Here is a 144,179-nt window from a genome sequence, read left to right as displayed (position 1 = left end):
GAGTCTGGAGTTTACTTTTCCTTCTCTGACTGCAAAGCAAGAGGATTTATGTGACAACTCTGCTGGTATGGATGTTGTGAAATGAAAGGATGTAGGATGTTGTTGATGTTTTTCTAGCAAACAACAACATTTAAAGGCCACTCAATGAACTGTACACATATTTCAAGTATAAGAAAGCACAAATGAAGCACGTTTTGTAATTCTGAAGTGTGGTGGAAACAAATAGTTTAATACTAACAAAAAAAATATACTAGGTGAATGCTGATATACACATATTATTGTTTGTGAGCTGTTTTGTTTTATCAGTATAACTGTATGCCTGTGCAAATATAATGGTAATTTCAATTGACAATGTATTGTTTGTAATGGCAGTGTGCTACCTCACCATGCATACTTCACTCTATGCTACTCCATTAACGCCACCCCAATGTACGACACTCTATGCCACTCTACTCCACTCAGTGCCACTTCACTCTATGCCACTTCACTCTTCACCATTCTACTCTATGCCAGTCTGCTCCACTGTGCACCTCTCCACTCTACTCTACTCTGCCAATCTATGACACTCCATTCTATGCTATGCCACTCCACTCAGCACACTCCACTCCATGCACTTTACTCCACTTTTCGAATCTCTGCTCAATGCCAGTCTAAGCCACTTCATTCTACTCCACACTGCACCACTTCACTCTATGACACTCTACTTTACTCTGTTCCAGTCTACTCCACTCTACTTCAGTCTACTCCAACCTATTCAACTCTATGACATTCCACTCTATGACACTCCACTCCACTATACTCAATGCCATTTACACCATTCTATGCCACTCTACTCTACTCCACACTACACCACTTCACTCTACACCATTCCACTCTATGACACTGTACTTCACTCTAAGCAGCTCTACTCTAAGACACTGAACTCCACTCTATGAAATTCCATTCAATGACATTCTACTTCACTTTATGCTACTCCACTCTACACCATTCCCTGCCGCTTTACTCTGCTCTACACCACTCCACTTTATGACACTCTACTCTATGACACTCTACTTTACTCCAAGACACTCTACTCCACTCTACTCTGTGACACTCTACACCACTCCATGACACTTCCCGGCACTCCACTCTACAACGATCTACTTGAGCCTATGCCACTCCATTCTTTTCCACTTCATGCCACTTTATTCTATTATATGCCACTCCACTCTATGAAACTCTATTGCACACTACAATAATCCACTCAATGGCACTCCATTCTATGACACTCCACTCTATAAAACTCTGCTCCACCTTACTCCACTCTACAGCACTCCACTCTGCAACACTTTACTCCTCTTTACACCACTCCACTCTTCAAAATTTCATTCTACATAACACCACTCCACACCACTCCACCCAATGACACCCTACGTCACATCACTGTACAACACTCTAATTTACTCTATGTCACTTTACAACACTGCACTCTATGACACTCTATGACACTCTGCAACACACTACTCTACATGATAATACCCTCTATGCTACTCCACTCTACTCCACTCCACTCCACTCCACTCCACTCCACTTTAAGACACATCACTCCACTCTACACTAGTCCACTCTACAGTGTTCTACTCCCCTCTACAACACTCTAGAACACTCTACAACACTCTATTCTACCCAGCTCCACTTTGCTCCACTTTGCTCTACTTTGCAACACTCCACTCTATGACACTCCACTCTATTGTACTCCATTCTGGTCTAATATACTCTACTGTATCACTCAGCTCCACTCTTTGACACTCTATGCCACTTTACTCCCCTCTATGCCACTCCAATCCACTCTACTCATTCCGCTGTACGCCACTCAACTTTGCAACACTCTACTCCACTGTACGCGACTCCACACTATGACACTCCACTCTATGCTACCCTACTGTATGACACTCCAATCAACACCACTCCATTATTTGCCACTCCACTCTATGACAGTCTACTCCACAACTCTCTATTTCACCCTGCACTACTCCCCTGTAAGCCACCCACTACAACTTTACTTCACTCTGCCACTCCACTCTATGACACTTTACTCTCCAACACTCTACTACTCTCTACACCACTCCACTCTGAGACACTCATTGCTATTCCTCTGTTTGACACTCCAATCTACAACACTCTACTCCACTCTACGCCACTCCAAGCTGCTTTACCTCACTGTATGTCAATCCAAATTATGACACTCCACTCTACAACACTCTATTCCACTCTCCTCTGCTCTATGACCTTCCACTGTATGACACTCCTCTCTACAATGCTCCAACTCACTCTATGTTTCTCCACTCTATGACCCGCCATTCTACAACACTCTACTCTATGAGATTCTATTTCGTTCTGTGATACTCCACTCTACAATACTGCGGTCTACAGCACTCCAATCCACTGTGTGCCACTGTACTCCACTCCACTTTACTCCAATCTGCACCACTGTACTCCACTCTGTGCCACTCCACTGTACTCCACTCCACTCAATGGCACTCAACTCTATGACACTCCACATCTCAACAGCACTCTACTCCACTCTACGACCCTCTGCTCCACTTTATGCCACTCCACTCTATGCCACTTCAGGCCACTTTACTCCATTCTGTAAAACTTCATTCTGCACCGTTCCACTTCCCACTCTATGCCACTCCACTATAGGACACTCCATTGTATGCCACACCATTCTATGCAACTCTACGCTACTTGACACCACTCCATACTATAAAGCTGCACTCCAATTTACAACACTTTACTCCACTCTGTGCCACACCACTCTACACTGCTCCATGTTACTTTACCTAACTCTACAACACTCCCTTCTGACACTCTACTCCACTCTATGACACTCCACTCTACAACACTCTGCCCTACAATACTCCACTCTTTGATACTCCAGTCTATGAAACTCCGCTCAATTCTACGACTCTTCACTCTATGACACACTACTTCATTCTACAATACTCCACTCTATGATACCCCATCCTGCGACACTCCACTCCACTCTTGTACACTCTATGCCACTCTACTCAATTCTACGTCATTCCACTTTACCACACTCCACTTTACAACACTCCACTCTACAACACTCTACTCCACTTCACTTCACTCCACTTTACTCTATGCCACACCACCTTACCACTCTCCATGCCACTTTACTCCACTCTGCACCACTCCATTCTACAACATTCTAATCCACTCTACATGAGTCCACTCCATTTTACTACTTCAGTCTTTATCACACTACTCCACTGTGTGTCACTTTACAAGACTCTACAGCACTTGACTCCACTCTGCAACACTCTATTGCAGTCTTTGCCACTGTCTTCGGTCTACGACTCTCTACTCCACTCTACACCGCTCTACATCACTCCACACCACTTTACTCAATGCCACTCTACTCCATTCTATAACACTCCACTCTACGGCATTCCACTCTACGACACTCCACTCCATTCTAAGCTAATTCACTCTAAACCACTCCACACACCTCTCCACATCACCTCTCCACTGTACAACACTCCACTCCCCTCCACACTACTCTAGTCCACTCCACTCTCCTCTACAAAACTAACTTTTATCCATGTTGGACAGCAGCCACATTGGTGTACAACATGGCTAAAACACATTGACAAAGCCATTGGGTCTTGCATAGGCAAAACCTATTGTCTTTGCCATTGCCTGTTTACCAGGCTGTCATCCCACTAGGCTGTATTCTTAAGGCTCGGATGTGCCTAGAGGTTTTTCTCTCCAAGGCCACAGCATCTTCCTTTACGCGTCCACATCTGAGAGACATTAACTTTGAAACCGTCCACTTTACCTAAAGGCCAGCCGTCACTTCTTTAAGCCTCCAATACTCATGATATTTTCAGTCGCAGCCTGGCTGAAAACCAAAACCGCCTCTGCCTCTCCATGGCAGGAAGACAGTATTAATTTATTCTGACAAATATTTAACCACTCGAATGTGCCCTTTGCTCAGACTCCCCAGTGCTTTAGAGGAAGGGCCCTGACTCGACTCTCAAGCAGGGAATCCATTACTTTTACTTTACTCAACTTCTCCTCCGTGTCCTTGTGAGCCCTCTGTGGGAGGACTCACCACCATTGCACTGAAAGAGCCAGGAAACATAGGGGTGTACCCCTACACGGCCAACCACCTGACCCCAATAATGCAGATCCCACCTGTTTGCTTGGAAGAGTACAATACAAAGGCTATTACCTGCTTTAAGTTACAAACTGGCCTTATTAATTCCTTTTGTGATCTACTTTTAAAGTCTACCCTTTAACACTTTATCCCAGTGAATGGTCACTACCTGCTGTTTCCAATCTCCCTTTTTGCTGGTTGACCAGCTACTTATGGATGCTTCCGTAATCCTTTCGTACAGGATCTACTGCCAGTACTCTCCATCATTCCTTTGTGTGTTCTGTGTGTGGGCCTTAGTCATTCCTCTTATATTGGCCCATATACACCAGGTGGCTCTCCAGTTACAGTGCCTTACTTTCATTTAGGAATACAGAGAGGCCCTCCACTGACGATGGCTTTCAACCAGTCGTGCATACCGAGTAGCCTTTCAATATCAGCTTTCAATCGGTTAGACATACTGAATAGCCCTCCATTGACTGAGGCTTTCAATATGTTGAGCATACTGGATGGCTTTCCACTGACAGTGGCTTTCAATTGCTTAGGTGTGCAGCAATTGTCTTCTACTGATGACGGCATTTATTAAGTTAGGCATGCCAGATGATCCTCCACTAACCCTCGCTCTTAATAGGTAAGGCACGCCAGGTGGCCCTGCACTGATAGTGGCTTTCAATAGGTTATGCACACCACGAGACCTCCCCTGATGGTGGCTTTGAATAAGTTATGCACACCAGGAGGCCTCCACTGATGGTGGCTTTCAATAGGTTATGCACACCAGGTGGCATTCAGCGATGGTGACTTTCAATAGATTAGGCATTCGGGGTGACTCTACACTACACGACTTTCAATTGGTTAGGCACCCAGGGTGACCCTCAACTGGTGGTGACTTTCAATAGGTAAGGTGTGCAGGGTAATCATCCACTGACTGTGGCTTTCAATAGGTTAGAAATCCTGGATGACACGCCACTAACAGCGGCTTTCAATAGGCAAGGCATTCAGAGTGACCATAACTAATTGTGGCTTTCAATCGGTTATGCACACCGGGTAGCCCCCCACTAAAAGTGTCTTTCAATTGGTTAGAAATATCAAGAGGGGGTACACTTTAGGTACCCATGTTTCAATCACCCTTGATTAGTCAGGCATTCCGGGTGGCCGTACACTTCTGATAATTCAACTTCATTAGCTCTACCAGGTGGATTCTCATTTTCGGTACTCATGCTAGTCTCTTACTAACAGGTGGTGGTACAGATCTGTAGTTCATACCCCTAATCTCCTCACAGGTGAATAGTAACTTCCAGACTGTTAGGTTTGGAGCACCTTTGGTGTTCTCCCTGTGGCCCAGTAATTGTGACTTGTTTTAATTACCTCACCCTCCACCTGGTTTTGAGGCAGACCACCAGACCCCTTTCTGCAAATCTTTACTACTCTTTGTATCTTTCATCTTCCCTCTGTGCTGTAATAATGTAGACCTGCCATCTCCTCCACTTATGTAGGCGTGTTCATAATTTTTCTTCTTTTTTTTTTACCTTTACAAAGTTTAATGAATTTTCAGATTATCGGTCTTGGAGAAGTTTGTAAAGTTTTGTGGCTTTACTTCCCCTAGTGTACAATTCTCCATCATACTTTAGAGAATGACATTTTATCTAAGAGACCAGAAAGCCCCTTACAACCAGAGATTGTGACCCCACTATTCCTTATTTACATTATAAATCCATGATGGAAAAAGATGCAAAAACCTTTTCCTCTACTATCTTTCCTTCTCAAGAGCTTTTCAATGCAGGACAGCTTGGTGGATCAGAAGGATACCATCTTTTTCTGCATATATCTATATTGAGTCAAAAATAATGATTTCACATGGATATTACAAAGGGGGGAAATCAAACTACAGGAAGATTCCATAGTCCTTTGCAAAGGTTGCAAAACAGAACAAAAATCAAACAAAAGTAAAGAAAACTTGGCACTGCATTTATCTTGGCTGTGTGTGTGATAATCCTGCACCCATACCCCCGATGTTGATGATGGCAAGCCTGTGTGGCACTATAGTGCATCCCTTGCGCCTCTTTGCACTGACCATAAGTAAATGAATTTCTATTCATTTCAAAATTATAGTTGGGAACTGTGGAGGCTGGTGACCTGTCAGCAACTTGTTAGAGCTCAATAATTAATTCAATGTTTAGGTCTGGCCTGGTGAAGACTGAGTTAACCCACCAACATCAGTTAAATAAAAATATTAAATACAAATTCTAAGATAATAGAGGGTATTTAGGTTAGCCCTCTTCATCCATGGATCCTATTGGTCTATTTAACTCTCACTCACATTTTGCTTCTTCCCACCACAGCACACAGCATGTGACAATGGGTCAGCTCAAATAATTAATTGACTCTCTTACACTGTTAGTGGTGACCTTTCACTTGATCATGTGCATATCCAACTGAAAAGAAGTGCCTTTTAGTTGCCAGTGCGTTTTTCCTCATTGCATTCTTTATGATTCTCTATTTTTTAATCATCCATGTGTGTTTAAACTTTTTCTTCAGGTTACAGTAATTCAAAGTCCTTAATTATTTTCTTTGCACCAATTAGAATCATAATTCCTGGGATATGCAATAAAAATAAAATGTGTTTCTATACCAGTTATAAATAATCCTACCAGCTAGGAATACCTTTATTCTTTCCATTAAGATTATATGCAATATTTTTTCCCAAAATGTAAAAATGTCATTGCATCCATATGACCAGCACATTATATGCTCGAAGGATTTATTTTCCTTTTTGTAGCATATGCTCGCAATAATCCATCACATCAAGATCAAAAGGCCACATCTATTGACTTTGCCAGTGCTTGTTAACAAAGGCAACCTTAACCATTTCTCTTTCTATATACTTATCTTACTGGATGATGGAGCATCTGAAGTCTTTTTGAGACAGGTCTTATAGCGAGCAGAAAACCTGGCTGGTGAGATATGTTTCCCCTGAGAACATGCTAGGATTAGGGCGAACTGGATCATAACTACCCATCTTCCCTTTGTTCTATGGTATCTTGATTAGGAGCATCTTTTCCTCCACTCTCTGCACAGGAAATTGGCTACTGAGAACAAAACTGTCTCTTGTCTGCTGTGCATATTGCAAATTTTACATAAAAATAATAACTCTTTAGTTTTTCACAGAGAGCTCCACAAAGGGATAATATTGTCTAAACTATATCAATAAAAAGTGTTACATTTACCCAAATTTGTCATACTCAATTTACTGACTACGGAAAAATGGAAGGCTGGGTCCTCATTGTTGGGATTCAAATGTGTGTCCTGCAGAGTAGAGCAGACATTGGCAGTGAACATGAAGACATTGTGTTGTCATAACTGACAAGAGATGTATTAGTTCTTAAAGGCACTGTACATCAAGAGTACCAATGCAACAGGTTGAAGCAGAGCGGGTCACTTCCCCCAGTATTGTTTTCTTTGAGTTTGTGTTCTTTTATGTGCTTCTCTTTATCAAGCCCATTGGGGCTGCAAAGGCAAATAAATGTAATTTAGCTTTTGATTTTTATAAAAATAAACTAACGATTAATAAAAATCCCAGGATACGGTTATCGGATGGAAGTGGATGGCTAAGAGCATGACTTCTAAGACAGTTATTTCATATTAACATTTGGGGTTTGTCTTCACTTGTGCCTGTCTTGGTCTATACATTCAGAACATGGGCTCAGCTGGGAAGGGTACAGGAAAGCTACTAAGTGCTTCCATGTATCTTCCAACACTGTTGGAGATTCCACTTGGACAAGTCTTCGAGGACAAAGTTCCTCTCATATAACTTTATGATTGTCCTGCTCTGGTGTTGAATCTGACGTTTGATTTGTCAGCCATAGATGGGAAATGTTGTCTGGACACACTACCTCATCCTCCAACATCATTTGCTCAGGTAAAACTTGTCTGGAAGTGGGGTTTTGATCTTTTGCAGATGAAGCTGAATCCCAGACATTGAAAATGTTGATAGGCTAGAAGATTCAGATCTATCTTTGGTCACCAATGGATTCTATCCTAAATTGCAGGAAAATGGGCAGACCTGGTATGCGAATGGCAAGTCCAAATTTGATTCCTTTTGGTCTAAAATGCAGCTACATCATTTATCAAGATTACTACTACCAATATTGCATCTGAAACACCATCAGTAAATAGCCACCAATGTGGTCCTTTAATGTTGCTAGATCCTATTTAAAGGATAACAATCACCATTAATGATATATCACTACTAACATATTCTTTGGAATCAGCCTATATTTAATCATTATAATAGCAATGAAGATAAGCTCTGGGACAGGTTGTAATTGCGTTCACTTATGTTGTTCTTGTGTCTGGTAATAACTCAGAAAGATCTGATCAAGGCCTTTGTTCATAAAGCTGCAGAATCAGTGCTCGTAGTAATGGAAACTTTGTACAGAATGGAGTCAAGCAAGGCCTTAAGCTACATTTTCCATATTTACCAACACTATATAAACATAAGTAAATAAACTCTGTTAGATGTTTGAATCCGAAAGAATAGTACTGGGATGAAATGAGGTTAAGGGCTGGATGGCATGCATTGTGGATATAGGCTACTTGGTTTTTGCAACTGATCTAATCTGCACTCGTTCAACATATACAAGTGAGTAGAAGAGGTGGTAACTGTGACGAAAGATCCAGGATTATTTTTTATACTGTCCATTCCCCCCCTACACACACCCACACACACACACACACATCGAAATTTAATATTATAGATAACTAACATAACCTGATATATTACTAAATAACATGCTGATTGATTGCATTTTTACAATGATTAATTACATTAATTATTTCTAATAACATGACGAGATAGGTTGATAAATGTAAGGTGAAAGTGCACACATTTTAAATTCTATGTTTTGATGTATTACTGTTCTTATGAAAAGACTTGTATATAAAATCTAAATATACTATTTTCTAAAACTGTGTTGTTTGAGCTTTGCTTTTAAAAAATAGTAGTAAGTGTTTCATATTCTTGACTGACGTGTTACCTACTCTAACATTTCCAGAGCTCACAGAAAACTGTTTTGTGAATCAATCACATTTTGAAAAACTATTATTAACAGCCCCCTGGAAACTCTCTTTGAAACTGTTTCATTTTTCTACAGGAAAAATTAGTAATAAATTTGTAAAACGGATAGGACTCAAAAATATCAGCACTCTTAATTAAGTTAGTCAAGAGGGTTATAACCTGCCCACCTACATATGGCAAATCATTTTCTACCCTAATAGATCATCTAAACATGCAGGCATTCTGTTTTTGGTGGATATCAACTTACTGAGTATGGTCTGTATATTCAAGAAATAAGCTATTTAGATAAATTGTTTCTGGAGAGATTGACAGAATCCTCTTGAATTGTTATTTTCTGTCAGTCCTGCCACCCTGAAGCAAATGCGTAAACTATAAGACTGGAATTAGACCCCAAGTAATTCAATCATGTAACCCATCACTGTTCCTGACCAGGTTTCTCCCTGTGATCTTCTTTAAGTTGTTCCACCTACCTTCACTGTCCATCACTCTCCTGTGTGATTTCACAGCACTTGCATCCTTGTGAGCGGACTTGGTCTCCTTTCTGGTATTGCAGTACTTATATATCTAAATTGTGAATGCCTTTGCTGTTTTCATGAACTCACAGTCCTTCACAGTGCTCACATTCTCTAGTCTCTCAAATCATTCACTGCCATTTCTCTCAGATAAAATGCAGGGTTGTCAATACCACTTGTCATCTCAAATGCTTGCTCCAAACTATGATCTTTGGTAAATAACAATCTGTCTTGTACCTTTTTAGTTTTTTTCCTGTCAACTCTCTATTCATTGTGTCTGTAAATTCACTATAATTTAGAAATTGTGGCCAAAGAGCAGAAAGTGTCCACAAATGCATCAACATGCTATTCTTTGAAGAGTGTATGGTTTTCTAGCACTATGTTCCATAATGGATTAATCCTCTTATTCAACATTTTAATTACTAATGAATATCTATCTATCATGTTGCCTTCGTCTTTTCTCAGTCAATCCTTATTATCAAAATATGTCTTTATTTGAACAATGTTTGCTTTTGAGGACTTAACAGAACCCAGCCTACACATGGTTTGTATGTTTTATACATATTTTATCCTGTCGCTTCTATAGGGCCATCGGTCTAAACATGTTCAGAGAATCCTTGCAAAACAGTTATCAGGTTTCACCAGGCTTGCCTTATTATATAAGTTGCATGAAAAGGTGTGTATTGTGACTTATGGCCTTGAAGAAATTACATAATTTAAAATATAAAAAATATATTTGTCTGTGTTTTGCTAAATCCAAAAAAATGTTCAAATAAAGACATATTTTGATTAATAAATTGTAAGAACATCTTCTTTTCTTGACACATTGAGATCTCACTAGCTTGTCATTGAACTATAGACAAACAATATATTGCAAAAATCACTACAGCTATAGTGCATAAATCCTAGTAATTTATTGCAAGTTTTACACCCACACTCAGTTGCAAGAAACATACTCATTCACTAAGTAGTCTGAATGAAATGAACAAACTCAATAAACGCTCAAAGCAACTACTGTTGGACTGAATTAAATCACTAAACCAGTACTTCTTAAAGTAGTAAATCATAGGAACATTTGTATGACACATTATAGAGAGACCACATTGAAGCTAAGACACACATCCTAGTAGTTGGAATAAATGTGTACTAAATGCAGCGATATAACAAAAGTAAGGCTCTCTGATTTTACTGATGTTTACAGATAAATACAGACAGAAAACAATTTATTTTTCTGTCCGTATATATATATATATATATATATATATATATATATATATATATTTTTTTTTTTTTGTCGGCTCCAGTTCCTGGGGAATATTGGGTTGTCTTGTAGTTTTAATATCATAAAGAAGATGAGTGGTGGTGTTTCAGGTGAAATATACCACTGACATTTTAAGAAATATACATAGGAGTATCAACAGTAAATGACACTGACTAACATCCAAATTCAGAACACTGAATGTCAACATTCACTAGAGCACTAGTGCCCCTCACTGTGTCCTGGTATTGCATAGGCCTGTAAATGCATTGATCTTTGAAATTTACTAAGTTCAATATCACTGGTAGTGTATCATTTCAAACAGTGCCGGCTGCCTCCAATCAAGGGTGGTGGGGTGAGGGGTTCGAGGACTGTCAGTGGGGGGAGTGTTAAAAATAATACAAAAGTAAAACATACCTCCCAGATGCTTCCGTGACGCTCCTCTCTTCTAGAATCCTGGAACAGGGTCAGGTGCACAAAGCAAAGGATCACAATCCAAGCGCTACTCTCATGCTAAAGCAAGCATGAGAACAGTGCAGGGAGTGTCCTGAGCGGCCTTGTTTAAAGCTCGCTCAGGCACAGGGAGCCTTTGCCATTTTTCAACCCCTCTGTGTAACACTGTTGGGTTGGAAAAATGTGAGTGCGCATGTCAGTTTGGCTGGCCTAAGATGGGCTGCCAAACTGACATGCACACTTACAAGTGCCCACCACTCCTCTTCCCTGCCATGGCTCTGCCCTAGACACCCATGGCTTAATCAGACAGTGACAAATAATTGCCACAGAGCAGAGGGGGGTGACGCTCCTCTGTTATCATGGAGGAGACGCCCCTGATTTGAATCCCTCATTTATTATTTTGAAAGACTGACAATGATGATATACTTACTTTCTGTATACATTTCTTCTCATTTTCCTCAAGGCTTGCTCAAACACCATTCCTGCATATCACCCAGGGTGACTTCACAATGCTACGTTTCAAGGTTAATGAGAACGAAAGCTGGTGGATAGTCTAAGGCTCCAGTGCAGGAAACCATATTTTGCACACAATGATGTCTGCCAAAGTCCTTGATTTGCAGATTGTCTTGTTGTGTGTTTTAGCTGCTTTTGGATGTAGAGATGTCCACGAAAGACTTAGGCCCTCATTACAACTTCGGCGGTCTTTGGTAAAGACCACCAAAGCTACGGGAGTCAGTATACCGCCAGTGCTGGCGGTATTTCTGGCTCCCTATTTCAACTTTTCCGCTGGGCCAGCGGACGGTAACAGTTTTACCGTCCACTGGCCCAGCGGAAAAGTCACATCAACATTGCAGCCGGCTCGTAATAGAGCCAGCGGCAATGCTGATGTGCAGCGGGTGCAGTAGCACCCTTTGCACATTTCAGTGCCCGAAATTCGGGCAGTGAAATGCGCGATGGGGCTGTATCTGGGGGCTCCCTTACCGCCAGCCTTTCCATGGCAGTGTTTACCGCCGTAGCCAGCCTGGCGGTATAGTGGAGGGGCCGGCGGTATGGCCCGGGCTATTGCACCACAGTCATAATAGCTGGCGGAACACCGCCAGCCTGTTGGCGGTGTTACTTCAGCTTACCGCCGGCCGCCAGGGTCGTAATGAGGCCCTTAATCTGAACTACTGGCTACACTACACCTTAAACAAGGGCAGACAGGTAATGTTATAACCATGCACCTGTGCTGTAATTTTCACCTGTCTTTGGAACGCTGAAATTCTCTATTTTTATTGAAATCCACATGCCCTTGTTTAGTGGACAGCAGTGTTTCAGATGAAGGAAAGGCATGAAGGATCAAACTACTTTATGAAAGAGAACCATGCAGTGATGCATGCCGGCAAAATGTTATTTTCTAGAAAGAGTAGGAAGGGCAGACAAGCCATTTCCCTTATTAATATATTTGGGAACAGGATGAATGTATTATCTTTCTTCCTTGCATTATAAAAAGTCACATTTGCAGTCATAACATTATACCCTCCTATTGATCACCCATGGATAAAAAGTTGAATGCAATGCATTTTGTGTCTTCTTTACTCAACATCAGAAACAAATGTTATGCTGTGTTCGTCCAGTCGGGAAATCAACTAAAGTTTTAATAGAGTTTATTGGATTACCTCCAAATAATATGCAATAAAGAACAGCACATTAGATTTCAGACTGATACAGATTTATTCTCCAGATTGTATTAGTATTAATTATGTCATTTTTTAAGAGGTCTGTTAGACCTGTCAGCCTAAGGGTGGTCTTCCCCCAGACATTTTCCCTCTCCTACTCCATGTTTTTGCTGATTCCTTTTTGTTGGCCTTAGGAATCTGAGGACTTTACCACTGCTAACCAGTGCTAAAGTACATGTGCTCTGTCCCTAAAACATGGTCCAATTTGGTACATATCTGATTGGCATATTTAATTTACTGATTAGCCCCTAGTAAAGTGCATTACATGTGCCCAGGGCCTGTAAATTAAACGCTACCAGTGGGTCTGCAGCACCTATTGTGCCACTCACTAAGTAGCCCTCTAAAACAAATCCCAGGCCTGCCAATGCAGCCTGAATACAGTGTCACACTGCCATTTCAACTTGGCATTTAAAACCCCTTGCCAAGTCTTAAACTTTCCTTTTATTACATATAAGTCACCCCTTCGGGAGGCCCAAGATAGCCCATAGGGCAGGGTGCTGTGTAATTATAAGGTGGGACATGTACTTTTTAGCTTTACATGTGCTAGCAGTGAAAAACCCTCAAATTAGTTTTTCACTACTGTGAGGCCTACCCATCCCATAGGCTAACATCAGAGATTCCTCATTACATTTAATAAGCTTTAATTCCTGATTGACAGGAGATAGATATGTCATATTTAATGCTTATGCAATTGTATTGATAAATACTCTTTAATGGTAAGGTCGGATTTATTGTTAAAATTTTGAAAATAGCACTTTTAGAAAGTTGGCATTTTCCTGCTCTTAGTCTTGTGTGCCTGCAGCCTGTCTTCAATACATGTCTAGGGTAGGGTGACATCTGGGTTTGTGCATTCCCTCTTAACAGCCACACAGAAAGGGAGCATAGGTGTAACTGATGGGCCATTAACATCATGATGGGCCATCCTGGGCAGAGTGGGAGGGAAGAGCAGGTCACAGCATCACACTTACACCAAAATAGGCTGCGCCCTGTCCACACACAATGGGCTTAACAACCCTGTATTGTCACTCTAGCCAGCCTGGAGCCAAGGCAGGGGACAAAGAGAATTTCTTGCACTTCCAAGCCACTGTCTAGAGGCTTCTCCCATCTTCCAGAACCAGGGCACCAAAGTATAAATACTGCATCACAGACACCACCTCTTCAGTATACTTCTGGATCTGTGGATACTCTGCCAGGAAGAAGGACTGCTGTGCTGCTCCAGGAACTGCTGCTCTGATGGACTGTGGCTCAGGAAGAACTGCTTTCTTGCTGTACTGACCCGTTCCCTGCTACCCTCCTTGTCTGGGTGGGAAGGAACTGAACTCACAACTCTTGAACCCAGAACCAGAGTGACTCAGAGGGTTTGCTAGGTTGCTTCCTGTTCTTCTGAAGTCTCAGGGACACAGAAGACTTCCTATTCACCTGCTATAGCACCTGGACTCTGTCTTGCTCTGTCAAGTGTGCCAATTCAGTTCTGGGCCCTTGGAAGTGGGTATAAAGTGCTGCTCCAGCAGAACTGGTGCATCACCAGTGTTGTGACAGATTGAACCGGCATATCACCCTTTTGGGTGGATCGGAACCTGCACATTGCCTCTACTGCAGGGATCAACTCTGAGGCATTGCTGCTGCTGCAAGGCCAAAGCCAGTGCATCACCTTCAGAACCGCCACACCAGAGATCCACTGCATCGCCGCTGCTGCGTGGACAAACATGGTAACATTGGGTCATACCCAATTGGTATATTTAATTTATTTGTCTGGCCCTAGTAAAGTGCATTACATGTGCCCAGGGCCTGTAAATTAAATGCTACTAGTGGGACTGCAGCACTGATTGTGCCACCCATATAAGTAGCCCCTTAACCATGTCTCAGGCCTGCCATTGCAAGGCCTGTAGGTGCAGTTTCACTGCCACTTCGGCCGGGCATTTAAAATTACCTGTCAAGCCTTAAACTCCCTTTTTTCTACATATGTCACCCCTAAGGTAGACCCTAGGTAACCCATAGGGCAGGGTGCTATGTAAGTAAAAGGCAGGACATGTGCTTTACATGTCCTGGTAGTGAAAAACTCACACATTCATTTCTCATGAATGTGAGACCTGCTCCTCTCATAGCCCAGCATTAGAACTGCCCATATATACTTTTAAGTGGTAGATTCGGATCCGAAAGGAGTAGCCCTGTCATGTTTAGTATGGCCAGATTGGTAATAGAAAATCCTGCTTACTGGTAAAGTTGGATTTAATGTGACTATTTTAGAAATGCCACTTTCAGAAAGTGGGCATTTTTCTGAACTTACTGCCATCAGTGCCTTACAGCCTATCTCCAATCCACATTGGGTCTGTGCTGGTTGACAGCTTCACTTCTGCATTCCACCCAGATAGCCATAACCACAGGTCACTCGGTCACATCTGCATTCATCTGCATACTCAATGGGCCTTCCTGGGCAGGAAGGGTGGAGGGGCTCTCACACTTCAAAGGCCAGTAGCCTGACCCCAGAAAAAGGAATGATTACCCCCCAGAGGGATCCTGGCAAACAGGGCTGGATGGAAGGGGGAACTTGTGCACTTCAAAACCACTCTTTGAGGTTTCCCCCACTTCAAAGGCATTATGGATATATATACTGGGTCTGTGACCATCTAAAATTAGACACTTTTGGATCTACAACTGAACTCTGTCAGCGGGATTGCCTGGCTGCCCAAAGGACTCATAAGGACTTAGTTGGAAGGACTGCTGCCCTGCTTGTTTCCCTGCTTCGTGCTGGTCCCTCGCTCTGCTGGAAGGACACTGCCTTCCCCACAAGTGCTCTCCAAGGGCTTGGATTGAGCTTGCCTCCTGTTCTGAAGTCTCAGGGCCACAAAGACTTCACCAAAGAGATGAAAATCCCAGTGCGTCAGAAAATCAACGCAACATCTACAGAAATTGATTCAGCGCCTGTCGCGCAACTGAAAAATAGCTGCATCGCGTACCGGATCAATGCAGCGCCTGCTCCTTACCAGCACATCAAGTCCTTTCAACGCATCATCCCTGCACGTCAAAATATCCCCGCATCTCAGTGAGGAACCAAGGCTGTGCTCATGGAAATCGACGCATCACCTTCTAGCGTGGAAAGAAACAATGCATCAACTGTGCCACACCGGAAAATCTGATGCAGCACCTTATTTTTTAATGCATCTCCTCCTCTGAGACCCCTGCACATCATTCTTTTTGATGCATCCAAGGTACAGTGTGTTAAAAGGATACAGCCACTGCTTCTTAAGGATTGAGATTCCTTTAAACCTTTAAAAAGTGATATCTTGACTTGTGCATGTTGGATTTTTTGTTTGTTGTTTTGGTCTTATTTTATTCAGATAAATATTATCTATTTTCATAAACTGGTGTGTAGTACTTTTTGTGGTGAACTCACTGTGTTACTGTATGAGTTACTGCACAAATACTTTACACATTGCCTTCTAAGTTAAGCCTGCCTGCTCTGTGCCAGAGGGTGAGCTCAGGATAATTTGGATTGTGTTGTGACTTACCCTGGCTAGAATTGTGGTCCCTACTTGGGCAAGGGTGTATACCTCTGCCAAATAGAGACCCAATATGTAATACACAGGATCAATCCCAGTAGGCTCTATCAGCCTTTTGCCATTCCAATAAACACTTGTTATTCAGTGCCATGATATCCTAAAGGTTTAAGGTGTGCTTTAAAAATACATTTGTACTGCAGTACAGTAGCTGTCTTCATCCAAGGTCTTGCGACAGCATAAAATCACTGAAAATATGACCCTTGTGTTATATAATTCTCTCTTCACTTTTCCTCCTTTGTTTTACAGTTCCTACTAGGGTCTACTGTGTATTAGGATGACAGAACTTCAGAATGTGGGAAACTGAGTCCTTCCACACCATCAGTCCAACTCCTGGCTAGCTCACAGTGTTTCACCCAAACCCCTACGGGTGGAAGGTAATTATGGCAACCTAAACATGACACACTGACTCCCAAGGAAGTCATGAAAACAGAGTTCATCCCTTTGTTTTATTATTTATGCAAACCCAGGCGAAACACGAGAGAGAGATACAAGATAAGTTTCCAATACATTTATTGAAACAATTGTAGTCTTGCATAGAGAGAATCAGCTGCAATAATTATGCAGATGAAACAAAGCAAAGTTACCAGCATTATAAACGTGGCAAAGAGAATGCACAATCCAATCATGGTGAATTATTTCTAGAGGTTCTAGAGAGTCCTACATAACCCTAGGACTATACTGAGAGCATAGTGGGTGTACCCTCGGCCTTTACCTGATCTGACGAATTAGCCTTAGCCTCACACCTAGAAACTGCATCAGGAGTCAGCCTGTAGTGTGGATGGCAATCCTTTCTGAAAGCTGGAAGATTAGCACCAGTAGAGCTGCATGTGGAACACATCATTCCAGGACGGTTGAGGCTGGAATGCGCCTTTAGCCCTTCCGGGTCAGAGCACTGATTATATAATAAAACCATACTGAATTAGAAGCACACCTCTGATGCAATGCTATGGCTGGCTAAAGCAAGCAACTCATACAACATATTCCCAAAATAATATCATGCAAGCAGATGTGTGTAAAATGTCACAGTTAAAAGCAATGTTGCTAAAACGTGTAAAATGTAGAATGTAAGATGAAGCTGAAATAGAGAACCAGTGTGGGTCCTAAAAGGCATCACTACACCATAAGCCTGCCCACCTTCTCTCTTTCATCTGTACTAAAATGTTCTCTCTATCTTCATCCACTCTTCCAATTGCAGCAGTTGGACCATAGCACCATGCTAAAGTGTGAGGAAGTTGGCAGTGATGCTGATATAGCTTAATTAAAGCTTTTAAAATCTTACATTTGCTGGAACCAATTCTTGTATAACTGGCAATGAGCTCTGTAAGCATCAGCAGAGGGACAGCTCAGACACTGCTGTCACTAGTCTTCTTGATTCTCAGGACTCTGCTCTGCTACTGTACCAATGTGATTAGGGTTCAGCTACCTAAAAAGGGTTATCTGTGCTAGGGGCCCACTTCCAGTCCCTGTCAGTAACCTTGATACAACACCTTTGGTTGGTTGACAACTATGCAGCATGCTCACTTCAGGCTTATCAGCTAGGTTGGTATCCAAGAGGCGGTATCGGGACTCGTGGAACATCTATGGAACCTGCTGCATTCTGTCAACTCTCTGTGTGATAGAGGCCTATCTTGGGTGAGCAGGCGCAACTTTTTCGTTGCTTAAAGGGCCTTCCCATCATTATTGGCCCTAGGGTTTTGCAGTGTCATTTTGCCTACTGATCCTGATGAGTAAGCACATTCTCCCTCAGGGTCTGAAAATTCTGACTACGCTGAACTTCATACTCATTGCTTCTGGATTCCCAGTGCATCTGCCAGTCAATGAGCATGCTACTCTCTTTGATTCTTTCCACACAGGATCTTAATTGCGCACATAACCACTAACTCCACTTCTAAAGACTGCATCCAGAGTGCAATCATTGGGTGGCACACACAGAGGCAGTTTAGTATTGAATCCTATAGAAGCAATGGAGGAAATGGCGACTGTGGGCACTGTGGCAACAGTTTTTGGACCATAATGTAGTAACCGTACATTTCCCTCCCCCATGTACTGACACAAGTAGTAATTGTGCTTGTATTATTTAGTGAAGCTGATTAACCTTGTTCTCCCTTTTGCCTTTCCTCTACAGTGTTCATATCCCTGAGGAGTGTTCAAAAAACAATGCAGTGGTAGATGTTACTAAGGTCAAGTGCATCTATTGTGGCCACCTTGTCAATAGTACTATGGCAGTGACATATGGGCATTGTGCAAAAGATGCGGGGGAAATGCCATTATCAGGTTCTGCATGATTGAACCTCTGGATGTAATTGCATGATCTAAATGCTATCCCACATAGGTAGCAAAGTAAAAGATCTCTCACCACTCAGTTATGATATACTCTTTAATTGTTAAGTAATAAGTGATGGGGACGATTTGTGTTCTTTCTACACACTGGGGTATGGGGAAACCTATAGCCAGGCACCCCATAGAAAAGAGTATACCATTCACCTGTCTGATTTCAGCCCACAGAAGCACAACAAATAAGCTAGTCCACTACAAGAGATGGTTGTTATGTGCATTTCGCTCAAGGATTAATCCACTGGTGGAAGGGTTTTTGCCACAAAGATGGTCACAGCCTTCTGGGATGGTGGCACTAAAATTAACTATGTATTAAACTTGACCCAAATGAACTTGACCTGGTACTTCTGGTAAACAGATCACTTTGGAGAAAGACATCTGTACAGAGTACCCTGAAGTATCCAAGGAAAGGTGAGTGTACACTCGGAACTTTGAACATCATATCAGGAATAAAGACGGAGGCATTTCTGTTGCCCATAAAGTGCATCAAATTCCACATTGTTGAAGAATCCTGTGAGACCTGAAATAACAAAACTCCAGAATCAAGGTGTGATTGAGAGCATCAAAAGCTCAAATAAGTTAGTTCTTAATGTTTTAGGGAAAAAGTAGGTAGTAACAAGTTACTTACGTGTGTTGACTCAGAGATGTGGATGCTGGTATTTCAGTAGACTGCCACGGTCTGCCCAACATGGCAGGATTGTTAAGTGGGATAAGCAATGCCTGTTGATTTAGTATGATTGGTTTGATATTTACCTACCATCACGTAGGCCTGCATCCTGAGTCTAAAGCCCTAACCTCCTTCACCCCCATATCCTTTTGGGGCATTCTGATTTTGTAGAGCACTGTTAGATTTGGTTTCGACAGCAGCCATATTTCAACGCATTTACAGAAAATTCTCAATAGTGTTTCCAATGTCTTATGCTTCCAGGATAAAGTCCTGGTCTATAGATGTGACGTGGATCAGCACAACAACACTTGATATACGGTTTTAGATAGTCTAAGGAAAACTGGCCCTGCACTGGAAAGAAGTTAGTACAACATAGTTCTAGGCTCAGTAACATACATAGGATATACCCTGGCCAAAGATGGTATAACATCCAAGATTTATGAAGTAAGACATTAGAAAAGTACCCTCTCCCATCGACAAATGCCAACTTAAATCATTCCTCGGTCTGGCTGAGCATTAAGTCAAATTTGTGAGATGTTTCACAATTTTTGTAGAACCACTAAGATTACTCCTCAAGAAAGGAGTCCATTTCAACTAGTTAGCTGCTTATCAGGAAGCATCTAACACATTATAACTGGAGATTTACAAAGCACCAACCTCGGGCAGATTCAACACCACCAAACATACTATTTTGACTATTGTGTCAGCAATGAAGATTTGGAACAACCCACAAACGATGTGTAGAGCAAAAATTGATTATCATGCTGCTGAGCTATATGCCATTTCATATTTTCTTACAGGATTTAACCTTTCTTGTGCGTATGGATCACAAACCTAGGGTGTTTGAATTCGCCACATGGGATTTAATGCACAACACCGCAAGTAGCCCCTTGGCTTTTCAAATGAGAGGGCTGCCCTTTCAGAACAGAAAAGTTGTTCAGTTTAAAGAATGTGGCAGCAGATTGCAACTTATGCTTGCATAATTCTGAAGTGCATAAGCAGGTTGAACCCTGTGTGGATGTGGTGTAATCCATATTCTGGGATCAGACTGAAACAGGAAAATGCCTCCAAGGATTGTTTTTATGCAGAAATGTTAGCCTTCCTGCACAAAAAAATATCTTAACCATACCACAGGCATCCTTGTACCATGGTGTAAGGGGTGCCTGCCTCGGCACTAGGTAGCACATAGTGCACCAGTGCAGGGAGAGAGCAGAAATGCTCCATATGTTTGTAAATATGAAACATTTCTGCTCTCTCCCTTTCATGCAACGCAGCAACTTTGCTTCCTGCCCTACATGAAAGATTAGTAAATGTGCCCCGTGGTTTTGTTGAGATGGCCAAAGGATCAAATGTACCTGAATGCATCCAACCATTACATGAATACATTTCTTGAGAGATGCCTTTATGGAAGAAGGGACCCCTGAATTGCCTGTCACTGACAGTGGAGTCCAACCAGGGTCAGAGTATAAGAGAACATTTCTGCATAAAACGTCCATAAGACACCTCCGGACAGCCCTGTGTAGTCTGAGGACAAAAGGATTAGGGGAACAAATGAACAGAATGATCAAGGAGTGTTTGCCGGTGACATTGATTGATAGCATCCTTGGGAGGTGAGCTCTCCAAGACATGTTGTGGGCATTTCCCTTAACACCTAAGACTATTGCCAGGGTTTGCCATTTATTGCTCTGAGGGAGGGAGGCAAGGTGCAAGCTCTCCCTAAGTTAGTTAACTGTGAAAAAAGCAATGGGTGTTAATCAAGAGCACATTAAGAAGCCAGGGAAGCCAAGAAAAACAGAGGATGTCGTACAGTCATTTGATGTGTAGGAAGGGAACGCAACTGAAAGATGGTGCCTTTGTGTGTGTCCAGAAACATGTGCCATATGGTGGAAGACTTTAAGGCCCTCATTACAACCCTGGCAGTAAATCCCACTTTCCGCCGTGCTGAAGACCGCCAACATACTGTTGTGGCGGCGGAATACCGCTACAGGTATTACGACCCACATCTCGGAATCCGCCACAATACAGACACCCACACAAGTCTGCCACAGCAAAGGTCAGTGATAAACTGGCGATACCAAAACCCACACCGTCACGCCAACAAGAATACACCCACACTATCACAACCCACGAATCAACGCAGCAGTCTTTCAACCGCGGAAATCTATTGGCGGTACACACCGCCGCGCTCAAAATGCACACACATTTACAAAACACAACCACATTGGACAATTCGAAATACACATACACACACCACACCCACACCACTATAAAACACACACCCACATTACCCACAAACCCTTACAGCCTAAAATTTCGAAGTTTGAAGAATGCCAGAGAGAGAGATTAGCTAACACAACACCAGCATCCACAGACACACAACACCTTAACTTATACAACATCCACGCACCTCAAGCAACACACACCAACACATCCCCCACACATCACAACAGACAGCACCTCACACATCACCCACACCACATCATGGCACCTCAGAGACACTCCAGGTTTTCAGAGGAGGAGCTCAGGGTCATGGTGGAGGAAATCATCCGGGTAGAGCCACAGCTATTTGGATCACAGGTGCAGCAGACCTCCATTGCCAGGAAGATGGAGCTATGGCGGAGAATCGTCGACAGGGTCAATGCAGTGGGACAGCATCCAATAACACGGGATGACATCAGGAAGAGGTGGAGTGACCTACGGGGGAAGGTACGTTCCGTGGTATCAAGACACCAGATTGCTGTACAGAGGACTGGCGGTACACCCCCACCTCCTCCTGCACAACTAACAACATGGGAGGAGCAAGTCTTGGCAATAATGCATCCTGAGGGCCTGGCAGGAGTAGCAGGAGGACTGGACTCTGGTAAGTCATATCTTAACTACTTTATCCCCCCCTCACCCCTGGATGCTGTCCCACTGCATTGACCCTGTCAACGATTCTCCACCATAGCTCCACCATAGCTCCACGGATCCTGGCAGTGGCATATTCGGAGTTGGATGGGCGCTTGAGGGCATCACAGCAGCCACAAGGGGGTGAGTACACTCTCATTCAGCTGACTCTGCATGCTTGATGAGTTGTCTGGGTGGGGGTGGTGGCCTGTGGGTTCCCCTAGGCAAGGGCAGATGCGCAAAGGTAGATCCATTGTTTTGCAGCCTCATTCCCACTCCAACCCCAAAGGGGGTATTTGTCCTCTACACCTTGTCAGGCTCCCATGGGTTCCAGCTGTGCATGAAATGGGTCCCCCTTGGACTGTTAGTGCATGGCTTAGTGCAGAGGGCTGCTCCCTGTGTGATGTGTCCGCCAACGGTAGTGGTGATGCATGCACTGACTATGTGTCTCTTCTGTCTTCCCACCCTTTTTGTTTTGTCACCCTGTTCTTGCGTGCATTAGCATCATCTGGCGGAGGAGCAGTGGCACCGGAGCAGGAGGGAGCTGCATCCCACATGGCCCTGGAAGGTTAAGTAACGGAGACTGAAGGCACCAGTGGGATGGAGGGTGAGGGAGCTCCACGACGGGGACAGGAGCATACAACAGCGACAGCGACTCCTCCTCTGATGGGAGCTCCCTTGCTGTGGCGGGCACCTCTGTACCCACCGCATCAACAGGTACAGCCGCCACCCCCCCCACCATCACCGCCCTCCCAGCAGCCCCTCAGTGTGTTTCCCGTGCCCGCTCACCCAGGAGGGTGGGTATCTCCTTCGCCCCAGGCACCTAAGGCCCTGCCCCAGTCAGCCCTGCTGCCCTCAGTGAGGAGGCTATTGACCTCCTGAGATCCCTCACTGTTGGGCAATCTACTATTCTGAATGCCAGCCAGGGTATTGAGAGGCATTTGCAGCAAACAAATACATACCTGGAGGGCATTCATTCTGGCGGCCCAACAGAGAGCATTTCAGGCTCTGGCCTCAGCACTGATGGCAGCCATTGTCCCTGTGTCCAGCCTCCCCCCTCCAACTTCCTCCATCCAGACCCAATCCCCTGTATCTCAGCCTATCCCAAGCACACCATTAGACCAGCATGCACACTCATCAACACACAGGAGTGGACATGGCAAATATAAGCACCACACATCCCACCAGCACTCACACAAGCACCATCCCCATGCAGACACAGCAACATCCACTGCCTCCACTGTGTCCCCCTCCTCCACGTCCTCCTCCTCCCTGCCTGTCTCATCTCCAATCACACCTGCATGCACTACATCCTCAGCCACTACCTCCATCACCAACATGCCCATCACCACACACCGCTCATGTGCACTCACCACCCCCACTACCATTCACACATCACCTGTGTCCTCTCCCAGTGTGTCTGTGAGCCCTCCTCCCAAACTACACAAACGCAGGCACAAACCCACCCAACAGCCATCCACCTCACAACAGCCTCCGGCCCATGCACCTTCACCCAAATTCAGCAAACGTACACCTCCTACAACCACTACCTCTTCCTCCACTCCCAAACCCCCTCCATCTTCCCGTCCCAGTGTGTCTAAGAAACTTTTCCTGGCTAAAACTGATCTCTTCCCTACACCTCCCCCCGTCCTTCCCCTAGGGCCAGGCTGTCCAGGTCCCAGCACCTCAGCCATCAAATCTCCAAGCACAGTGGTCACAGCAACTCCAGTCTCATCACGGGCGCCACCCATCAGGGCTGCCAGTGTGCCACCTAGCGAGGCCAAGGAGCAGGCCATTCCGCCACCTGCCAAGGTGAAGAAGGTGCCCACATGCCGGACGGAGAAGTCGCACCTACCAGCAAGCAAGGGCTCCTCCAAACCAAAAGGGGACAGTGTCAAGACACCAGCAGCAACATCAAAGGTGGGGAAGGGACACAAGCTGAAGAGCAGGTCAGGACAGGGCACGGTGGCTCCGGCTGAGGGACCAGAGTCACCCCTCTGTCAACCAGTACATCAACCTGTACGGCGGTGGACACCGCCACCTGCACAACTGCACCACCATCTGCACCGCCATCTGCACCGCCACCGGCACCGCCACAAGCACCGCCACCTGCATGTCTGCTGCCTCACCAATAGTCCCCAGCATCATCCCCAGTGGGCAGCCGTCCGAGGCTGCAGGAGACGTCCTGCTGTGTCCCTCAACAGGTGCAGACACATGCACCACCGCCAGCACTTCCGCCACAGACACCACCAGCCCCGCGACGTGCTCAGACAGTGCCACCACAGCTGACATGGCAATCGTCCCCAGTGAACAGCTGTCCGAGGCTGCAGGAGACGTCCTGGACCCTGCCCAGCGTCCATGAGGCATGACTCCCAGCACTGTTTGTACCAGCAGGTGGCAGGCGAAGTCACAGCAGGGTGGAGTGTGTCTCTGCCTCCATGGCGTATCATGCTACCTGTTCCCAGGCAATCTCATGGTACACACACCCAGGTGAGGGAATGGGACCTGCCACACTGCATGTGAAGCACTCTGGGCACAAAGCCCCCTCCAGAACCAGTGGAGAGATACATCCACTACCCCAGTCCTTGGCAGGATGAAGCACTCTGGGCACCAAGCCCCTTCCAGAACCGATCGATCGATCGATCTGATGCCCCTGCAGTGTTCTCTCTGTTTCGAGTCAGGTATCTTGTGTGGGCTTCGCCCATGCATTTTGGGACACTGATCCACGGACAATGTTTGATTAATATCCGGACTTGTGTAGTTGGTGTATATATTTGTATATACTATTTTTTTTTATTGCCCTATCTGATTTTTATTGATTACACTCGTTACAACCATTTCCTTTTGTCCTTGCGTTCTCCCAGGGGGTGAGGGGGTTTATATGTAATGTTGCTGCATGTATTTGTGTGTATGGTGTTGTGGGTGAGGGTGGGGCTGGGGGTACTGCGTGTTGCGTGTGTTTGTCACTCTTTTTTCCCTCCCTCCCACCCTCCTGTGTGTTGTAGGTGCAGTACTCACTGTGGTCGTCGACAGCGTCTTTCCTGCTCCTGGTACAAGAGGAGGAAGACCAGCATGGGCAGGACCTTTAGTTCGGGCTCCATGGCGTCCTTGTTCTTCGTTGGGTGTCGAGAGGTGAGTGGTTTCCGTTCCAATTCCTGTTTCCGCCGTGCTTTTGATAGCGTTGGTACCGCCCCGGAAAAGGTGGCGGATAGGCCTCTTGTAATAGTGTGGGCGGTACATTGTGTTTGGCCTGTGTGTTGGCGGGTTCCCGCCCCGGTGTTTGTTTCTACCGCCGTGGCGGTCGGAGTGTTAAAGTGGCTGTCTATGCTGGCGGTTTCCGCCGTGGTCGTGATTCAATTTTTTTTTTCCGCCGGGCTGTTGGCTGCACCGCTGCCACCGCTGCTTTAACACCGACCGCCAGGGTTGTAATGAGGGCCTTAATGTCTTATGAAGCACACAGGCAACAGAAGTAAAAATAAACGTTTCAAAAGTAGAAAATCGACAATTTTGGAGCATGGACAGATTGTGAGGGAACTGTCAAATTGGCCAGGAGTTACAGCAAGTCAAAATGGAGATACCATGCACTACTGCCGTTCGTCACGCAATCATCATTTGCCCGTGTGACATATATCTCTCTATATATCTATATATATATATATATGTATATATATATATATGTCCTCCCTTCCTGTCTCTGTGGTAGTGTTCTCTCCCAGAAAGCCACCTTCCATTCACTTGCAGCCGTCAACAGTGGACAGTGTTAGTACAACCACCTCTTCCATATATATCCTTGCGCACATGAGCTCAAATTACCTTCTATCACCAGCAAGCCGTCTGAAAACAATGAACTTGTATCACCAGCAAGCTTTCTAAACACAAATGACCTTGTAACGCCAGAGATCAAATGGCCTTGTATTACCAGCAAGCCACCCGAGAACAAATGACTTTGTAACACCAGCAAGCCATCCGAGAAGAAATGACTTTGTAACACTGTGACCTTTTATCACCATATCAGCAAAGCAGACCACCTACCAGAAAAGGCCTTCTCTTTGGCTGCAGCCCCTGCACAATCCTAATAATTCCGGATGCACAGAAAGAACAAACTAGGAAATAAATCTTCTCTGCATCATTCGACAAAACTGTCCATTCGTCGGATAGTGGTTGGTATGCTGCTGCCACCCCACTAAAAAAAACGCCTCTCCCTCCCCCAAACATTCTCACGTCCTGTTCTCCTGTCCCCCACTTCTTTGGCATTTCCCATTGCCCGGCACTCCCCTCCCCCCTCAGCTGCCGTCTACGTGTACTTTTGTGTAACACTAAGACCTTTAGTAAACAGTCTGTGTTTCACACCAGTTCACATAACCACTGTGCTGTGTAAAAAGGCTTAGGGCCTTCATTTGTGGCATTGAAATGCACACAACGAGATTAAAATGAAATAACAGAACACTGGACCACATGCTGTATCGCCACTGAGATCCCGCCACCCGAGGAAGGCAGCAGATTTTGCAGGTATTTTTTTTCTCTTTCTTGAGGTGGACCGACGCATTTACCATCCAGCGACCATGAACTTTTTTTTTCTCTCCGCGCGGCGTCTTCCGTCAAAGGCTCGGCTGCGCCACGCCATCTGACAAGGATGGGAAATGTTCTCCATGATTTTATGCGTCACATATCTGACAGCGAGCAGTCACCGCGGAGGACCTTGTTGAGCAGAGCGGGTACGAGAAGAGACATTATCTTTATTTTATTTTTTTATCAGCGAGGACGGTGTGGCGGAGCTCTGCTGCCCCCTACAAGCCAAAGTCCGCTTTTCATCCTCGCTCAGACTTAAGACCACCTTAGGGTTTTAACTTGATTCAGCACACGCTAAAAAAGCATTGGCAAATTCAATAGTTTTTGCCTTTTCCTTTGCCATTTTGTTTTGCTGATATACCGAATCTGAAGAAAAGGTAATTGCTGATAACGAACAGTATAATACAGTGTGATGATGTATACTGAATTTATTGGGCACATGTGCGTGTATGTGCCGTGATGCTGCAGTGCCCCCTGGGTGATGATGTGCACGTGTGCATGCATCATCATGTATGAACGCACATGTCATGACTTACCAGCAATCAGCAAGAAGGGGCGGTAGATTGACATAGGGTAGGGGGGGTTATTAAAACAAGCATTTGCAATGCAACGGGTCTCGCATTTCTACCGATTAGAGCTATTAGCAGTTGTAAACTCCCAACTGGACTTTTCTTGACTCATTAAATGGAAAAAAAAACACAAACCAGCGTGATCGCGCTACTAAACAAGCGAAATCGCGCTGTGAAAAAGGAGAAAAAGTAGTCCACAAACTGGACGGAAAACAGCGAGCCTCTTATGTTTTCAGTACTTGGTCGCTGCGCTCGAGGAGTGCTAACCACCAGAAAAGGCATGACGTATGCATGCCCTCCACTAGTGAAAGCAAGCAGATTTTAAAAGGCAAGCCAACGAACCAATGAAAGACACTGACCTGGCATGGATGGGGCTCCGAGCCCTTTTCTAACTATTACAGCGTCTCTCAAGCGATACGCATGCGCAAGCGCATGCTACGCAGGCTCGACCCTAAAAATGCTGAGCGCCCAAGTAGTTGAGCCATTCCTGTCCGGGGGAAGCTGTAAGAAGGGACATGAGGAGGAATCGTCAGGCAATTCAGCTTGAGGTGGCTCCTAGCTACACAGGCTTGGACCCTTGGCAGAGCATTGTTGCTATGGACAATGGTGTTTCAATCATTGCTTCTGCTTAAAGACCAATAATTTAAATACCTGGATAAACAGCAATGCACACTTTATAGGCAGCTGTTTGTGCTTCCAGACTGTGCCAGCCAAGCACAAACCAGGCTGGAATTCATTCTCCCCAAACAGGACCTGCTGCTGCGTGCCAAATGGACATCTTACTGCTTATAATTAAAAACAGCAAAATTCAGTATATTGAAACAATGTCTATGAAGGAAAATACAGGAGCCAAACCCTGAATGGGGATCCTTTTTTAATGAAGTCCATCAAAATTTTGAATGCAGAAAATCTCATGAGCACAAACTTCCTGAATGATGCCATAGCAAAGTTATTAATGAAAAAATGCAAAAGCACAATTGGTGGAACAAGACCTCAAAATTTAAGGAAGAAAACCCATGGAAGTTTGGCAACAGCTCTTTAAAACTCCGGGCCCCCTGCCAGAGTACTTGGGGTTGCCCCTCACCAACGAGGCAACACATAAACCTATGAGGCTGCGTTGTAGTCTGGCACTACTGAGATGTTACTGGTATGGACGAGGGACTAGAGATACTGGTAAATGATGCAGGCTATGCACTAAATAGTTTGAATCTTTGTTGCATGTGATTTGCATCTGCAAACAGTTAAAACCCTTGAGGCAATTTTGCTTAGGCCCAATGTTCCACGCTTTAAATATTTGATCATGTAGGGACACAGGTCCATATTTATGAGGTGCTTGCACCGCCGTTGCATCTCTTTTTGTGATGCAGTGGTGGCACAAACCTCTCACCCAAATCTGTGATGCCACGTAAAGCCACTTTATCTGGCTTTGAATGGCCTCATACATATGGAGTAAGGCAAGGCAGCACAAGTCGCTGTCTTGCCCGACTCTGCACAGGGGAGGAGTTCCATACGCGTTATGATGGGCTTTTTCCAGATTTACAAGAGTCTGTGAACATGGGGATGCGCCAAAACCTTACGCCTCCCGAGATGAGCCGAAACAAGGAAACATATTTTTATTTCTCCTCATTTTTTCCTCTATCTACATGTGCTGCATTCTGCAGCAGACGTAGAAAGAGGAAAACGCGCCTCTGGGTTCTTTTTCATGCATGAAGGTGCCCCTTCCTGCACACAGCAATCCTTCTGAGAACAGCGACACCCTTGCAGCCTGCGTTGGCACTGGGCTGCCAACACAGTGCCAACGTGGGGGAAAGGACAGGAATGCGCCATATTGCATAAATACGGTGCATTCCTGCCCTTTCACTTTGGCTTAGGGCAGTGTAGCAAGCTGACTTGCTGGGCTACGCTACGCCAAATCCTCATAAATCTGGACCACAATCCTTTGCTGCCTAAAAGATGAATGGTGTCAGCTCTCAGGCCATTTCTACAATATATGAAAGTTGTGGCAGACCTACTGCAACAGGCCGCAGTCCCAGCCCTGTAACATGAGGAAGGAAATATGAGATGTGTACTGTTATAAATACTGACAATGGACTTTGATTTTGGTCGAATGTGCCCTTTCCTGTGAGTTTAACTAGGGATCTCACTTTCGCAAAATCAAGCATGCGTTGGGGGGGTTTGTGCGATAATGGGATCTGTGTAAATTTAATCGAAGGCTGACTAGGGACTACAAATTTCGCTCACTCACAGACTTTACTAGAGCACTTTATTATGGTCAGGGCCACTGGAGTTTTGCAGTAGAGGGTCAAATAATGCAGCACGGTTACATAAATTATGTGGTAAGAAAAGGCAAATTATGTGGCATAACGCTGCACATTTTGTAATACTATTGCTTCATTATATCGTCATTTTTAGGGTCGAGCACGCAAGCGCTCTGGCCTGTTGTAATCTCTCTGTCGGCTTTTAACCACACCGACTGCTCCTATTCATTCTTTGTTGTGCTTGTTTTAAATGCTTCATTTTTATTGGTGCATTTTGAGAAATGTACCACCTTTGTGTGCTGAGTTCCCTCCCAGGCGATTTCACTAAGTGAACATTTTTGTTGGTCATCACACTGTCTCACGCTTCTTCCTGTTACAGCGTGTGATGGCCCCTCCTCTGATTTCTGTTTCCCTTTCATCACAGCCTTGATCCTTTCTAGACATTCACACAGGGTGCCAATAACTGCCAGGCTCATGCTCATGGCGGCCGTGGGGCTTTGAAGTGACTTGTTAAACTTGGTAACACTGCCTGGTCGTTTGTTGCACATCATTGGTATCATTTTAATACCCAATAAAGCAATAAGAAACAAAAAGGTGACAAGTCCAGCTTGCAAAGGGCCTTTCACTGCATAGCAACACACGTTGCTGCATTTTTAGTAACTTTTGAACTGTTTGAATTAGCAACAAAATTGTTTTTTTGTTAAATGATGCAGCAAAGGATAGATTATGTGGCAAATGGTGCAAATCTGTAACTATGCAGAACTCGTCACACAATCGCTGAATTGATTATTGTGGACTGTGTGCAAAAATGGAAATTGTCTCATTTTAACTGATGATTAACTATCCTCTATAGATTCGGGTCGGCCAAGCACTTTGTGAGGGTAGGTTGTGTGCAATTATAGGAAGTGAGTAATTTTAACTGAAGGTTTTATTAGAGGACCTGTTTTCTTAAACCGTGGTTTAGAACGGGGTTGTTTGTTTGTAAAAATGTGAGGTGGAGAATCGCTGTGCCCTGTTAGAAGTAACACGAGTAGTTCCCATTACCCTGGAGGACAGGCATTAGGATAAATATTGTTATTGGACCTTTATCAAGGTGCCTCAAATACCCATATATGGGGCGAACCGGGGAACACAGCTTTTGGAGGGGTGAGGCTCTTTGCTAGGGTAGGTTGTGAGTAATAGGGGACATGATGCAGTTTCGACTATAAGATTCGTTATCTGGCATGCAGTTTAAATTTGTTTTAGGAGCTAGCCATCAGGGCTTCTAAAATGAGATCCGGAATATTTTTGGCATCATTTGAATATTGGATCTGGGTTTCAAAGGAGGTGTGCAAACACTGATGTAAAAGACGGTGCAGGGAGGATTTTATGACTGATGGAGGGCGACGGGGTTGGGGGATCTGGAGGAGTGCATACTGTGCTGTAATGATGCTAATTAATCGAACAGTTTAATAATACATTAGAATTTGAATGTTTCTGTAGCATTGGCCCTGGCCTGTCTGTTCCAATGATGATAATGTGCCGAGGTTGATGTTCAGAGAAGTGCATTGGACGGCGCCTGCCTGTTAGTGCACTGTATGTATCACGTGCTGCTATTCATAAGATAGTCCACTCCTTCTCTCAGTCTATCTAGTAAAGTGCAAGTGGGCACACTATGTTAAGGGCCTGACGGGGGCGCTCTAGCAACTCTATAGAGCAGGGCTTTAGCCACGGGGTGGGAGGGGAATTTGGTGGCCGGGCCATTCTATAATAAACTTTGCCCCCCCCCACATCGACTGAGGCAACTGACACAGTATAGCGGTGTCGGGGGCTGGTTCAGAAGATGACTAAGAAATAAAAATGCATTTAAATTTGTTGATACATTTGCTGATGGTCCAGGACAGCTTAAATGTCAAGCTATGTCTTCTGACAAATCGCTGCTTATTCTTTTAATGTGGAGATGCTGTTTATTTTTCTTTCTTTGACTGGAAGGTAAGAGGATTTTTGTTAAAGTGAACTATTTGACCATCTCTCTGGGGTACAGACAGAGACACTGGAATTATGCGGCTGGGGAAGCCTAAATTAAGCAGCACTGTTGCTAAACTATGACGCAAGAAAAACATAAATTATGTGGCTTAATGCAGCACTTTTGTGATTGTATCACTTCATTTTTTGTCATTTTTAGTTTGAGGGCAGCAGCGCGCAGGCTTTTCTGGCATGTTGGTATCTTTGTGGGCTTTTAACCACGCCTACCTCACGCCCATCACTTTCACTTGTTCGTAGCCTTGCCTTTCAAAAATCCTTTGATGACATTGGTAATGCTTTTAGTTTGTTCCTCCTTAGGGCAGTTTTGTTACCGCCTTGGGGACCAACCCTGTTACATGGATAATTGCACCTTGCCGAAACGTTTGCGAGCGAACTTCTTTTTCCTTTTGTGTCTATCCTTGGTGCTCATGCTCATGGCGGCCGTGGCGCTTTTAATCGGCTCGCTTATGCTTTCCCCTGCCGCTGCCTCCCTGCGGCCCCGCCCCCCCTCATGCCCCCATTCGCCGCTCCCTCCCACCTCCCAGCTGCTCCTCCCTCCCCCCTCCCTTCTTAATGGCTGGTGCTGCGCGTCGAGGGTGAGCGACCTCTGACCTGCTTTTGGTCAAGAGCTCGCCCCCCACGTCCGCAGCACCACCTTGCTGTCTCGTGTCCCTGACCCCCGCCCACGCTGCTGCTAGCGTGTTCGAGGCCCTCCTCCACCCGCAGGCATCCTCCTGCGCCTCATCCCTGGTGTCTAGTGGGCTTCTGGTAAGCATCGCTAGACCCGTGTGCACTGTGCCACTTTCGCCGTATCTGTAAGTGATTTTTGTTTTCCAGCGCTTTGCCTCCTTGCGCTCTTGCCCCCATTTGTGCCCCTTTCTGATTGCTGTACTCCGCTTGTGCTTTTGTGCCATTTACCGTATTTGTGACTGTATTCCATATTTTGTGATTGCCTTCTCTGCCTTGTGCTTTTTTTCACTTTTGTGCCTTTTTTCCACCTGTTTTTCACCCCTTGGGCGCTCCCCCTTGCCGATTTCCCCTGCCGCTGCCTCCCTGCGGCCCGCCCCCCTCACGCCCCCATTCGCCGCTCCCTCCCGCCTCTAAGCTGCTCCTCCCTCCCCCCTCCCTTCTTAATGGCTGGCGCTGCGCGTCGAGGGTGAGCGACCTCTGACCTGCTTTTGGTCAAGAGCTCGCCCCCCACGTCCGCAGCACCACCTTGCTGTCTCGTGTCCCTGACCCACGCTGCTGCTAGCGTGTTCGAGGCCCTCCTCCACCCGCAGGCATCCTCCTGCGCCTCATCCCTGGTGTCTAGTGGGCTTCTGGTAAGCATCGCTAGACCCGTGTGCACTGTGCCGCTTTCGCCGTATCTGTAAGTGTTTTTGTTTTTCAGCGCTTTGCCTCCTTGCGCTCTTGCCCCCATTTGTGCCCCTTTCTGATTGCTGTACTCCGCTTGTGCTTTTGTGCCGTTTACCGTATTTGTGACTGTATTCCATATTTTCTGATTGCCTTCTCTGCCTTGTGCTTTTTTTCACTTTTGTGCCTTTTTTCCGCCTGTTTTTCACCCCTTGGGCGCTCCCCCTTGCCGCTTTCCCCTGCCGCTGCCTCCCTGCGGCCCGCCCCCCTCATGCCCCCATTCGCCGCTCCCTCCTGCCTCCCGCCTCCCAGCTGCTCCTCCCTCCCCCCTCCCTTCTTAATGGCTGGCGCTGCGCGTCGAGGGTGAGAGACCTCTGACCTGCTTTTGGTCAAGAGCTCGCCCCCCACGTCCGCAGCACCACCTTGCTGTCTCGTGTCCCTGACCCCCGCCCACGCTGCTGCTAGCGTGTTCGAGGCCCTCCTCCACCCGCAGGCATCCTCCTGCGCCTCATCCCTGGTGTCTAGTGGGCTTCTGGTAAGCATCGCTAGACCTGTGTGCACTGTGCCGCTTTCGCCGTATCTGTAAGTGTTTTTGTTTTTCAGCGCTTTGCCTCCTTGCGCTCTTGCCCCCATTTGTGCCCCTTTTTGATTGCTGTACTCCGCTTGTGCTTTTGTGCCATTTACCGTATTTGTGACTGTATTCCATATTTTGTGATTGCCTTCTCTGCCTTGTGCTTTTTTTCACTTTTGTGCCTTTTTTCCACCTGTTTTTCACCCCTTGGGCGCTCCCCCTTGCCGATTTCCCCTGCCGCTGCCTCCCTGCGGCCCGCCCCCCTCGCGCCCCCATTCGCCGCTCCCTCCCGCCTCCCAGCTGCTCCTCCCTCCCCCCTCCCTTCTTAATGGCTGGCACTGCGCGTCGAGGGTGAGCGACCTCTGACCTGCTTTTGGTCAAGAGCTCGCCCCCCACGTCCGCAGCACCACCTTGCTGTCTCGTGTCCCTGACCCACGCTGCTGCTAGCGTGTTCGAGGCCCTCCTCCACCCGCAGGCATCCTCCTGCGCCTCATCCCTGGTGTCTAGTGGGCTTCTGGTAAGCATCGCTAGACCCGTGTGCACTGTGCCGCTTTCGCCGTATCTGTAAGTGTTTTTGTTTTTCAGCGCTTTGCCTCCTTGCGCTCTTGCCCCCATTTGTGCCCCTTTCTGATTGCTGTACTCCGCTTGTGCTTTTGTGCCGTTTACCGTATTTGTGACTGTATTCCATATTTTGTGATTGCCTTCTCTGCCTTGTGCTTTTTTTCACTTTTGTGCCTTTTTTCCGCCTGTTTTTCACCCCTTGGGCGCTCCCCCTTGCCGCTTTCCCCTGCCGCTGCCTCCCTGCGGCCCGCCCCCCTCATGCCCCCATTCGCCGCTCCCTCCTGCCTCCCGCCTCCCAGCTGCTCCTCCCTCCCCCCTCCCTTCTTAATGGCTGGCGCTGCGCGTCGAGGGTGAGAGACCTCTGACCTGCTTTTGGTCAAGAGCTCGCCCCCCACGTCCGCAGCACCACCTTGCTGTCTCGTGTCCCTGACCCCCGCCCACGCTGCTGCTAGCGTGTTCGAGGCCCTCCTCCACCCGCAGGCATCCTCCTGCGCCTCATCCCTGGTGTCTAGTGGGCTTCTGGTAAGCATCGCTAGACCTGTGTGCACTGTGCCGCTTTCGCCGTATCTGTAAGTGTTTTTGTTTTTCAGCGCTTTGCCTCCTTGCGCTCTTGCCCCCATTTGTGCCCCTTTTTGATTGCTGTACTCTGCTTGTGCTTTTGTGCCGTTTACCGTATTTGTGACTGTATTCCATATTTTGTGATTGCCTTCTCTGCCTTGTGCTTTTTTTCACTTTTGTGCCTTTTTTCCGCCTGTTTTTCGCCCCTTGGGCGCTCCCCCTTGTCGCTTTCCCTTGCCGCTGCCTCCCTGCGGCCCCGCCCCCCTCGCGCCCCCCATTCGCCGCTCCCTCCCGCCTCCCAGCTGCTCCTCCCTCCCCCCTCCCTTCTTAATGGCTGGCACTGCGCGTCCGCGAGCAGGGGGCGCGCCGCTGGCTCCGGAGGTGCGCCAGAGGCAACCCCGTCTGCACCTGGACCGCGCCGAGCGCCACCCCCCCTGGCCCGCTTGCCCCCCACACCTCCAGACGTCGCTACTCGGCCAGCGAACTCATCGCCCTCAACCCCGGCCCCTCCACGGCTTGCTACCAGGCCACACCGAAGCACACCAAAGGCCCCTTCTCCTGCCGCGCCTGCAACTTCACCTGCAACAGAACAAGGAAGCCCGCAAGAACCAACACCAACCACCTCCACTGCATACTCCTCAACACACGCTCCGCACGAAAGCACGCCATCGAGCTCTGGGACCTACTCGACTCCCCCTCCCCAGACATAGCCTTCCTGACCGAAACCTGGTGGAACGATTCCTCAGCCCCTGACATCGCCATAGCCATCCCTGACGGCTACAAGATCACCATAAGAGATCGCACCAACGGAATCGGAGGAGGAATAGCCATCGTCCACAAATCCACCCTCAAAATCCACACCCACACGGACGACACCCTCAAGACAGCTGAACACCTACACTTCCGGATCCACACTGACCCCAACACCACCCTCCGGGGAACACTCATCTACCGACCACCAGGACCAAGAGCCCCCTTCAGCGACACCATTGCAGACCTCACGAGCACCCACGCCCTCACCTCTACGGACTACATCCTCCTTGGAGACCTCAATTTCCACCTGGAGAACAACAACGACGCCAACACCACATCACTGACCGACAACCTCGCCAACCTCGGACTCAGACAACTGGTCAACACACCCACCCACATCGCCGGACACACGCTTGATCCTATCTTCTCCGCAAGCAAACACGTCACCTTCAGCCACACCACCGAACTCCACTGGACCGACCACCACTGCGTCCACTTCACTTTCAAGAAACACACCTAACACCACCGCACCCCATTACCTCCTCACCGCCGCTGGAGCAAAGTCACTGAAGACCAACTGACCAGCACCCTCATCCAGGACCCACCTACCGACCCAGACACTGCCGCCATCAACCTACATCGGTGGATCCTCGACTGCGCTAACACGCTTGCACCACTCAAGAGGCCCACCGCCAACCAAGAAAAGAAAAAAGCAGCCTGGTTCACCAACGAACTCATCACCTCCAAACGCACCTGCCAGAAACTAAAGAAGAAATGGCTCCTCGAACGCACACCAGACAGCCTGGCGACCCACAAGGAAGCCACCCGCAAGCACCACCAACTAATCCGACTCGCCAAACGTTCCCACTTCACTGAACGCCTAAACAACAACGCACATGACAGCAAAGAACTCTTCTGCATCGTGAAAGAGCTCTCCAACCCCAGCACCAACCTCAACAACATCCCACCATCCCAAGAACTCTGCAACGCCCTGTCCACCTTCTTCTTCCAGAAGATCGCCGACATCCACAACAGCTTTAACACCACGCCTCTGCCTGACCCCACCCCCGATAACTCCACCTACTCCAACCGCCTCACCGCCTGGACCCACGTAGATGACGCCGAAACCTGCAAGACCATGAACTCCATCCACTCAGGATCCCCTTCAGATCCCTGCCCACACCACATCTACAACAAAGCCGACTCTACCATCGCCCCCCAACTTCGAAAGGTCATCAACTTATCCTTCGAAACCGCAACTTTCCCGGACAGCTGGAAGCACACCGAAATCCACGCCCTCCTCAAGAAACCCAAGGCTGACCCCAACAACCTCAAAAACTTCCGCCCGATCTCCCTCCTCCCCTTCCCGGCGAAGGTCATCGAGAAGATCGTCAACGCTCAGCTCACCCACCACCTCGAGGATAACTCCATCCTGGACCCCTCCCTGTCCGGTTTCAGACGCAACCACAGCACCGAGACTGCGCTCCTCGCCGCCACAGATGACATCAGACTACAAATGGACGAAACATCTGCCCTCATCCTCCTGGATCTTTCCGCTGCCTTCGACACAGTCTGCCACCGCACCCTACTAACACGCCTCCACGAAGCTGGAATACAAGAAAAAGCCCTCAAATGGATCTCCTCATTCCTCTCCGGCAGAACCCAGAGAGTCCGACTCTCACCCTTCCGCTCTGAAGCCACCAACATCATCTGCGGCGTACCCCAAGGCTCCTCTCTGAGCCCAACGCTGTTCAACGTCTACATGGCCCCCCTCGCACAACTGGCCCGTCAGCACAACCTCACCATTCTCTCCTACGCCGATGACACCCAGCTCATCCTCTCCCTCACCAAAAACCCTCACACCGCCAAAGCCAATCTCCACGAGGGATTGAAGTCCATCACCGAGTGGATGAGAAATAGCTGCCTGAAATTGAACTCCGACAAAACGGAGGTCCTCATCCTCGGACGCACCCCCTCGGCCTTGGACGACTCCTGGTGGCCCACCGCGCTGGGACCCCCTCCAACGCCAGCCAACCACGCACGCAACCTCGGTTTCGTCCTCGACTCCGCCCTCACCATGTCCAAACAGGTCAACGCAGTTTCCTCCTCCTGCTACAACACCCTCCGAATGCTCCGCAGAATCTACAAATGGATCCCAACGGAAACCAGAAAAACAGTGACTCAGGCCCTCGTCAGTAGCCGACTAGACTACGGCAACGCACTCTACACAGGCATCCCCGCAAAAGACATCCGACGACTCCAACGCATCCAAAACGCCTCCGCCCGACTGGTCCTCGACGTACCCCGCCGATGCCACATCTCCCACCACCTGAAGGACCTCCACTGGCTCCCCGTGGACAAGAGGATCACCTTCAAGCTCCTCACCCACGCTCACAAGGCACTCCACAACACCGGACCCACCTACCTGAACAACAGACTCAACTTCTACGTCCCCTCCCGCAAACTCCGCTCTGCCAGCCTCTCCCTCGCCATCGTTCCCCGCTTCCAACGCAAGACATCCGGCGGCAGATCCTTCTCCTACCTCGCCGCCAAAACCTGGAACTCCCTCCCGACCCCCCTACGACAGACCCAGGACCTTCTCACCTTCAGGAGACTCCTCAAGACCTGGCTCTTCGACCAATAGCAGCAATTTCCCCCCCCCCACAGCGCCTTGAAACCCTTACGGGTACGTAGCGTGCTTTATAAATATTGTGATTGATTGATTGATTGATTGATTGATTATGTCAACTGTTTTACTTTTCATTTTCAAATTATGTGGCAAGAAAAGTCAATTTAGGAAGTTGCAACGCTAATAGCTCTAACTCGAGTAAACACGAGACCCATTGCATTGCAAATGCTTGTTACATATGTTAGCACTGTCTGGGCAAAGTGTTTGCATAATTTCTACCAGTCCTACATTTAAAATATAGCTGTAAGTAACCGAAAGGTGATTAGTTAATCTTTACAAAGGACCTTCTACTGCATGGCAGCGTGTGCTGCAGCATTTTTAGCAACTTTTGATCTGTTTCAGCTGGAAACAAAATGTGTTTTATCTTAAAATATGCAGATTAGCGCAGCAGATGATGGATTATGTGACGAATGCAGCAAATTCAGATTATGCATCAAATGCTACAGCCACAAAAGCGCATAATTTCAGTTTCTTTGCATATAGGGAGTATACATGTACATATGGTAGGATGTCAATTTGCCCACAAAAATATTAAATACCTGTAAATGAAATGTACAACTATTTCAACATATACCAGCAGTTATGAAAGCACTAAAGAGGCACATTTTGTTCTGTAATATTGAAGTGTGATGGAAAGAACGATTTTATTAGGATCAAAACAAATCTTCGTGGTGCACAACTTATAAATATTGTATTCTGTTGTATTGCACAGTTGTATTATACTTACTACCCCTATTTGTGGCACTGAAGTGCTTACCTGCATAACCAGAAAAGCTACACTATATAGAGTGAGTGGTGTGTGGTTGTAAGGGTGTTGTTTTTGTTTTATGATTTTATTAGGGAAGTGTTTCCATGTCATGCGTGATGACCACTGAGGTGCGGTTATCATTTTATGAGATGCAACGAGAGGCAGTGTGGTGGATGATGAGGCATGAGAGACACAGACACAGTTTATGTTTTTTCAGTACACTGGCAGCTTTGAACAGCTCTACAGGTACATCTATGGTATTTATTATGATTACAGTCTGATTAGCTAAGTACTGCACTGGGTTGTCCAATCAGAAATTTTGGGGCAAATGTACCTGCATTTCATGCAACGCAACGCAATGCAGAAAGGCAACTGTCTCTGCTGTGTTGCATGAAAGGCAGACAGCAGAAATTCACTATATTTACAAAGATATGGCACGTTTCTACTGTCTCCGAGCACTGGTGCACTGTGTGCTGCCTGCCACCAATGTGCCATAGTGCAAGGCACCTGTGTTACAGGCAGGATTGTTTTTATGAAGGAAGGGACACCTTCCTGCACGAAAACAACCCTTAGATGAATATATCTCTTTCTATATGGGCTGCAGAATGCAGCACACATGGGATGAGGAAGTAACAAGGAGAAATACAGATATTTCTCCTTGGGAAGGCATAACATTTTGATGCATTTCCAGGTTTACTAGCTTTAGTAATTCCAGGAATTCACCAAAATCCATGTGTGGATGCTTTGGAATGCCCATGCTCTATTCATGGAACAACTTCCCAACACAAGGTAACAGAAGGCATATTAAAATATGCAAAGCCATGCAAAGTATCTTTGCATGGCTTAGTAAAAACCCAAAAGATTTTTATGTCAGGTCTGCACCACACAAGTGGCGAAACCTCAATGCAAAATCTTAGTAAATATGCCCCCTACTGCATAGTTCTGAGTCAGAGCTGGCATTGTTGGAGGGGAGAAAAGTGGAGAGATCTAGTGAAATCCTCATTGCTACTATCTTCTCATATTTGAAAGCCAATGTAAAATGTAAAAATGCGGCCATAGTGTACAGATATTTTGGACCATGTATTAGAATAAAGTCCTCTGACTGCTCTGCAGTGTGTGACAAATCTCTTCAGTTATCCCATGCTTGTTGATTTAGTGATGGTTGATTTATGGGCTACACAGTACTGGTGATGGACAACTCTCGTAGCTAATATTCCTTAATTGAGTGTAAGAGGTGTAAGTTATAGTTGGCTGCTGATCTCCGAGTTCTATGGTATTAGTATTAGCTTGGGCCAGAAATGATATGTATGACCTTACATAACTATATAACAACCTGCACAGGGAAGCTCTCCTGAACTTACTTTCCTATCGAAAGTAGGTTGCTGGTTGGGTTGTTTCAAATCTGTGGATTTTAAGTTAGAGATGGATTTTGAGGGTGAAACTGTCTTTCCAGGCTCTGTTGCCTGGATGTGTGGTGGTGTAGTTCTCTTGGAAATATCCCTTTCTACTTCCTTCTAACGGGTATATGGTCCCGGATAGCTCAAATGCTGGCTGGTAGTGTGTTTCAGAGCTTGGCGGCTTGTACTGAGAAAGCAGTGCCTCCTATGGACTTCTTATGGTAAGGTAGTTTGATATAGTGGCGCAAGCCTAGAGTGCAGTGTGCTGACTTGTTTGTATTGCTTGAGGTTTGCTTGTAGGTATAGCGATCCACTTCCTTGGGGGCTCTGTGAATAATACAAAGGACCTTGAACATTGCCTTTCCTGCTATAGGTAGTGAGTGAAGTGATTGCAAGACTGGTGTCATGTGTTCTCTTGGGTGAAGGCAGAGAATACGTCTTGCAGCAGCATTTTAGATCAGTTGTATGATGAAGGTGGGTGTGCTATAGTCAAGCTTCAATACTGCGAGTGAGTGGACGGCTTGTATTTTCCATTGTTATCCAAGGTATGGGAGGATGCATTGTAGTGTTGTCATTGTATAGAAGGCCCTCTGTTTTACATTGTTAACATGTGGAATCAAATATAGGTCGCAATCCCTGGTTACCCCTAGGTTTCTTTCTCTTGATATTGTTGGAGGGCCCTCATGCTCCTTAGACCATGACGCAGTAGGCTGGTATTTATGTCATTGACCACAGGTCATAAGCTCTGTCTTTGTGGTAGTGAGCTTTAGATAGTTATTCATCGTCCATGTGTTTATGGCCCGAAGATAGTGATCAAGTTTTATATAGTAGAGGTCTTCCAGACCATCCATTTTTTAAAATGATTTGGGTGTCTTCTAGATACTTGTAATAGGTGACGCTGAATGATTTAATCAGGCTCCGTAAGGAGGGTAGCTAGATGTTGAATAAGAGAGGAGTTATGGTGGCCGCTGTGGGATGCCACAGCTTTGTGTGTGTGCGTCTGTTATGAAAGGTGGTAATAGTTCACCATCACAGCTGAGAGGCCACAAATTCAATATGAATTAGCTGAACTCCATTCTCACCTTTCACATAAGGTATGTCAAACAAGAATACGATGTGTGAAGAGACTGCACAACTCTACAGGACATTGAGTCATGTTGTCTTTAAGCCAGCAACTTTTATGACACTTCCTATTCCTGATACATAAGTGGTTGACATTACCTAAACCTACCAGTCATTCAGAAGCAATGTCCGATCAGGTAACTTCAGATTCCAAGAGGGCATGGTGCTTTGCGTAGCCTATTGGGATTGGGCAAAGTTATTACAAGCCATATATAACTTACATTGACGTTGCTCCAGTCTTTACTGGCCTGTTGTGAAACATAGCCTAATGAGATAACTTATTTTGTTTGCAGGAGTCAGAAAGTGTGTTAAGTTAATGTGCCTGATGTTAAGGGCTGCAAACACTCTAACTAGAAGAGGTGTGAATCTAAAAGAACCCAATATAGCCTGCCATGTGACAAAGGGCTGCTATAAAGATTTCAAGACTATCTTTCAAACACGGTTTAATCTAGATAACCCTGCCAGGATCAATATGCTGGGGATTCATCTCCTTGAACCAAATATTGGGGAAACCATAATCAGAGGCTGATAGCATTTGCATTAAAATTGACCTCTCTACACAACTCTGCAGAACATCGACTAACATTTTCTGATATTTGTATGTACTGATTTAAGATCTGTGTAGTATGAATCTGCTTTTTGAAATGTGTTGACTCTTTTAAAATTCTGCTTTATCTTTATCTAATTAATGGTCTTTGAAATAAATTGCATTTATAAGGTTCTATGTAATTAATGTATTAAATGTATAATATTTTCCTGGACATTTGAGACAGGGTTTTTATTGGGAGAAGTATGGGGTTGCTGGGTGGCAGGAATTTTATGAATCCTTACAGATTCTAGAATTTTCCTTCTCAGGGCCATGAGGAAAATCTGTAATTTAGCCAAAGTTTGGTGTTCACAGGACATTCTGGGCGAGAAAAGGAATTGAGATCCACGCAAGCTACACCACCTCAGACTAGGCTAGGTATCTTATTTTAAAAATGTCTGAGCCTGGTAGGTTTCCCTGGGATAAATACCACAGCTACCCACATTGCCAGAATTGGTCAATTTGCAAGGAGATTTCGAGGACCTAAATATCGAGAAGGTAAGAGTAAATGGCTAAGTATAGATTTACTATTCTTAACTCCACATCTATGTACTTTAAAGAAATATATATATATATAAATAAATATATATATATATATATATATATATATATATATATATATATATATATATATATATATTGTCAAGGTATATATGTGGAGTTCTGTATAATAGAACCTTATATATCTATAGAAACGTACTTTCTCAATATTTTTGTCTTTGATATTTTTGACGCAATATTCTGTCCCACAATATCTGTGTTTACAATCTTCTGTCTAAATACCGTTTCTTACATCAGATGCTGCTTTCTTCAATCCTGTACTTTCTCTAGAGGTTTTCAAGGTTCACATGTGACCTTTTCGGTGTTGTTGGCTCCAGAGTGAACTATTTATGTCCTTTTTTAGGAACATTTTGTTTTTTCATGCAGAGAATGGTGACATCATCGGTGGTGGTGTTCTGATGCCCCATAGATTTTCTGGCTTTTTACATTTGCCACATTCCTTATAGAGTGTACTGTACCTCTAACAAAGCAGCTTCACCTTTCTTGGCATTCTGAAGTAGGCATCCTGGGGATTTTGATTATGGAGTTGTTGTATACGATAGTAGTTGGTCATCAGTTGTTGCTGCTTCTATGTTTTTGGATGAAAATGACAATGTGTGTCAGGAAACTGATCTGTCTCAAAACACGTGGATCTTTCACGTTGCTCAGGACATCAGCTGAATTTGTGTGGTATTGTCTAAATACCAATAGGTTAAAGAGTTCTGTAAGGATGCTTGTGAGGGACCAGGAGTAGAGGTCAGAAGAGGCAGCATATCTGCTCTAGGAAACTGAGAGACTCCCTGCTTTGAGTGTAATATGTGGAGATAAGTGAGGACTTCTAAGAAGTGAGGATCATTCAGCCATAATTTCAAAGGGATGTGGAATTGTAATCTAGCCACATCCTGAAATGGTTTGTTACTTGGAACAATCCAGGACCAGTTATGAATTACACTCTGCCATCTTCCAAATTTCTGAGCATTGCTAATTCACCTGAAACATTGGTAATAAGGATAGATAAAGGCAAATGATTACTTATGTGGTTACTCCGCACAGATTTTACGGTCTCATCTCTCAGATCCAGGTAGTTAATTTCTTGTTGAGTTTGATCATGTATGAAATATTTCACCATATTTACGTTTGCAACCCTGCCCTGGTTCACATAATGTCCTGCTGTATGGATCAACTTCAGACTTTCTTCTCTAATGTACATGCAGCTGTTTCTAAGTGTGGGGTGGTGAGGTTGGGAAGAGAGGACAAGTCCTTCCTGGCATCCTAGGGAGGTTTACAATCGTTTATGTAGCTTTATAATTTTGGTCAGAGAAGGTGACACGAACTAAATGCAGGCTAAATTGAACTGCCCTAGACTGTGGTGAAAGCATAATAGCCGGAGCCGTACAACTGGAGCAGTGCATCGCTGCAGTGAAACATCACATATAGAAAACTGGTGAGAGAAAGCCCACAGTGCTGGGTGCTGCAGCACTGACAAGGTGCTGCTGGCAGGATTCTCACACTGTTGGTGTCTTGGAGCGTCAACAGGGCACTGTAGGAGAACGGTAACAAACCTAGGGCATAGAAAACTACAAGGCTTAAAAACTGAGGGGCATATTTTCAAGGAATTGGCTTAGGGTGGTGCTGCAAGTCTTTAAGAGGAGCTGCCCTATGCCAATCCAAAAGGGCATACAAGCTATGGTGCATTTCTGTCCTTTCCCTCTGCGCTGGCGCACAATTTGCTGCCTAGTGCCAAAGCACGAACCCTTGCACCATTGTGCAAGGGTGTCTGTGTTGAATGCAGGTTTGTTTTTGTGCAGGAAGGGGCACCTTCCTGCACTAAAGCAATCCCGGGATTCATTTTCCTCTTTCTATGTGTGCTGCAGAATGCAGCACACATAGAAAGAGGAAAAAATTAGGAGAAATAGTGATATCCCTTCTCGCTGCACCTCCCCTGGGGAGGTTTAAGGTTTTGGCATATATCCAGGTTACAAGGTCTTGTAAATCTGAGAATGCATCAAAAACCATGGGTGTGGCGTTAGAACACCCACGCAATGCCCATGGAACTCCTTCCTGATGCAGTGTAAGGCAATGCAGTGACTGGCGCTGTGTAGCCTTACACCATATCTACTAGGCCAAAGTGGCTTTGCAAGGCCTCGTATCTACGGGTCTGCACATTGCTCTGCCGGAGTGTCATAAAAATTGATGCATCGGCAGCGCAAGGGGCTTGAAAATATGCCTCTCACTTCGAAACAGGTCCCTATCGGGCCCTATATTCATGTCCTTATCTTTTAATGCGAAAACAATGATCCATTTCTCCACAATTCTAAATATTGGTGTAAATATGCTTAAGATAAGCCATGTCATGTATACATCCCCTCTTTACATTTCATGTGTTTTACTTCCTCTTACATTCCCTAAGAGTATTTCATTTTCCAGATGTTTTGTCTGTAGTTTTTTCCAAGCAGCATGTCTCTCTTGTATGGGGCATGCTGTGTGAACCAAGCCGCCTCCTGTTGTCTGGGTGAGGTCAGGTTCTGGTGGGGTGTCTGTGACGGGGCAAACGTGAGAGCTGTGAGCTGGTACTGAAGGCAGTGAAAGTTTCTCGCAGTGCCTGCCAGTAGGTCATAAAGTTGCCCAGACTACATGACCATCCAATCCTTGGACTCTCTGCAGACCACGCTCCGCAATGGCCACATATAATTATAATTATGGGAAAGTGTATTTAGAAATCTACAGCTGTAAACATGTAAACAGCACTAAAGAAACATAATATGCAGTGCTTACGGGTTACAGGGTGGGTTGGGTGTGTGGAGGGGGGTAATGGGATGAAAGGAAGTACGTGCAGAAGGAGAGAATGAAAAGATACCCTGAAAAGCGATAGATCTGTGAGATGTGAAGATGGAGGAATCAGAAGAGGACAAAATGTGGAAGGGTCTTGCAGAATCAGAGATTGCAAAAGAAACCAGTGTGAACGGGGGGGGAGGATCCAGGAGTAAACAAGACACTCCGAGACCACTACCCCTTCCACAGACCTTAGTACTAGTGTCTAATTCACAGTCACACAATTTCAGAATTGAAGATTTTTCAATTCTAATTATTCCCAACAAAATCATTGTTGTTACTCGTTTATTTGAAACTGCTAACAAGAACTGGCAAAGCCAATAGGTCTGGCTTGTTTTAAGCATATGTCTATGGTTGTGTTACATTTCTGGATGCAATAACAAAACTCACAGAGAGGCACCAAAATACTGATCAGGTGGCATAGAAGTTTAATTTACATGTTTTAAGCTGCACCATTAATTACAAAACCCATGCCTCTTGGAAAGGATTCCTAGTTAAACTTCTTTGGCCTTGTCTCTTTTAGAGATCCTCACCTTTTTCATCTCATTTGAAGCACTGCCCCTATGAGTATTATAGGGGGGTCTTCTGACATCAGAAAGCTCTGGCCCCTGCACCCTGGCCACCCAGGGGAATGGCAATGGCATCTGCACTGAATTAAATTACCTTTACATCCCTAACCTCGGAGTAGAAATGCAATGGTGCACTCTGATGCTCATGTAAGTCATGAGCAATGTAAAGTGGTGATTCTAAAACTGGACATTCTGTACCCTCTCAGGGCGTTGCTGTGGACCAGCAAGCAGAACTTCACAAGGGAAAGGATTGGGTGCTAGTGTCAAGGTCTATAACGAGTGAACACTAACTAGGGGTGGGCGGAACTTGTGGAGTTCACTCCATGGAATTTCACAGAGTTACATAAAAACTCAGTGAGATTCTGGGGAGTTCCACTTGAGGGTGGAAATTGGTACATTGAGATGTCCACGTTTTAGCACCACAAGCTTGTTCTGCACTGAGAAATCAGCACGAACTACACAATGTGGTGCACCAGAAGGTGCTGGTGTCCCAGTTGGTTTTTCTGCTGCTCAAGTAAATTTCCTACTCGAGCCGCATCTTTCCCAATGTGAATGGTCACAACCACCTATGTCTGGAAAACCTCACTGGGTGCCCTCCTAGTGCCAAAAAAGTTACACTAGAGGTTTCCCATTCTTGCTCACCAACTTACCGTTGGTGAGCCACGTGCATGATAAAACTCTGCCACAAGGTGGAGTGAGGAGTTTGGCCAGAACTCTGTGTTACATGAGTAATGTGGAGTGGCCAAAACTCTGTGAACTATGCACTAACTCTAACTTCACCATTCCCATGATACAGTATTAGCTTTTTCATCTATACTCCTTTCTACATAGGTATTTAAATTCCAGGCCCTGGGTATGTGTTGTACCATGTACTATGGGCTTTTAGGCAAATCAAATATACCAATTAGGAGTATGCCAATTTGACTATGTTAAAAGGGGAAGCATAGGCAGTGCTGCAAATAGCAAAACAGTGCAAAAATCTGGGGGGCACCAGGCAAAGGATTATATTTTTCTACATATAACAACTCAGAGGCAAATAGGAGGCAGTTGAGTGACTTATGGCAGGACACTGGGTCAATGCTGTTCTGTGATAGGTGCAAAGGGTATGCAAGGGCACTTCCAGTCCTCCCTGCATTTTGAAACACTGACAATGGATACAGGCTGGTTCTTTTCGTGATGATCCTCCTCATGCTCTGAATATGTGTATTGTTTTGTCTCTTCTTTCACAACCTCTCTGACTCATGTGAAAAACCACTGGAGATTCACTTATGAATGGAAAACAAATGAAGACATTCTGAGAATATGAGAAGGGAGGAAGGAAAACAAAAAACTATTTCATGAGGAAGAACAACGTCTTCTTTAGCCTTTGTGCAGAAGGGGTTAACTTTATGAAGTAATGCTGAAGGTTTATGAAGAGATCACACAAAATACAATAAAAGCAAGACTTTCATATCAAACCAAACAGAAGGGCTCTTTTTAATATCCTTCCAGTTGGCATTGCTTCTTTAGACATGAGATACTGCAGTGATTTGAAGGTCTGTGTGAGAAAAGGCTTCTTTTGTCATGGTAGGCCCAACTTTTTGCCTGGTATTTGATGTAGTCTCAAAGTTGTTATTGTCAGGGCCCCTGCTAACGGAGTTCCCTGGGCCAGATCTCTTTCCATAAAACTGTTGTGATGCATTGGCACAATTGGCAACACCTTTAGCTGCCAAAATATGTCCATAGTAAGTGGTAAGGGTATGCCCCAGATTGTGCCACGCTCTAGGGCAGAGGTCTTCAAACTTTCTGATGCGGAGAGGCCCCCTGTCAAACAATTTTAGGCATAAGGACCCCATCCTGACAAAACCTTCCAGAGCCTGGTACTCCTCATCTCCGCCAAACATCGCCAACCATAAACGCCCCCAATTCCCACGGCAAATCATTTTTATAGTGGGGAAATAATATTAAACAGTGTTAGCAAACCAAAGGTTAGTGGGCAACAGTAGTTTGGTGTCAGAGGCTTACCACACAGTTCAAACAAAAAGTCTCCAAATAGAATTACCTAAAAATTCACATGGTCACTTTATTTTACACAAACAAAACATAATTTGACAAAACACATTTATATGATAACACCTTCCTGAACTAATGTGATGGACTTGCCTGTTTTTCGCCAAAGAGACAGTCAAACTGTGGTTGCACCTCATTAGTACCACTTTTGACACTCAAATATAAAAATAAGCAACAAAAAAATGACCAGTCCAGCTTTGCAAAGGGCCTTCCACAGTGCAGCAAACTGTGTCATTATTTTTTAGGAAGGTTTCAACCATTTGAGCTATAAACAATTTTTTGTTAAAATCAGCACATTTTGTGACAGATGATGGATTATGTGGCAAATGTGGCAAATCTATAATTAGGTGAAAATCGCCGTGGACGCACAATTGCATAGTTCAATTGGTCCTGGGTATAATGGCTGTAATGCATGGGCTGCAACTTTAGTGAACGCCATCCAAGAAGGACCTTTCTATATGTCATGGGATGCTGGTAGCTTAGCTTTTACAGCTGCATGGAATTGGAGACTGCTAAATGTAATTCATCATAATTAAACATATCATTTACAATAATTAATGATGAACTGTAAGGTCCAAATAGGATGCTTTCTTTAATTCCAGGGGAGGAAGTGGTCCCTTAATCTTCTTTCACACTGTTTTTCTAAAATGGTGTTTATGTTAAACATTAGGAAAACAGACACTTCTATTTTAGCCAGAACTGACTCCTGGTTATATTAGTTTGGTGTTGTTGTTGACTTTAGATTTAAGGTCTTTCAACATCAGGTAGTTACATATAAAATAACGGGTAGCGTAAATGAAACATATATTTAAAAAGTTGTTACTCACTGGAAATGCACTAAAGTACATTATGGAACCTCTATTAGTTAATGCACTGCGGAGGTCTGTGTGTAACCAGAGAACCACAGAATTAAATCTTGGTTGGTGCAGTGGAGAATAGTCACTTGTGTATTTTTAGTGCTACAAGGTCACACACAGCCTGTGACAAAAAGCACTGTGAATATGTAAAGCGTTATTTTATATATACATTAGACACAGTATATGATAGACTGCTACAAAATGTGCAAATATATTCACAATAAAATGGTGCTTCCAAAATGTAGATTTTAGTAATACACAAACTATATTTAACTGTCCCTTCAACACCTCCTCAGCGGTAGTAAGTGTATGTAAATAATTAAAATCATGCACTTCACAGCTCAGTTGTCAACTCTTTGCACTACCGCTCAAAAAGAATAAATCTTTGTTGTCACAAGGCTTCCAGTGATTCGATCAATTAAAGCCAGTACACGCTCCCAAGCATCCTTTACATTTGCAGGTTAACTCTGTAGCGCACATTTGCAGTTCTTTCCGGCAAGCAGGAGCCCTGGCTGGGCTTCAGTTTCACATCACAGGATGAGACTCCAGGTGAAGCATTTTAACTATCAGATTTAATTGCCCTGGATGTTTGTCTTTTCCCTAAAGGAAGAACAAACGTTTTGGATTTCAAGCAGAAGTGAGGCTGGGGAATGTGCGCCCGCCTTCCCATGCCTCCACAGCCCCACAGATGGAAGACCTCTGCTCTTGGGCCATGCATCCAGAAGCACCCAGCACTGCCATTGCAGGCTGAATGTTCTGATGCAATCATAAAAGACAAACTCGACATGGCACACAGCCTGTGTGCTCTGTCTACCATACACTGCATGCATTAAGACAGAGTGCACTATACTGTATGAGTGCACTATGTATGTGAGGGCATAGATGCATGAGCCATATGCCCCTACTGTGTCCTTGCCAAACTTAGGAGGTAGGGAGTGAACAGGGCAGCCATTTTAAATGAATGTGCTGGACACTGGGCAGTACAAGTTTCACAGCTACATGATGGCTACTCTGAACCCTGGGTTGTTTGGTATAAAACAACTCAGAATTATAAATCCAAACTGGTACCAGTATTGGATTTATTACAAAATGTACCCAGGGGTCACCTTAAAGGTGCCCCTGCAAAAGCTTACTACCCTGGCATGGTTGCTGGATGGTCACAACCAGCCAGCCACCACCAGACAAGATTCTTGAACCCTGGGGTGAGAGATCCTGCTCTCTGGGTCCCAGAACAAAGCCCTTCCGGGGTGAAGGTGCAAAGAACCCCTTCCTCAGGAATGTTCACTTCCCTGCTAGTGAGCTTCGCTTCAAAGGTCTTACCACCCTTGAAACTCGACCTCCAAGCCTGCTGCTAGCAGCAGGTGGCCACCCCATTGCAAATCCCCAATTTTGGTGGGAGCAATGGCGGGAAAAACACACAAAGGACAGGAGGACTGGTCAGCCCCAGCTTGCACCACCGCTAAGGAGTAGCATGTGAGGTGACCCCTCCATTTTATTTTCCTCCGTGTTGCATGGATGGAAAATAGCAAATCGGATGTTGGGAAGTGACCTCTGCCAACAGGAAGTGGTCACTTAATGGGTGTAACCACCCTAAGGTGGATGACCCGTTGGTCACTACTAAGTACTCCCCTAAACACCCACTAAATACAATATTTAGTGGTCAACCCTAGACCAAGAAACCAGATTCCAGGAACAAAAGAAGACCAGCAATAAAGAAGACCCAAGGCTCAAGAACTGAAGCCCTGCTGCACCAAGAAAAGGCGCCAAACCCTGCCTGCTGCACCAAGACTAAACAATCGCTGCTGAGGGGTTGCTTGAACATTGGATAGACTCTAAAAACCGCCAGAGGACCTCCATTCTTTGAAAATTGCCAAGGATCTCCCTTCAGTGAAGGCATCACTCTCCTGCAACCCAAGACCAAAGACCCAGTGAAGGCCACTCGTTGCTGACCAATGAATTGGACACTGCAGCCAGACCAAACTCCACCCAACGGACCATAAGGACAAACCCTGCAAGTGTGCCAGGTTTCGTGGCACTGCACCCGCCAGTGGCCAAACCGTGCAATAGCCTTAGGTACAGGTTACCTAACATTGGACACCCAAAAGGACAGTCCATTGTGGACTGTAAAAGGACCAGGAGGAAGCCCCAATCAAGTGACTTCAGAAACCACCAGGACTTCCTGCCAGAGTGTCGCTGCTGAACTGCAAGCGACCCTCAAAGTGACCTACCTCCTGCTTCCAAGGGCACCTTTGCGCACAGCTCTTGGCTACCTGATTTGCTCTGCTAACGGCTGCCCGTTGCCCTGCACCAAAGAACCAGCTACGCCCTAAGGGTCCCCCTCCCCTTGCGACCTGGACACCTGTGCAGTGCTTTTCCAAGTGGTTCCACAGAGTGGCCTGGCACCAGCTCCAACAACTTTCTGCAGCCGAAACCGGGAACCGCCCAGACTACTCCAGCTGGTCCGTAGTGCTCACAGACGATCTCGACCTACTTGCGAAAGGAAACATTGATAAACACATTGCCTGAGTTTCTGAGGAATTTTTAAAGTATCTATTGATTCCAAAGGTGAGTAATTTCAAAAAGACAATTTTTATTGAAACTTCAAAAATTCATAATTTAAAAAGCTCTTACCTGATTTTAATGGTATTGTTCATAAAAAATTTATAAAAATCTGAAGTATTTTTGTAAATTGGTCTCGAGTTATTCTTTTGAGTGTGTAGTCTCATTTATTGCTACTGTGAGTACAACAAATGCTTTGCACTTCTCCAAGATTGGCCTAACTGCTCGACCAACCTTCCATAAAAATTAGAGCACTAGGGGCCAGATGTACCAAAGGGTTTTTCCCATTCTGTGTCAATGGGAAAATGTGTTCGTACATATGGGCCTAGGTGATCTAGTTTTTACCTCTGTAACCAAAGTGTGGTTGCCAACCCCCTCCACACAGTGTGTCGAGCTTTGCACACTACACAGAGGGACAGCCTCCTACAGTCTGTTGCAAAGCGTGTTGTGACCGATGACGTGCAGCTTGCAGGCTGGGCCACGCTGAGATGACTTTCATCAGCCTGAATATAATTGTTTCTGTCATTTACGTAGCATTGAGGCCAGCACGTCGTCTATTTACAAGCACCCCAACTCTAAAACGTACAGTTTGGGCATTGAGGTGTAGGTAGATGCGGGCAGGTGCGTTTGACCACGATCACACTATGTTGTCAGAGGGGACGCTATAAATAGAGTCCTAGTCTCCTAAGGCACCTCTCCTATACAACCTGAACTGATTTGGAAACAATAATGCTTATTAGGCCAGTGCCATGTGACATAAATGGATTGCCAAAAGAGAACATGGCGTTTATTTCCCCGGGGAGAAGAAAATAAACGAGTTACGCAGAAGAACTGAGTCCCTGCACAAAGAATGACACATGCAAATAATCCAATAAGAGCCGCGGTGCCTGAGCTCACAGACAGAGGAGTCTGTCTTCATTTATTGCAAGTGCGGACATAGTGCCCCCTTACAGGGCGTTGTAGAAGGACACATTACGTATGTGCCACCGGAATGAAAAGGATGCTGGGAGCTGAAGGCATCCCAGGGATTTCAAGCCCCACATGCACAAACGACATTGGTTAATAGAAAGTTAAGGCATATAAATTGCCTGTTTGATCTGTATACTGGAGATGCGGTGATTATATAATGCGCATTGCTTCCATGCACGGTTATAATTAGTCATAGCTCATTCAGACCTGTTTTATTTTTTCACAATATATTTGAATGGTGTTGGGAAACTACATATCCCAGAATGACTGGTAATGGCCATAATGGGCTTTAAGTAGTGAAATGAAAAAGAGACTAGCCATCCATGTCCTTGATGGTGGAAAGACGTCGGTTCTGCTGACAGTGCTGCTAATAAAGAGGCTTTTGGTGAATACATTCCTGGAGTGTGGCGTTTCCTCCTTGTTGTGAAGGGCACATTTAAATATGATAGGGGGGTCACTCTGGGGAACAGGTGAAGTGATTTTTGTAGGGGCTGCAGTGGCGTAGTCATGGTGCTATGGACCCCACCGCAAGCAGGGAAAATGGGCCCCTGCCACTGGTTGGGTGATATAAATGCATCGAGGTGGGCTCCTTACACCTAAGCCTGGTGCCACCACCATCCCGCACTAATTATCCCTAAGGACCTGCTCATAGGCCGGGACATGCGACAACGTATAGTCACGCAGTAGTAGTTTTAGTTGAGGTTTCTTCATTCTTGGATATGGCAGTTGTGTCCCCACTCTAGCGTCTCCGGAGCGACCCCATAGAATACTTGCCATCCGGGTATGTTAGCATACTAGAGGCTCCCGCTACCATAAAAGATGGTCCTCTGCATGTGCTTTAAATGAACCTCTTTCCTGCCTTTTACAACACCTTTACAAGGGCAATATGCGGGGGATTGTTTCCCCTGAACATGTTAACATGAACTCTTTTGTGGATGCAAAGTTAGGATTACAGTTGTACTTCTGCTAGGATCAGCGTCCTCTTCTCCAGGTCCAGTGGTGGACCCACCACATATGGCCACTCCATAGCTCGATCAGTCAGACCGGGGCAGGGCTGGCATACAGGCATTGTGAAAGGTAACATTCTGTGGTTGGGGGGGAGGAGCCAAGATGGCGGCCGGGGCGGTCGCTTGATTTGAGCGCTCCGTCTCCGGCCACTTCGAGGCATCCTGTTAGGCGCCCCCCCAGCGGCCTGGCAGCGACGGCCGGGACGGCGTCTTGGCCGGGGAGGACCGGAGCGCCCGACGGACGCCGCGAGCGCTCCTAGGGCTGCGCACGGAGCGAGGCTGGGACTCGCCGGTCTGTGACGTGGGCAGCGCGGAGCGAGGGGAGCTGCGGCCGCATTCCGGGTCACGCTCTCGCCGGCCCCGGCCGCCTCCTGCCTCCCCGTCAGCCCGCGGCGGGGAGAACAGGAGAGACACGGCCAGCTGTGAATCGGGCGGTTTATCCTGCTAGGCGCCCCGGCCCACTGAATCGAAGGACTGGGGCGCCATTTTGGATCTCGGTGCCGGCACGGGGAAAACAGCAGAGGGTCAGTGAAAAGGCCCGGTAGAGCAGGCGTGTAGCGGCAGCGCCCCAGCGGGCAGCGGAGATTCCAGGCGCAGACAGATTTTGACCTTAAATAAAAAAAGAAAAAAAAAAGAAAAAAAAAAAGAAAAAAAACAAAAGGAAAAGAAAATTAAAGAATGAGGTGAAGAGGGCGATTATGTGGAGCGGAACACCAAAACTAAACCTTGGGAGAGGCAAACGCCCCACCTCTTCACCCCACAGTTCTGTCTTCGCAATTGGGCAAGTTAGAAGCGGATCATATGCTCCTGGGAACACAGCATATTCAATAAACGCAGAATGGATGGCTGGGCTGGACTGTGGATGTGAGGCCTGTCCCGGGCTCCCTGGAGGTGGGTCCCTGCCACAAATGTTGTTGGCGGCGCAGGTCATATCCGCGGCGCCTTGCGAGCGCCTCAGCCTGTGATTTCTCCCGCGCCACGGCGCCTCGCCCGACCATCCAGCACTTCTCCCCTCTACCCGAGGGAAACCCCTGGCACCAAGCCCTGCCGCCGCACAAGAAGAAACAAGTGTTCTTCCCTAACGATTGCACCCTCTGCACACCTCAGTGAGCTCGGTGGGCAGCCCCACTTGAACGTATAGTCGGATCAAAGAATTCATCAAGGACTGCAGTATTAGTCACTGAACATACAGGCCACAACAAGCCAAACTAAGACTAACTGTACCTATACCCTGCGGCCTAACTGCAAGCCCACCAGTGCGAAGTCTTTGCAGATTGGGAGGCAATCGCACAACAGCCAGAATGGCCGGTAGAGTCAAGTCAACCAAGAACCCAGATCGATCCACTCAAGCGATAACGCCTACAGATCAACAATCTGGCCCATCCCTACAATCCTTGGAAAGCACACTTCTAGCGCACTCTGCCCAGTTCGAGAAAGTATTGCAGGCAATACTGGACACTAAGTCGTCCCTGGAGGGCAGAATTGATGCAGTGGCACAAGACTTGAATCTTCTACGAGTGGATCACCGTAACCTAGCCGAAAAAGTAAAAACAACTGAAGCTGAAATAGCGGAACTAACTCCAATAGCGCAAGGGAACCAAAAACAAATCCAGCGCATGGAGGAAGAGCTGAAGATACTCTGGAGAAGATCTGAGGAAACGGAGAGTAGGGCGCGCCGAAACAACGTGAGATTTCTGGGTTTTCCGGAAAGTATGCGTCAACCGGAAACTGAAATTTCCCTAGAACAGTGGCTAATTAAGGAGGTGTTAAATGGGGCTCCATCCAAGTTTTTCTCGATTGAAAGGGCTTATAGAGTCCCGGGTAGGCCTCCAGCCCCCGGCCAGTCCCCCAGACCACTGATTGCCAGGTTCTTGAATTACAGAGATCGAGACGCAATACTGCAACAATTCCGCAATAAGGGCCCGTTCAAGTATGAAGACTCGAACATTAATGCCTACCCAGACTTCACGCAAGAAGTGCAAAATCAGCGTAATTCTTTTGTTAAAATCAAGCAACGCTTGCGAGAACAGAACATAAAATATGCCCTACTCTTCCCAGCCAAGTTAAGGGTAGTGATGGAGGACCGCACCCATATATTCACCAGCACCGAGGATGCCTGGACATGGCTCCATGCCAAGGGCCTTGCACACCCCCGGGAAGACGCAGAAGGGGACGAGAAATGTCGCAGACCCACTGCAGGGAAGCGATCCAAACGGCGTGCCAGAGGTCAGCCCAACGACTGGCAAGCAGCAGAGGAAAGAGCAAAAGTGCTTAAAGAGACGCCGCTACACATGCAAAGCAGCAGTATAACTCCCGGCGGGTTCGTGGAGCTGGAACCGGACTCAGACACAGCCAGTTCCGCATCCACGGTAACAAGAGAACTAGATGGGCCGAAGGTCACCCCAAGATCTGCTGATGAACTATAAAGCATCTGCTCAGGTCCGGAGTGTATACTAGGGATGGCGATAGCTACTGGACAATTTATGGAGACTCCACGACACAGCCGAGATGTGGGGATAAAGTGCTTCCGCCAATATACATCTTTGATATAAATACTAAGCTAAGTGAACAGGGGTACGAATAGGTGGCATGTGACGGGTGGGTGGGGCCAGAGGGAACGGAAATATGCCAAGGGGGGGCGCCTGTAGATATTGGCAGACTCAGTCTGCGGCATGATGTGAGCCCCTTATAAGAGCCACATCTGCAAGGTATGAGAATCCCACTATGCAAATCCGACTGGATAAAAGTTATGTTACACATTTTTAAGTTTTGTAGTTTCACTATAGTTGTAAGTAGTTTAGGGGGATCAACTAGGGGGGTGGGGATAAACAGTTTAGTAGAAATGCAGCGATCGGAATCACTTAATGCACAAAAGATGAACCTGCACTCGCTATATCTAAATATTAGCAGCAGTAAGGCAGCGACCAGGTGGGCCAATATTAAACCCAGGCCCACAATACAGCAACATACCCCCCGGCACCCTACATGGTGTCTTCTAGAAGCAATATGGGGAACCAGTATATTATTTTAACATGGAATGTCAGGGGCCTTGGGACGCCGAGCAAACGGGCTAGAGTGCATGCTCGACTTAAGAGACTGGGAGTGCATATTGCTATTTTGCAAGAGACACATATGCTAGAGGGGGATTTACGAGACCTGCGCGTGAAATGGGGGGCCAGCTAATAGGCACAACATATTCGTCCTTTGCGAGAGGGGTGCTGATTTGGATAGCAGTGGGAGTCCCATTCCTCATGTCAACACACAATATAGACCAGGGAGGGAGGTACGTAGTAATGGAGGGCAGATTAGATGGCAGGCAACTGGCGGTGGTCGGGGTATACGCCCCCAACAGTAACATCACAGGCTTTCTTACCACTCTCACCCCAACGCTGCTGTCCCACCCCATGCCCCTAGCCATCTGGGGAGGTGATTTTAATAGTACCCCAGTAGCAGCATTAGACAGAAATAGCGCCCACCGGAGTGCATCAACCAGCAGGAAGCTTACAAGCCCCCTACAAGAATGGGCAAACGTTATGGGCCTATACGATGTTTGCCGGTTAGGCCATCCAGAGCAAAGAGAATATTCATTTTACTCGGTCCCACATAACACTCACACTAGAATTGACATAGTATGGGGCACCCGCGAAATAGGGGCGCTGTCCACCGAATCCGAATACTTGGCAAAGACAGTCTCAGACCATGCGCCTCTGCGGGTGACTCTGAACTGGGGCAGGGCACGGCAGGCAATCCCCACTTGGAGATTCCAGGCGGAGGCTCTACAAGATCAAGCATTCGCTGCAACACTGGGGAAATCTGTAGACCAATATTGGGAAATAAACGCTATGTCTGCAACAACCAGGGCGATAGAATAGGATGCCCACAAGGTAGTGGTTCGCGGAGCATGCATGTCCACTACGTGGGGGGTGAGACGCTCCTTACAGATGGAAATTAGCAAACTTGAGAAGGAGCTGAGAATCGCGGAGGTAGCGGTAGCACAGGGGGAAATTGCCAGCACTGTCCTTAAAGACAAGCGCTTAAAATACAATGAGGCAGATAGCAGGCTACGCTGCCACGACTATAAATATTACTTAACCAGGTTGCAAACGGAAGGAGATAGGTCGAGCAGAATGCTAGCGTGTCTAGTCCACGAGGATAGACAGCAGGCTCCAATAGGGGCCATCCGGGTGGGCGCGCAAGAGATGGCTACCACACAAGCAGAAATAAACGGGACGTTTAGGAATTACTACTCTAACTTATACACTAAACGTACTTCGTGCACATCTACACAGCTAGAGGCCTTTCTGGCGGACTCCTTCCTACCCCAACTACCACAAATAGACAGAGATGGAATTGAAACCCCTATAACAGCAGCAGAAATAGAATTAGCCCTTGCACAGCTGCCCAGGAACAAAGCGCCTGGCGCGGATGGCCTCCCATCGGAATATTACAAAGCCTATTTACCCAGCCTGAAATCCCATCTGCTAGAAGTGTTCCAGGAGGCGTGGAATAAAGAAAGCTTACCCATATCTCAAAGGGAAGCTATGATAGTGGTACTCCCTAAACAGGGTCGTGACCACACGGATGTGAAATCTTATAGACCACTATCGCTGTTAAATACAGACTGCAAAATATTAGGCAAAATACTGGCCAACAGGTTAGCCCCCCTCATGCACTTATTGATACATGCAGATCAAAGCGGCTTCATCCCTAAGCGTAACACCTTCCTAAATATTCGTAGGTTGCTGAGTATAATAGGAGATACCCCCAAGAATGCACAGGAGGAAATGGTGCTCTCATTAGACATAGAAAAGGCCTTCGACACGCTCGAGTGGGACTTCCTGCTGGCCACGATGGCTCGCTTGGGAATAGGCCCAAATTACATCCGCTGGGTTCGGACATTGTACTCTAGCCCGAGCGCGAGGGTGAAGTCAGGTGGGGTGATTTCTGATAGTTTCCCGATCACTAGGGGGACACGGCAGGGTTGTCCCTTATCCCCGCTATTGTTTGCCATAGCAATGGAACCGCTAGCGGCAAAAGTTCGCCTCATGGAGCACAATTGGGGAATAATCAGACATGGGTTACACCACACGATCTCACTATATGCAGACGACGCTTTGATATATATCAGGAACGGCTGTGCAGCTATTCCACCCGTAATATCCTTATTGGCTGAATTTGGAGGCCTGTCCGGACTTGTGGTAAACTGGGAGAAGTCGTGTGTCTTTCCCCTGGTAAAAAGGGCTCCCAACAACCATGATCCTCCAGAGGTAGGACACCTTAAGTGGTGCCCTACAACATTCAAATACCTAGGGATAAACATATACCATGCCACGGAAGACTTAAGAGATGGCAACCTGGGGAAGGCGCTAACTTCCATAAAAGGCTCCTTGCAATTCTGGAACAAGCTCCCCCTCTCGCCGCCCGGCAAGGTGGCGATTGCTAATATGTTGATTCTACCTAGGCTATTATATTACTTTGCGGCCCTGCCGATAATCATCCCCAAAAGCTTCTTTAGTAATCTGAACACAGCGTTGCTGCAGCTTATCTGGGGTGGTGGCAGAGCGCGAGTGGCGCTATCCACATTACAACATCCGCTGGATAATGGTGGCCTAGGAACTCCGAATTTTGAAAAATACTACGCAGCCGCACAACTTCAATGGGTCCAACATTGGATCCACAGACCAGAGCAAGCGGAACCTATGAGCCTAGAGCCTCGGCGGAACGGGACCCCCCTTTTAAATTGGCTATCGTCTAAGCCCGTTAGAGGGGCATTGGTCAACCCCTTGCTCACAGCCGCGTACGCGTGCTGGGCCAGGTACGTGCAAAAAAGAGCAGATAAGCTTCCATACTCTCCACACGTCCCGCTGAATTATCTATTGGTGGGAAATGCAGCTGGGATGCAAGCTGTGAAGCTGTGGAATGAAGCAGGAATACTGACTGTAGGGGATTGCTATGAAGACGGGAAATTAATGACGTTCGAGGCTCTCCAGGCCCTCACGGAGATAAATACGGGGCAGTTCCTGACATATCATGCCGTATGTCACGAAATTAGGAAAATATGGGGAATGGGCACCTCGGAACCAGAGATCTCCCCTGTGCTCCACCAGCTCCTACAATATAGTGACCAAACAAAAATAATTTCCAATCTATATAAAACCCTCAACAGGACCCCAGATACGCAAACGGGGAAAGCATGGGGCAGATGGAATGCAGTACTCCCCACTCCGATCCTACTGGATGATTGGCCCAAGGCCCTATCCCACATCAGAGGTGTGTCAAGGAATCCCAGATTTAGATACACCCAATTTAATTACACGCATCAAACATATCTTTCCCCAGCCAGAATAAAGCGCATGTTCCCTGATGCAGTATCGCTATGCCCCAGATGTAGATCAACGTCAGCACCCTTCTATCATATGGTATGGGATTGCCCGAATATACAAACGGCCTGGGCGCAGGTGGTAGAGGAGGTATCTGGACTAACGGGACTTGTACTGGTTGCAGACCCCGGGTCCTGTCTGCTGGGACTAAGGAAGAGACCAAAAAAACAAAGACATTTACATAAATTCGTAGATCTGGCCTTTTTAATGTACAAAAGGTTAATAGCAATGCATTGGAAAGCCTCTAAGGCTCCTGATCTGAAATCCTGGCACTCTCTAATAATACGCTGGGCCCGTACTGAATACCAGGTACTAAAAAGAATGGTGCGTGAAGGGCGACAACACACAGGATGCTCTACATGGGAGGATATGGTGACAAAGCTGGAGGCCAAAAACGATGAGAAGCCGCCTTGAATCGGGGCACGCATAATCGCAACAAACACAGCACAAGTTCCCTTGCACCCCCCAACCTCGGAAACAAAATTCATAGGATACCCAGGCACCACAGAATGGGCACATCACCTCCCCCCATTTGTCTAATAATAAATTGCTCATTAAATCTATGTCACCACAGCCTTAGCGATGTGTGGGGAGCAGAAAACCAGGGGAGCCACCCGCATACACCAATCTAGTTGAGGCCTCCCTTAGACATTTAGGGAACCCATACACGCAAAGCAAGGTCCACACTGGTCTCAAGCGGATGCCTATGTAAAATAAAAAATGAAGGATAAACCCATGGAGGGTACAGCCAGAAATGATACTGCAAGATTAGAAGTATTCCGGGAAGTGCATATTAGGGGGGTGTGTAACTGTTACATGACGTAGATAATTAGTCAATGTTTTGGTTTATCCTGTGGTTGCAAATTGAACAATTTGTATCATATTTTGAAAAATAAAACCAATAAATATATTTAAAAAAAAAAAAAAAAAACATTCTGTGGTTGGGAAGGGGCATAGACCGAAGAGTCTCTAAACTTGATGGGCTTTGTAGGTGATGCTAGAACCTCTGGACATAAACAGCTCTTTTGACCTGATCTGCGGGCTCCTCTCCTCTGCTGAGCTTTGCACGTGAAAGATGGGTTCACTAGTAGGGTAAGGGGGATCAGGTGACAAACAGGTTGATAGGGCAGGAGGAGGGCTTCAGGATAATCATTGTGTCCAGTATTTAACTTTATTTAACCTAAACCATTTGTTAACCAGAAACTTGAAAGCACCCACCGTATGAGCACATCCTATCATGATGCCATCTCTCCACAGCTCCTTGTTCTGTTTACCACTCCATCTCTCCGCAGCTCCTGGTTCTCTTTACCACTACATCTCTCCGCAGCTCCTAGTTCACTTTACCACTCCATTTCTCCACAGCTCCTGGTTCTCTTTACCACTCCAACTCTCCACAGCTTCTGGTTCTCTTTACCACTCCATCCCTCCACAGCCCTGCACCTCTTCACTAGCACATCCCTCCTCATCCCCTGAATCTTTTCACTGTCCAATTTCTAGACCGTAGTACCTGCATCTCATCACAATCACATCTCACCACAGCTTCTCTGTCTCTTTACGGGTTCATCATGCCACAGCACATGCATCTCTTCTCTGATACATGTCTCCTCACCCCCTGCATCTTTTCACTGTCCAATTTCTAGACCGCAGTACCTGCATCTCCTCACAATCACATCTCACCACAGCTTCTATGTCTTTTTAGAGTTCCATCATGCCACAGCACATGCATCTCTTCTCTAACACATCTCTCCTCAACCCCTGCATCTTTTCACTGTCCAACTTCTAGAACGCAGTACCGGCATCTCCTCACAATCACATCTCACCACAGCCTCTGTGTCTTTTTAGAGTGCTGTGCACTCTACCAGACTGCTGTACCTAGAAGGACTGTCCTGCTCCCTGGAGCCTGCCTTGAACCCTCAGAGACCAGCCCTGCTTTGAGCCTTGCATCTGCACCTACCAAGGACTTCCAGAAGTGACTCCAAGGGTTAGTTTGCTGGCCTCCTATACAGGGCCACTTGGACATAACAGGCTCCCACCATCTTGAACTCGCACCTGGACCCAGCCTGAGTCCTGAACCCCAAGAGTTCTCCATCCATTCCTGGAGCCTTAGTTGTGGTGCTAAAGGTCCCCAGACTGCTGAGGACTTTGGGCCTGATTTAGATGTTGGCCCACAGGCTACTTCATCACAACAGTGATGGATATCCTGTCCATCTAAATCTAAATACTGTTGAATACTATGGGATTTAGATTTTGGCGGATGGGATATCCGTCACTGTTGTGATGAAGTACCCTGTGGGCCAACATCAAAATCAGACCCTTAGACACAATTTGATCAAAAAGTGATTTGAGAACCAGGAGGAGACCCTAACCAACCTGCTTGCCCAGCAGTCTGAGGTGCGCTGCCAGTCGAAATGACTTTGCAGCTTCTCCTGCTACTTTCTTCTCTGCAGCAGCAAATCCGTTTCAACAGCCCTTCCCCGAAGGGGTATCTCAACTCATGGAATTGTCTTTGCATACAGCCTTGTGCTTCATCCCACTAGAGATTTTCAACTTTCATTTCGACGACTAAGCCCAAAGGTAAAAAATCTTCACTGCGGCTCCAATGACAAAGATCCCTCCATTGTCACTTCTGCAGCCTTGCCCCGCAAAACTTCTACCTTCTCAGATATTTTTTTCTCAAAATTGTTCTAAGTCTGAAGGTAAGTGCAGACCATGCCCAATCTACTTCTTGTATCTGAAGTGTGCTCCATCATGGTTGGCCTTAAATTCCGACTGTGAATCAGTGTCGTGCGACCAGATGTCTGCGGTTGGAGCTTTTATCATTTATGTGCTATTTTGAGCCTTAAACTTAAAAAGTTCCTAACTCTGGTTCTACTGTTTCTCATATTTACATCAAATATTTTATTAAAATGTACCCTATTTTCCTAAATTGGGTTGGGATTTTTATTGTGCTGTGTTTTCACTTTTTTGCTGTTTGTGTGCAGTACTTTACAAATACTCTAAACATTGCCTCTATGTTAAGCTTGACGGCTTTTGTGCCAGGCTACCTAGGGCTAAGCACAGGTTAATGTAGGGACTTTTTGTGGTTCACTCTGCAAGGGATTGCGGCTGTTGCTTGAATAGGGCTCACATCCCAGTCAACCAACAGCCCAATTCCTCTCAATCATGTATAAGGACAAACAGGCTCTAATGTTTTTATTACTGCTACTAACAGAGGTCAAACTCTGCTCTTTGACTTCTGCACTTTATTGTGCTGTTTTAATAGTTTAGTTTAGTTTTGTTTTTGAGACTTGTAAAGCGCATGGCTACCCTAGGGCTTGAAGAAGCGTGACAGCTACTGTGATGAAAATATAAACTACCAGAGGGATTAGCTCGGAAAGATTACAGTTTTTTGCTTTTTCCAGAACAGACATTCTGAGGATTCTTGGCGAAGCTCTAGAGGAAGAGCATTCCAAAGACGTGCTGCTTTGACAGGGAAGGAGTTACCACCCCACCGAGACCTCTTAAACCGCGCTATGTGTACTAGCCGGGAGGTGGAGGATCTTAACGTTCTGGTGGGAACATGAAAGAAAATGCTTTGTCTGAGGAAAAGAGGACCTTTATGATGCAGGGCTTTATGGGCCATGCATAAAGCTTTCAAATGAATCCGTTGTTTTATCGATAGCTAGTGAAGTGCAGCTAGAGCTGGCTTCGGCAGCGTGGTGTCTTGGTAAGTTAATGAGAAGCCTGGCGGGCGCATTCTGCATGACCTGAAGTTTCTTTACAACATATTCTGGTAAACTAAGGAAGAGGGAGTTGCCGTAATCAAGCCCAGAAAGTATCATAGCTTAAAGAAGAATTCTTCTGGCCAGAGGGGGAAGAAGATTAAGAATCTTTCTGAGAGTTCTCAGGAGACCGAAGCAGGAAGAAGAGATTTTTTTAGACTGCTGTTCCATGGTTTAAAGGGGGTCGAGCCAGAAACCAAGGCTCTTTATGTGATCCTTGGGGGGAGGAAGATTCCTGAAGGCCTCGGAGTACAATGCCAAGAGGGGTTGAGGGGGCACCATTACCCACAATCATCACCTCTGATTTCCCATCGTTAAGCTTCAGTTTAGAGCGGTTCATCCAGTTACCAATGTCCGCCAGACATAGGGAAAGGTTAGTTAAAGAAGGAGCCTTAATGTTAGAAAGGGATACTATCAATTGAGTATCGTCAGCATAGGTGACCACTGAGAGGTCATAAGGTTTAACTACTTTAGCCAAGGAGGAAAGATAAACGTTAAAGAGAGTAGGACTCAGGGACGAACCCTGGGGTACTCCACATGTCAAGGGAAAGGAATCTGATAGGAAAGAACGGTCTAGGACTTGGAAGGTTCTTCCTGTGAGAAAAGAGGAGAACCAAGATAATGCGGTGCCCTCTATCCCTATCTTGGAAAGCCTATGACAGAGGATGTTGTGATCCACAGTGTCGAAGGCAGTGCTGCGGTCCAGTAGGATAATGGCTACGTGTCCTCCCTGACCTAACAGTTGCCTAGTGGACTCGGTAACTGACAAGAGAGATGACTCAGTGCTGTGTTGGGATCTGAATCTCATTTGAGTTGAGTCTAGAAGCTCATGTTTTTTGAGGAAGAAAGTCAATTGGTTATTGACATGCTTTTCCAGAATCTTTGCTAAGATGGGAAGAAGAGAAATGGGCCTATAGTTGCTGAATAAAATAAGATCAAGTTTAGTTTTTTTTAGAAGTGGTTTAATAATAGCATGCTTAAAAGATTGTGGCAGAGATCCTGTGGATAAGTAGTGATTTAAAATCCTAGTCAGTGACAGAACAATGGTGTCAGAAACCAGTGCCAAAATGGCCGGGGGGCGGGAACAAGAGGTGATCCTGACTTAATGTTGATAAGAAGGTTTGTAACCAATGTATCAGTTAGGGGCTGAAAAACGGCAAATGAAATCCCTGCCTGTTGAGTGTTAGCACCTTGATCATTCTTGGATTCTTGATTGGAGGTAGTAGGAAAAGAAGAGTATATATTGATGATTTTTTCCTGAAAATAGACTGCTAGCTTGTTACTATGTTCGATTGAGGCCTCTAAAGGTGAATCGCCGGAGGGTACAAGGGTAAGTTCTTTGAAAATCTGGAAAATCTTTTTCTGGGAATTTACTGATTGCTCTATTTTGGTACTATAGTATGAGGATTGAGATAACTTAATGTTATGACGATAGCTCCTGATGGATTGTCTGTAGGTTTCCTTGGAGGAAGCACTGTAGTTTTTCCTCCAAATTCTTTCCAACTTCTTACAATTCTTTTTTTCTTCTAGCAGTAGGGGAGAGAACCAAGGATTGACCTTGTGCATAGGTTTCATTGATCTCGTCTTGATAGGCAAAATGGAATCTAGAGAGGTGGAAATCCAATTATTGAAGGACTCTACATTGGTGGGGTAAGAGTCATTGTAGTTTAAGGATGAAGAGCGAAGTGTTTTACGCCATTCTTCGGTCACGAGTTTAAGCCATTGACGACCTGTGATTTTTGTAGTAGTTTGAAGACCCGAAAGAGTATTGTATACAGGTATAAATGATAGAAGAAAGTGGTCTGTCCAGGTAAGAGACAGAGAAGTGGAAATAGAAAAATCAGATAGATTGCTAAAGATGAGGTAAATCGTGTGACCTTTGTAGTGAGTGGGTCCAGTGGTGTACTGAATACGATCTAATGCTGCCAATGAAGCTAGTAATGATTTAGCAGAGGGGCAATCTGTGTTATCAATATGAATATTGAAATCTTTGAGTATAGTTAAATTCAGAGTTTTGCAGATAAGATTTGCCACTGAATCAGGTAAGGCATCTAGAAAGCTTCTATATGGGCAAGGGGGACTGTAGATTACGATCCCAGAAAAGGTAAATGTGGCCGACAAATATAGCGAAAAGGCCATGCTCTCACATCCAGGAATGACGAGAGTGGAGGTAACGCATTTGATGTTTTTTTATAAATAATGGTGATGCCTCCACCTTTGGTGTGAGATCTATCTAGGTGGGCTATCAAGTAGTTAGAGGGGAGGGCATTGAGAGTTTCAAAGGAAGAATCTTCCTTCATGTTTCAGTTAGAAATTGGATATCAGGTTGGTGGTCTTCTAAAAAAGTGGAGATATGCATGCAGTGTGCAGGCAAAGAGTGACAGTTTAGCAAGAACATTTTGCCTAGGTGATAGGGAGTGCTCTTAAATGGCAGGGTGGTTGAAGGAGTCCAGGGGCAGCTGTGGCAGAGGCGGATAACTGAATTTGACGTAACAGTTAGGGGTGCTAAGCAGTCAGAGGTATTTCTGTAGGCTAGCAGTTGTGAAGAGGAATAAACCAACCTTTTAAAGGAGGGAGGGCAGCATTTCTGGGCTCTGGGTTCTCCCGGGCACGGATGGGTGCAGACGGGCTTGACTTTGGCACGTCAGCGGCGTGCCCGCTGCGCGCGTCCACTGCGTGGCCGGTGTTCTATCTTTAGCCGCACCCCGTCCGAATCGGGTCGGCTGTGTTATGTGCGCATGCGCACAACTGTGCGCATGCGCACCGGCGAATTTGTCAATTTCGCCGTCTGGGACTGCTCCCCTCCACGGGCACTTCTGGAGCGCATGCGCGCTTTGAATTTTTAGTGTGAATTTTAATTGAGGATGACGCGCATGCGCGTTTTTCATTTTAACGGTTGGCATTGCCAGGGGCACAACGGATTGCGGTTGGAGCAACAGTACCGCGTTCGGCGCTACCCCTTCTCTAAGGTCAGTACTCGTGCCGATTATATATTCTATATATATAATCTCGGCTTTCCTCTTTTACTACATAATCTCGGCTTTCCTCTTTTACTGAGTTTCTTTTGTGTCACTGCCCTTCTACTAGTTACCTGTTCCCGAGCTGCGTCACGGCACCTCATTGGGCCGTTAGAAGCAGCTCGGGACGCTGCAGGCATTTTGTGAGCACTAAATAAATGGCAGAGATACTGTAATGGTGTTCCAAGGTGAGCTGTGGAGTGTGTGGTTTTATTAGACTGTTATAAATAATGTTAGTTCTAGGTATAAACTATATATTAATCAAATCTGTATTTGAAAAACACTTTTTTTAAACTTTAACTGGGATGTATTTGCACACTTTGTAGCAGCCTATATTATGATGTAATTGTATTTATATAACGTTTACTACCCCCAACGAGGCATCAGTTGCATGTTTAAAACAAGGACTTACACATTCACAGTTCTTTCAGGGACATCCTACCTCATAGTACTAACAGGCATTGGCAAAGCCAATAGGTCTTGTCTACGCAAGTTATTGGCTTTGCCAATGTGTTTTGACCAGAGTGGCTGCTGTTTAGCATGGCTATAAGTTAGTGGCATAGTGGCGTGAAGTTCATTTAGAGTACAGTGAGGTACTGTGCAGTTGTTTAGAGTGCATTTGCGTAGAGTGCAGTGGCATGGGACAAAGTAGAGTGGCATACAATAGAGTGGCAGAGTGCAGTAATGTAGAGTGGTGCAGTGGCATAGAGTGCAGAGTAGACTTGTGTGGCAGAGAGTGCAGTGGCGTAGTGTTGAGTGGTGCAGTGCAGAGTTGATTATAGTGCTGTAGAGTGCAGTTGCGTAGAGTGGATTGATGTAGAGTGGCATAGAGTGCAGTAGCGTAGAATGCAGTAGTACAGAGTAAATTGCTGTACAGTGGCGGAGAGTGCAATGTTGCAGAGTAGAAGGTAGTGGTGTACAGTGTAGTTTAGAGTGCAGTGGCATGTGGTAGAGTAGCATAGAGTGGCATACAATAGAGTGGCAGAGAGTGCAGTAATGCAGAGTGGTGCAGTGTCATAGAGTGCAGAGTAGACTTGTTGCAGAGTGCAGTGGTGTAGAGTGGTGCAGTGCAGAGTATAGTGCCTAGAGTGCAGTGGCATAGGGTGCAGTAGTAAAGAATAGTGTGGTGTAGACCTCTGACCTGCTTTAGGTCTCGAGCTCACCCCCCACGTCCGCAGCACCACCCTGCTGTCTCGTGCCCCTGACCCCCGCCCACGCTGCTGCTAGCGTGTTCGAGGCCCTCCTCCATCCGCAGGCATCCTCCTGCGCCTCATCCCTGGTGTCTAGTGGGCTCTGTTTAAGCTTCACTTGACCCGTGTGCCGCTTTTCGCCGTCCTGTAAGTGTTTTTTCCTTTTTTCAGCGCCTTGCCTCCTTGCGCTTCTGCCCCTGTTGTGCCCCTTCTGATTGCTGTACCCCGATTGTAATTTGTGCCAGAATTGTAGTTTGTGACTGTGTTTGAACTTTTCCTAACTGTTTGTGCCTTGCTTTTATCCCTGGTTTTTTCGCCCCTTGGGTGCTCCCCCTTGCCGATCTACCCTTGCCGCTGCCTCCTTGCGGCCCCGCCCCCATTCGCTGCTTCTCCCCCCCCTCCCTTCTTAATGGCTGGCGCTGCGCGTCGCGAGTGAGCCACCTCTGACCTGCTTTAGGTCTAGAGCTCACCCCCCACGTCCGCAGCACCACCCTGCTGTCTCGTGCCCCTGACCCCCACCCACGCTGCTGCTAGCGTGTTCGAGGCCCTCCTCCACCCGCAGGAGTCCTCCTGCGCCTCATCCCTGGTGTCTAGTGGGCTCTGTTTAAGCTTCACTTGACCCATGTGCCGCTTTTCGCCGTCCTGTAAGTGTATTTTTTTTTTTTTTCAGCGCCTTGCCTCCTTGCGCTTCTGCCCCCGTTGTGCCCCTTCTGATTGCTGTACCCCGATTGTAATTTGTGCCAGAATTGTATTTTGTGACTGTTTTTGAACTTATCCTTACTGTTTGTGCCTTGCTTTTTCCCCTGTTTTTTTTTGCCCCTTGGGCGCTCCCCCTTGCCGCTGCCTCCCTGCGGCCCGCCCCCCTCACGCCCCCATTCGCCGCTCCCTCCCACCTCCCAGCTGCTCCTCCCTCCCCACTCCCTTCTTAATGGCTGGCGCTGCGCCTCACGCCCCCGCATCCCCAGCCTTCGCTACTCAGCCAGCGAACTCCTCGCCCTCAACCCTGGCCCATCCACAGCCTGCTTCCAGGCCACCCCGAAGCACACCAAAGGACCCTTCTCCTGCCGCACCTGCAAGTTCACCTGCAACAGAACAACGAAGCCTACAACAACCAACACCAACCACCTGAACTGCAACCTCCTCAACACACGCTCCGCACGAAAGCACGCCATCCAGCTCTGGGACCTGCTCGACACCACCGCCCCAGACGTAGTCTTCCTAACCGAAACCTGGTTGAACGACTCCTCGGCCCCAGACATCGCCATCGCCATCCCTGACGGTTACAAGAGCACCAGAAGAGACCGCACCAACGGAATCGGTGGAGGGATAGCCATCGCCCACAAATCCACCCTCAAGATCCACACCCACACGGAAGACACCCTCAAGACAGCCAAACACCTTCATTTCCAGATCCACACGGACCCCAACACTACCCTCAGAGGAACCCTCATATACTGTCCTCCAGGACCAAGAGCCCCCTTCAGAGACACCATCTCCGACCTCGCAAGCACCCACGCCTCAACAGACTACATCCTCCTGGGAGACCTCAATTTCCACCTGGAGAACAACAATGACGCCAACACCGCATCTCTGACCACCAACCTCTCCAAACTCAGACAACTGGTCAACACACCCACCCACATCGCCGGTCACACCCTTGACCCACTCTTCTCTGCAAGCAACCACATCTCTTTCAGCCACACCTCCGAACTCCACTGGACCGACCACCACTGCGTCCATTTCACCTTCAAGAAAAACACCGAACACCACCGCACCCCACTACCGCCTCACCGCCGCTGGGGAAAAGTCACCATAGAAGAACAACTAACCAGCACCCTCGCCAAAAACCCACCACCCGACCCCACCGACCCGGACTCCGCCGCCATCAACCTCCAACAATGGATCCTCAACTGCGCCAACATCCTAGCACCACTCAAGAGGCCCACCGTCAACCAAGAAAAGAAAAAAACAGCCTGGTTCACAGACGAACTGATCACCTCCAAACGCAAATGCCAGAAACTCAAGAAAAAATGGATCCTCGAGCGCACACCTGACAACCTTGCAACCCTCAAGGAAGCCAACCGTGAACACCACCAACTGATCCGACTCGCCAAGCGCTCCCACTTCACAGAACGCCTTAACAACAACGCACACGACTGCAAGGAACTTTTCTGCATTGTGAAAGAGCTCTCCAACCCCAACGTCAACGACGTCCCACCATCCCAGAAACTCTGCGACAATCTCTCCACCTTCTTCTACCAGAAAATCGCAGCTATCCGCGACAGCTTCAACACCTCACCTCCCCCTGACCCCACCCCCAACAACTCCTCCCACGCCGACCGCCTCACCACCTGGACCCACGTAGACGTCGCTGAAACCCTTAAGACCATGAACTCCATTCAATCAGGATCTCCCTCTGACCCCTGCCCACATCACGTCTTCAACAAAGCCGACGTCACCATCGCCCCCCAACTCCGCAAGATCATCAACCTTTCCTTCAACACCGCTACCTTCCCGGACAGCTGGAAGCACGCAGAAATCCAACCCCTCCTCAAGAAACCTAAGGCTGACCTCAACGATCTCAAAAACTTCCACCCGATCTCCCTCCTCCCCTTCCCAGCGAAGGTCATCGAGAAGATCGTCAACGCCCAGCTCACCCACTACCTCGAAGACAACTCCATCCTATACCCCTCCCAATCCGGCTTCAGACGCAACCACAGCACAGAGACTGCACTCCTCGCCGCCACAGATGACATCAGACAACAAATGGACAACGGCGAAACTTCAGCCCTCATCCTCCTAGACCTCTCCGCTGCCTTCGACACGGTATGCCACCGCACCCTACTAAATCGCCTCCACGAAGCCGGTATCCAAGACAAAGCCCTCAACTGGATCTCCTCGTTTCTCTCCGGCAGAACACAGAGAGTCCGACTCTCATCCTTCCGCTCGGAAGCCACCAACCTCATCTGCGGCGTCCCCCAAGGCTCCTCGCTAAGCCCAACGCTGTTCAATGTCTACATGGCCCCCCTCGCACAACTGGCCTGTTAGCACAACCTCAGCATCCTCTCCTACGCTGACGACACCTAGCTCGTCCTCTCCCTGACCAAAGATCCTCACATCGCCAAAGCCAACCTCCACGAGGGACTGAAATCCATCGCCGAGTGGATGAGCAACAGCCGCCTGAAACTAAACTCCGACAAGACGGAAGTCCTCATCCTCGGTCGCTCTCCCTCAGCCTGGAACGACTCTTGGTGGCCCACCGCCCTGGGTCCCCCACCCACCCCAGCCAGCCACGCACGAAACCTCGACTCCGCTCTCACCATGTCCAAACAGGTCAACGCAGTCTCCTCCTCCTGTTTCAACACCCTCCGCATGCTCCGCAGAATCTTCAAGTGGATTCCAACAGAAACCAGAAAGACGGTGACCCAAGCCCTCGTCAGTAGCAGACTCGACTACGGCAACGCACTCTACACAGGCATCCCAACTAAAGACATCCAACGACTCCAACGCATCCAGAACGCATTCGCCCGCCTGATCCTCGACATACCCCGCCAATGTCACATCTCCCACCACCTGAAGCACCTCCACTGGCTCCCCGTGGACAAGAGGATCACCTTTAAACTCCTCACCCACGCACACAAGGCACTACACGACACTGGACCCACCTACCTGAACACCAGACTCAACTTCTACGTTCCCTCACGCCAACTCCGCTCTGCCAACCTTGCCCTCGCCATCGTCCCCCGAATCCAGCGCAAGACCTCTGGCGGCAGATCCTTCTCCTACCTCGCCGCCAAGACCTGGAACTCACTCCCGACCTCACTACGCCAGACCCAGGACCTCCTCACCTTCAGCAGACTCCTCAAGACATGGCTCTTCGAACGATAGCAGCTGCCCCCTCCCCAGCGCCTCGAAACCCTAACGGGTACATAGCGCACTTTATAAATCTAATGATTGATTGATAGAGTGCAGTTTTGGAGTGTCAGTGGAGTGGCACAGAGAACAGTGGCATAGAGTACAGTGGTGCAGAGTAAAGGGCAGCGGCATACAGTGCAGTTGTTTAGAGTGCACTGGCGTAGAGTACAGTGGCATGGGACAGAGCAGTGTCATAGAATACAGTGGAATAGAGTGTATTGGTGCAGAATGTATTAGTACAGAGTAGAGTGGTGTAGGGTATGGTGGCGACCAGTGCAGTGTTTCTCAAGGATTCCAAAATTAAATGGCCATTTTTCAGAGGATCTATACGAACTTGTATTGTCTGACATCTGCCCCATTACTGTTTCTTTCATGGAAAGAAGAGTGACCTTCATTTGTATTACGGACATTTGAGATAAGTAGGTGAGGTACTGGTTAGTTGAGGTACATCATCATACTTAGTATAACTCACATATAGTATAGCTCCCCTGTTAATATAGTTGATATACAGTTAGCAGCTGAACTTAATTGTGTATGGGCAGTCAATTTCTTCTTTCAGTTAATTGGTTAGTCCAGTCTACTGGTATTTTGTACGAGCATCTATCCTATCTGCTCAGTTTATATTTTTTTCTGCAGGACATATTGTTACAGTGGTTCAAAAATGAGAATCAAATACAATATCTGTATGTATTTTGCGTTTTGCTTATTGTCAAATGTCCTTCTCTTAAGGTTCACCCCCAAATGTTGGCCTTCCTTCTCTTTCTCAGACTTTTTCTTGTTGTCGGGCCTCTGAGCACTTTACCACTACTAACCAGTGCTGAAGTGCATGCGCTCTTGCCTTAAAATATGGTGATGTATGCTTAACACAGTTGGCATATTTCATTTACTTATGAGTCCCTAATAAATTGTACTTACCTATGCCCTGGATTTGTAAATTAAAGGCTACTAGTGCGCCCACAGTAATGATTGTGCATCCCAATTAAGTAGTACGTCAACATAACTTGCTTGTCATTCCAGAGTCTGTGTGTGCAGTTCTAAACTTCCATTTTGATCTGTCAAGTTAAATCTTTCCAGGTTCAAACCTTTATTTTTAAAACATATGTAACCCCGTTAGTGGGCCTGGGACAGATCAAAGGGCAGGGGCAAGTTGGACGTGTATTTTTAATTTTAACCTGTTGTGGTAATACAAAAACTATTACACTTGTCTTTCACCACCGCAAGGCCTAACTTTCACTTAAGCTAACATCAGGGTTACCTTGAAGCAGCCTGTCTAATTTCGAATTGAAAAAAACAAAATTTGGACTTTGATGTCTATGGACTCGCAATTCAAAATCACAACTTATGGTCAAGTCTAACATTAATTTGTGTGGCTGAAAATGTCACATTAATAAATTTGCCGTTTTATTTTCTTAAATATTTACTGCCTACTGGCATGTCTACATGTTTGGGTGGGTGACGCATCATCTCTTGTGCATTCCCTCCAGACAGGCACACGCCAAGGAAGCTCAGGTTTGACTGGATCATAAATATCCTGATGGCCCACCCTTGGCAGGATGAAATGGTGCAGCTGGCACATCTAAATGGGCTGGCTATTCTTCCCACACATGGATGCATAATCCCCCTTAGCGAGTCTGCAACTAGTCACTGCACTTCCTGTCCTATTTGCACTTTTTTCAAAGCCTCTTTTTTAAGTCTCCCCCATTTCAGAGGCACCACTGGGCAAAATAATTGGACCATTTTTTCCCTTTCACTTGCTGCTTTTCTGTCCTTTTCTCTTTTTCTCCCTCTTGTGTTTACCCTGCACTGCTGGTGTCCCAGCATCCCCACCCGCCCCATGCAAAGCGTTTCTCCCACCTCCTTATTGCTGGACCACCGCCTCCATACCTCTCTTCCTTAACGACGGCCGCCACGCTAGTGCGCCACAGGGAAGCCTGTTTGTGCATGGACGCCACCCAGCACCAGGGACCCTGGTTCTCACCCCTTCTGCTGGTTTAACGCAAGCACTCTACGTGCCCTCAACCCCATAAGATCATCAGCATGCCACCAAGCTGACCACATGTACAAACATGGATCATTTTCTTGCTGCGCCTGCTCCAGCATACTCCCAAGTACCACCCCATGATTCCTCACTGCTCCTTAACACATGCTCCCTCATCAAGCATGCACTACAAGTCTGAGACCTCGACTCAACAGCTCTGGACGTCACCATCTCGCTATGAGTTGGATCACCCCTGCAGCTACCATGGACATTGCCACGGCCATTACGCACAACTACAAAATCATACACAAGGACAGAGCCAACCTTCCTGGAGGTGTCATTGCCATAATCTACTAGAACAACCTCCGCCTTTCATCATCTAGTCACATTCTGTCAACGCATGAGCATCTACATTTCCACATCCTGACCAACCGAAACACCTTCCTACGTGGCACCCTCATCTACAGGCCACCTGCACCTCAACCCCAGTCTTTACAAGACATTGTCAACCTCATTGCCTCTCCAAGCACTCACTTCCTCCTGTTACATCCCACTCTGTGATCTCGATTTACAGCTTGATACCCTCAATGACCCCCAATACATCAAACATCCTGTACGACCCCACAATTCTCGGCGTCAAACAACTAGTCATCGTCCCTACCCACAAACCCCTTCACATCCTCTACGCCATTCTCTCAGCAGGGGACAACCTCACCTTCATCCACACCTCCAAACACTGTTGGCTTGACCAAGTGCATCTACTTAACCTACTCAAACACTGCACGCCACCACATTCCCTAACCCCCAAACATTGGGGTATAGTCACAGAAGCACAGATCACCAAACGCTGTCAACCACTCCAATGAATCCGCAGGCAAACTAAAGCGATGACTCTGAATGTGCAGCCAATGTAGCCCCCCTAAGGAAATTGGCATGGAATCTACATAGCAAAGCTCCCAAGTGGTTTACGCAAGACCTACATCAATCCAAGCGCGCCTGCAGACGATTGTAATGCAAATGGAGCCTCCGCAAATCCACCAAACCGCACTGCCTACAAAAATACTGACACAATGTACCACCATAACATACGAGCCACCCAAAAAGCTGCATTTCAAGCATGCCTCAACACCAGCACTCGCAATATCAAAGAGCTCTTCATCCTTGTCAAAGAGTTCACGAACCGCAGGGCAGAAACCTCATCCATCCCTCCCTCCCAAGACCTCCGCAACGATCTTCCCCACCTTCTTTCACTGTAAGATCTGGGACATCTACAAAGGCTTCAGCATACAGAGCCCGCCTTCACCGCTCAGCACCATGGACCTGGCTCCCGCACCAGATATGAACTGCTGAACCACCATTACTGTAGAGGACACCCAAAGAATAATGAACTCCATCCACTTGGGAGCACCCTCCGATCCATGCCCTCATCACATCCTCAAGCTTGTCATTCCCATCATTTCACCAGAGCTTTGCTGAACCATCAACCTATCGTTTAAGACTGCCACATTCCCCTCAGACTGTAAACACGCAAAAATCCGCCCGCTTCTCAAGAAACCCAAAGCCGACCATAGGGAGCTGAAGAATTACTGACCCATGTCTCTGCTCACTTTCCCAGCCAAGGTAACGGAAAAAGCCATCCACTAGGAACTCATAGAGTTCCTCGAGAGACACCGTATCCTCGAACTTTCCCATTTCCGATCTGGAAGCAATCACAGCACCGAAACTGCACTTTTAGCCACCACCAACAACATACGCATCATACTGCACAGCGTAGGTACTGCCGCACTCAACCTTCTAGACCTCTCTACTGCATTTTAGACAGTCTCCCACTTCAGCCTCTGTGACAGGCTGCTCGACGCCGGCATCTGAGACAAAGCCCTGAGCTGGATCTGGTCCTTCCTCACCAGAAGAACACAGAGGGTCAGACTACCACCATTCACATCAGAACTTAGACACTTGCTGCAGAGTGGCCCAAGGATCCACACACTGCCAGAAGCTTTTTAACCTCTACATGGCTCGCTCACTAAGATCATCAAACACGACGTAAAGATAGTCTCCTACGACAATGACACCCAACTGATCCTCTCCATGTCGGACGACTCTGCTCAAGCCAAGATGCATTTTCCCAATGGGAGGAGAGCAGTCTGCCCTTGGATGGACGTCAGCTGCCTCAAGCTGAACTCAGACAAGAAATGCTTGTGATTGCCTACACCCCATTCTGCCTGGAACGACTCCTGGTGGCCCCCACACTCATGTTAATGCCCCCGCCCACATTAACCAATTGCGTAACCTGACCTTTACCCTTGGCTTCTCTATCAATAACACAAAAAATTAACGCTGTCTCCTCAACAAGCTTACACACCCTCTGTAGGAAAATGCCTCCTTTTTGCAGTCCACAACCCCCACCTACCCCAAACACTTTTTTCCTGCTATTGATGCTTACTCTACTGAGTACTGAAGTGTGTTGAGATCCTGCTAACCAGGCCCCACCACCAGTGTTCTTTCAGTTAAAATGTACCATTATTTCCACAATTGGGACACCCCTCGCACACAGATAAGTCCCTGGTACCGACCTCCAGGACCAAGAGCCCCCTTCAGTGACACCATTTCCGACCTCGCAAGCACCTACGCCCTCGCCTCAACGGACTACATCCTCCTGGGAGATCTCAACTTCCACCTGGAGAACAACAACAACGCCAACACTGCATCACTTACCACCAACCTCGGACTCAGACAACTGGTCAGCACACCCACCCACATCGCCGGTCACACCCTAGACCCACTCTTCACTGCAAGCAACCACATCTCATTCAGCCACACCTCTGAACTCCACTGGACCGACCACCACTGCGTCCACTTCACATTCAAGAAAAACACCGAACACCACCGCACCCCACTACCGGCACACCGCCGCTGGGGAAAAGTCACCGAAGACCAACTAACCAGCACCCTCGCCAAGAACCCACCGTCCGACCCGGACTCCGCCGCCATCAACCTCCAACAGTGGATCCTCAACTGCGCCAACACCCTCGCACCACTCAAGAGGCCCACCGTCAACCAAGAAAAGAAAAAAGCAGCCTGGTTCACAAACGAACTGATCACCTCCAAACGCACCTGCCAGAAACTCAAGAAAAAATGGCTTCTCGAGCGCACACCCGACAGCCTCGCAACCCACAAGGAAGCCATCCGCAAATACCACCAACTTATCCGACTCGCCAAACGCTCCCACTTCACAGAACGCCTAAACAACAACGCACACGACAGCAAGGAACTCTTCTGCATCGTGAAGGAGCTCTCCAACGCCAGCGTCAACGACGTCCCACCATCCCAGAAACTCTGCGACGCACTCTCCAACTTTTCCTACCAGAAAATCGCCGCCATCCACAACAGCCTCAACACCACACCTCCGCCAGACCCCACCCCGACAACTCCTCCCATGCCGACCGCCTCACCACCTGGACCCCACGTAGATGACGCCGAAACCTGAAAGACCATGAACTCCATCCACTCAGGATCCCCCTCAGACCCCTGCCCACACCACGTCTACAACAAAGCCGACTCCACCATTGCCCCCCAACTTCGCAAGATCATCAACCTATCCTTCGACACCGCAACCTTTCCGGACAGCTGGAAGCACGCCGATATCCAAGCCCTCCTCAAGAAACCCAAGGCCGACCTCAACGACCTCAAAAACCTCCGCCCGATCTCCCTTCTCCCCTTCCCAGCGAAGGTCATCAAGAAGATCGTCCATGCATAGCTCACCCACTACCTCGAAGACAACTCCACCCTAGACCCCTCCCAATCCGGATTCAGACGCAATCACAGCACAGAGACTGCACTCCTCGCCGCCGCAGACAACATCAGACAGCAAATGGACAACAGCGAAACTTCAGCCCTCATCCTCCTAGACCTATCCGCCGCCTTCGATACAGTCTGCCTCCGCACCCTACTAACTCGTCTCCACGAAGCCGGAATCCAAGACAAAGCCCTCAACTGGGTCTCTTCTTTTCTCTCGGCAGAACCCAGAGAGTCCGACTCTCACCCTTCCGCTCCGAAGCCACCAACCTCATCTGCGGCGTCCCCCAAGGCTCTGCGCTAAGCCCAACGCTGTTCAACGTATACATGGCACCCCTCGCACAGCTGGCACGTCAGCATAACCTCAGCATCCTCTCCTACGCCAACACCCAGCTCATCCTCTCCCTTACTAAAGATCCACACACCGCCAAAGCCAACCTCCACGAGGGACTGAAATCCATCGCCGAATGGATGAGAAACAGCCGCCTGAAATTAAACTCCGATAAGACGGAAGTCCTCATCCTCGGTCGCTCTCCCTCAGCCTGGGACAACTCCTGGTGGCCCACCGCACTGGGTCCCCCACCTACTCCTGCCAACCACGCACGCAACCTAGGCTTCATCCTCGACTCCGCTCTCACCATGTCCAAACCGGTCAACGCAGTCTCCTCCTCCTGCTTCAACACCCTCTGCATGCTCTGCAGAATCTACAAGTGGATCCCGACGGAAACCAGAAAAACGGTGACCCAGGCCCTCGTCAGTAGCAGACTTGACTACGGCAACACACTCTACACAGGCATCCCAGCAAAAGACATCAAACGACTCCAACGCATCCAAAACGCATCCGCCCGCTTGATCCTCGACATACCCCGCCGATGCCACATCTCCCACCACCTGAAGGACCTCCACTGGCTCCCCGTGGACAAGAGGATCACCTTTAAACTCCTCACCCACGCGCACAAAGCACTACACAACGCCGGACCCGCCTACCTGAACAACAGACTCAACTTCTACGTCCCCTCCCGCCAACTCCGCTCTGCCAACCTCTCCCTCGCCATCGCTCCCCGAATTCAATGCAAGACCTCTGGCGGCAGATCCTTCTCCTACCTCGCCGCCAAGACCTGGAACTCACTCCCGACCTCCCTGCGCCAGACCCAGGACCTCCTCACCTTCAGGAGACTCCTCAAGACATGGCTCTTCGACCGATAGCAGCTGTAGCCCCCCCTAGGCGCCTTGAAACCCTAACGGGTACATAGCGCGCTTTATAAATTTAATGATTGATTAATGATTGATTGGCAAAAGGTACCAGTGGTACCAAGGGCCCTGTGACCAGGGAAGGTCCCTAAGGGCTGCAGCATGTGTTGTGCCAACCTAAGGGATCCCTCACCTAACACAGGCACACTGCCATTGCAGTTGGTGTGTGTTGGTGGGGATAAAAAGGCAAAGTTGACATGGCATCCCCTTCAGGATGGCATGCACACCAAATACTGCCTTGGCATACGTAAATCACCCCTCTAGCAGGCCTTAATGCACCCTGCCTTAGGGCTTTATTCCACAGGTGAGGGCATAGCTGCATGAGCAATATGCCCCTACAGTGTCAAAGTCCATTCTTAGACATTGTAAATATAGTGTGTCCATATTAAGAACATGGTCTGTGGGTTTGTCAAAACGAACTCCACAGCTCCATAATAGCTACACTGAGCACTGTGAAGTTTGATATCAAAGTTCTCCAAATAAGAAACCCACACTGATGCCAGTGCTGGATTTATTACAAAATGCACTCCGAGGGCATCTTAGAAATGCCCCCTGTATTTTACCCAATCCTTCAATGCAAGACTGACTGGTCTGTGCCAGCCTGCCACAGAGGGACTAGTTTCTGACCTCCTGGCATGAGAGCCTTTGTGCTCTCTGAGGCCAGAAACCAAGCCTGCACTGGGTGGAGGTGCTTCACACCTCCCCCTGCAGGAACTGTAACACCCAGCAGTGAGCCACAAAGGCTCAGGCTTCGTGTTACACTGCCACAGGGCACTCTGGCTAGTGGAGATGCCCGCCCCCTGGACACAGCCCCAACTCTGGGCGGAAAGTCCGGCGGAGATAATGAGAAAAATAAGGAGGTGTCACCCCCTCAGCCAGTTCCACCCCTTAGTTGACCAGAGCTGTAGTGACCCTCTCCCCCTCCTTGGAAAATCCTCCATCTTGTTTTGGAGGATTTACCCAATAAGGATAGGGATGTGCCCCCCTCCCCAAAGAGAGGCACAAGGAGGGTGTAGCCATCCTCAAGGTCAGTAGCCATTGTCTACTGCCCTCCAGCCCTAACACCCTCCTACACTCAGTATTTATGGGCGACCTTGAACCCAGGATTTCAGATTTCCTGAAAACCTAAAGGACTGCTAACCTCAAAACACCCGGGGAGAAGATGGAGACAACAACTGACTTGGCCCCAGCCCTACCTGCCTGTGTCCAGACTCAAAGAACCTGCAACAGCGACGCATCCTGCGGGACCAGCGACCTCTGCCGACTCGGGGGACTGCCCTTCAACCCAAAGGACCAAAAAACTCTAGTGGATATGGGCTCTGTCAAACAACAAGGAAGAAACCATCTTTAAAGGGACACCCACCTCACTCCTGAAGCGTGAGTCCCCACCACTCTGCACCAACGCCCCCAGCTTGTGTCCAGAGAAACCAACACTGCAGCGTGGACCCCCAGGTGACTCCAACGACGTGGCCACCCTGAGACAATGTCCCTGCATCCCCACGGTGAAGCCTGCAGAGAGAATCCAGAGGCTCTCCCTCACCGCAACTTCCTGGTAACAGAGACCCCAACGCCTGGAAGAAGCACTGCCCCTGCAGCCCCCAGGCCCGAGAGGAACCAACTACCGATCCAGGAGTGACCAGCAGGCGTCCCTCATCCTAGCCCAGTTGGTGGCTGGCCCAAGAAGAACCCCATGCCCTGCCTGCATCACCAGAGTGACCCCTGGGTCCCTCCATTGATTTCTATTCAAAACCTGACACCTACTTTGCACACTGCACCTGGCTGGCCCTGTGTGCCTGTTTGGGACACCCCCCAACCCAGTGCTCTACAAAACTCCCCGGGTCTGCTCCCAGAGGACGCAGGTAGTTACCTGCTAGCAGAGTGGAATCGGAGCACCCCTTTTTTCCATAAGCGCCTATGCTACTTTGACCTCTGCACTTGACCGGCCCTGTGTTGCTGGTGCTGGGTGTTTGTGGTTGACTTGAACCCCGAACAGTCGCCAGTCTATGCCCTGGAGACTGAACTTGTAAGTGCTTTACTTACCTGCTAAATTAACTTCTACTTACCTCCTACAGGAACTGTTGAATTTTGTAGTGTCCTCTTTTAAAATAGGTTATTTGCATATTTGCCAGAACTGTGTACCTTACTGTTTTCATTCCAAGTTCTATATTTGCTTATGCCAAGTACCTTACAATTTATGTACTTACTTGAATTCAGAATCTTGTGGATCTAAAATAAATTAAGAGAAGAATATTTTTCTATATAAAAAACCTATTGGTCTGGGGTTAAGCATTGAGTGTGTGTTCATATTTACTGCCCGTGTGTGTACAACAAATGTTCCATTTAATACTTGTCTTTCAATTAAACATCACACGCAAGATAGAACATAGTGTGGACAAATAATATTCTTTCTTAGAACTGTAGTCTACAACTGTTTGTGTGGGCTCTTTGTCTCTTACCTACTATTATTCCTCAGTCTAGTGTGGTGACATACAGCCTGCTAGTCAATATGAGTCTTTAAAGTCACAACATAATCTGCCTGAGGTCTATGCGTTTTTGTGCCCTCTGTTATAAAGTTTTTCAGTTTTAGACACCCACAGGCTCTGCACCAGAAAGTTCAAGCTTGTACACACCATGGAAGATCCACAGGCAGCTATCAAAATGTTCTGCGGTTGTGTGACTAACGCCGCAACATTTGGTGCTGGCAAGGAAGACCAGGCTATTTGGGATCGGCTCTGGATGTGGATCTTCGCAGACTTGACTGTAAAGTGCCTTTGGCTTGGTATTTTTTATTTTTTCAGTGCCAAGGTTTATGCTGACTAACAGAAATGGGAGGGAGTCATTGGGAGGAATGGAGATGGCAAAAGCAACAGCAGTGGTCATCTACGTTTAGAAACCTGCGAAGCTCATGACCTGTTGCTATGTTCATTTAGTGTCTGATGGAGAGCTAATCTTCCTTGCTCCAGCGAGTGTTTCCATCTCTCTTCTGCACAAGCGCAGAGTAGGTTGTCCTACCTTCAGAGATAGGTTGTGGTTCTTTTTCTTTTTCATTTCTTTGTGCACAAAAAAAACTAAAAGGTCCTTTTTTTTTTTTTTTTTTTTTTGTGGTCAGTCAACAGCTACCTCCACAAAGACAATTTCTAAATGCACACCCTGGCTGAGGTGTTGTCAGTGCTCAAACAGGATACTTTATAGTAGTGTTGGACCTTCACAATGCTTATTCACACACCCGCATCCTGAATTTTTCACACGTTAACTGTGTTTCAAAGTGAGCAAGTAGCTTTTTAAGTTTATTGTGATCCTCTTTCGTGTCTTCACAAAACTGATGATGGTGGTGTCAGCTCATTGGCGTGGGACTATCGTCATCTTTGAGCACAAACAAAGGTTATCTTTCAGTGTTTCCAGCCTGTTTGCGGGTGCCTGACCGATCTTCCATGTTAGTCACCAGCTGTCGATAGTGTTTCAAGCAGCTTGTTTCACTAGCAGCCTAAACATGTTTTTTTAGAGCACACTGAAATCTTACATTTGTTTTTGGAGATTTTCTCGTGAACTCCATTTGAGCCTAATCACTATGGCCCTCATTACAACATTGGCGGTAACACCAAATGTCAGTGATAAACTTGCGATAACACACCGCCGCGCTCAAAATACACTCTTACAAAACACAACCACATTGGACAATTCCAAATACACGCACCTTATACACATACCACTCCCACATCACCCACAAACCCTTACTACCTAAAATATTGACGAAGGCCAGAGAGACAGCAAAGCAAAGATGACAACACCATACAGAGGCACAAAACACCATCACACACACATCCACGCACAAAACACCACACACCCCTAAACATCACCTCAGACATCACCCACACCACCCCATGTTCACCGCAAAGACACCCCAGGTTTTCTGAGGAGGAGCTCAGGGTCGTGGTGGATGAAATCATCCGGGTAGAGCCACAGCTATTCAGATCACAAGTGCAGCACACCACCATAGCTAGGAAGATGGAGCTATTGCGCAGAATCGTGGACAGGGTCAGCGCAGTGGGACAGCACCCAAGAACACGGGATAACATCAGTAAGAGGTGGAATGGCCCACGGGGGAAGGTGTGTTCCGTGGTCTCAAGACACCACATCGCGGTTCAGAGGACTGCCGGACCTCCACCTCCTCCCCCACAACTAACATGGGGGGAGCAGGTCTTGGCTATACTGCATCCTGAGGGCCTCACAGGAGTAGCTGGAGGAATTGGTAAGTCAAAGCTTTCACTACTTCATCCCCCACCCTACTTGCATGCAATCACATACCCTCACACTCACCCCCCCATCACTCCAACTCCTCACAGATGTCCCACTATCACAAACCACACATCCCAACACCAGGCCCTGCATGCAACAACAAAGCATGGGTACCCATCATAAATGCATGTCCACTGCACATACCCACACAGACACCTAAACATCAAGCATGCAAGCTCCTACACAGGAATGCAACCACTGGGGTACAGGGTCACCCACCCATTGCACGCCATGGAACACACAGATAAACTATGCCTTTAAACCCCCTGCAGGACCCCTAACCAATGTCACCGGACAAGATGTTCCAGACATGTCCACTCCACCCACAGAAGAGGCCCACATTGATGACAGCAGCTCTGTCCAACTGGATCTAGATGACCAGCCCGGCCCATCTGGGACCTCAGGACAGTCAGTTCCCCTCACACTGGCAAAAGCCACAACAGAGCCTCCCCCCTCTGGAAACACCAGCACCCACCGGACCTATACCTCTGTCCCCATGAGACGTCAAGCAGCAGTGTGTCCACCACTACAGGGAACTCAGGCTAAGCCACCACCCCAAGAACAGCAGGGACCTGGGGGCATTGGCAGTGGACACACGGTTCAGGGGACAGAGGCCCAGGAACACAGGGGAACTGGGAGGCTGCTGGGCGACAGGGGGAGGACAGGCCTAGGGAACCCACTCTCCATGAGGTCCTCCAACATCATGGGAGCCTACCACTATTCCCAGGAGACGATGGCAACAGTACTGTCCATGTTTCAGGAGATCCAGCGGCTGCAGGAGGAACAGTATTTGGGGTTCAGGGAGGAACTCGGATCCATCAATACCACCCTGGGCACCATTGTAGGGGTGCTGAAGGAACTCGTGAACACCAGGAGGGACACTGTGGCACAACAAGGGGCCCCTGACACTAGCCTGGACGATGAACTGCCCACCGCCGGCGCTAGTAGACAGGAGGCACCGCCACAGGACCTCGACACCAGCACCCCACCCCCTGCAGATGGAGAACCACCCCGCAAGCGGTCCCTGAGATCTAGGACAAAGACAGAGCACGATGCCAAGACCCCCGTCAAGAAATGAGACCACCCTGATTGTCATCCTTCTGTCCCACTTTGTCACACTGTCCATCCACCAACTGCCCCAGCTCCACTTCCTATGCCCCTTTGGACAATGCACCTGTGAAACAAATAGACTGGACTCTGCCATGGACATTCCTCCACCATCACCCCTGACCATTTTACAACCCCCTCCACTATTTAGCACTTAAATAAACACACTTAAATCACAAAACAATCTGGAGTCAGTCTGTGCTTTCACAAATGTGTATTTGCAATAACTGAGAAAAATAGCAATATCCATTGTATTGTCAGCATACCTATGTGACGCAGCTCTAGTCCATGAGGAAACATAGCAGAGGTCACACAGTGGGACCCACATCTGTGAAATCGAAAGGGAAAGTGACAAATCAGGGTCCATACACTGGGTGAAAGTGACAGACAGATGAGAGGTAGAAAAAGTGTATCAGATGTAGCAGGCAGTGATGTCGTCTTACCTGTGTTTCACTGGAAGTATTGATGAATCACCTTGTTTCTGTTGTCGATTTCCTGTTCTTCTTCTTCCTCGTCTTCACTATCCACAGGCTCCACAGCTGCCACAAGACCTCCTTCAGGACCATCCTCATGCAGAAAAGGCAGCTGTCGTCGCAAAGCCAAGTTGTGCAGCATACAGCAGGCCACGATGATCCGGCACACCTTCTTTGGTGCGTAGAATAGGGACACACCCGTCATGTAGGCACCTAAACCTGGCCTTCAGTAGGCCGAAGGTCCTCTCTATAACCCTCCTAGTTCGCCCATGTGCCTCATTGTAGCGGTCCTCTGCCCTTGTCCTAGGATTCCTCACTGGGGTCAGTAGCCATGACAGGTTGGGGTAGCCAGAGTCATCTGCAAATGTTGTTACAACTGTTAGACACACACTTACCCTTAGGGGCAACCCCATTCCCAGACACCTAGTCACACTGTATAGGGTCCATGTCCTCACCTAATAGCCACACACAGTGCCTCTGGAGTTGCCCCATCACATAAGGGATGCTGCTATTCCTCAGAATGTAAGCGTCATGCACTGATCCAGGAAACTTGGCATTCACATGGGAGATGTACTGGTCGGCCAAACACACCATCTGCACATTCATTGAATGGTAGCTCTTCTGGTTTCTGTACACCTGTTCACTCCTGCGGGGGGGGCTAAGGCCACATGTGTCCCATCAATGGCACCTATGATGTTGGGGATATGTCCCAGGGCATAGAAGTCACCTTTCACTGTAGGCAAATCCTCCATCTGAGGGAGCACGATGTAGCTGTGCATGTGTTTCAGCAGGGCAGACAACACTCTGGACAACACGTTGGAGAACATAGGCTGGGACATCCCAGAGGCTATGGCCACTGTCGTCTGAAAAGACCCACTTGCCAGGAAATGGAGTACTGACAGCACCAGCACTATAGGGGGGGATACCTGTGGGATGGCGGATAGCTGACATCAGGTCTGGCTCCAACTGGGCACACAGTTCATGGATTGTGGCACGGTCCAGTCTGTAGGTGACAATTACATGTCGCTCTTCCATTGTCAACAGGTCCACCAGCGGTCTGTACACCGGAGGATGCCGCCATCTCCTCACCTGCCCCAGCGGACGTACTCTGTGGAGGAGAACAGCGAGCAGAGGGTCAGCCAACACTGATGTACGAAAACACAACTTTATTGCACATATTTTTCAATCCGATATGTGCCTGTCTTAGTGTGTATGCAAGGCCTAGGTATGTGTGACGCATTTAAACATAATGCCATGTGGCCCCCTGAAATGGCGGCTGCCTGACCTGTAAGGTGGGACAATGGGATATGAGGTAACTGCGCTGGCGTTGTACACTGCCGCAGTAGGCGGTCGAAGACCGCGGCGCAATCCTGCATTGGTTAACATTGGGCCCTATGGGTCCCAGGAGCCAATGACGATGTACGCTGGCGGTGACGGTACACACCCCAGCGGATGTGACCGCCATTTTCTATCTGTTCACTCACTTGATACCTGATGTTCAACAGGAGATGACCTACACTGCAAGTGCTGCTGTGACCTCAGTCTGGAAGAGCCAATAGCTCATGTGTCTGGGGAAAGGGCCCCTGCCTTCACCCCCACTCCCCCCTCACACGCTGCTCTACGTTCCTCCAGACAAACAGGTAAGTACACTGTGATCATGCTGTATGGGCAATGCCTGTGTGGATGGAAGATGGAAGGGGAGAATTAGGCGTGCATGAAACGACGGTGAGTGTATGTGTGTCATGGCAAGGGTAGGAATGCGGGCCAATGACTGTGACGGTGCGGACGGTTATATCTTCTCCTTTTCCCCTGTCCTATTCCTGTAGGTCAGCGCCCACCAGAAGAAGGATATTTGGCGTGCCATCGCCAAGGAAGTCAGGACCCTGGGTGTCCACCACAGACGTAGCACCCACTGCCGGAAAAGATGGGAGGACATTCGGCGCTTGAGCAAGAAGACAGCGGAGGCCCCGCTGGGGATGGCCTCTCAAGGTGGGGGGGGGGTGAGGAGGGGTGCCCTTCGCACCGTCACACCCCTGATGTTCCAGATCCTGGCGGTTGCGTACCCGGAGTTGGATGGGCGCTTGAGAGCATCACAGCAGCCACAAGGGGGTGAGTACACTCTCATTCAGCTGATTCAGCGCACATTGGAGGTGTCTGGTTGGGGGCGGTGGGCTATGGGTACCCCTTGGCCAGGACGAGTTTTGTAGGCATGTTCCCTCCGTAAGGCAGGCTATGTGGCACCCCACCAGTGTTAAGAGCCATCTACACCTAGTCAGGCTCCTGTGACTCATGTGTGCAGCAGTCGGGCATAGGCCTTGTACCCCATGTCCCTATGATTAATTAGGGAACTCTAAGTGCATGGCGTAGTGCAGAGGGCTGCTGTGTCTGTAGTGTCCGCCAACTGTAGCGGTATTGCATGCACTGAACATGTCTTTCTTCTGTCTTCCCCACCTTTTTGTGGTCTACCTGTTCTTGTGTGCATTAGCATCATCAGGCAGAGGAGCAGTGGCACCGGAGCAGGAGGGAGCTGCATCCCACATGGCCCTGGAGGGCAAAACAGCGGAGTCTGAAGGCACCAGTGGGACGGCAGGCGAGGGGAGTTCCACGGCGGGGACAGGAGCTGAGACCAGCGACACGGACTCCTCCTCTGATGGGAGCTCCCTTGCAGTGGCGGGCCCCTCTGTGCCCCCTGCATCTACAGGTACAGCCGCCAACCCCGCCCCCCCCCCCCCCCACCAGCACCGCCCTCACAGCAGCACCTCAGCCCCTGCCCCTGTCAGCCCTGCTGCCCTCAGTGAGGAGGCCATTGACCTCCTCAGATCCCTCACTGTTGGGCAGTCTACCATTCTGGATGCTATCCAGGTTGTAGAGAGGCAGTTGCAACAGACAAATGCATACCTGGAGGGCATTCATTCTGGTCAGGCAGCCCAACAGTCAGCTTTTCATACGCTGGCCTCAGCACTGATGGCAGCCATTGTCCCTGTGTCCAGCCTCCCCCCTCCAACTTCCTCCACCCAGACCTAATCCCCTGTACCTCAGCCTATCCCAAGCACACCATCAGACCAGCATGCACACACCTCAACACACAAGGGTAGCTCTGGCGAACATAAGCACCACACATCCCACAGGCACTCACACAAGCATCATACCCATGCAGACATACCAACATCCACTGCCTCCACTGTGTCCCCCTCCTCCTCGTCTCCCTCATCCCTCCCGGTCACATCTCCACTCACACCTGCATGCACTACATCTTCAGCCACTACGTCCATCACCACACACCGCTCATGTGCACTCACCACACCACTACCAGTCACACATCCCCAGTTTCCTCTCCCAGTGTGTCTGTGAGCCCTCCTCCCAAAGTACACAAACGCAGGCACCCACCTCACAACAGCCTCCAGCCCATGCACCTTCACCGAAATTCAGCAGATGTACACCTCCTACAACCACTACCTCTTCCTCCACTCCCAAACCCCCTCCATCTACCCTTCCCAGTGTGTCTAAAACTTTTCCTGTCAAACCTTGACCTCTTCCCTCTCACCTCCCCCACCCCTTCTGTCCCCAATGGCACGGCTTGTCAGGTCACAACCCAGCACCTCAGCCACCACATCAACGGGAACAGTGGTGCCAGCAGTAACCGGCTTCTGGAGTGCGCCAAGCAGCAGGGCAGCCAGTGTGCCAAGGAGCCAGACCACAGACAGTCCCCCCACCTCAGAAACATAAGAAGTTGGCCACAGCCTGGAGGGAGAAGGGCAAAACACCTGCCACAAAGGGCTCTCCCAGGACTACAGTTGGTTGTGTGAAGACAGCTGCGCCACCATCCGAGGTGGGGAAGGGGCACAGAAAGAAAGGGAAGTCGCCGCCAACCTGCACGGCGGACAAGACCGCTTCCCAGGACACCGCCGCCACCAGCACTGCTTCCCAGGACACCGCCGCCACCAGCACTGCTTCCCAGGACACCGCCGCCACCAGCACTGCTTCCCAGGACACCGCCGCCACCAGCACCGCGTCCCAGGACACCGCCGCCACCAGCACGCTCACTGAGCCACCCACCAGCACTGCAGGCCAATGAGCGCCGCAAGCACCGCCGCTACTGAGGCTGCCACAATCACCGCCAGTGGACACACCACATATGCCAGTGGCACCACCGCAGATATGGCTGCCATCCTCCGTGGTCAGTCGTACGAAGCTGGTGGTCAGTTGGTCAGTTTCAGGGCCCACCGTGAGTGGAGATTCACATCCACTACCTCTGTCCTTGGCAGGATGAAGCACTCTGGGCACCAAGCCCCCTCCAGAACCAGTGGATATTCACATCCACTACCTCAGTCCTTGGCAGGATGAAGCACGCTGGGCACAAAGCCCCCTCCAGAACCAGTGGAGAAAAGCATCCACTACCTCAGTCCTTGGCAGAATGAAGCACTCTGGGCACAAACCCCCCCTCCAGAACCATTGGAGACTGTTATTCACTTGTGAGACTGTGGCTTTGCACTCCCCAGGATGCAGCAGTGGGCAAACCACCCACTGAAAAGACTTGTGAGACTGTGACGTTGCACTCCCCAGGATACATCAATGGGCATGGAGCCCTGTGCACTTATCCGGCTGAGGTGCCCCCCCTTCCCTTCCCCTGAGGTGCCTGTTGTATTTCGATCTGATGCCCCTGCAGTGTTCGCTCAGTTTTGATTGGATATCTTGTGTGGGCCTCGCCCATGCATTTTGGGCCCAGTGGTCCACGGACTATGTATGTGCAGCACATGGACTTTAATTCTTGGTGTATATATTTGTTAGTAGTGTGTATATATATTTATGAGTACTGGATTTTTATTGATCAGAATCGTTACAATCATTTCCATTGTCCTTGCATTCTTCCGGGGGCCTTGGGGGGTGTAACTGTAATGTATCAACATGTATTTATGTGTGTGTGTGTGTGTGTTGTAGTTGGTGAGGGTGGGGGTGTTGCGTGTGTGTGTCACTCTTTTCCCTCCCCCCTCCCCTGTGTCGTAGGTGCAGTACTCACTGTGGTCTTCGCCACTGGCGTTCGTGCTCCTGGTAGAGGAGCAGGAAGACAATGGCTGGTAGAATATGGAGTTCCGGCTCCATGGCATCCTGGTTCCTCGTATGGTGTGTAGAGGTGAGCATTTTTCCTTCCAAGTTCTTTTTCCGCCGTGTTTTTGTTCGCGTTGAATCCGCCCCTGAAAAGGTGGCGGATTGGCCTCTCATGATACTGTGGGCGGTACATTGTCTTCCGTCTGTCTGTTGGTGGTGACCACCATGCTGTTTGTTTGTACCCCCGTGGCGGTCGGAGTGTTAAAGTGGCTGTCTATGTTGGCGGTTTCCGCCACGGTTGTGATTACATTTTTTTTACCGCCGGACTGTTGGCTGTTTTACCGCCGCTTTAACACCGACCGCCAGGGTTGTAATGAGGACCTATAGGTTTGTTGACGATACAATATTCTTTTTTTCCCGTAATTACTTCTTACATAAGGGTTAACAAGCATCTAACCCTCTCTGTAGCCACACATTTTAACTACCATCTATTGAGGCAAGCTGGTTCTCTTTTTCCAAAAGTGTTCACTCTCTCACGTTGGTCTAAATATTGTCCTGACGACTTTTTCTCTACCTCCTCATTCTTACATATATTTGACCCACAGCGGTCCTTCATTGTACTAAACAACGCTAAATGGATGATCAGCTTTTTATTGGCTTAATTGCTGTGAAAATTAGGCAAGCTGAGAGAAGAGGACCATCTCCAACTATCTTTTTCTTCCTATTAAAAGGTGCAATGCCTTGGCGAAGAAGCAGACTTCTGATGGCTTATGTGCTCCTCCCACCAGAGCGGAGGCAGCTACTGTGGAGAGATATTCTTATGGTATCCATTCTCAAAAAACAAATGTGTGGGTGCAAATTGTCAATCAGAGGAACACATTATTTACCTTTGTTAACGTATATTCATCCATGTGATTTTATTTTTTTACTATTACGATGTTTAGATTTTCTTCAGTTTATATTTATTTTGTTATTGTAAAGAACAATGGATGCTACAAAGTACAACCAGATTCTGAATTTTATATACGCAGTAATGTGTACCCTGATGATTTCAGTAAAATAATGAAGCATGGATTACGGAGACTTTCCAAAAAAATCACCATTGATGGTAAGTTATTTTTCAAATTACTTTGGAATTAGAAAATTGTTATACATTCATACAATTTACTGTACTTGTTTGAATGAAGCTTCATGAATTGGTGATCCTTTCAATTATATTGATCTACCTACTTATGTGTTAACAAATATTGTTTAGTCTGATTCATTTCATTATATTTTATTTTTTTTAATGATTGTTAGCGTGTGTGTGTGTGTATGTATGTGTGTATATATATATATTACGTGCTTTTAATGTATCTCTCGTGCAACATCTGCAGTAAATAGAAATCGTCCTTTAAACGTTCTCATGTTTTTTGGCAAATTAGGTGAAAAGGTGTTCTTTGTAGGAAAGGGGAAGAAGGCACAAGTTATCGTTGGTGAAGAATTGGCAGAACACATTTTTAATAAGTTACATTCTTCACTAATTGGAGGTCACTCTGGAACTAACAAAACTAAAAAAGAGTATTGGCAGCCATTTCTAGTGGCCAAACATGACTGATATTGAACAGTGGGTGAGTTATGTGTTGCTAATCTTTCAAAATAACTTCTAGGTAAAACAATTATTTTCTTTTATGTTTTTATTGAGACATACTTGTAAAGCTATTGTTAGGCAAGTTTTTCATTCCTAATAAAGGTATTTTTGCACACATCAGTCATTTGAGCAATCAGACGCTTTTAAAGGGCGGCTTATCACCCATGGAGGCTCAAATAGCTGTTGCGGACGTGCTGCACACTCTGCGATCCATGTCTTTAGATCCTTTGTGAGCTGGTTCAGTGAGTCTGCATGTCTGAGTTTGAGTGGAAGCGTGTTTGACTGGGCTACAAGGTAAGAAAAGCATCTGCCTTCAGATGTGCTCTTCCTGATTCTGTGGATGGCAGCAAGGGTGGGTTTGGAGGATAAGATCTGCCTGGTGTTCTTTCCCTAACCGGTACCCACAATTGGCACGGCCCTGGCACACAGATATGTCCATTGTAAATGGTACACCTGGTACCAAGGGCCTGTTGCCAAGGAAGGTCTCTAAGGGCTGCAGCATGCCGTATGACACCCTGGAGACCCCTCACTCAGCACAGACACACTGCTTGCCAGCTTGTGTGTGCTGGTTGGGAGAAAATGAATAAGTCGACATGGCACTCCCCTCAGGGTGCCATGCCAACCTCACACTGCCTATGGCATAGATAAGTCACCCCTCTAGCAGGCCTTACAGCCCTAAGGCAGGGTGTACTATGCCACAGGTGAGGGAATAGCTGCATGAGCACTATGCCCCTACGGTGTCTTAGCAAAACCTTGGACATTGTAATTGCAGGTTAGCCATAAGAGTATAAGGTCTGGGGGTTTAACAAGCACGAACTCCACAGTTTCATAATGGCTAAACTGAAATATGAGAAGTTTGGTATCCAACTTCTCAGCACAATAAATGCACACTGATGCCAGTGTGGTATTTGTTTTAAAATACACCCAGAGGGCATCTTAGAGAGGGACCCGGAATACCAGTCCGACTCCTAGTGCTAGGCTGACCAGTTTCTGCCAGTCTGACACAACCAGACGAGTTTCTGGCAACATGGTGAGAGTACCTTTGTCAATCTGTGGCCAGGAACAAAGACTGTACTGGGTGGATATGCTTCTCACCTCCCCCTGCAGGAACTGTAACACCTGGCGGGGAGCCTCAAAGGCTCATGCCTTTTGTTACAACACCCCAGGGCATCCCAGCTAGTGAGATGCACTCCCCCCCGACCCCCCCCCCCCCAACTTTAGGCAGCAAGGTTGTTGGAGGAGATGATGAGGGAAACCAGGAGGAGCCACCCACCAGTCAGGACAGCCCCTAAGGTGCCCTGAGGTGACTCTTAACTTTTATAATTCCTCCATCTTGAGATTGGAAGATGCCCCCAAAAGCAATATGGATGTGCCCCCATCACCTCAGGGTGGAGGCACCAAGAGGGTGTAGCCACCCGCAAGGGCAGTAGCCATTGGCTACTGCCCCAAGACCTAAACACACCCCTAAATTGAGTATTTAGGGGCGAACCTGAACCCAGGAAATCAGATTCCTGCAACCTGCACAAATAAGTTCTGCTGACCTGAAAGCCCCGCAGAGATGACGGAAACACCAACTGACTTGGCTCCAGCCCTACCGGCCTGTCCCCAGACTCAAACTGCACAGCGACGCATCTGTCGGGGAACAGCGACCTCTGAGGACACTGCAACATTTTTGCAAGTTTTGAAAGAACTCTCCCTTCCCGCCGGAAGCGTGAGACTTCTCACTCTGCATCCAATGCCCCCACCTCGAGCTCCAGAAAACAAATACCGCAGAGGGGACTCCCAGGCGACTGCGATAACATGAGTAACCTGAGTTGAATCTTGTGGTTCTAAAATAAATTAAAATATATTTCTGATGGATACAACTACCTGTGGATTCCTCACCTTATGAATTGGATCCTTGCGCCAGCATCCGACGGAAAGTCTTCTTCCTAGCTGTCTACGTCGACGAGGACGTCATAATGGCATGGCTCCACGTGACTCCATCTGACAACAACGTGCCAATAATAGGTCCTTGTCGGCGTACTGACATCAGTTTTCCTTTTTTCCGTGCCTTCGACGCCAATGGTTTTTCTTCCTGGCTCGTTGTTAACTGTAACGATTTTTGGTGGTTACAATGTCGCCTCCGAAGAAGTCCGGTTTCAAGCTGTGTAGAGAATGCGGGGGTCGGATGTCAGTGACCGACCCCCACTCGGACTGTATTTGGTGCCTTAGTTCAGAGCATGATGTGGAAGGTTGCTCTTCGTGTCAGAGCATGAATCCAAAAGCTCTGAAGGAGCGCGAGGCGAAGCTCTTCTTAGCCAAAGCAAAGAAGGGCCATAAAAAGGATTCCTTCCATGTTTCTCCCAAAAAGCATAAGAAGCAGCGTCATCATGACTCTCGGCGCCATTCGGAGTGGAGCCGATCGAGGTCGAGGTCTCGATCTTCACGATGCCAGAAGACATGGGAGATGAGTCCTACTGTCACGCCTCAGCAGGAGAGTCCGGAGTTGTCACTGGTCCCTTCAGTTTTTGAGGTCGCTCAAAGTAGCCCTCACTTTTCGCCGGCGCCGAGGGATCCTGATGTTCTGCAGGCAAACTATTGGACTTGGGTTAAGTCTTTTGAGTGTGTGTGTTCCTCATTTATTGCCTGTGTGTGTACAACAAATGTTTAACACTACCCTCTGACAAGCCTATTGCTCAACTACCCCACCAAAAAATAGAGCATTCAAATTATCAAATTTTCCCACTATCAGCCTCTAAGGGGAACCTTTAGACTCTGTGCACACTATCTCTCACTTTGAGATAGTATATTCAGAGCCAACTTCCTACATACATCAAAATAGAACCTCATATATTGTACATGTGAGGGTGTCACACATATTATTTCCATGAATAGTAGTGAGCTGCTCCCGTGTTACAATAATGGAAAGACCTCCCTATCCCTGAAAATGAGATGTTAAAACTTTTAGAATGTAGACCAGTGTGCCAGTGACCTGGCCAAAGAGCAAAAGGCAGAATGGGAAGGGGAACAGGGTCATAGAGAAGCAATCACCAGGAGAAAGTAGAGAAGAAAATGAACCTGCAAGGATAAAATAAGAATAAAGGAAGAGTAGGACGGTAGAAGAAAATGGGATAAAGTGAAACCAAGTAAGTCTTGGTTGCCTTGGAACTGAGCAGCCCTATATTTAACAACTTAGGCCAAGGTCATAATACATTCAATGGCAAGATTTTTTTGGCACCACGTGCCATACTCACAAATTCATCTCAACTCCCAGCCCGTCCTCCTTGTGTAACATTGCAACCAATTAACGAACATCACAAAAAAGTCATACTCACACTTGTACTTAGCTGTCCGTCCCTTGCCCCCTCCCAACTTGTTGCCAAGTTATGATGCAGCTTTAACTGAAGTTCACTGGCTTCCTGGTAAGCTGGTCCCCAGTGCCAGTCTTTCCCCAAAACAAGACACCTGATCCCTTGATCCCAAGTGATAAGGCTCTGTAGCACCCTTCTAAGTCCCATAGTAAGTGTTACCTAGAGTGCCTCTGTACTGCAGAGGGTCGCTAAGAGCTGTAGCAGAACTTGTTCTTCTCCAAGGGACCCAGCACTGACCTCATGCAGACTGCTTGACAAGGTGCCCCCTAAAAGTGAAAATGCAACATAAATTATGGACTGTGTGCCATGTCCCCAAAACACTGCATGTAATATTTGTAAGTCACCCCTATAGCAGGCCTTATAGCCCTAAGGCAGGGTGCATATTATTATATGCGTGGTCATATCTGCAAGAGAAGATATGCCCCTGCTAGGTCGGTCGTTTCTTAGATATATTAGGTGAACAGGGAATCCATTTTAAATAGATGTGTTGGCCACTCATTAATACGAGTTGCCCAGCTCCATGATGTCTTAAATGAAAATAGGGATGTTGAACCTCTCATGTTTTATAATCCCTGGCAATGGATTTATTAATGCACGCATCCAGAGTGTACCTTACAGTTTCCTCCTGAAAACATAACAACTGCTTCTGAGCTAACTGACCAGTTCTAGCCAGTTTGCCACCAACAGACTAGAGTGATATCCAGGGGTGAGATCCTTTGCTCTTTGGAGGTCAGACACAAAGCTTCTCGGGTGAGGTGTTGGACACCCCTTCCCATAGCATGATCTGCATTCCAAGACAGATCTAGTCTCTGAGAGGGAGATGCCCACCCCCAGACCCCATCTGGCACCTGGATATTCAGGAACATTAGCTATGTAGGAGGCATTTTGCATTTCGAGGCTGGACACACCCCTAGGGTGACCAGCCCGAAATGGACACAGCCTAGGAAATTCTACTTGTGTCTGGTGGAATTTAGGACCTCTGGACATGGTGTTGCCCACTCCCCACAGAAAGTGGTCATCTACAGGGTGTTGTGACTCCAGGGTATGTAGCTGTAGCAAAGTACCCTTATTGTGGCATGGTTACCCCCACTTTTTGCTTGTCAGTATGCTAACCAGGACCCCAGTTACTGTGCACTCCCCCTGTACATTTGTTTGCTATGACTTCATACCTCCCACATTTGCATACTGGTGCTTCCATGTAAGTCCCTAGTGTATGGTGCCCAGGGCGGGGAGACACCAGGGGTTCCCCATGGGCTGCAGCATGGTATGCCACCCATGGGGACCTATGTAAAATGTGTTTGAAGGGCTGGCATTGCAGCCTGCATGCAAAGGTGCATGCACCCTTTCACTGAAGATCACTGCACCAGGTCCCTGTAAGTCACTCCTAAGGCAGGGCCTCCTAGCCCAGAGGGCCTGCTGCAAGTACCGATGTCGGAGGGCACCCCTGCATGAGCAGAGATTCCCCCGCAGACTCATCTCCATTTTCCTGGACTTCATTAGTGCGGGGATGCCATTTCACGCGTGTACTGGACATAGGTCACTACCTTTGCCAGCTACATAAGGGTAACTCTGAACATGGGCATGTTTGTTATCAAACGTTTCTGACTTGTAGTCCAGGAAGGCAGAACAAAAGAATTTCCTTTAGGTGACGGAGGCAACACCCTTTGCCTTTGTGTAGAAAAAAGGTGTTAAATGACTTGGGAGGGGTAGCCTCGCCAAGCCACTGGTATGCTTTGATGGCCACCATTGGTGCCATCCTTTCATAAAACCAATCTGCGCCAGTTGAGGGACCCCTAATCCCTGCTCTGTCCTGGAACTGAACAATGGAAATGGGAATGACCACTCCCCTGTCTATCACCACCCCAGGGTTGGTGCCCAGAGCTCCTCCAGATGGCCCTTTGATTCTGCCATCTTGACCTTAGGGTGGGCAGAGGCCTCTGGGGGCATCTTACTGGCCATGTGGTTAGGTGACCAGTTCCCCTTCCAGGGCTTTTTAGGGTCTTCCTCATGGGTGGGTTCCCAGATTCGACATGCAAGACTCCAGCAGGAATCATCTGCATCGTTTACTGAAACTTCTGGCCTCTCGAACCGCAGCTGGACTCCACAGGGACCTACAGTCCGCATCTACAGCTACGCCTCTGCTCTCCAACATTGTTTCTCTGGCTTCTTCTAGCAACTGCAACATTTCCCCGGCTGTGCATCATATGAGGGTGGCGAGTCTTCAGTCTGCCCTAAGAAGCAAACTTCCCGTGGAATGAAAGTCGCTCCTGTGCATCTGCAGGCATTCTGCTGCAATGATGACCGGCTGCATGGATCTCCTCTTCTATGGAACTGTGTGGATCCTGCATCACAGTTGGTGGTTCTTTTGCGTCCTCCCTACCAGCTGTCCAACTTGGGTGAAGGTAGGACCTTCCCTTCTCCATGCATAGTGTCTCTTGCAACTGACAAGGCTTGATGGCACCGCCTCCAGGGGAACTTCAGTCTTTGTGTTGCTCCTGTCCACATTACTCTTCCCTGTGACGCTCAGCCCTTTGCATGGTTATTCAGCGACGTGGGACTCCTTTTTAAGTGTCCTGCATGGGCCTCACTGTGACTCCTGTGCTCCTTGCCTGCGAGTCATCTGTGTGGGCTGCATCTTCTTCTTTGGACTCTCCGCACTGCTGAGGGTCGCTACGGACATCCCCTGTGGGTTTAGTTCCCTCTCCCCCTCACTTGGCCTTCCTGGACCCCAACAGCTCCACTGCTAGCAACTGTGATATTTTCCTTTTTCAGGTCTTGTATGTGTTTTTTTTTCACTCCACAGACTGACTGCAATCCTTCATCCAGCGTGGGACGTCGACCGCATCAGCCAGGAACTCTTCACCTGCCCCAGTGTTGACCGTCTTCTTTCCACTGTCGACCAACTCCTGCATCCACCTAACAACAACACCACCCCACCCCCACTCCCCTGGTCTAGAGTTTTGTCTGCTGTTTTTCAGTGTTCTCAATTGCTTTTTAAGCCTATTCCTGATTGTTACTGTACATGTGTAGTATGTTTACTTACCTACAATTAGAGTATTGCCTAACTAGTGTTTGTATTACTCTAATAAAGAGCCTCTATTTTCGTAGTACTGAGTGCCTTCTTTCATTTGTGTAAGTGCTGTATGACTACAGTGGTATTGCATGAGAGCTTTGCATGTCTCCTAAATAAGCCTTGGCTACTTATCCACAGCTACCTTTAGAGAGCCTGGCTTCCTTGACACTGACTCCACTTCACTCATAAGGGATACATGGACCTTGTATAAGGTGATCATACCATAGGTAGTTAGCACACACCAGGCCAGATTCCTACAGAACTCCAGTGATTACTACCCTTCACTCTCAATACCGGTTCCCCTAAATTGACTATTTAGGGGAACCACTGATACAAGATTGTAGGAAGATGGCTCTGGATATGCTATATCAAATTGAGATATAGTCTGTACAGGGATTCACCAGAGTTTAGACGCAACAAATATGATACTAATGCTGTTTTGTTGTACTGTGGTCGAGCAGTTAGGCTTATCAGAGGGTAGTGCAAAGCATTTTTTGTACACACAGGTAATAAATGAAGCATGCTCTCAAAGCCCTAATTTCAGGGCAATTCTTTTTAGATACCAAAACTTGTTTTTGTCCATTTATTTCTAGAACCACAAGATTCAATTTGCAAGGAAAGCACATTTACAAGTAAGTTTCCAAAATATGTATCAATACCTATTTGTTTTAATTTGGCAATATAAATGGCTTATGTGAATATAGCAAATATGTTTTAAAAGTTGACACACTGCAATTTTCAGGAACAGTTCCGTAGGGAATAAAAGAAAGTACAGTTATGGCGGTAAGTACCAGACCTACAGTTCCATTCTCTGGGGGTTATAATACCATGGGTCTGAGTTTGAGTTAGTGCCAAGCACCCTCCACCAGCCACACGGGGCTGGCTTTATGCAGAGGTCATCGTTGCGACCCATGGGAACCTATGGCGACTGGGGGCACTCAGAATCAGGCCTGCTTCTAGGTAAGAAGCATGATCATTTTAGGCTCACCACCAGGTGTTAGAATTCCTGCAGGGTGGAGGTGTGAAGCACGGACACAGTGTCAGCTTTGTTTCTGGCCTACGAGAGCACAAAAGCTCTCACCCCATGGAATCAGAAACTTGTCTGTTCGTGGTAGGCTGGCGCAGCCCCGTCAGTCCTGCATTAAAGGAATGGGTAAATACAGGGAGCATCTCTAAGATGCCCTCTTGGTGCATGTTTCAATAAAACCAGCACTGGCATCAGTTTGGGTTTATTGTGCTGACAAGTTTGATACCAAACATTCTAGACTTTAGTTTATGGATCTGTGGAATTCATAATGGCAAACTCCCAGCCCATATACTTAATATGGCCTCACTAGACTTACAATGTCTAAGAATGGACTTAGACACTTAGGGGCATATTGTTCATGCAGGTATGCCCTCACCTATGGTATAGTGCACCCTCCCTTAGGGCTGTAAAGCCTGCTTGAGTGTTGACTTACGTATACCATCAGCAGTGGTTTGTGGTGTGGCACACTGAGAGGTGCAATGTCGAATTTGCCTTTTTCTCAGCACCAGCGCGCACAAGCTGCAATGGCAATGTGCATGTGCTAGGTGAGTGGTCCCCAGGGTGGCATAAGTCATGCTGCAGCACTTGGGGACTTTCCAGTTAACAGGGCCCTTGGTACCATGGGTACTTTTTACAAGTGACTTAACTGTGTACCAAGGGTGTGCTGTTGTGTGGACACAATGCTACAGTTTTGGGAAAGCACACTAGTGCTGGGGCCTGGTTAGCAGGATCCCATCACGCTCTGTCAAGTTATCACCAATATCAGACAAAAAGTGGGGGGCAACCATGCCAACAAGGGCACTTTCCTACACAGATTCTCTGACTTTCTTCCATGACACAAAAGGAGTGTGCAACAAGACTGCAAAACCATAGACCTAAGAAGCACGACTGACGTGGTGCCAAGCCTGCTGCGCCTGGCCCTTGAGGAGCATCTGACCTGTCCTGCCACTGCAGGTTCCAAAAATCAGGGAGCGCTGTCCGTGCTTCACAAATCACCAAGAATAACTCTTTTGGATTACAGGAGCTGCTGCCCTGCATCTGCAGGCACCCAAGGAAGAACCATGAGGACCTTGACTGCCAAAAACCCAACACTGGGCAACATCACTGCAGCTGAGCTGCCTAGCCCGAGTTGAAGTGGTCCAGTGGTGTCACCATGGTCCCCAGGCCGTTCAGACACAGTCTACCCAGAGCTTGCCCTATGTGGACTTCCTGACAGCGTTTGCAGCCTGATTCTGCAGACCCCTAGCAACAGTGAGTGACAAAGACCCCATGTCTCAGGACACCTCTGCACCCGTCTGCCCTGGGCCTAGGAGAAGAGGACCAAGGCTGTCCCCACATCTCTCTGCCTCGTGAGACCGGAGGCCACTTGTTGGCTTGTTCGGACTAAACCCCAAGTCGATGCCTATAGACTGTTTCTGCGGGGCTCCTTACAACCACAAGGAACTCCAGCACCAGACCTGATGCGATAAAACACCACTGCACCTGCACCCCACAGCCTGAGGTGAAGTGGATCGTTGGTGTCCCTACGTGCCTAAGGGTCTCAAGGTTCGAAACCCACGTGGGTTCCTCTGATGTGGACTCCCAATCCATCAAGCAACTTTGTGACCAAACCGGTCCCCATAGACTTACATGGGGCACTTGACGCTGAGCTGTACCCATGCACCCTGCTGCCTGAGGTGAATGGTCCGTGTGGCCGAAGTCCAGGAGATTGATCACGTAAGTCGCTTTAGTATACCTGTATGCAGTGCTAGTTCTTCCTTCATAGGATAACTTTACCACAGGCACACTATGCAGTGGGTCCAGGCGACCACACTTTGGTTTCCATGAGCAAAAATTAGACCACTTAATGCTACAATTGTTAAGGTAGCTGGTCGAGCAGTTAGGCTAATCCAGGAGATGTGCTAAGCATTTGTTGTGCTCACAAAATCAATCATGCAGCACATGCACTCAATGAATAACTCGAGACCAGAGTTTATAAAAATACTTCAGTTTTATTTAATTTTTAAGACCAAGATCTTTCAAATACTTTTTTAGATATTAGTTTTAAAAGTTGTAATAAAGTTAGTCTTTCTGCCCATAATTACGCATCATTGGAATTGGTGTACAGTTACCATTCAAAATCGTACAATTAAGTTACCAGTCTCTTTTGTGTTTTTTTTTTGCAGGGTGGTCGCAGCAGTCAGTAGGCACCTTGCACCAGCCGGAGAGCCTCTTGCGGCTCCCGTTTCCGGCGGGAGCAGTGTAGGAAACGCTTTTGGCACAGGGCCACCTGTAGGGGCCACTTGGAAAAGATGGTTTCTGGGGGTCCCCTTGGGCTGTCGAGGTCGCAAGGGTTTGTGGATCAGTGGAGCACAGCTGGTTCCTTGTTGCGGGCGCAGAGCGGCCGGATGCGGGGTGAGATCCAGAGCTGTGCGCAACTGAGTCCTTTTGGAGGTGAGTCTCTCTGGCTGCTTACAGGACACTGTGAGCATTCTGGTGGTAGGTCCCAGGGTGTTATTAAAGTCCCTCTACAGGAGCTTCCTCCTGATCCTTTCAGCTCTTGGGGAGCTGGTTTGAGGTTGTCCCAGGGAATTGGCATAACTCAGCCACTGGAGGGCACACTGCCACCAATCTTGGCACACTTGTAGGTCACGTCCGGGACGGTAGTTAGTGTGTTGTGGGGTCCGGCTGCAAATTCCGGTTGTGGACATATCGGCCAGCCAGTGAAGCGACCTTCACTGGCTTATTGGATCTTGCTTGGTTTTTGAGTGGTACCTCCACTCAAAATGGATATCTGGGGTGATTCTTTAAGCCTGGATATTACCTGGGTTTCTTGGGCTCGGTCCAGTGTCCAGCTCCTCCACGCGCCTTTTCTTGTGCAACAGGTCTGTAGTTCTTTTGCTTTGGATCTTCTTTGGTGCAGGTCTTTTTTGTATTTTGAAATCTGATTTCTTGTTCTAGGGATGTCCAATAAATACAGAATTTAGTGGGCGTTCTAGGGGAAACCTGGTAATCTCCAATGGGACACTTACCTATGGGTGGCTCCACCCACTTTAGTGTCCACTTCCTTTGGGATGGGTGACTTCCCTAAACTTGATTGGCTAGTTTCCTTCATTTCAAGATGGAGGAAACTGAATTTGAGGGTCCACTTCGCAGACAACACCTTAGAGGTGGTGCATGCTAGGCCGCCACTCCTAATCTTTGTGTGGTTTCCCACCTTTGCTCACTCAAAAAGTGGGTGTTTTGCAAAGTGGCAACCCCTCAGATGCTAGCAGCAGGCCTGGAGGCTCGAGTTTCAGGGGCTGTAGCCCTTTGAAGCTCACTACCGGGGTTTTGCACGTTCCTGGGGGAGTGGATGGTTAGCTCCTCCACCAAGGGAGGGCATTGGTTTACGAACCAGGGAGACTGGGCTCTCCACCAAGGTTTGTATATGCACTGTGTGGGTGTGGCAGGCTGGATGAAACCAGTCAGAAAATATGCCAGGATAGTTGGCTTTTGCAGGGGACACCTCCAAGGTGATCCCTGGGTACATTTTATTATAAATCCAGTACCGGTACCAGTTTGAATTTATCATTCGGAGTGGTTTGATACCAAACAACCCAGGGTTCAGAGTAGCCATCATTTTGCTGGGAATCTCGTGTTGACCAGTGTCCAGCACATACATTAAAATGGCAGCTCTATTCACTCACTATATCCCAGGTTTGCCAGGGACACGGTGGGAACATACTGCTCATTCAGCTGTGCCCTCACATATAGTATGGAGTATCCTGCCTTAGGTCTGTAAGGCCTGCTATAGGGGTGTCTTACCCATAGTTAATGCAGTGTACGGTGGACCGGGCACACAGGTAGTGTGCCAAGTAGAGTTTGTATTTTAGGTTTGCAGCAGGAGACTGTCTGTTATGGCAGTGCTGTGCACATCTTGATGCATGTCCCTTGAGGTTGTCACAATCAGTGCCACTGCCACCAGGGGCTTATCCAAAGTACTGCATGCCATGGGTACCTAAGTACCTTTTTACTAGGGACTTGTAGTGATAGCTAAAGATGTATCCAATCACTTTTAAAATGTTTTAGGGAAAGAACACTGGTACCGGGAACCTAGTTAGCAGGATCCCAGTGCACTCCAGTCCAAGTTGCATTCGGAAACCAGGCAAAAATGTGGGGGAGTACTGCAATAAGGTGCCAGTCTCTCACAGTGCGGTTATATTCATCCAGTGCTTTCGCGTTCAGGGGTCGGGGTCCTCGGTCTTCCCTCTGCAGGCATCTTTGTGGAGGGGTCGAAAGGTCAACCCAGGGTGGGCACTTGCTCACAATCACCTGATGATTCTTTAGCTGGTTGGGCCACGTGGTCACTGGCCGTAGGGTGTCTGGTGCAGGGTGGTCAGGACTCGCGTGTCTGGAGGTGTGCCAGAGTCCCTGGATGTTTCCTTCTTGGACAGGGCCACTGTCCTCTGCAGTTCTTGGTCCTTTTGGGTGCAAGACAGACTTCTATAACTTGGTCGAGGTGGCTGGCCCCGCTGGATGCCTCACTGTTTTTGTGCAGGTTTTTTGAGGCCGTCAGTTGTCGTCGTCTTCTCTGCTGGGGGTTCAGCTCAGCAGTCCTTCTTTCTTGTCAGGTCAGCCTAAATCTCATGAGCTGGATTCAGGTAAGCCCTTAAATCCTGGATTTAGGGGGGGTTACAGGGGTCAGAGGGCAGTAGCCAATGGCTACTGTCCCAGAGGGCGGCTACACCCCGTTCTTGTGTCCACTCCCTTTGGGGAGGGGGACGCAAACCTAACCCTATTGGTTTCTGTTCTCCAAACTAAGATGGATGATTTTGCAGGAAGGGGGGGGGCAACCTCCGCTCTGGACACCCTAGGGATGGCCCTAGCTTTAGATGGCAGGGGGAGGGGTGAGTTTTGGGGGGGTCACTCCTCCCTGCTTTCCATAATTTTCCTGATCACCTTGCTGCCAAAAGTGGGGCTTTGTCCGTGTGCGGACAACTCCACTAGCTGGAGTGCCCCATAGCACTGTAACAAGAGGCTTCAGCCTTTGAGGCTCGCCATCAGCTCCTGCAGGTGTGATATTGGAAATGGCCCTTTTTGCAGGGTTATCCCCAAACGTTGTGCTGCCTTCCTACAATATTTTTCTGGTCCGTTTTTGATGGTTTATTGTCTGTGCACTTCACCACTTCTAATCAGTGCGCAAGTGCTCCCTATAGAGCTTGTACCGTTTGGTTTATCCATGAGTGTCATATTTGATTTACTGGTAAGTCCCTAGTAAAGTGCACTAGAGTTGCCCAGGGACTGTAAATCAAATGCTACTAGTGGGCCTGCAGCACATTAGTAGCCCTGTAACCATGGCTCCGACCTGCCACTACACTGTCAGTGTGTGCAGTTTTAAACTGCCAATTCGACTTGGCAAGCTTACCCACTTGCCAGGCCTAAACCTTCCCTTTTTACTACTTGTCAGGCACCCCGAAGGTAGGCCCTTGGTAGCCTCATGGGCAGGTTGCAGTGTATGTTTAAGGGAGTACATATATGTAGGACCTTGACTCTGTATATACTATTTCAAATTGAGAAGTAGTGTGCACAGAGTGCAAGGGTTCCCCTTAGAGGTAAGATAGTGGCAAAAAGAGATAATTCTAATGCTCTATTTTGTAGTACTGTGGTCGAGCAGTAGGCTTATCAGAGGGTAGTGTTAAGCATTTGTTGTACACACACAGGCAATAAATGAGGAACCCACACTCAAAGACTTACTCCAGGCCAATAGGTTTTTATATTGAAAAATAACTTTTCTTAGTTTATTTTAAGAACCACAGGTTCAAGATTTACATCAAACACTTTAAATGCAAGGTACTTCACATAGATACTTTAGGAACTTTGAATAAACACAATATCATGTACAGTCTTTGTAGAAATGGCAATAAGCTATTTTAAGTGGACACAGTGCAAAAATCAACAGTTCCTGGGGGAGGTAAGTAAAGGTTAGTTTTGGAGATAAGACAGACACTTGCAAGTCTCAAGTTTGGGGCATAGGCAGCCCACCATCTAGCGTTGCAGGCAGGCACAGCGGGAGCTTCTCGGGACAGCCACCACCTGGGTGGGCTCGGCAGAGGGTCACCTGGGAGTCGCTCCTGCACTGAGGTTCGATTCCTTCAGGTCCTGGGGGCTGCGCGTGCAGTGTTGGTTCCAGGCGTCTGGTCCCTTGTTACAGGCAGTCGCGGTCAGAGGGAGCCTCTGTATTCTCTCTGCAGGGGTCACTGTGGGGGCCCAGGGGGGTCGTCTCTGGCTACTCACAGGCTTGCAGTCGCCGGGGAGTCCTCTCTGTGGTGTTGGTTCTCTGCATCTCGAGCCGGGGACGTCTGGTGCAGAGTGTAGTGTCTCACGCTTCCGGAAGGAAATGTGCAATCTTTGGAAGTTGTTTCTTTGTTGCAAATAAGTAGCTGGTTTTGAACAGGGCTCCTGTTCACAGGAGGTTCTTGGTCCTTAGGTTCAGGGCAGTCCTCTGAGGCTTCAGAGGTCTCTGGTCCCTGTCGGATGCGTCGCTGTTGCAGTTTTCTTTGAGTCAGGCGACAGGCCGGTAGGGCTGGGTTGAATGCAGTTGTCGTCTCCGTCTTGTCTGCAGGGCTTCAGGTCAGCAGTCCTTCTTGGTTTAGGTTGCAGGAATCTAGTTTCCTAGGTTCTGGGGAGCCCCTAAATACAGAATTTAGGGGTGTGTTTAGGTCTGGGAGGGCAGTAGCCAATGGCTACTGTCCTGGAGGGTGGCTACACCCTCTTTGTGCCTCCTCGCAGTGGGAAGGAGGGCACATCCCTAATCCTATTGGGGAATCCTCCAAACTCAAGATGGAGGATTTCTAAAGGCAGGGGTCACCTCAGCTCAGGACACCTTAGGGGCTGTCCTGACTGGTGGGTGGCTCCTCCTTGTTTTCCTCATTATCTCCTCCAGCCTTGCCGCCAAAAGTAGGGGCAGTGGCCGGAGGGGCGGGCATCTCCACTAGTTGGGATGCCCTGTGGTGCTGTAACAAAAGGGGTGAGCCTTTGAGGCTCACCTCCAGGTGTTAACAGTTCCTGCAGGGGGAGGTGAGAAGCACTTCCACCCAGTACAGGCTTTGTTCCTGGCCAGCAACATGTCTGGTCTGTGGCAGGCTGGCAAAAACTAGTCCGCCTACACTAGAATTCTGGTTGGCATTCAGGGGGCATCTCTAAGATGCCCTCTGGGTGTATGTTACAATAAATTGCACACTGGCATCAGTGTGCATTTATTGTGCTGATAAGTTTGATACCAAACTTCCCTGATTTCAGTGTAACCATTATTGAACTGTGGAGTTCATGTTTGACCAACTCCCAGACCATATACTTATGGCTACCCTGCACTTACAATGTCTAAGGTTTTGCTTGGCCACTGTATGGGCATAGTACTTATGCCCTCACCTGTGGTAGAGTGCACCCTGCCTTAGGGCTGTAAGGCCTGCTAGGGGGTGACTTACCTATGCCACAGGCAGTGGGAGGTAGGCATGGCACTCTGAGGGGAGTGCCATGCCGACTTAGTCATTTTCTCCCCACCAGCACACAAGCTGTGAAGCAATGGGCATTAGGGGCAATAGGATTAGGGATGTGCCCTCCTCCCCACAGGGAGGAGGCACAAAGAGGGTGTAGCCACCCTCCAGGACAGTAGCCATCGGCTACTGCCCTCCCAGACCTAAACACACCCCTAAATTCAGTATTTAGGGGCACTCCAGATCCCAGGAATCAGATTCCTGCAACCTGAAGAAACGAGGAGGACTGCTGACCTACAAGCCTGCAGAGAAGACTGGCGACCACAACTGCTTTATCCCCAGCCCTACCGGCCTGTCTCCAACTTCGAAAACCTACAACCAGCGGCACATCCATCAGGGACCAGCGACCTCTGAAGCCTCAAAGGACTGCCCTGACTAAAGGACCAAGAAACACCCTTGAACAACGGCCCTGTTCAAAACCAGCTACTTCTTTGCAACAAAGAAGCAACTTTCAAAGACTTCACGTTTCCCGCCGGAATTGTGAGACTTCACACTCTGCACCCGACGCCCCCGGCTCAAGATCCAGAGAACAAACACTAGAGGGAGGACTACCCGGTGTCTGCGAGCCAGTGAGTGACAAGAGACGACCCCTCCCTGAGTCCCCACAGCGATGCCTGCAGAGAATCCAGAAGCGCCCCCTGACCGCGACCTCCAACAAGGGTCCGGCGCCTGGAACCAACACTGCACCCTCAGCCCCCAGGACCTGAAGGAACCAAACTTCAGCGCAGGAGTGACCCCCAGGTGACCCTCTGCCTTGTCCAGGTGGTGGCTGTCCCAAGAACCACCCCCTGTGCCTGCCTGCACCACTAGAGTGACCCCCAGGTCCCTCCATTGAAACCAGACGCCTGCTTTGCACACTGCACCCGGCTGGTCCTGTGCTGCCGAGGGTGTATTTTGTATGCCTACTTGTGCGCCCAATCCTCCCTCCCTGCCCACCCTCCATCCCCCCCCAGTCTGCCCCTAAGGACGCAGGTACTAAATTGCTGGCAGACTGGAACCGGAGCACCCCTGTTCTCCATAGGCACCTATGTGTTTTGGGCACCACTTTGACCTCTGCACCTGACTGGCCCTGAGCTGCTGGTGTGGTAACTTTGGGGTTGCCTTGAACCCCCAACGGTGGGCTGCCTATGCCCCAGAACTGAGACTTGAAAGTGTTTTACTTACCTCCTAATCTAACCTTTACTTACCTCCCCCAGGAACTGTTTATTTTTGCACTGTCCATTTTGAAAATAGCTTATTGCCATTTTTACAAACACTGTATATGATAGTGCTTTTATTCAAAGTTCCTAAAGTATCTAAGTGAAGTACCTTACATTTAAAGTGTTAACTGTAAATCTTGAACCTGTGGTTCTTAAAATAAAATAAGAAAATATTTTTCAATATAAAAACCTATTGGAATGGAGTAAGTCTTTGTTCCTCATTTATTGCCTGTGTGTGTACAACAAATGCTTAACACTACTCTCTGATAAGCCTACTGCTCGACTACACTACCACAAATAGTGCATTAGTATTATCTGATTTTGCCACCATCTTACTTGTAAGGGGAAACCTTGGAATTTGTGCAGACTATTTCATACTTTGAAATAGTAAACACAGAGCCAACTTCCTACACATGGCCCCAGAGGTTCACACTCCTACTAAAGTCTTCTGCCCACCTCAAGGACCATAGGTTTTGTGAATCCTAAGGACTTGCGGTTCATACTCCCTATCAGTTGGTGGATACTGCTCAGAACTCCGAGGCTACAGCTCACTGTTAGGTGCCTTTGGATTCCAGCTCATCTTCTGATCACCTGATTTCATTGGGCTGACTGGATAAGAACCAGTTTTTTCATCCATACAATGTGAGTCATAAAACTTCTTGGTACTAGAAATTGTTTATCCTCCAAATCCAGAGGGTAAAGTACATTGCGTATTTTGTTCCTCATCAGACAACCACATGAAGTCTTGTGTTTTTCCTTCACTTTCTTTTGCCTGTCATTGAAAGTCTTACTGTTACAGAAGCGTCAGCCTCCACTTCATATGTTCTGGAGAACGTAGCAAGGGTGAAAACGACACTTTGTGATTTCATACCTGAAACGCCCAAAAAAGGCTCAACCATGTTGTCATTCTAAAGTCTGACCTAAGCAGGGGAAAAGGCTGTAGAGTGTTGTTTGCTGCCCCCAGTTCCCATCTCAACCAGACCTGTATTTTCCTACTTGTATCTTGTTGTATCATACAAAAGTTAAGTACTTCGAAATTGACTGAGGTTTACCTTCCATTAGAGAAACCTTTCAAAAGTCTGTGTATGGATACCTACCTTCCATAAGCCACTACTTTGCCATGCAATCATCCACAACATTTTAGTTCCACTACTTGAGGAAATCGGCGTAGTGACGTCCGTTCTTTTCTGTGCCACACGCTGATGTGGAGAAGAGATACCCTGTTAATTTTTTAAGTGTATTGGACCCTTTTGTCTGTTTTTTGTGTTGACCCTTGGCGCATCATGATGTCCCCGAAGAACGGGTTCAAGCCTTGCGAGGCCTGTCACCATATGATGTTTGGGACAGATCGGCATCCGGTCCGTTTGTTTTTGTAGTGCAACCCGAAGTTGTGCTTTGAGTGCCAGGCCATGCACCCAAAGGCTTTGAGGGAGCGGTCCCTAAAGCTCATGAAGGCCCGACGCTCTAGCCTGCATCGTTCATGGTGTCACTCATGAGGAGTGTCTTGAGATTGTTCGCGGAGTCACCACCACTCATCATCATCATATTCGTGTCATTCAGGTCAGAGAAAGAAGTCGTCAAAGGAGGCCAGGCGTTTTCCAACTTCACCGCATCGCTCAGCCGATGCGACGTGGGAGGAGTGTCCTTGCTGTGCTCCGCACCTCCCCAATTTTCCGTGATCCAGGGCGACCCTTGCCAAACTCAAGGAGTTTTGAGGCCATACACCTCATATTTGGTCATTCTGACCCTTCTGTGGCACCTTCGAGGCCTAGGGGTTCATATGAGGGCCCTTTTGGTTCCACGCCAGCGTCTTTGGCCTCTGCCCCCAGTGGTCCCTCCGGATCCTTGCTGACCCTGGTCGTGCCATCGCGACCTTCCCCGACACCAGCTAGGTCATCAGTGCTTCTGACATTGGTGGTGCACACGATCGACGTTGACCCAATTCTTACCCACGATGACCCGGAGAAAGAACGGTGCCTGCCGACGCTGCTTCTGACTTCGATGTGGTTCTCACCCCAGATTGGGTTTGGACCCTTATTACTATGGGTACAAATACAAGGAAGGATAGGAGGGGACGCTGGACCCTTTAGAATACCAGCTAGATAACCCTGATTTTGACTGGGCACAGGAATAGGGTGAAGCTAATGGTCTAGATACTTCTCCAGATGCTGGCATGCATTCTCCTCCTACCGTGGCTACGGCGGAGGGAACCTCTTATTCTGTTGTGGTCAGTAGGGTGGCTGAGGTCATTGACATGGAGCTGTCCACTGTAGCGGTCAGGACGAATCTCCTGACGGAGGTGCTTCAAGCTGGGGCTTCTACCGCTGAGCCTCCCCTTCAATGAAGCCCTCATTAATGTCCTTCCGGGTACTTGGTCCAGACCCAGAACATGGGCTCCTGTAAACAGTAGAATTGCTCGCCCCCATCAGCCTGCTCCAAACGACCCTAAATTCCTGGCCCAACACCCCTCACCTGAGAGCCTTTTCATCCAGGCATCATTGTCATCTAGTGCATTACTTTCCACTCCCCCGGATAGAGAATCAAAGACCAACTTGGTAAGAAGATGAGGTTTTCTTCCTCCAGTCTGGCGTTGCGGTCGGTAAGCACTGCATGCCTTTTGTGCTGCTTTAACCACTGCTTGTGGGATACGGTCGTGCAAGTTCTGCCGCAGATCCTGGAGAAGACCCGGGCTAACATCTCCCAAGCCTTTGCTGATGGGAGAGATGCAGCGAAGTTCACCATTCCCTGTGAAATGGACACAACCAATTCTACAGGTAAATGGGATGCGTTGACAGTGGCCTTGAGGAGCCATGCCTGGTTGAGGGCATCTGTTTTTCCAGGGAATGTCCAACAGACCCTCATGGACATGCCCTTTGATGGCACCTGTCTCTTTGGGGACAAGGCGGACTCAGCGCATGAGAGGTTTGAGTGCCGGGCTATGGCTCGATCCCTTGGCCTCTCTGTTTCACCTCACCACCAACAGTCCATATTTTGCCCCTTTCGTGGCAACAGAACGGGCTTCCTGTTGGGTCCCTTTTACAGCCACCGGGGATGCAGAATCCTGCAGGCCCATGGGACAGGAAAACACAGGTTTGCCCACTCCACCCTGGTGCAGCCTCCAAACCTTCCTAGTCCGTACCCACCCTCATATACCAGTTGGTGGCAGGATTCGCATTCATCTGCTCCACTAGGAGACCATCACGACAGACAGGTGGGTTTTGCATATCATACAAAGGGGGTAATCCCCACCGGCCATGCCTCCATCTTACGGTCCCTTACCAGATGATCATCTGGCAATTCTCTGCTAGAAAGTCACAGCTCTCTTCGCCAAAGGTGCCATAGAGAGGGTCCCTGTGCCAGAAGTAGGTTGTAGTTGTTATTCCTGCTACTTTCTGGTGCCCAAAAAAGGCAAAGACTTATGTCCTTCGGGCCCTCATTCTGTTCTGCAAGAAGAAGTTAAAAATGCTCACTCTGACTCATGTCTTGTCTGCCTTAGACCCAGGAGACTGGATGGTAGTGTTATACTTGCAGGGTGCTTGTTTCCATATTCCCATCCTGCCTGCCCACGGGTACTGTCTACGATTCCTAGTAGATCACGAGCACTTTCAATTTACTCTGATCCCTTTGGGCCTTACCAGCACCCCTCGGGTATTCACGAAAGTGATGGCGGTGGTTGCAGCTCATCTGCGCAGGTTAGGGGTTTCGCTCTTCCCCTATCTCGATGACTGGCTGTTGAAGGCAGACACGCCCCAGAAAGTTGTCTCCCACCTTCAGACTAAGGCGAACCTCCTGCATACATTGAGGTTCACTATAAACATGCCAAAGTCTCACCTGACTTCCTATCAGATGCTCCGTTTAATCGGGGCTGTTCTGGACACAGTGCAGTTTCGGACCTATCCTCCCAAAAAGCGAATCAAGAATATTCATGCTATGATTCTGATATTTCAGCCTCTATCCTGGCTTTCGGTGAAAACAACTCAGAGGCTGCAGGGCCTCATGGCGTCCTGCATCCTGCTAGTGACACATGCCAGATGGCATATGCGGGCTCTTCAATGGGACTTAAGTTCCAGTGGGCACAGCATCAGTGTAATCTCTCCGACATGGTCTAGATCTCGGAGGGGACTGTGAAAGATCTGCTGTGGTGGCTTTGGAATCTGGATCTCTTGCTTCCCCAACCAGATATCTCAGTAGTGACAGATGCCTCACTACTGGGATTGGGCGGCCACATAGGAGAGGCGTAGATCATAGGCCTCTGGTCTCATGCGGATTCTGGGCCCAACATCAACCTTCTGGAGCTCCAGGGAATCACGCTTGCATTGAAATCCTTCCCTCTCTCAAAGGGAAAGTAGTGCAAGTGTTCACAGACAGCACTACTGGCATGTGGTACTGCAACAAACAGGGTGGAGTAGGGTCCTGGACCCTTTATAAAGAGGCTCTGTGATTCTGGACATGGCTGGCACATCAGGGCATATCACTGGTGGTTCAACATCTGGTGTGATCCCCAAGCGTCAGAGCAGACAAATGCAGTCATTGAGTCAGTCGATCTAGAATGGCGTCTACATCTAGAAAAGGTGCAAGGTCTCTTTCACAAATGGGGAGAGCCTTGGTTATCTGTTCGGCTCTGTAGAGAGCACTCAATGTCAGCTGTTTTGCATGTTGAAGTTTTCATGACTGCACTCGCTCTGCAACGCTTTTAGTCTTGAGTGGATCTCGGGCTTCCTTTACGCCTTCCTGCCAATACCACTTCTGGCCCAAGTAATCTTTGTGGCTCCAGACTGGGCACGGAGAGTACGGTATCCAGAGCTATTGAGCATGGCCACCGATCTTCCAGTCAGACTGCAAATTAGGGAGGCACTTCTGGTGCAGCAGCAGGGGATGGTTCTCCATCTGAAGCTGTCCAATCTTCGCCTTCCATGTGTCGATAGAGCGGCGGCAGTTGACGGCTTTTGACCTTCCACACGAAGTCTGTGAGTTTATCTTGGCAACCAGGAGTCCCTCCACCAAAATGGTATACGCTTGTCGGCATCAATTTGTGTCATGGTGTAGAAACAAGTCTCTTGATTTCCTCCACCGACCCCCTCCCCCCACCCCGCTTCTTTCTCTGCAGTTCTTTGGTTCATCATATCTTTCACCCAGTAGGGCTCTACATTGGCACTGTTTAAAGGTTACTTGGCGGCTCTCAGCCTCCCTAATGTTGGCGGACAAACATTCTCTTTTTAAGTCTCCTCTTGTGGGTAGATTACTTAATGGTCTTACCCATTTGTAAACCCCCCCACTTTATCACGCCTCAGTAAGACCTTAATGTTGTTCTTACTTAGCTGAAATGTGCTTCCTTTGAGCCATTACACAGCTGTTCTGTGCAGCTCCTTATTCTTAAAACTGCATTTCTGATGGATACAACTACCTGTGGATTCCTCACCTAATGAATTCTCCCCATGCGCAGCATTCAACGGAAACTTCTCTCTAGCTCTGCACGTCGGACATCACAATTGCCCGGCTCCACGTGATGTCATCGTGGCAATAAGAGGTCCTTGCCGCCGTGCTGACGTCAGTTCACTTTTTTCCGTGCCTCCGATAACGGTTACTTTTCTGTTACCTGTATCATTAGCTCTTCGGAAGGTATACTTTGTGTATTTCCAGGATGTCGGCTCCGAAAAAGTCGGGGTTCAAGCCTTGCAGGGAATGTGGAGGTTGCATGTCTGTGACTGATCCGCACAACGATTGTCTTTGGTGTCTCAGTTCCGATCACGACTTCCAAGAATGCGGATCCTGCCAAAAGATGAATACCAAGGCATTGAAGGAACGCAAGGCAAAGCTTTTCTTGGCAAGGTCCAAGAAGGAGAGGAAGCGGCACCATCGGTCCTCTTCTGGAAAGTCATCCCATAAGAAGTGACGTCATCGTGACTCCCGACATCAGTCCAGAAGTCGGTCGAGGTCTCCATCGTCCCGGCACCAAAGGTCTTGGGAAGTGAGTCCGACTATGTCCCCCTCAACCTGCGACGCCGCAAACGTCCCCGGCCCCGTCAGTCTTTGAAGTTGTGGATCCTCAGTCATCTGGCTTCGCCGGTGCATCCTGAATCTGAAGAGTCCAGCCCGGCACCGGCTCCACAGGCTTATCCTTCGTTCCCGGCTCCGGGTACGGATCCTGCGGCATTCCTTAATGCCATGTTCCAGATTTTTCAAAATATGGCTCCGGGAGGTGGTGCACCGGCAGGCCCCACTGGTCCCCTGGCTTTCAGTCTCGTTCCAGCTCCATATAAACCGACGCCGTTTATACCATTTTGTTTGGCTGGAAATTCAAGTCAGGCCCCTCTGCCGACAGTGCAGCCCTCAACGTCGAGGGAGAGACCTTTGATGCTGGTGTTGGTGGTGATGGGGTCGGATGTCGGCATCGGATGCGGGTGCCTTCTCCATGGCGCTGATGGATCCATCTGCGGCGGCGGTGGATCCGGAGAACCTGTCATGACGCCTTCCCGCCGCCATTCACCGACGTTGCTCTGCTCCATGACTTAGAGTTTTAGAGGAGAGGGAATATCAGCAGCAATTCCTCGAAGAAGGGGAGCTCACTGACCCCCAGGGGGATTTCCCTGGGTTGGACACAGCAAGTGGTCTTGATACCTCTCAAATATGATCTGGCCTCCCCTGATGAATATACAGAGGAGGCAGCCTCTTACCAATCTTATTAGGAAGGCCGCAGCATTTCTGGATCTTCCTTTTCCGACGGCGCAGGTGAAGACCAACCTTTCGACTGAGGTTTTGCATTCTGCTACAGCCGTGGTGGATCCTCTTTTACTCATTTAATGAAGCCCTGATGGATCCGATCGAAGAGGTTTCGAAGAAGCCTGTTTTTTTCTTTGGCTGATAGTAGGTCGATGGCCAGGCATTATAGATCTGCGCCTGGGGACCCGGAGTTTTTATCCAAACACCCTTCACCAGAGAGCTTGGTGGTGCAAGCATCCTGCTCTTCGAGGTCGGCCCCTGGTTCGTTTCCGGGAGTACCCTCAGACCGGGAATCCAAATGGATAGACCAATCGGCCAGGAAGGTGTTTTCTTTTTGCAGCATGGCTCTAGAATTGCCAATGCAACATGTATTCTGGGCAGGTATATCCATGCCATAATGGATGCGACGAAGACTGTACTTCCGGACATGTGCCAGGACTTGTGTAGTCTTCTTTCGGACGCTCGGGTGGCGGCTACACAGGTTGTTCAGACAGGGCTGGATACCACGGACTCTATTGCAAGAGCCATGGGGACTTCCGTTGCCTCCAGACGACATGCGTGGTTATGCACTTCCGGATTTTCGACAGACGTCCAGTCTATGTTGCTGGATCTGCCCTTTGATGGGGCAAAACTGTTTGGTTCAAAAGCGGACTCTTCGCTAGAGCGCTTTAAAGAATGTAGGGCCACAGCTAGATCTTTGGGTCTGCAGGCTGCTGCTACCCCATTTCGATCTCTTAGACGGCTGCATATTTTTGGAAGAGGTTCTTCCTTTCGTGGGAGATCGCAGCAGTCCTCCAGCCTCCCTTATCGCTCATACAGGGGGCGGGGTAGAGTCGTCACAAGAGGTGCCACCCAGCAGCAGCACCCTTCCTCTTCCGCTGGAGGGTTACCTCAAGGAAAGAAGCCCTAGTCCTCTCACCATTGTTTCTTATACCTCTCCGGTAGGGGGAGGCTTTCACTCTTTCTTCCCATATGGGAGTCTATAACAACAGACTTCATCAGTTTGGTGAGAAGAGGTTACGCCCTTCCCTTTTGGGAGATCCCGCCTCACTTCCCTCCCCGTCTTTCCTTTTTGTTCAGAAGATCATCTCTTGCTGTTACAACAGGAGGTTCTCTCCCTATTATTGAAAGGTGCAGTGGGGTTGGTTCCAGAGTAAGAAAGGGGTCAGGGGTGTTATTCCAGGTACTTCCTGATCCCCAAGAAGGATGGTCATCTGAGGCCTATTTTGGACCTGAGGATTTTGAATTGTTTCCTCAAACAGGAGAAATTAAAAATGCTGACTCCATCACAGGTGCTTTTGGTGTTGGACAAGGAGGATTGGATGGTGTCGGTCGGCTTGCAGGATGCTTATTTTCACATTCCCATTCTCAAGTCGCACAGGAAGTATCTCCGGTTTGTGGTAGGATCGCAGCACTACCAGTTTGCGGTCCTTCCTTTTGGTCTTACTTCCGCACCACGGGTCTTCACGAAGGTGATTGCAGTTGTTGCAGCACACCTCAGGAGAAAGGGAGTAGCAGTATTCCCTTACCTGGACGATTGGTTGATCAAAGCTGAGTCTCCGGGGCTTGTGCTGCGTCATCTGCAGCTGACAACCCAGTTGTTGTTCAGTCTGGGTTTTTCAATAAATGTGCCCAAGTCTCACCTAGAGCCCTCTCAACGTCTCCTGTTCATAGGGGCAGTACTGGACACAACATTGAATCGAGCCTTTCCTCCGCCACAGCGGATACAGGACATTCAGGCGCTGGTTCCAATGTTTCAAGAAGGAGCAGTAGTTCCGGTCCTCAAGGTCCTTTGTTTGCTCGGTCTGTTCGCTTCTTGCATTCTGTTGGTCACGCATGCACACTGGCATATGAGGGCTCTTCAGTGGTGCTTCCGCAAGCAGTGGCTTCAGCACAGAGGAGATCTCGGGGAATCGATGAGGGTCTCCAGAGACACTGCAGCGGATCTCCGATGGTGGGCTGTGGAAGGCAACCTTTCTCAAGAGAAGCCGTTCTCGCAGCCAACTCTGGTGGCCACAGTGATAACGGATGCCTCCACCGTAGGGTGGGGAGCTCATCTGGAGGATCTGGAGATCAAGGATCGTTGGTCTCCAGTAGAGCAGAGGTTTCATATTAATCTGCTGGAACTGCGGGCGATTCGTTTGGCCCTCAAGGCCTTCCTCCCTTCCCTTTGCGGTCAGTCAGTTCAGATTCTGATGGACAACACAACTGCGATTTGGTATATCAGCAAACAGGGGGGTGTAGGGTCGTACCTTCTTTGCAGAGAGGCTCTGCGACTCTGGTCCCGGGTGCGGGACCATCGGCTTTGTGTAGTGGCAAACCATTTGGCCGGGGTCCTAAACGTACATGCGGACAAGCTCAGTCGCTTCTTCTCGGACAACCACGAGTGGTGTCTGCATCCGGATCTAGTTCTTTACATCTTTCGGATGGGTTTTTTTCCCTGAATAGACCTCTTTGCCACTCGAGAATGCGCATTGTCAGTCGTTATGCAGCCTCCAGTATCCGATGCAAGGAGCGTTGGGGGGCGCGTTTCAGATGTCCTGGTGCGACCAGTTGCTTTACGCGTTTCCTCCCATACCCTTAATTCCTCGGGTTTTGAGGAAGATTCGGCAAGACCGGGCCCAAGTCATTCTGAAAGCTCTGGATTGGCCATGAAGGGTGTGGTATGCAGACCTTCTCCGACTCACTGTACCCTCCGCTCCGTCTCCCTCTCAGGGCAGACCTCCTTTCGCAGGGGCAGGTTCGACGCACCACCTCCAAAGCCTGCAGCTTCATGCCTGGCGATCGAACGGGGCAACCGGAGTTCCTTTTCTCTCCCACCGAAGGTTGTGGACGTTCTTTTATCAGCCAGACGACACTCCACCAAGTTGGTCTATGCAAGAAGGTGGGCTAATTTTGTTCGTTGGTGTGGGGAGAAGAAAATGTATCCCTTAAGTGCCCATCTTTCTGATGTTTTGTTGTTCGCGTTGTCATTGGCTCAGCGTGGTTGTGCTTTGCCCACGGTTAAGGGCTATCTTTCGGCCCTTTCGACTTTTTTTTATATCTTCCAGATCAGCCCTCCCTATTCAGATCTCCTTTGGTTGTTCGATTTTTGAGGGGGCTTACTAATAAATTTCCTCCCAGGCCTTTTATTATGCCGCAGTGGGACTTGAATTTGGTGTTGACTTCCTTGCTGCCCATTAGGATATTTGTTTTTCAAAACGGTGGCCATCACTTCGGCTAGACGTGTTAGCAAACTGCAGGCTCTTTCTGCTCACCCGCCTTTCACCACTTTTTATAAGGATTAGGTGGTTTTGAGGACCAGGGTGGCTTTCCTCCCCAAGGTGGTGTCTCCATTTCACTTGGGACAATCAATAACTCTCTTGACGTTCTACCCTCCTCCGCATCCATCTAAGGAGGAGGAAAGACTCCATCGTCTGGACCCTAAGAGGGCTCTCAGTTTTTATGTCGACAGGACGAGAGAGTTCCGGTTGGATGAACAACTCTTTATTGGATACGTGAGGAAGGGGAAGGCCGTGGACAAGAGAGCGATCTCCAGGTGGGCCGTTCTTTGTATTAAAATATGTTACTCATTGGCAAAGAAGGATCCTCCTGAGGGGATCAGGGCTCATTCCACCAGGGCCAAGTCAACCTCATCGGCTTTGGCCAGAGGTGTTCTGATGGTGGACATCTGCAAGGCTGTGACTTGGTCTTCCCTCTACACCTTTGTGAAGCATTATTGTTTGGATGCAGAGGTGCGAATGGATGGCAATTTTGCGCGGTCGGTGTTGCAGGATTTCCTGGTTTGACCAGACAGACACCCTCCGAGGTGGTACTGCTTTGGGACTCTATTCATTAGGTGAGGAATCCACAGGTAGTTGTATCCATCAGAAGAGCAAGTTACTTACCTTCGGTAACGCTTTTTCTGGTGGATATATTAGCTACCTGTGGATTCCTCACGGTCCCTCCCGCCTCCCCGTTGTCTGTCTGCTCACGATGGGTGCTTCTTTGCATCAAAAAGTGCTACGCTTTGGCTAAGAAGTTTTTTTTTTTTTAAAATACGTATTTATTTGTATTTATATTTTTGCCAACTTCATAGGGATTCGAGAGGTACCCATAGTTTGTGGGTTCCCCTGGAGGAGAACAAGAATTTATCCCAGACGACTCGGAGAGGCATCGGTCGACTGCACCATCGGCTTCAGTGGGGGCTATTCACCCAAGGTCTGATTCGGACCCTTTTTCCTATGGGGAGGAATTGGTTGGATCCCTGGACCATTATGAATACCAGGATGACCATGCTGTGGACTGGGAACAGGATTTGGGTGAAGCCAGTGGTCTGGATACTTCTCCTGACGCTGGCATGCTGTCTCCTCCTAGTGTGGCTACGGCAGAGGAAGCAACTTACAGTATGGTGGTCAGTAGGGCAGCTGAGGTCCTCAGCCTTGAGCTACCTACTGTGGAAGTCAGGTCTAATCTCCTGACTGAGGTGCTTCAGCATGGGGCTTCTACTTCAGAACCCCTTCTCTCATTCAATGAGGCCCTCACCGATGTCCTTTTGGGTACATGGTCCAAACCCAACACCGGGGCTCCTGTGAACAGGACTATTGCTAGCCGCCATTGGCCTGCACCGACCGACCCAAAATTCCTGTCCCAACACCCCACTCCTGAGAGTCGTGTTATCCAGGCTTCCACTTCTTCAGGCGCATTCCCTTCCGTACCCCAGCATAGTGAATCCAAAAGGCTGGAACAATTTGCTAAGAAGTTGTTTTCTTCCTTCAGCCTCGCACTGCGGTCTGTGAACACTGCATGTTTTTTGTGATGTTCTACCCACTCCCTGTGGGTTACAGTTGCGCAAGTCCTGCCGCAGATACCGGAGGAGGCCCGTGCTATCGTCTCCCAAGCAGTGAAAGATGGGAGAGATGCAGAAAAGTTCACTATCCGTTGTGGGCGGGATACGAGAGACTTTCTGGGCAGATCGGTTGCAACAACTGTGGTCTTACGGCGCCATGCCTGGTTACGCACTTGTGGCTTCTCGGGGGATGTCAAACAGTCACTCATGGACATGCCCTTTGATGGCACCCGTCTCTTTGGAGACAAAGCAGACTCTGCCTTGGAGAGATTCAATGATTCCCAGTCTACGGCTCGGACCCTTGGTCTTTCCTCCGCCACTCGCCCACCGCATTCAGCTTTTCATCCATTTCGTGGAACACGGAAGGGGCACCCTGTCATGTCCTCAACCCAGCCATCGTGCCACGCACACTGGGCAGCCTATGCATGGCCGAGGTCGCGGAATTCCACGTGGCTGTGAGACAGGGAACCATAGGTCTGTCCATTCCACCTCTGCCCCCCCCGCTGCAGTCTCCAAACCCTCCTAGTCTGTCCCGTCACTCCTACCCAGTTAGGGGCAGGATCCGCCATCACCTGCCCCTCTGGGAACTTATCACCACTGATGGGTGGGTTTTGCAGATCATTCGGAAGGGCTACTCGTCCCCACCCTCCTTTGGAATCTGCAGCACCACACATGCCACCATCCTTCCATCATCTTCCGGAGGATCATTTTGTGCTTCTCCACCAGGAAGTCATGGCTCTCTTGGCCAAGGGAGCTATAGAAAGAGTCCCTGTGCCAGAAGTGGGTCGTGGTTGTTATTCCTGCTACTTTCTTATACCAACGAAGGACAAGGGCTTACATCCAATCCTAGACTTTCGGGTCCTGAACTACTTCCTCAAGAAGGAGAAATTAAAAATGGTCACCCTGGCTCAGGTTCTTTCTGCCTTAGACCCATGAGACTGGATGGTAGCTTTGGACTTGCAGGACGCTTATTTTCACATCCCCATCCTGCCTGCCCACAGACGTTACCTACGATTCATGGTAGATCACGAGCACTTTCAGTTTACCATACTCCTTTTCGGCCTTACCACCGCCCCTCTGGTGTTCACAAAAATGATGGCGGTGGTTGCAGCTCATCTGTGGAGGTTAGGGGTCTCAGTTTTCCCCTACCTCAATGACTGGCTGTTGAAGGCGCCTTCTCCCCAGACAGTCGTCTCTCACCTTCAGACTATGGCGAACCTCCTGCACAAGCTGGGGTTCACTATAAACATGCCGAAGTCACACCTGACTCCCTCTCAGACGCTCACTTTCATTGGAGCTGTTCTGGATACAGTGCAATTTCTCGCTTATTCTCCAGACAAGCGAGTCCAAGACCTTCAGGCTATGATTCAGATCTTTCTTTCAGCCTCGGTCTTGGGTTTCGGTGAGTGTGAGCCTGCTGGGCCTCATGGCCTCCTGTCTCCTGCTAGTACACATGCCAGATGGCATATGCGCACTCTGCAGTGGGACCTAAAGTTCCAGTGGGCGCAGCATCAGGGAAATCGCTCAGACATGGTCCATATCTCGGAGGGGACTGCGAAAGACCTGCAGTGGTGGCTTTAGAATCCAAATTGTGTCAACAGCAGATCCCTCTCCCTTCCCCAACCAGATCTCTCTATAGTGACAGATGCGTCACTTGTGGGTTGGTGTGGCCACATGGGAGAAGTAGAGATCAGAGGCCTCTGGTTTCCGGCGGAGTCGGGCTCCACATAAAAATGCTGGAGCTCCGGGCTCCGGGCTCCGGGCAATCAGGCTTAGGTCAAAAACATTCCTTCCCTCTCTAGGGGAAAGTGGTGCAGGTGTTCACAGACAACACTACCGCCATGTGGTACTCCAACAGACAACTCGGGGTAGGGTCCTGGACCCTTTGTCAGGAAGCACTACGCCTCTGGACATGGCTGGAATATCAGGGCATTACGCTGATGGTTGAACATCTGGCAGGCTCTCAACGCCAGAGCAGACAAACTCAGCCGCCGACGCACAGTCGATCACGAATGGTGTCTCTATCTGGAGGTGACGGAAGGTCTCAAGTGGGGAGAGCCTTGGTTAGATCTGTTTGCCTCCGCAGAGAACACGCAATGTCAGCTGTTTTGAACGTTGGAATTTTCGAAGACGGCACTCGCTCGGAGACGCTTTTCATCTCGAGTGGAGCTCCAGCCTCCTGTACGCCTTCCCGTCTAGCCCTCTTCTACCCAGAGTTCTCAAGAAAATCAAGTACGACCGGGCCCAAGTTATCTTGGTGGCTCCGGACTGGGCTTGAAGAGTGTGGTATCCAGAGCTATTGAGCATGTCCATCCATCCTCCACTCAGACTGCCTCTTTGGGCGGATCTTCTGTCACAGCAGCAGGAGACGGTTCTCCACCGGCACCTGTCCAACCTCCACCTTCATGCGTGGGGATTGAGCTGCAACAGTTGAATGCATCTGCCCTTCCACCCAAAGTCTGCAATGTTTCTTGGCAGCCAGGCATCCATCGACTAAAACTGTATATGCCTGTCGTTGGAATAAATCTTGTGGCATGGTGTACCAACAAATCTGTTGATCACATTTGTGCCCCTCTGTCAGAGGTTCTTCTGTTCATTATTTAGCCCAGCAGGGCTCTGCTTTGGGCACCCTTAAAGGTTACCTGATCAGCCCTCACTCTTTAAATCTCCTATTGTCAGTAGGTTCTTAAAAGGGCTCACCCACTTATTATCTCCCACTCCATTTATTATGCCTCAGTGGGATCTTAATCTTGTACTTACTTATTTAATGTGTACCCCCTTTGAGCCAATGCATAATTGTCCCTTGCGGATCCTCGCATTCAAACTGTCTTTCTTTGTCGCTATCACCTCTGCTTGCAGGGTGAGTGAGCTCCAGGTGCTTTCTTCAATGCCTCCAAACTTGTCTGTACACCCTGACAAAGTGGTGTTACGCATTAAAGCTTCATTCTTTCCTAAGGTATTTATACCATTTTATGTAGGCCAGTCCATCACTTTGCCTACCTTCTACACACTCCCACACCCTTCCCATGAGAAGGCGAGAGACTCCACTGTCTGGACCCAAAAAGAGTGTTGGTGTTCTACCTCCATTGTACTAAAGATTTCCAGGTGGACAATCAACTCTTTGGCTATGTGGGTGCTAAGAAAGGGAAGGCGGTGCAAAAGCATATCATCTCTCGATGGGTGCTTCTTTGCATCAAAATGTGCTACACTTTGGCTAAAAAGCAACCTCCTGAAGGCTTGCGTGCTCATTCCAACAGAGAAATTGCGGCTTCCACTGCGTTAGCACACGGAGTTCCTGTCCTGGATATCTGTCGGGCAGCTACATGGGCATCCCTGCACACGTTTGATAAGCATTACTGCCTGGATAGTCAGGTCCGTCGAGGCGGCTACTTTGGTCGTTCAGTCCTGCAAGACTTTCTAGTATGATCTTTGTTCGCAGCCCACCACATAGGATGGCATTGCTTGGGTATCAATTCTAAGGTAAGGAATCTGCAACTAGAAGTCTCTATCAGATGTACAGGTTAGTTGCCTTCGATATTTGAAATATCTGGTGGGAGACACATTCTAGTTGCAGCTTCCTTACCACCCGCCCATCCTCCCCGCTTTGCGAAATTATTTCTGGGGACAGGTGTTCCACCCTTTCAGGTCCTTAGCTCTGTCACACCAATCTCAGTGTTCTTAGCGGCTCTGCGCTCTGGCGTGGAAAGTCGTTAAAAGAAACTGACATCACTGCGGGAGGGCGGCGTCAGTGTACTACTCCAGACGTCATCAAGGCATCAGTCGATGCCTGCGGAGTCGAACAACGCCACCTACAGACGCCCAAGGGTATTGCTCGAAGAAAAATCTCCAGATACAGTCTAACGCCTGGGGGGAAATTCTAAGGTAAGGAATCTGCAACTAGAATATGTCTCTAACAGATATTTCATTACCGAAGGTAAGTAATTTGTACTTTAGGCCATTTGTGAGCTTGCATAAGGGGTCGCACCCCTTATCAGTATAAAGGTTTTAAAAAAAATAATTTAAAAAACTGGTTTCTAGTGGCTTCTGCACCCCGCCCCCTGCCAAAAGAGGCAGATCGGCCTAATTAATAAAGGCCAATCTGCCCCCTGGGGGGGGGGGGCAGAAATGATCTTTTAAAAAAATTGCTTGAGGGGGGGAACAACCCTTGCCTAAGGGGTCACTCCTGTTCTCAATATAAATAAAAGCATCCCTGGTGCCTAATGGCTTCTGCCCTCCCTGGGGGCAGATCAGCCTATTTCTGATGGATACAACTACCTGTGGATTCCTCACCTAATGAATACTCCCATTGCGCCAGCGTTCAACGGAAATCTTCTTCCTAGCTTCTGCACGTCGACGAGGACGTCACAGTTGTCCACGCGACGCTGTCTGACATCATACAGGCAATAAGAGGTCCTCGCCGACGTCAGTTCACTTTTTTCCGTGCCATTCGAAACGGTTATCTTAGAGGGAGCTACTGTTGCTGTTCGACAGTTACAGTGTGTTTTTTGGATCTCTTTTTTTCTTTGAGATTACAATGTCGTAAAGAAAGTCAGGATTCAAGCCCTGCCGTGAGTGTGGGGGCAAAATGTCGGTAACTAACTAAGACTGTTTGTGGTGTCTTAGTTCCGATCATGATGTTGACAAGTGCGATTCGTGTCAACATATGAATCCTAAGGCCCTGAAAGAGCGCGAGGCTAAGCTTTTTCTGGCGAAGTCGAAAAGGAAGGAAAAGAGTTGTCATCGAAAATCCTCGTCACCGAAGTCTCATCGGCGTCATCGGGACTCCCGGCGTCATCGAGAATCACGGCGCCGGTCGAGTAAAGAGAGGTCGAGGTCACTATCAACTCGACGTCTGAAGACTTGGGAGGTCAGTCCCACTGTCACTCCCCATCCGTCGACGCCGTTGCCTTCTCCAGCCTCACCGACTTCGCCCGGGTCATCGGGCCAACCACCTTCAGTGTTTGAGGTTCCGCAGCCTCAAATATTTTCTCCGTCGTTGCAGACGTCGAGGTCGGTGTCGCCTTCGAACCAGGCACCCCAGTACCCGGCTTTCCCGGCCCCTGGAGCTGATAGTACCGCATTTTTAAATGCAATGTTTTCCATCTTCCAGCAGATGGCTCCAGGTGGTGGACCGGCTGGTCCTTCGGGCCCTTTGGCCTTCAACATGGGTGCTCCGGCTCCGCTTCGACCGGCACCCTTTATGCCCTTTCTCCCCCTGGGGAACGTGGGCTTGGCGCCGGTATCGGCTCCGGTGGCTCCTGAGACTTCGGCTCCGGTGGCTTCGATGTTTCAACCAGTGGCGCCGTCTAGACCTCCTGCAACTCCGAAGCAGTCTTCTCTCCATGCGACTCCTCGATCGGCGTCGTTCTTCAACATCAGCTGACGCCATGTCGACGCTGAGGATAGAGGAGAGGCTGCACTCGAGGAGGCTTGCTCTCCACCTCCTTGAAGAGCAGGAGTACCAGAGACAAAACATGGAGGAAGGAGAGATTGAGGACTCTCGTGAGGGTCTCCATGGGCTGGACACTGCTAGTGGCCTAGATACTTCCCCCGAGTGGGACTTGTCATCTCCTGGGGAGTATACAGAAGAGGCGGCCACTTTTTATTCTGTTATCAGGAAGGCAGCTAGCTTCTTGGATCTTCCTTTGCTGGTAACTGAAGCCAAGCAGAATTTGTTGACAGAGGTGTTGCACCCGGCCTCTACATCGGCAGAACCACTTTTGCCGTTCAATGAGGCTTTGCTGGACCCTGTTTTGGAAGTCGGGAAGAAGCCGGGGTCTTCTTCAGCTGTCAATAGATCTGTGGCTAGGAGGTATCGGGCTGCACCGGCTGACCCTGGTTTTCTTACCAGACATCCAACACCTGAAAGCTTGGTGGTCCAGGCTTCCTGCTCGGCAAGGTCTGCTCCTGGCTCTTTTCCATCTGTGCCCTCGGATAGAGACTCCAAGAAGATGGACATGGCATCCAAAAAGGTGTTCTCTTCATGTAGCATGGCATTGAAGTCCACCAATGCTACATGTATTTTAGGAAGATACATTTATGCCCTGATGGACGAGATTGCATCAACGCATACGGAGGTCCCTCAGGGGCTGTTAAATCTAGTATTGGACGCCCAGGCAGCTGCAACTCTGGTTATCCAATCTGGGTTGGATACAACTGACTCCATTGCTAGGGCAATGGGCACTGCTGTAGTTACGAGGAGGCAGGCTTGGCTTCGTAACTCATGATTTTCCTCTGATGTGCAGTCGACCCTACTGCACCATCCTTTTGTTGGGAACAAGCTCTTTGGTGCCAAGGCGGATTCGGCCTTAGAGAGGTTCAAGGAGAGCAGGGCCACGGCCAAGTCGCTGGGCTTGCAAGCCACTTCTGCCTCCTCCAGATTTTTTAGGAGGTTTCGAGGATTTGATTGTGGCTCCGCCTCCTCCTCCTTTCGAGGGAAATTCCAGAAGCCTACCTCTGCTCTCTTCTATAGATCTTTTAGAGGGAGGGGTAGGGTCCGTACCAGGGGAGCCTCTCAGCAGCACTCTGCCTTTTCCTCTTCCTCTGGAGGGGTGCAGCAGGGGAAGCAGCCTTAGGCTTCCACCAATTCCCACTCACTCCACTCCTGTAGGGGGGAGGTTACTGAATTTTCTCCACAAGTGGGAGGTCATAACTTCAGACTCCTGGGTTACCAGCATTGTGAGAAAAGGCTACACCCTTCCCTTTTGGGACTTTCCGCCCCCCATCCCGCCCCGCCCATCTTCTTGTTCAGAAGAACACCTCCTGTTGTTGGAACAGGAGGTTCAAGTCCTCCTTTCAAAGGGCTCGGTGGAGTTGGTTCCAGAGCAATAAAGGGGTCAAGGTTGTTATTTAAGGTACTTCCTGATTCCCAAGAAGGATGGTCGTTTGAGACCAATCCTGGACCTAAGGATCTTGAATTGGTTCCTCAAACAGGAAAAGTTCAAGATGCTGACCCTAGCTCAGGTGCTTTTGGCACTGAACAATGGAGATTGGATGGTGTCTGTCGACTTGCAGGATGCTTACTTTCATATCCCGATACTCAGGTCGCACAGGAAGTATCTCCGTTTTGTGGTGGGGTCGCAGCACTATCAGTTTGCGGTCCTCCCGTTTGGTCTTACTTCAGCACCTCGAGTCTTCACGAAGGTGATGTCGGTGGTTGCGGCAGAGCTCAGAAGGAATGGGATAGCAGTATTTCCTTATCTAGATGACTGGTTGATCAAAGCCAGGTCTTGGGAGCTCGTGTTGCATCACCTGCAGTCGACAACCCAGTTGTTGTTCGACCTGGGCTTTTGGGTGAACATGCCCAAATCTCACCTAGAGCCCTCTCAGCGCCCCCTGTTCATAGGGGCAGTACTGGATACAACATTGAACCGAGCCTTTCCTCCGCCTCAGCGAATTCAGGACATTCAGGCATTGGTTCCAATGTTTCAAAGTGGAGCAGTCATTCCAGTCCTCAAGGTCCTACGTCTGCTCGGTCTGTTTGCTTCTTGTATACTGTTGGTCATGCATGCTCGCTGGCACATGAGGGCTCTTCAGTGGTGCCTCCGAAGGCAGTGATCTCAACACAAAGGGGATCTCGAAGGCTCGGTGAGAATCTCCAGAGATGCTGCCATGGATTTGAAATGGTGGATTGCGGACGGCAATCTTTCCAGAGGAAGGCCGTTCTTGCAAGCTACGCCTGTGGCCACAGTAATAACGGATGCTTCCACTCTAGGGTGGGGAGCTCATCTGTGGGACCTGAAGATCAAGGGACTTTGGTCTCCAGTAGAACAGGTGTTTCATATCAATCTGTTGGAGTTACGGGCTGTACGTCTGGCTCTCAAGGCCTTCCTCCCGTCCCTTCTTGGTCAGTCGGTTCAGGTCCTGACGGACAACACTACTGCGATGTGGTATATAAACAAACAGGGAGGGGTAGGGTCGTACCTTCTCTGCAGAGAAGCTCTACGGCTATGGTCCTGGGCAAAGGACCATCAGATTTGCTTGGTAGCAAATCATCTGGCCGGAGTCTTGAACGTACGTGCGGACAATCTCAGTCGCCATTTCTCGGCCGATCACGAGTGGCGTCTCCATCCAGATCAAGTCCGGTTAATCAGCCAGATGTGGGGGTTTCCTCGGATAGATCTGTTTGCCACCCGGGAGAACTCGCACTGCCCGTTATTCTGCAGCCTCCAATATCCGGTACAAGGAGCTTTGGGGGATGCGTTTCAGATGACCTGGTGCGACCAGTTGCTTTACGCGTTTCCCCCCATACCCTTGATTCCTTGTGTGTTGAGTAAAATTCGCCAAGACCGGGCTCAAGTCATCTTAATTGCTCCGGATTGGCCAAGGAGGGTGTGGTACTCGGACCTTCTCCAACTCTCACTGTGCCCTCCGCTCCGTCTCCCTCTCAGGGCAGACCTCCTCTCGCAGTCGCAGGGGCAGGTTTTACACCCCCACCTCCAGAGCCTGCACCTTCATGCCTGGAGATTGAACGGGGCAACCTGAGTTCTTTCTCTCTCCTGCCTGATGTAGTGGATGTTATGTTATCGGCCAGGCGACACTCCACTAAATCTATCTACGCTAATAGGTGGTCTAAATTTGTGGTTTGGTGTGGAGAGAGGCAGATTGATCCCTTACGTGCTCATTTGTCAGATGTTTTATCTTTTGCTTTGTCTTTAGCACAGAGGGGTTGTGCAGTGGCTACTGTTAAGGGTTACTTGTCTGCCTTGTCAGCCTTTCTTTGTCTTCCAGACCAGCCTTCTTTATTTAAATCACCAATAGTACTTAGATTCTTGAAGGGCCTTATGAATAAAATCCCTCCAACTCCTTTCGTTATGGCTCAATGGGATTTGACTGTTGTTCTAACTTCCTTATGGGGGTCCCCTTTTGAGCCTATGCATTCTTGCCCCATAAGATTATTGGTTCTTAAAACGGTTTTCCTGGTTGCAATTACCTCTGCAAGGAGAGTGAGTGAGTTGCAGGCTCTATCGGTAAAACCCCCTTATACATCTTTTTATGGGGATAAGGTGGTGTTGAGGACGAAGGCTGCTTTCCTTCCGAAGGTTGTTTCACCCTTTCATTTGGCCCAGACAATTACTCTATCCACGTTTTATCCTCCGCCTCATCCGTCAAAGGAAGAAGAGAGACTACACCGCTTGGACCCAAAGAGGGCGCTAAGCTTTTATATAGACAGGACAAAGGATTTCAGGCTGGAGGATCAGCTTTTCATCGGATACGTGGGAAAGAGGAGAGGAAAGGCAGTCCACAAGAGAACACTCTCCAGGTGGGTTGCTCTTTGCATTAAAATGTGTTGCTCTTTAGCAAAGAAGGATCCTCCTGATGGTATAAGAGCTCATTCCACCAGAGCTAAGTCGGCCTCTTCGACCTTGGCTAGGGGTGTTCCTGTGGTCGACATCTGCAAGGCCGCAACTTGGTCATCTCTTCATACTTTTGCGAAGCATTACTGCTTGGACTCTGAGGTCAGAAGGGATGGCCATTTTGCACGGTCAGTGCTGCAGGATTTCTTGGTTTGACCATTCAAGCACCCACCACCGAGTGCGGTACTGCTTTGGGACTCTATTCATTAGTTGAGGAATCCACAGGTAGTTGTATCCATCAGAAGAATGAGTTACTTACCTTCGGTAGCGACTTTTCTGGTGGATACATTAGCTACCTGTGGATTCCTCGCGGTCCCACCCGCCTCCCCGTTGCCTGTTTGGTCTAACCAAGTAATTCTTGAGTGTGCTCCTCTTGGTTTTGAGGATTTGTATATATTATGTATATATGTTTATATCTATATATATATATAGTTAATATATTTATTTACTTGTTCAAAAAAAAAAATGGTAGGTTGAATTCTCAGAATGATGTGTTTGTTTGGAATATCATTAAATATTACTATTGTTCTTTCATCTCAATGGCCTATTATTCTCAGGCACGTAAAAAATGTTGGTACTGACGTCGGCACGTCGGCGAGGACCTCTTATTGCCTGTATGACGTCAGACGGCATCGCGTGGGCAACTGCTCGTCGACGTGCAGAAGCTAGGAAGAAGATTTCCGTTGAATGCTGGCGCAATGGGAGTATTCATTAGGTGAGGAATCCACAGGAAGCTAATGTATCCACCAGAAAAGTCGCTACCGAAGGTAAGTAACTCGTTCTTTAATAGCATTATGTCCATGGCAGTGAAGGGGTTAAGGACATGAAGACAACACCCGCTTTAGCAAGAGGTTTCTGTTGACCCGGTGACAAAGTTGATGCAGGATACATTTGGGACTTTCCTATGGTAGTAGTATGACTATTTTGCCATTATCATGCTTTTGAATACTGTATTTGAGATTCAAGGTGACATTGCTATTTGCGTGCCCTCCACTTGAACGTCATATTGGTTCTGCATGGAATAGTTACAAGGTGTATTTTCTCTTCTAGGGAATGACGGCTCCAAACGGGAATGAACAAGAAGGAACTGACCATTTTTATCTCACGAAGAAAGAGGGGACATAAACATGGACTATGTTATGAATTTAGAGTTTGATAGGTTATGTGGAATACCCCTTCCCTAAGATTTCTGTGAAATAAAGGGTTTTTTTTCTAATTGTAAAGGCTGCTGATTAATAAAATGGACAAAGGAAATGCATAATCCATGGCTCCGGTTTTGAGATTGAATCATAGTTCATAATTTCAATAATTAACAAAAGTAAATGTACTTTGCTAATGTGTCCCTCATTAGTGCTGACCTACCATTAGTATTTTTTAGTGAAAGCTAAGTACCCATCTGCATCTCCAATAACTTTTTTTTTAACCAGTTTTAAATTGCATTTTCAATATCACAATCTTGAATAAATTACATCTATGAAAGTTACATTATCATTAGTAAAATCCGCAATCCAGCTACATCGTCATTAATAAAATAGTTTCACATCAGTATCAGCAGGAGTCCTTGGTTCAGTCCTTAAACAGCAACATTGGAAAAAACAAGTCATGTGTTGATGTTAACTCACATTCTGCCATTACCATAAATGCTATTCAATCTTCCTATCTCAAGCAGGTACTGCAAACATTGAAAATCAACAGTGACATCCATGAAGCTATAATGGCCACTAGGAAGCTATTCGGGGACATCAAAGGGTGTAACAGAAGGGTGTTGTCACTCACCCATGGACAGGCTGGAAGGGGTTATGATGGAGGTGTGGGAATGTGGATAAAAGGGGATGGGGGAGGAGGGGGTTATGTCCCCGCCAGGGTAGGTTTAAGTACGGGCCACCAACTCTTGAATGTGTGCAAGTCAAGTAATAGTGCTTCCCATTCCACATTTCTGGGGTATTTGCGTAGTCCTCATATTTCTTGCCTCCTGAGCTCCTCTCCCTGTCCCCACTTCAGTATTGCCGCACACCAGTGGGCTATATCTAACAATACCTTGGCTTTCCAGTGCATGGCAATTAGTCTGCATGCTATCAGCAATGCTTGGTTTATAAACCGGTTCGCAGCTTTATCTGTTTTTGAGCACCTGAAAAATCCCAACAGTGCAACTTCCATTGTGAACACATCCAGTCACCTCTCAGCAAGTTGGACACTGACACCCATAAGGTTACAGACTGAGCAACTCCAGAATACGTGCATCGTGTCAGCACCTGCATGTTGGCATCTCGGGCAAACAGAGGAGGACCCAAACATTTAGGACAGAGTTGCAGGAGTGAGGTAAGCTATATGAAATATATTATGCAGGATCTACTGAACTTGGTATTCTGCATCATCCTGGGGTATGTAAGTACTGTTTCCAGTATTTCCTTGTCGACTCGCCACCTAAGCCCCACTCCCTAAGGACTACATTTAACAGGTTGTGTGCGGTGTATGCTAGTGCACAAACAAACCAGGTGACAAGTCTACAGCCTCAACCCATTATATACAGTGTGTGTATGAGAGGGTGTTTATGGGGTTGCCATGGAGCCAAAGATGGCAGCCGTGGAGTAACTTTGCTCCAGGACCTGAATGCCGCAATCAACATTAATCCTGTCATTACACACACACACACACACACTCACACACACAGAGACTGATGCAGCACTGTGTCTGACTGTCGACTGGACAGAACCAACCTTGCATACCATACCGGGCATGCCCGGCACAGGGGGAGGGGGAGGGCGTAGGGAGCTGGCTACTACAAAGACCACAGCTGACACTAGCAGACTTTTACCCCACGGAACATGATTTTAGTCATCCTGCATACAGTGATCCAGCAACGTATTGGCGCGGTAGACTGGGAACACACCATGGGTAAACCGAAATCACCAAAACCTCACCCCGTCCACCCTATCCCACACTCCATCATGGGGAGGAGCCTTGACACGGGCAAAGACCTCCAGCTCTCCACAGGACTTGGGTGAAAAACAGGCCACCATCCTACTTACCAATAAATCCTCTTGCTCATCAGTAGAAGCGCACATAAAGGAGATATGTGTGGAATTTGGTCTCCTTCAGAAGGACCTGCGAAAATTGACTTCCCGGTTCACCAACACAGAACGTAATATCACAGAGATGGTACCACAGCTGAAGACCCAAAAACTGACCACCCAAGACCTTCTGGACAAAGTGCACTTGTTAGGTACATGCTGAGTCATGCCAGGCTAACGCCAAGTGAAGCATGCCAATGAAACTCATGACCAGGTTGTGACCCTGCCATTAGCAGACTACCTTTAAAAACCAAAGACCACGGGCCAGCCCATCCACTTCTTTCTTCAACACTGTAGGCGGCTTTTTAATCAGTCTGCTCCACACTATTAACGAGGGCTTCCTGAGGCACCGTACTGCAGTATCTCTCAGATTGCCAGCCTAACTCTAGCAAATACACAGCTCGAATCCACTCATAAGGGGACAAACCTTGATAACTGCTGGTGTGGTGGTCCCCTACAAGAACAGAAATGACCCTGCCTACAGGCTGGATATTACAATTGCAATCTGCCATTCTTCAGTATGTATCACTCTGACCTACACAGCTAACTGGCCACCCCTATAATATCCGTCGCCTATTCAGTGTAATAGACCAGGCATCTCCACTATATACTAGATCAGCCTAATAGTCTGTATTGATTGACTCTTATGGAGCACCTGTTTGCGACCATATCATCCTTCGTTCTAGGTCCATGCCTCCTAGCTTACAACAAACTACTAAACATAAACCTCTCTTCAAAGGTCCAAGAGGGCTGCCTAATATTGCCCCCCTTTCCTGTTGGTCGTGGTTAAACAGGGTTGTCCCATCTCCCCAATCCTGTTCTCCATATCCATGTAGCCAATGGCGCACTGCCTCAGTTGGAAGAGTCCCGTTTGTGGGGGGAGGGGGAGGAATACAGCTGCACGGAGGAACTTAGTGTTCCTTTATGCAAATTATGTTCTACTTTACATATGTGATATAAAAATCGACACCTCCTGTTCGACATCTGCCTTTCAGGACTTCGAAGCGGTGACTGGGCTCCAAGTTAACTAGGGAAAATTCTATACTTGTTCCGAGGTGAAACCCCACACCGCCAACATTGCCCCTACACTCTTAGCTTGGCCCTCACCGGCAAGATTGCATTCTCAAAGATGATAATCCTTCCCCAATTGCAGTATTTTGTCAACGTACCAGCCTTTCCACCATACCACTTCTGTGATCTAGATCATTTGATGGGGGATACAATTTGGAATGATGGGTTGATAGTGGTTCAGGGAGGTTTGAGGGGACCCATGTTTCGAGTCTTACTACCTGGAGGCACAGCTTGATTGGGTGGCTCGATGGCTGGTGGGCAAAAACACATTCAAGATCACCACTGATGATGCCCTGCTCCTTTCCTGGATGGTTGTCGTGGAAATGTCTAACCAGAAACTTTCGCCGAACAAACAAACCAGATTGTTCCATATGCCCCTAACATTGCAATACAGGGCCTCACCAGCGTGTAGGGCTCATTGACAAGAGAGCAGCTACCAGACTGGCAGGCACACTCATTTGACACAGTGGAAGACCTCTTCCGGGACGGCCACCTTTTGACCAGGACTATGCCATCTCCCAGGACAATTCATCACATACTGATGCCTGCTACCTCAATGGACTCCCTATGGTAAATCCTTACAGAAAAAACTAGACACAAAGTTGTTTGTATAATATATCAAATGGTACACGGGTGACATCTTATCATTTGGCTTTGTAAAGCCATTGGAACACTTCGACATACCCCTGATGCAACTTAGGCAGTTCTGTATGGAGAACCACAGGAGGCATTTTCATGATCATCAATATGCCAGGGCCCTGGAATCACATAAGATGGTAAGACATAAAGCATGCTACAAGAATAACCAATAAGTGCTTCTACATAAGGGCTACCTCAACCCCTCCCTCCCCCCATAACAGAATATTCCTAGTGGCACACCTCACCTGCCTGAGATGCTCTTTCCCAGTGGTGCACCTTCAACACATGCTCTAGTCCTGCTCCACATTGGCACACTTTTGGGACAAGCTGCATAGCACTTTGGCCACAGTCCCATAACTTAATGCCACCGCACTAGGATTATTCCCATTGATGGAACCAACACAAAGTACAAGCCAAATTTGCTAAGCTGGCCCTCTTATTGGCCAAATGCCTCCTCTCTTTGTATTGAAAGGCCCCGCAACCGCGTCGCAGGCCCATGGCAATTGGCAGTGTCCTGCTAGGATGAGGCAGATAGGCTTGCACTACACTGGTTGTAGGCCGGCTGTATCAGACAGTGCCCCATCGCAGCAGCATGGGATGTGATGTTGCTACAATATAAGGCCCTTACAGCAGGTGCTTCCCCTTGAAAAACCCATAACTCACTAAACCACAGCCTTACCCAATGACAAAGTGGAACCTTACCCATGCCAACGGGAGGCCCCATATTGATGAAGGCATCACGATTTCATCAGTTTACCCACACAACACCTCTCAATTCCCCAGTCAGATGAGAACTTCTCTTGCAATGCCCCTATGCAGGTGTACACATCACGAAGGAGAACCGCCACCTTTCTCCTCAATCCACCCATCCCCTCCTGTTAAAGCAACTTCTCATGTAACTACCCTTTATGTGCTCACTGTCACCAGGAACTTCATACAATTAAGAGGCCTGAAGGACAACCAACACATGGCCAAAGTTTGCCTTTCTGCTCCCAATTAGAGAGTTCAGCTCTTTTCAAAATAATTATTTGTTTATTTCCCAACACAGCACTTATTACATACAGCGTAACTCTGAGTGCTCCTGAATTCCTTGACCAGCAGCCTTCCACCATAGTTAGCCGCCCTCAAATTGCAAATAGTACCAGGCAATTTCCACTGCCCCAACCAGACAGCCCTCACAATGCAGTGCACATGATACCCCAAGCTGGAGTACGGCCACCCTCGAGTGACGTTCCCATGCACACGAGATTGCAAGGTACCTACATAGCTGATAGCTATGTATTGCATGATGTAATTCACTGCCAAATTTCCTTTTCCACTGTATAAACTATGTGCAATGTGTTGTTTGTCGCTGTACTGGCATATTGTCTGTGATGGCCCAGAGTATTTCTACGGTGGCCCAGCAAGCGCCCGTATGCCAAGAAATGACCTGCTGGAAGGGCATGTTCCTCCTGTAAGCATTTATAAGAAAATAATGTACCCCCCGATACAAAGCAACTAGTGTACTTATGCCTGCCTCTACCCAGGCCCTCGTGCCCACGCTACCAAACATTTTGCTGAATGAGGTTATGTAGCTCAGTGGTATCTCAAGCAAAGAATCTGCGTGATGTATCGCAAGCTCTGATTAAAACTCTCATGTGATCAGCAATAATCCATTAGCATCCTGTGAAACCTTGTCCTGGGGGAGGAAGATCCGCTAGACCACAAAGTGTGCTCGGGCTGCTGTGGGAGATTCAAGTTCTTCTGTGTGATGACCTGACAAACAACTTGCCGACCAATGCACCTGGGCCGCCAACTAGTAATGTTCAAAATCTGGAGCCCCAAATACCCCTTAGTCTAGGGACAACTGTAGTTTACGGAGTGCAATGTGGCAACTCCCCTTGTTTTGAATGAAACTCCTTATGGCCAAGTGTAATGGATGGGATGTGCCTCTGGGTGACAGACCAGGAGGTTATAGGAAAAGTAAAGTAGCAGAGGGAGCATTACCATCTTAGATAGGGACACTCTACCTTGCAAAGTGCTCCAAAAAGCCATGTGGGTTGCTATGCTTCTTATAAGGTTGTCATCTATTAGATACTTTGTCTCGTGATAGATGTTTATGCCAAGGTATCAAAACGTGCGGGCTCCTAACACAAAGGATTGGAATCCACAATGAAATGCTGCTGGGGACAGTTCGGGTGCAGCATAAACAGGCATGATTTGGCACAGGTCACCCCCAGGCCAGAAGCAACATGAAACTCCAGGGGTATGTCTTGGATATCAGCTATGCCCTACTGTATGTTTCGGATGTAGAATAATGCATCATCTGCATATAACAAGACTACATGGATCTCCCCAGACAATGGGATACTCCAGGAACGCCCCTGCTGTTGGAGCCTCAGGGATAAGGGCTCCATTGCGAGGCCAAAGAGCAGAGGGGACAGCGGACAGACTTGCCACATTCCTCTGCTCACTCAGAAACGGGAAGATACACTGGCCAATATTCACCCGCACTGTGCGTTCAATGTATATGAGTAAAATTAACGCATCTAGTCATCCCTTGATGCCAAAAGTAGTCATGGTAAAAAACGGGCAATTTCAATCCACTATATCAAATGCAAGTCCAGCACCAAGCATGCAGCAAATGGCAACTGGACCAGAGGAAGCTTCATTACCCTGTGCAGAAGGTGTATATTTAAAGTGGTGGTGGACCTACCTGTGTGCACCAGACGTGGCATGTGTTCACACAGCCTGCCCGCTATAACCTTGTTCAGGATTTTATAATCAGACCTCAACATAGAATGCGGGTATTAAGAGGCAAGCTCCATGGGGTCTTTCACAGGCTTGGAAAAGGATACTAAGATTTGCGGAGGGTGGGCAGAAGTCAACCGTTCGTTTGGAACTCTTGTTAAGGTTTGAGGACTGTCAGGGCTAAAAGGTGCTTGTAGGCTTTGTAGAATTAGATTTGGAATTCATACCCAGTGTTTTATGAGTTGCTGTGCCCCGCCTGACACCGTCTCTTTCTCTCATGAAAGGGGTGCGTTAAGATCTTCCCTATCTAGTGGACGACGGACTACTAAGTTGACAGACGCAAGAAAGTGACATATTGCAACCTGACTGTCCATAATAGAGGGTCATATGGGGTCTGATAATGCATAGTAAATGCCTTGTGAATCTGACTGATTTGTGACAATTGCTGGTGAATCCCTGATTATCGTGATCTGTGTGGGCAGGTTCATGCTGCGCAGGAGCCAGGACAATAAACATCTGCATACTGCTTCGCATGGTACGCACGGATGTCGAGGTGTTGTAGTTGCTCACTCATTTGAGCATGTCTATGCAGTGCCTTAATCATTGCACCCAGCATTGTACAGTCAGCTTGGGCCGTAGTTTGCAGTGCACCCAGGGATGTCTAAATACAGGACATGTCACTGTGTGGGCCTGCCTTCACCCCTACAACCGCATGGATGCAGTGACCTCTGAGGATAACTTTCATCGCTTCCCAGTCAATTACCTTGGACACAGATGTTCCCCAGTTGTCGAGCAGGCTATGGGAGAGTGTCTCTGCTGTTGTGTCACAGAATACCTTATCTCCAAGCATGGTGGGCTGTAAATGCCTAGTGGGAACCTGTGACTATGACACACCCCACTAAAACTGTACCTGGAGGGGATTAAGGTTGGAATAGGTCTTCCCCCAGATATTCTGCCCTTGATGCCAATAGCCTAGTAGCTGTGACACAGAGTATCCAATCGAATCAGATACGCAAAGCATGTGGTGGGGGGGGGCGGAGAATTAAAGGAACATTCCCTAGAGTATGAGTTCAGCAATCTCCTTCAGTCCAACAAAGTCCAGTGTTGAAGCCTACACCGGGGAGTATGGGAGTTGTAGGTGGGATCAATCACGCTGTGGGTCAACTAAACACCTAGAGTCAATGATACAGGGGATGTGGGCCCATTTAGTGAATATGGAGAACAAACGTGAGAAGTAGGCCTGCTATGTTGAATGGAGGGCCCTAAAAACAAGACCGTCCTCCCATCTAGTTGCCCCTCGACCAGCATGGGACCGCCCTTCAGGTCAATTTTGATTACTGTGAGCCTGAAGAGAACACCTGGTCTAAGCAAGATTATGGCTCTGAAAGCAAAGCCAGACTATGTGGTACAAAACATTTCCTTAAAGCATTTTTTCAAACGGGAACCCTCCCCTCCCATGATATGAGTCTCTTATAGCAGTGCAATTTGAACACCCCATCACCTAAGATACTGCTGAACCGCATATCTGTTACGTGTGGACCCATACCATGGACATTCTACCAGATTATGCTAAGTTTAGACATGTCAGTATCCTAAGTGGGGAGAGTGTGGGCTCTGTAGCAGATCATAAGCCACATCATCACAGTTATACAAAACTGTAAAAAAAAAAAAATCCTACCGTGGACAGTCCTCAAACATTATGATCACCTAAACAGTAAAAAAAAAAAAAGGCCCATGGCTGAAAAGGTCCTGCATGTTACCAGCATGCATCATGTTTGCTAGGCAAGGGGGGTAGCCAGGCTGTCTTCAGTTTCCACAGTGTGTAAGCAGTCTGCAGTTCTACTCTCTCTGGGTCAGTTGGGACGACCTGTTACTACAATCTGATGAATACAGATTACTTCACCTGAGGTTCTTGTTGTGATATAAGCTCCTCTGCTGTTTCCCTTGTCAGCTCCTGCAGGGTTGCTGAGACCATGCTTTGACATCGGCTATGCCATCGTCTGAACAGTAAACAAGGGGTGAATGCAGTCTGCCCACAATGTAACCTCCAACCTCAAGTCTGGGTTTGTCCCTCCTTTGCCTGTTCTGGGGTAGATGCCCCTTTGAATCCAGCACCACCATGTTTGCGTGCCCACTGCTTCTGGCGATGCGATGTTTGTGCCTCATGTTGTCGGCATGGCAGTGAAGGGAAAGCGGATGTCTCAACCCAGTCCCAGGCATCCATGGGCTTGGTATAGCAGTAACTTTTAATTCAAACCATGTCCTTCAGTTTAACTTGAAAAAGGAGGGAATAGTGGAGGTCAGCCTGCCTCAATCTGCACGTCACATCCAAAAAGGGAGCCCTGCGGCACTGCACTGATATAATCCGGGAAGAGGAATACTGGCATTTTTGTAACGGAATGGCTTTGCTGTTCTAGCTGAGAGCCTGTGCACACCACTTGACCAGCAGCAATGTCAGCCCCTGCTGCACTCTACACCCAGTAATATATGTTGTAAGACCCGAATTACCCCACGTAGCAGAGGGGGACAGGCAGTCCCATTGCTGCACTGGCAAATACTCAAGTGTGGTCACTATAGGCCCTGGGGAAAAAATGGGTGGTAGCCCACACCCACTTTCAGTCTGCACTCCTTTGTGAAGCCCGCAGTGGGGTTGTTGGTCGAAGTTCAGGCCCACTGGGTCGCCGGGATTCTCAGTAACTGGTATCAACCAAAGTCTGTTCACTGATGTGTGGTGCAAGCTCCTATGCTACGGCAGTTCAATGTAAGATGCTATCTAAGGTTGCCTATGCCCTGAACTCCCCCGGTATCAGGCCTTTCTGTGGCCAAGAGTTTTGTGGTGGCGGGTGGGTCGCAAAAGGGAAGCGGCCTGCTTGGTCAGTTAGCATGACACCAGCACACTCTGATCCCCAAACATTCCAATTCCTGCTTGGGGGTCAACAGCGGATTTGTCAATAATCTCCCACAACTAGTCTGCTTTACCAGCAGAAAAAAGATGTGGAGGGGTATATGGTGGAGAGGTAAGCCAGTGTATAATACCATTGAAAAATGATCATATAAACTTTTTTACAGTGGGATAAGCTTTCTTAAGTTTTAGGTATGTCTCGCCAAAGGGGTTCCAATTGCTTAGACAAAATGCCATCTGCAGTGGTAGTCTGCCTGAAAGTTTGAAATGTGTGGGTTTGAAGAGGTGTAGAGTGTTGAATGGTCCGGTATGTATTGGAGATTAGTCCTTTAGACCCGTCATATGCGCTCACTAATTTTTCAAGTCAGTATAGGATATGGTAGCCCCAGAATAATTGGAGGGGTGCAATGCCCAATGATGCAGCTGGCAGTACTGTAGCCTTGTTGTTTCAGGGAGAGAGTAATAAGCCTTACACTGTTCAAATGACTTAATGGAGGCTCCCGCAAAGAGGTCTGTTAATTTCCTAAACTCCTCTGCCTCCAAGCTAGTAAATAATGGAGGCAGTAGCACAAGAGTGAAATCCGGGTTGCGTGCAATTGGAGTGTTGGAGGAGGGGAAGGTAGTAAGCCCCCACCTGATTCCCAATCTGTCTCATATGTCAAGTGCCATCCTAATGGGGGGTAGCTATGTAGGTGCTGAACAATGAAACGTGCTTGGGTAGCCAGCCTAGAACCAAGAGGGGCTAGCAGTCCACTGACAGATCCATGTGGAACCAGTGTTGCGGCCAACTGGCCTGCGTCCAAGGTGGCAGTATGGGAGTTAGGTTAATACCCCAATATCTTATTGTGTTAAGAGCCCATTGGATCTACTAGGGCTTGCATATCAGGGAGGTCCTTGGGTATAGTTAAATTGAGCAGTATTCCATGTAGGGGCGTGTGCATGGATCCAGCCCCCCTCCATATACGCAAGACTCCATGTTCTCATAATTTACTCAATGATGGGTTGGCCACTAATTAAACCGGGCCCTTAGTTGAGTGAAACAAGTCCAGTGCAGAGTTTCTTAGCAACATAAAAAACTCCAGTTGTCTGCACATAGGATTCATTCTGCAATCTCATTTTGCACTTATCAGATACAATCTGTGACAGATGACTAGCCCTATAATAAAAACACATTTTAGGAGACGCAGGCCTTCAGCCTCTGTGTGAGCCTACAGTTTAGTCCTCCGGGTCCTAGGTTTAGTTGACCCCCAATACGAATTGTTTTATCATTCTTTCAACACTCGTCAATAAAGATTTAGCAATTGTAAGCCACAGCATACCATGGACATAACTGAACCTTGATGAAAAGGTAATTTTTATAATCCTTCCATGAGTTATTCTTTCCGGGGTGAGGGGGGCGGTCTTGATTTCTCTTTGCCATGTTCTAGCAACAGGGCATCAAAAACTCAACCTAGACCTTTTCTGCCAGAGCGTCCATGTAATGTTAGGTAATAGGACGTTTGAGTATTGCAGATTTAGAATTTCAGAGGGCTCACCCAATAAGGCTCTGTAATGTACCCTGGCAGTCAGACTCACCGAAGAACAAAATAGCCATCTGACATGACATCATCATGTCGGAAATATTTTACAGATTGCCCGAAAAAGTGAGGCCTATTAATATAGGATGGACATAATATGTATATCTCCACTGACTTTCAAATTGGTTAACTTCTACTGTAACCTGGCAATATCTGTACCCCAATCAGGCGGTTGACCATAGACATGATATATTTCATCTATACTTTTATTAGTGTTATCTACATGTTGATGAATAAAAATGAGTTCTAATATGAAATATTTTACATTGGGTGCCATGTCTAGTAGAGTAGTGTTAAAGGTTGAGATCTTCATATATAATTAACTTCCTTAAGAATCGTGGCAAGTGTGTCTGTTTCTGCCCTTGAAAAGACTAGACCACCTTCAGCCATATTTCCAACACCTGTATTGACGTATGAAAGTTTACGGTTAGCCTCTAATCTGACATGTATATTTTGCTCCACAACAAGTTAAACTCTGATTTAACTTAAAAAGAGAACAAATAAAAACATTTAAAATGATATGACGCAAACACATGTTCACCAATAAATGAAAATTAACACACAGTCTCAGCATCAGTTGCTGCGAATACAGTTAACAATGATATTGGAGGATTACCCACAGTCCAACCGTCATGATCTCTGGAGGTGGGGGCATGAGGGGTGGTTAAAAACCCATTGCACTCAAAGATGTATCTAAAAATATGAAAGTAAAATATGTTTGGAGACCGCCCGCCTCAGACCAGAATTCCAGCCCCTTGGACTCTAATGGTCCTTCTCACTCACCCGTGGGAAAGACTGGAAGATCTGCCCTCATTATACCTCCAATGAACACAAAGATTACGGAACGCCAAAGGTGTTGCAAAACAAGCATTTGCAAAATCAATAGATCTCACATATGCAGGGGTGGAACCTCCGTTAGGTCGGAGGAGCATCGCCCCCGCCAGCAGCGGCAGCTGCCAAACCTCTACAATACAGCAATAATGAACTATGTTTATTATTGTTGTATTGTAGAAGGGGTGGGGCCACGGGCCCTGACGAGCACAGAGGGGGAATACTCAGTACTCCCCCTCAGTACGCATGTATGTTAGCCGGCCGTCTCAGGCTGGGCAAACATACATGCGCACTAAGCTCTGTCCAATCCAGCAATGCAGTGCTGGGTTGGAGAGAACAGGCAGACTCTCACAATCTGCCTAGGAGCACCCTGGCTTGGCACTCCCCCAAATCTGAACACTTGTGTCATGATGGTAACATTTAGATTGGCCGCAGGGCAGGCTGGGAGCCTGTGCCTGTTGCCAAGGAAAGAGGTGATGCTTGGTGGTGGTGATGGCGGCAGCGCATTCAGGTAAGTTTTTTTTCTTCAATTATTAATTTTTCTTCACCCCCGCACCAGCCGCCCCCACCACGCACTGCTCCTGCACATATGTAAACTATATTGATTTAGAAGGAGTGGAGTGGCATTGTGTTGCATGGCACTGTGTGGAGTGGAGTGTAGAGGAGTGAAATTTTATTAAGTGGACTTATGTTATGTTGCAATAAGTATAGTGCACTGACTGAAGTGGAGTGCCTTGGCTTGGGGGAAGTGTCATTTTGTGGCCTGGAGTGTAGTGTATTGTCATTTAGTGGACTGGCATGGTTTGAAGTAGCATTGTGCAACATGTAAAAGAGTAGCATTGTGTGGATTAGAGTAGTGTGGTACATTGTGGGATGGAGTGGCACTGTGTGGCTTGGAGTGTACTGGAGTGGCATTAAGTAGTGTGGAGTTGCACTTAGAGGAGTGAAGTACGGTGCCATTGTGTAGAACAGGGGGCCTTTAAACTGGGAGGTGGGTTCTCCTGGGGGGGCCTCAAATGATCCCAGGGAGGTGAGGCACCAGGCTATGGCCAAGAGAAGCATTATGGTGAGAACCGTGCTGTGTCTTAAGCTGAAGAAAATGAGCAGTACATGCCTGACCAGAATAGTATGGTTGGCATCATGTATTTGATTGCATTTTTTATAACAGTAACACAAGTTATCTGCAATATTTAAAAAAGGTTAAACATTGCACATTTAATAGAATAATTGTGAAAAAGTTGGTGTGGGTGTGTGTGTCTGTGTGGGTGTATGTGTCTGTGTGGGCCTGGGGTTAAAAAGTTTGAAGATCAGTGGTGTAGGGTGGAGTGGCTTAGTGCTGGTGGAGTGGAGTTGGTATTGTGTGGTATTAAGAGCGATGTAATTGTGTGGTGTAGGGTGGCATTGTGTGGCTTGGAGTATAGTGGCATGGAGTGTAGTCATTATGTGGTGTGAGGTGTGAAGTGGCGAGGCACTGAGTATAGTAAAGTGGCACTGTGTGGCTTGCAGTTGCATTGAGTGGAGTGGAGTCATACTGGAACCCACAGATATACATGGACTTATGAGAAAAAGAGGAATAGCAATATTCCGGCCATAGACACAGAGGAGTACACCAAGTACAAAAGAGGACTACATGTTGGAATTTGAATAAGACACTATTAAGTCAATGCAGTAGCAGTAGGACAACAATAAAAGGGCAAAATAAAATGCAAAGAGTACAAAAGAAACACACAGACCCACCAGCCAAGACATAACCAACAACAAGCATCGAGTAACAGTGCCTAGGGGCCGAGCTGAGCAATGAAAAGAGCAACTGCAGACCAAAAACGGTGCTAGGAGATGGTGGGGCAGAGAAGAAGCCCTGCTAAACAACAAATAACAAGGCATCAACTGGACTAGCAAGAACAGCTAAGGTCACACAACCAAGGGCAAAAAGAGGCCTACCTCTCTATGTCAAGAAAGTTACATAAACACAAACCAGGCTTGGCTACTATTGAGTCTCCAACAAGGTAAGTGCAAGAAATGCATCCCTGCAAGAGTGAGCTACACACTAATGAAATATACTATCATGAGGTGTGAATAATAGGATTGAGGTATATCCGGGTAGGCTGCAGTAGAGTGGACTGAGATACACTGGAATGGGGTAAATTGGGGAATAGTGGATTGGGGTATACTGGAGTAGATTAGAGTGGAGTAGTTTGAAGTGGGTTAGATTATAGTGGAATAGTGTAGGTTGGAGTGGAGAAGAATAGGGTATAGTGGAGTAGATTGAGGTGAAGTAGATTGTAGTGGAGTATACTGCACTAGACTGTAATGCCGTAGATTGGGGTGGAGTGGGTTAGATTGCAGTGGTGTGTGGTACATTTTTAGTGGGATTGATTGGAGTGAAGTGGGGTAGATTGGGGATAAATACAGAGTGGTAAAGGGGATTAGAGTGGAGTGGGCTAAACTGTAGTGGAGTACAGTGGGGTGGATTGGACTGAAGTAGAGTGGGGGTAGGTTAACATGGAGTGTGATACACTGGAGCAGAGTAGATTGGGTAATTTAGAGTATGGTAGATTGAAATGGAAGGTTTGAGTGGAGTGGCATAGATTGTAGTGCAGTGGAGTGGGGTAGATTGGGTTGTATTGAATTGGAGTGGAGTGGGGTAGAATGGAGTATAGCGGTGTGGAGTGGAGTGGCGAGCCGTGTCATAGAAAGTCTTACAG

The 144,179-nt window shown here is 48.0% G+C and overlaps 1 long non-coding RNA gene across 2 annotated transcripts; it reads left to right on the top strand.

Moving 5' to 3' along the window:
* Positions 1 to 66,780: 66,780 nt before the first annotated feature.
* On the top strand, positions 66,781 to 129,797 carry LOC138287404 (uncharacterized). Of its 2 annotated transcripts, none has more exons than XR_011202211.1 (4): positions 66,781 to 66,854; positions 90,985 to 91,061; positions 98,603 to 98,641; positions 129,704 to 129,797. It is a non-coding gene; the product is annotated as an uncharacterized lncRNA (long non-coding RNA). The 2 variants fall into 2 exon arrangements; XR_011202210.1 differs by having other exon boundaries at positions 66,783 to 66,854; positions 91,009 to 91,061.
* Positions 129,798 to 144,179: the final 14,382 nt, after the last annotated feature.

The sequence above is a fragment of the Pleurodeles waltl genome, chromosome 4_1 (assembly GCF_031143425.1).
Source record: "Pleurodeles waltl isolate 20211129_DDA chromosome 4_1, aPleWal1.hap1.20221129, whole genome shotgun sequence".
Classification (NCBI taxonomy): Eukaryota; Metazoa; Chordata; class Amphibia; order Caudata; family Salamandridae; genus Pleurodeles; species Pleurodeles waltl.
Note: the sequence above shows the minus strand (reverse complement) of the source record. Positions and strands in the feature narration are given on the sequence as shown.